Source organism: Aphelocoma coerulescens, chromosome 2 (genome assembly GCF_041296385.1).
Source record: "Aphelocoma coerulescens isolate FSJ_1873_10779 chromosome 2, UR_Acoe_1.0, whole genome shotgun sequence".
NCBI lineage: Eukaryota > Metazoa > Chordata > Aves > Passeriformes > Corvidae > Aphelocoma > Aphelocoma coerulescens.
In genome coordinates this window covers 156,283,320-156,425,543 of record NC_091015.1, presented here as the reverse complement: position 1 = coordinate 156,425,543, position 142,224 = coordinate 156,283,320, and the positions used below count along the sequence as shown (strand labels likewise).

The window sequence follows — 142,224 nt, the reverse complement described above, 5'->3', positions numbered from 1 at the left end:
AGCAAGCAGCAGCCCATCTTGAGCAGCCCTGGGCCAACAGGCGCATGTGTCACGGCTGCTTTAAACACAAGGCATCCCCACAGCTGTTAGAGACTTTTGGCTTAAGAGTCAGGGGTGAGCCATGAGATAAAACATTGCTGGAGGTGGGAAAAGGTGGAAGAATCTGGTCCACTTCTTCATCTGGTGAGGAAGATGCTTGTAACCATCCTCCTATATCTAATCTTCCCATGTCTAGTTCTCTGAAGTTTGTTTCTTGACCAGGCTGTGCCTTCTGATGAATAAGCAATGTCCCACCACCCCTCCCTGAAGCAGGCATGCTGGGACAAGGACAAAGGCATGTCTGCTTCCTCAGATCCCCCAGTGCCACATCTGTAGTGACATCCCCTGAGTTTTGCCCTGATCTTGGCACATTGCTGAGTTTTCTCTCTGCTCTTGGATACCTTCCTGGGCCCTGCAGTTGCCCTGAACTGACATTTGGAAGTGGCAATGACCACCCAGAGCACCAGAATGTGACACCAAGGACCCTCAAGTCCAAATTTTCAAACTGATGGGATGCTTCTGGTCTGGAAAATCAGCCCAAATCAATCTGAGCCTCAGAGCAGAACCCTGACACCTCTCTGTAAGACCTGGGGGACTGTCGGGGAATGTATTCAACCCTGAGGAGCAGAGAACAAACTTCATGGAGAGTGCTGCAATGTCAAACTTGGCTACAAAGTTTCTGTGCTGGGAAAGGGCAGTGTTTTATCCAGATCAGCAGCAAGCCCTGGAATTAATAGGCTTGATTAAACCATTTTGATGTGCATGGTATGTGGAGATAAGGGCCCAGTTCCCTAGGGTTTCCAGTGAAAATTAGATGTTAACATAATAGTACGTGACATTCCCTGACAGGGGTAAGGAACACTGCTGGAAGACAAGAGACAAGTACAGACCAAGGGGAAAAAGAGGCACCTCTTCAGAGAGCAAAGTTATCATGAACTTGCTGGATCTGTTTCAATGCTGAAATGACGTGGACCCTGGCACCAGGCAGATCAAAAGCAAGGGAACTATGCCTGCTTTGTGTTGTTATGGCACATATATTTCCCTGAAAATGACATTAAAGTGTACCAGAGGCTCAAACATTGTTCTGTTTATCTATTCCCTGAGTAGGATCTTAGAGACAGCCTGAGCACTGCAGAATATGGCCTCTGTCAGGTAAACTTTGCCTCTGGCATGAGGACCATCAGCAAATGTGAAATGGGAAGCCAGGGTGTCAGGGCACACACGACTATTACCCACAGCCGCCTGGCAGGGCTGCATCCCTTGGAGACACACAAAGGGATGAGCCACAGGAGGACACTCCCCTGCCATGCACTGAGGTTTGCCAGAAAGGAAGCAGATGGCATAGGATGATTCCTCCCCATCGTATTGACCCTGGGTTCATCCTGTGCAGAAACAAGGAAAGGCTCCTCACTGCCCAGGCTGTGTCAACAGTGCCTCAATGTGTTTCAGGCCACATTTCAGCCCTGGCACTCCCTAGCAGTGGAACTTGCAGCTGAATTACCCATTAATTCACGGTGTGGACTAACCCATGTGTGTGCACACAGAGCCATGGCATCCCATGGAGAAGACTCCCAGCAACTTAACTGAGTGCCAGCTCAAACCTTGACCAAGGAGGAAAGCAGAGAGGTCCTATGGGTGTTCTTCAAGATGTTGTGATATTTAATGGATAATTCAGATCTTTTTAAAAGAAGGAAGTCTTTGGGCTTGGTAGGTTCTGACTGAAGGCTTCTGGCTGAGAGATCCTTTTTAGAACCTACAAGAGTTGCCTGCATATAATAACTTGGAACAAATGTCAGTAAATAGAGCCTGTTTCTTCTTCCAGGGGGCTCTGGAAATTTTCTCAGGAGAAAAGTAGCAATATGCAGTGAAAGAAGTGGTGCAGGTAAACTGAACTAAAAATGGCAGGGAAGCCAAAAGCATGTTCACCTTTCTAACCTTGAGCATATGTTTTTTATGGCATGAAATGTGACATGCACAGTCAATCACGGATATCAAGCTGAGAGTCTGTTATTTGTGATGCAGCATAAAGTACACAGGCCCTCACTCCAAAGAGCTTATGAGAAACTGGGAGCTGAGGACACAGATGGCCCTCAGAGCATCATCAGCTGGAGTTTCAAAGCATCCAACTCATTCATTAGGCAAGAGTAACACCTTATGCCATAACCTGGATAACTGAAGTAGAAGTAAAATAAAATAAAATAAAATTCAGCTCTTTCCTGTGGCTCCCTGGTCCACAGAACAGCACACAAATCTGATCAATCAAGTGCCAAGGCCCAGGACTTTCTGGAAACTTGGGCAAAACTGGCTGCACCAACCTCTTCTATCCCCAGGTGCCTCAAAGCCAGAAGGGAACCATTACCCTTCACCTAGGAGAAGAGTTTTTTCCCCTAATTTTCCATAGCAAGATTTTTCCCTTCCTCAGGAAAGGTAGCAGAAGGGTTGGGACAACTCTAGGAATGTGCACACATCTGGGAAATTGGATCCCTTATGCTTTTAAAAACAAGTGATTGATAGAGTAAGGACAGAACACTCAGACAGCTCAGGGAACTCTGATTTCCAGGAACAAGCTATAAAAGCCATTTAGATTGTCTGAAAATACTTTGACATTTCCCTTTCATATTTCCAAAGCAATTTCAAAGGTAAGATAATAGGCAGTGCAGACCAATCTTCCTTGGACTGCCACCAGTGAAGGGAAATGCAAGTGGGGAAATGATTACATGGATCAATAGGATTTTGCCTTTATCATATTTGTTTGACTCTAGAACACATTTTCCTGTACTGATTTGTGGCTGGTCTACTGCAAATACATGGATTTTCATGTATGTACAACATACTGATTTGCGGCTGCAGGATGTTGGTGAGCTCAGCTTGATCAGGAGAAAATCCCTGCCCAGGTTTTAGTAGAAACCTTCAGACACACTGATACTGCCAGGCAAACAGCATGAGTCATTTGCCCTGGAGCTGTAGGAGCAGAGAAGATATGAAGATCTAGATCAAATTGGTGAATCTGCAGCATCTGACACAGTTTAAGAGGTTAAGCCTATTTATAGACAAATGAGGGTAATTTTCATAGCTGAAGGGATTGTATTTTTTTTTCCAATAAATTCATAATAAACCCTTGGGAGGAGAATACTGAGATCTGTACACAGATAACTCTTTGGAGATGAGAGGAAGTTTGTCCAAGACGAGGATGGAATTGAAGCAGTCCGTAACTCAAGACTGCATTATCCTCTCCCTGGATTAAGTTTTGCTTTCAGAACAGTACAAAGCATCCCTGTGGAGCCAGATCTTGATCTCCCTGCCTGGTGCATAGGTGGAACCCACACAAATGCATTCAAAGGGGGAAACTGGGAGAGACAGAATGGATTTGCATCCACCAGGAAACAAATAGCTTCTTTTCAGAGGAATTTCTGTTATCACTTCTTCTCTTACTTCTTCTTTAGTCAAATATAATGTTTATTATTAAAAGAGGACAGAATTTTGCCCTTTTAGTGACATGAAATTAAGTAAATATTCTTGAACTGACAAATTGTAAACTACTAGCCTTACAGTTCTGTGGTAGATCACACCCCCTCTCATTCTGGTCATGTCATTTGCCTATGGATTATGTCTTGCAGCAGAATCAGCTCAAAGCCTACTTTGAATTGTGCCTAAATTCTGGCTCCAGGAAACTCTCTTGGTTATCAGTAATGGCAATAATGAGAGTTAGTTTGCTAGTGGGTAGCAGCAGTGCAGTTACGTGGCATCACCAGTAAGTGAGAAAGGATGGGACTGCTGAGTGATTGTGGGTAAAACATTGTTTCTTTCATGTCTCCAATGCCAGGTCATTAAAATAACGATACCAACCCCATAAGGGCATTTCAAATGAATCTGCGAAAGCCTAAAAAAGTGATGCCTTTTGTGAATTGCCAAAGACTGCTTTTGTACAATCTTTCTGCAGCTACTTGCTCTTTAGGAAGTAACCACACCTATAGAAACACTGCTCTTATATTAATATAATTATGATCTTAAATGAATGGGCAATCATCTGGATAAGCACAAAGACTTATGAAAAGAATATGGGACTGATTTTCACTAAGGTTACCCACTCCCCTCAAAAAAAAAAAAACAAGGAAAGATAATAGGGCTGAAGTGATGAAGTTAGCCCCCATCTCCTTTTCCTAAAATAGAGGTATTTTAACACTGCTTTCCATAGAAATCAAGGATATATTGACTATGGACTTATAGACCCATGAGGAAAGCAGGACCTTATGAAGAGGACACAAACACCAGCAGGATTTTCAGGTGGATTGGGCCCATGGACTAGTGATGCTTTCACTTCAGCCAAGGCTCTCTTGCTTGGAGGCAATATCCCAAGTAAGCTTGAAGATATGAAAATCATCCCTTTGAGGTCATCTGAAATATTTTACTAAATTCAGGATAATGATATATGGATGTATGGAGCACTCCACGCACTCAATTAATTCCCAAGTCTTTAGTTTCAGATCATGCCAAAACATAGCATTTCTATAATATTCATTTCTACATCCCAAGTCTGTAGAACCAGGTCCTTGCTTGTCTTCCTGGAAAAATCAAATTTCTCTGTTCTTTCAATGTTTTTACACCAGCCTTTCTGAGATGCCTTTTTGTAACATCCCCTCAGCATCTGTTTTATTTTAAAAGGGTAAAAATGCATTGAAGTCTCACACATTCTTGCTACTCTCAAGGTTCTCCAATTATGTTATTTATATTAATCCATTCCCTTTTTTGCTAGGTTTTGGTTTGGGTTTTTTTTCTTTTTTTTTTTTTTAGTTTAAATTTCATATACTCAGTGGCAAGGACAGAGACCTACAGGGTGTGTTGTTTTTAAAACCATTTTATTTTGTCTGCTCTGTGATGAAAACATCTCTGCAAATGTAGGATTGCAAGGATGTTTGGGCACCTGCCATCACTCTATTAACTTTAAGCTGATCCTAGGAACTGGCAGTACTTGACTATCCGGTTCCCAAGTAGCATTTGTGAACTGAAGGAGTCCTTCAATCTTGTCTTCCAAGTATGATTCCTTGGGTGCCTGCACTCACCACCTGTCTTGGTAAGCTCAACTCATCCTGAAATCTTACAGTTAACATGAGACATCTTCATTCTTTGGCCTCTGCATGTGTGTCTCAGTACAAAAGGGGACATGGTGTGAAGATGCCCAAGCTGGCAACCCAGGAGACTCAACAGCATAAACTTCGTCAGCGCTTGTGCAAGTCAGAGTTCCTACTTTATGCCCTGGAGCTTGGTCTGGCAGTAGATGGGTCAAATGCTTCAAAGCAGCCTTGTAGTATTGGTTAAGTCTCCCAGGACTAGCACGGGGCTCCCTGGATCTTCTAGTTTTTCACACCTTCCCAAAAGCAGGTCCACTCAGTGTGCTTCAAGCAAGGCTAGCAAATCAATCAGCTGCCTTTGAAAACTCTAGCCTTGGTCTTTGTGACCAGATCCTCTTGATAGCAGCACTGCCTGGAGTGAGCAAAGAGCTTTCCTTGTTTTCCTCAGTCAGAATTCAAGCAAACTTTTTCTGACCTCTTCATTTTGGCCATTTGATTTCAATGGGAAATGGACTGCACAGGGAACTTGGACCTCAGGCCTTGTATATTTTCTCTAATATTCTTTTATCTTCACTAAAAAACATTTACTAATATATTAAGCTAATGTTTCTCTACAGAGGGTCACACACAGTTCAGCATGCATCTTTCATCCAAAGATTTCTCCAGGTCTCTAGTGTTAAGTTTTTCTAAACAGGTCGGCTATTTACTTGCTGTTACTGAAGGGAACAAGCAGAGTCCTTCTAGCTGACATCTAAAATAATGAAAGGAAAACCATATGTAAACCATACTTTCTGGAAATAAACTAACCCTTCTACATTTACAGGGTCGGGGGAGTACGAGTGACCCCACATATCCCCATGTGACTTCCCAAGTTTCTACATAGCAGGAGAAAACAGGTCACACAGATGTAGTTACAGAAGTTGAAATGGGGATGCAGGGAAGATGAGGAAACACTGCCAGATTTAGAGTAACAGGTGGTTCCTCTGTGGCATCCACAAAGAACGAGTGGTGCTGGGTGCTGAGTGCAACCTCTGCTGAGACGCCTGCACAACACGGGGTGGAAAAGTGTCTGCAGGGATGGGCCACCATGGAAAATAAACAGAGGAACTGGCACATACAGCATCAGCCCTTTCCTATAATTGGTCCTGCAAGGAACTTTGGAGAAACCTGACCCTGTGATAAAGACTGTACCTTAGGGCTTTGGAAAAATGGGACTTAGGCACCTGCTGCCCAGACTATGTCTGACTATCAACAAACAGCTTGGCCACGATGCATGGATCCCAGCGAGTGCTTAAATACCTTCACAGACGTGGGTGTTGCTGTCTCAGTTCTCCTGTTTCCTTTCCATGCTGAGCAGAAAATAGCTGGTCTCTACTTCGCATGTTGGAGAAGACAAATGCACTCTGCTGTGTCAAATGCTATTTGAAATGAGGTTTGTATTTTAGGGGCTCACTCCACTCAGAAGAAATAACCCATTCCCATTTCCAGCCCAGCAGAGGCACCTCATGTGACCCTGCAAGTTTCTGCCCAGCAGAGGACAGGTCACATAGAGAGTGACAGAAATCCAAGCAGAGACCTGTGATACGGAGATGATCAAGCCCCAGCAGCTAGGGGAGTGAACTCATAGCAGTTAAGAAGAAAACAATTAGCACAAGGTTTGTAACACAGTCTCTGGGGAAGCTCAGAAAGACTTCCCATAGGCATTTCAGTGTCTCATATGGCTACTGAGCTGGGTTCTCCACCATTCTACCCCACCTGTGAGCACTGGCATGTAAAGTAAACATGAAATGCTATAGTCATCATTTACCTCCAATTAATGTTCTTAATCCTGTCCAAGAGAAAGAAGAGCTGTATTTTAACATACTAAGCCTACAAGATTCCACTGCTGCCATGTGCCCAGGGCTTTCAAAAGGTGCAGCCAGACCCTCCCTAGTCCCACTGACCTTTTCCCATTGATGACTAACATCAGGCCTGCCTGTACGAGCAGAGACCAAACTAGTCCAGAGTGGCAGTTCCTTGGCAGGGACTTTGTTCACTTTCAGTGCCGTATTTAATAACTTTGGGTGACACTTATTGGAATACATTTTCCAGCAAGTGGCATGCCAAAGCTTTGATGAAATCAGGCCTTCTGTCTGATGTCAATCACCTACCCTTTGCCAGTTCAAAAGTGCTATCCAGGCTGGAAAGGCAAGTCCCAAGGAGTGTTTCAGCCCAGAACACACAGCTAAACCTGGCCTAGCAATATGCTGTAGTAAAAAGAAGTCATAGTCCACAGCCTTCAACCTGCTCTTCTACACTTTGTGTTGAACTACAGACTCACCAAACTACTGGAGGTACTTCCAAGTGTCTTCCTATCTGTTTTATGGGAAATCTTTCATGGGCACTGGAGCTGGAATGTGCACAGGCATGGGTATCTACTGCAGGCATGGGTATCTACTGAGGGGCATCAAACTTGAAGTGCATCCAACACCTTATTTTGCAGACATTACATAGTCTTTACAATAGATTGACCCAAACAGCTGATTACAAAAATGTGAAAATATGTTATGGTGTGGGCAAAGCTGAGTTTCAGCTTATGGCCCAAGGCTATCCTTGCTAAATATGCAAGAGTAGACATTGTTCTCACCTTAGATTAGGTTATACTTTCAGTTCTTGTTGTTCCCTGGTGTCAATAGGACGTATGTTCTCTGGCATCTGCATCAGGCCCGTTTGCACCAGTCCCCGATGGCTGCGGAGCTGCAAATTCTGCTTGTGGGTGGTGACTTTGCCTCCTGATCTTTTGTTTTCAAAATGCAGCTGCAGAGGAGAGGAACATGGCATCATTATTGCTATGAAAGGTCTTTTCATCCCCTGTGGTTTCCGGGTTAGAGCTGTGTTGGCTGAGGATTCCTCCCCCAGGGTGGAGGAGTAATGGAAACACAGACTAAAACAGGATCAGGAGGGAGATGTGAAAATGAGCACAAATTTACAGTATATGAGTCAGTGCCACAAGGAATCTCTATCCCATAAGTCAAGATCACACCTCCTCTTGGTACAGCAGAGCTGTTCCCACGCAAGGAGAAAGCATCCTGTGGTGTTCAGCATCTTAAAAAGGACTTATGTCCTGACTGAAAGTTTAATAGTGGGAAAATATTTTCAGGTCAGTAAAATTGCAATTTCAGAGAAAGGTAAGAAAAGCAAGCATGAGATGCTGCATTCATTAGCTGCTGTAAAATAATATAGACCAGGAACTGAGGCCAAATCCTATGCATCTGCAAATCCACAAAGCCTCACTGATGCTAAACTGATGCTGAACTGATTAGTCCTACCGATGAGCTGGCCTTTGTAATCAAAACCAGTTCTTGTACTGTAAGGGGTCCCTCATAGGTTATTATATTTTAAAATTGTCATTAACAGCCTCACTTCAGATAGTTCAGAGGAATCAAACTATGGCTCTAGCCCAAGGAGTAGGCAACGTGGGCTGAGAAATACCCAAAACAACAGGTCCACTGTTGAGTGTCTCCAGACTCCCTGGCCCTATAAATCCACAGTCCATGGCAGACTGGGGCTGTCGGTGGCTGGAGCTCCACCCTGAGCCTGGGTTCTCCAAGGCAGATACCAAGTCCATCAGAGTTGGAAGAATTTGTCCCCCAAGGAAAGAGCCAAGGCCCAACAGAGAAAGACCTTCTCCTTTTAGGTAAGTGTGAACAGGGCAAAGCAGAGTGAAGCCCTAAGAGCAGGACCAGGATTGAGCCCAGGCAGGATTAGGAGGTTGACACTCAAGGCAGCCATGAGGCAGACTAGACAAGCTGCAGTCTGCTCTGAGCTAAAGGTCCAAGGGACTGGCACAACTGCATTGAAGAAGCACTGTAAAAAGAGTTATTTCTATTGCTGTGTATGTCTTGAGGACCAAACACTTAACTGAAGCAGAAATGGGGTGTAAGAGGGCAGGTCAGAGCAGAGAAACAGTGGGTGGGACAGCTGGTGGGACTGCTACATAGACCTGACCACTGGGCCATCCATCCAGACATCCTGCTTGACATCCGCCCATGGCTTCTCCGATGGGCCACACCAGTGGCCAGAGAGCAGCCTCATGCCAAGCTGCCTGCTCACCTGTCACATGCAGGCAGAGCAATGCACTGGCTGTGCAGCAGCAGTGCCGAGCCTGGCCCCAGGCAACCTCGAGGCCCAGGGAGGCACCTCGCATTCTTCTGCCATGAGTGCTGCTCGTCAGGCCTGGCCGCACCCAGCTGCCTGCCAGTCACCTCGTGTCCCAGTGCCAACCCTCCCACCAGCAGCTCTCCTGGGAAGTGCAGGAGGAGCTCTTCCAGGAGAGAAGGTGCTCACAGAGGTGGTGGACAGGTGGTGTCATTCCCCATCTGTGGGCAGATGGTTTTGGGACAACTGCTTCCAAGGAATTGCAAGATGAGGATGACTCATGCTCAAGCATCTACCAGCCTGGGAGACACCCTGAGAAACCCAGGACAGGGGAGCCCCAGGACTCAGCCCAGGGCAGCAGCCTGGACCATACCTGTGCCCTTGGCACCACTTCCCAACCAGTTCCTCACAGGTGTCCATGAAGATGTGCACCTGCACAGGCAGAGGGGACACTTGTCACCCCCTGGATCAGTAGGACATGGCCAAAGGCAGGCCCTGAGCCACAGAGGATCCACTCTCCACATCTCCTGTTCTGGGGGGGCTGTGGCACTGTATTATGAAAGCCTGTGTGTAATTTATCAAGTAGCTGGTCTTTGCTGCACTCAGTTTATAAGTGCAATGCCTTTTTTCCTATTTGTTGGACTGAAAAAATGCTGCTGGCAGGTTCCCGATGTTCCCAAATAAAAATCATGTTTCCAAGGGCATATGAACATCTTCCTCTCTTCCATGAATTTACATGGCTAGAACCTGGTGAACTGCTGACAAGGCACTAGGAGGAGCAGGACCGGGTCATCCTCTGGAATCCATCCTGGCTTATTTGAAAGCAGATGCTGTTTCAAATACAAACTGCTGAGTAGAAGATGCCATTTGTCATTCTTGGGAGCAGATCTTCACTGTAGAAGCCCCCGTCTGATTTGCACTAGATTGCCTCATAATGTGCAGGTGATTTATGCTATTCTTCAACTATGAATTATATTTACATCCACTCTACAGTCTCTTTATATTGCTAAAGTGTAGTAATGTGACCATAGGGTAAGTGATAGCGATAATTTGTCTACAAGAAGAAATTCATCAGAATAAATGTGTGCATGAAGAAGAATCTTTTTATCTTGGAAAAGATTCTGTCTTGTTTCCTCATGTGAAAAAAACCATTCACAACACAGATTTGATCTGCAGGCATTGCTTCCCGTGACCCAAACATCACAGATATGTGCTACATCTTCCTCTGAAATGGGGACAGAAATTATGAATCTCTTCTGTAACTAACATAATTTTTATTCAGAGTATTTATCCAAAGATCCCAAGCAGAGAGTAAAAAAGCAATCTAAATTGTGAGTGAGGATAAATTTGTTGTGCTTGCTTTTTTTTCATTTGCTTTTCCAGCATCCGGAGAACATATCTCTTCCTATTCTAAGCTATTTTTCCAGGGTGATTTTACTTACAGTCAAAAATGAGCATTGTGAAACCAACTGTTAAATTTAGATCTTCAGGCTGTTTTCATCAGAACAAAAACACAGGGATTTATATCTGTCAGCTTCCCTAAAACTGATTCATACAGAATGGCTAAATCCTGAGCTCAATTAACTTAAGGTGGTTTCTTGTGATACCGGAGACATAGGCATGAAACCAAGGTGTCTTTGGACCTTAGGATGGGAGATCTTTTGAGTATTTCAGGAATGACCAGACTGGGAGAGGTAGCTGGGAGAGAGCCACTTCAGTGGTTTCTCACTGCTAGCTTCCTGCTGAAACTTTTGAAAGAGGAAAACAACATTTCTGGTTTCTCATTTTTCTTTCTATTTTAGGATATTACTTTGGCTACAGTTGGAGCTTTCTGGCTTTGAGAGCCAAATTCTACCATTGTATCAGCAGGGCATTTTATCTGTGAGGGAATGAAAAATGTCTGGAACATATAATAGAGGACCAGCAGGATTCTTCTGCACTCCAAATACTGGTCTCAGTCGACCTATGCCAGTTTTGTACTGGGCATAATGTTATATCTTCTTTGAGAGGGGAAAGTTCTAGTGCTACCTGCACCAGAAAAACACACCATGTTTGCCTGTAATAGGGGCTAAGTCTCCCCATGAACTGTCTGATGGCTTTTAAGACCAGATTGCTTAATATGCTAAATTACAGACAATTACCTTATTATTCTGGATAGAGTATTTTTGTCCACATGTCAGGGAGATGAATGCTGTATATAAAACAATGCCTCTGAAGTTCACAGCAGTGTTTTCTGAGAAAAGATGTCCTTCTGGTTCACTAGTAAAATCAATGTCTTTCCAGAAGAACAAATCAACCAGTTACTAGATCAGCTCCTGCTTTCAAAACTGCACTTTAGTCTTGGAATTTAGTCCAAGAACTACATTCTAGGCCAAAAATCTGGTATCTGCCACTTGAGTTTTTGTCCTACTCTGTTAGTCCAGCAAACCAGAAGAATGGTCTGACTGGTACAGTTTACTTGCAGGAATCAGTTGCACCCCTTAAAACTTTTATGTGCAGACTCATTTTTTGGTTGTTTTGAATGTCCTTTACATCAGGTTAGTTTGTCCCAGCCCTGTAGGTCATGTCTGTGTGGCTTTTTTAGGGAAAAAACCTACATCTTGCTACCAGGCTGACTGCTGCTGATAGCCTGTACAGGATAAAGTAAATTAAAACCATGAATGTAGTTGTTCAGAAAATTAGGTTTACATGCGAAGAGGCATAATTCCAATGCTACCTTTTAGTATCCCTGTTAAACATTATGGAACCTGTTGTTAATGCTGCCAACTGTATGAGCCATTTCACTGGTTAGGACCAAAATCCCCAGGAAGCACTGGAGTTGTCCTCCCAGAGAAGGAAAATGATACGTTATGAGAGTTATTGATGCTGGTGCACCACAGAAGACTTTCAGTGGCTCAGAAGAACAGCCCATAGAAAAGGATAGAAAAGCAGAGAAACAAAACCCCTGCTTCCTGGGGCACACTGAGGTAACATCACAATAGTAGCAACCTCAGTGTTTCTAACCCCAGAGGTTCCCTGGAAAGCAGGAACTTAATGAAAAATGTCATACAGTTGAATTTAACCTTTTCCTGGTGGAAATGTTGCAGCCAGACATTTTGCCTGCTGAGAGAATGCCCCTTTTCCTTTTTCCTTTCTATTGTTAATGATGGAAACATTTAGGCACATTGTATAGACAACACATAGGCTACAGATGGAGGAAAGAGAAAATCTGGGAGATGATGTCCTCTTCTGCCCTTTGTGATACCCGTGCCTGGGGAACAGGGGGATATTTTTGGAATATTATTTTAAAAAGCAGGGAGGGGCTATCAGGTTTCGTTTCATCTGTTGGTTCTGATCTGTGGTGCCAATCATGCTATAATTTTAAATTACAAAATTAAGTCCTATGTGGCAAGGAGCAAAAAAAAAGAGACCATGCCCTTCTTCACAGCTGCGGTGTACCTGTGGTGATCTGTGCTTTCACCACTAAGCCCATGTTACTGCAATTACTCTCTGCCCCGGACTTACTGATGTGAAGCCTATTATGTTGGCTTAGTCAGACAGATCAGTGCAGGAATGCTCTGCTCTCCATACCCCAGCCCCTGCCAGGACAGAAAATGGGTTCCCCTTTCTAGAGGGACTGTAGTTTTTCTAACACAAAATGGCAAAAAAATGGCAAGAATTCTTGGCATAATTGACATCATCTAAATCCTCAAGTTTTTATCCAAGGCTCCCTCAGGAAGGTCCATCCAGACCCCATACACCTCATTAAAGAAGGATCAACACAGAGCACAAATTACCCCCCACGCATTCCCGCCCTCTCTGGGAATAGCATCCATCTGTGCTTTGCATTTTGTCCCTTCTTTACAGACTACAAATCTTTCAGCCATTTTGGTTTTACACCAACTTCTGCTGAAACAGCTGATGATCGTACAGCATGACCACGTGGGGAAGATGACCCAGAGATGCACGGAGCATATCTGTTTACATCCAGATAAGGCTGGGTATTGGGATGGAGAATGGCTTTGAAGGTCCATCAAGATAAGGGAGTTGAGTGGTATCCCGAGTTGACTTTTCTTGAGAAATACATTCGACTGTAAACTTGCACAAATCCCAGTGCTGGGGAAGGGTGAAAAGGGATCAACTGTTCTCATGGTATCAGACATTCTTTAAGCTTTCAGCTACAGTGAAACCACACCAGAAGATAAGGTGGCTTCCTATTCTGATGACATGAATGCTTTGGGGCTGATCTTGGGTCTGAAGATTTTAAGTTGAATTTACCTTCCCTTTCTTTCTTCAGCTTAAATGCTCTGTTCCAAAGACAGCAAGGAGGCTTGCTCCAAAGACATTGTGAAATTTGTTTTATGGGAAAAGCAATACATTTACATTCTGGCTTGCAGGGTTGTATATTGTCTACACTGCTACAATGATCTAATTTAGCTGGAGGAGTTAGACTCCAAAATGATGACAAAGGCTGTTTCTGCACAGACTAAATAGTAACAGCTTTGTACAAGGTAAGCAGCAGTGCCTGGGAACAGGGGAAAAAAACTGGATTCAAGCAGCTTAAGGTAGCTGTCTTATGATGTATCTTTGCATATCAAATCGCTCAGAGATCTGAAACTTCAGCTGTTTAATCAGCTGTCACCTCTTCAAGGTTTCCTAATTCTCCTACGCTACACACACTGCCTTGGATGACACGTATTTTCCACAGACACGTGACAAGAGCTCCTTCAGGGCCCATGTGTCTGTCATGACCCTCCCACACCAGAGCTAATGTCCTTCCCGTGATGGATATCGATATATAGATACATGCAACACATCCCCTTCCAGAAAAGTTTTCCAGGCTTTTTCTCCATTAAGCTAACCTCAGTTGTATTATCTGAAATTAATTTTGCTGCAGTTCTTGCCAGATATTCAACCAAAAGATGAATGCTATAAGCAATTACATGAGCTTCATGTTCAATCGAATAGCTGATCATTAAACTTGGATCTAGAAGTGTTTCCCCTCCCTGTGCTCCAGTTAGTGAACTTACAGTGGTCACGCTTTAAAAGTCAGCATACACTGCATAGTGCTCAGCACCCTCCAATACATGGCACAAGATCTTCTGGGAAATCTTTTTTCTTGACCACCAACTCTGCCTCCAGGCAGCTGGGTTGGTGGAAGGGGATGGCAGCCATCAGCAAAAAGTCTAATTTGAACCACCACAGAGTTTCAAGCTAGAGTACTCTTTAGGGACACACACTACAAATTTAAGACCAAAACCTGCTGCAGTGATATCAGTGGGAAAGATGCCAACAGCAGCTGCAGATGCCAAATTAGCTGTTCTGACAGCAGAAGAGGACACTGTTTTGCACTCTCGGATGCTGATACTGTGTCCCACCTAGCATGGGCAAATGCCTGGTGAGCTAGAGCAGGAGAACCTTACAATTAAAAGCAATCTTACAAGGACTCACCTTTTTTTGATGCAATATGTGTGGGAAATCACATTAGAGACTATAGCTCTGAAAAAAAGCAACTCCTGCTCCCAGGAACCTGTAACCTAAAGAGCAGGCTGGGACAGACTCAGTAGATAAATTTGTTCTTGAAGTTAATTCCTGAAGTTTAAGAATTTCTTGCCTGTGAGCTGAGTCAGGATAACTGTCCTAAGAGCAGACTTCTGACTCCAGTTGAACCAAGGTAACCTGACCAAGTGGGAGGCCTACACCAGCACTATGCAGCTGGTGTGTACACGAAGCACAGCGTTCCTCCAGCTCTCCTTGTGCCCAGGGACTTGTTAAAGCCAGACAATTTTGCATCTTAAAATTGCTATCATAAAACAGAAGAAAAGTCCTCTCCTGGGCCAGGTGATGCATTTTGGGTCAGAGGAACAAAATTTTCTCCTCAACTGTAATTGTAATGTGGCAGCTCACATATCTTACCATGAGCCAAGAAAGAATGACAGGTAACTTTTTTCCCTTTAGGATTGATTTGCAATGGCTGGGTAGAGCACCTAACTGCTTCTGCAGAGCTCAGAGGCTTTTCGCATGCCGCAGCTCTTGCCAATAAAAAACCAAAATCAATGTTCCAGCTATGCAGGTGGCCTGTTTGGACTTCTGAATTATGAACCACTGAGTTTGCTGAGTTATTCAGAGTCCCACAGTCCTGTATCACAATTTTATTATGGCTAGGATTAATAATTTTTTCCATCAACCCCATCCTATGTGAACCTCTGCAGAATATAAAGGGGCCTTTTGTGACCTTGAAGTATTATCATGGCTTATTCCTCAACCTTTGTGAAAGGAATCTGTGACACTTTAAAAAATGCTTCTTCCCATCACTCAGGTGTTGAGATGAGCAACTCAGCATGAAGCTGTATAATTCTAGTAAGAGACAGAAGTTGTCTTCTGAATGGGAAGACTCTCAAAGCAGCAGGTCTTTTTATTTCCTGCAGTTTTAATGATATTTTCAAATTTAAAAAACAAGCCACTAAATATGTATTTATAAAGGTAGATCTGGTACTACTTAGATCTTCCTTCTATTTTAGAGGGAGAAGACTGCCTCTTTCTCAGCTAAGTCTTGGAAAAGATTCTGCAGCCAAATAAATACTTAGCCTGAATTCATTCCTCCTGTTGCAGGTATCAGTGTTGTGCCCTTTCTTTGCAGCTAACAGCTCTGGCCTGATGAAAAACATCTTGCAGAGAATCTCTCTTGGGCTACCTCTGGGCTGCCTCCCCTTTTCCAGCGTCTTCTAGGAGCTGGGTTCCCATTGCGTGCAGAAAAATGAAGAGCTCTCAAAAATGCAGTAGGCACCCATCATCATTTCAGCACAGTGTGTGCTGAAAAATCCATCCTTGTAATAACAGTGATGCTGCTGTGACTACTTGGCACTTTTCTCTGCAAATCCACTTGCTTCCTGGAAAAATCAGGCACGCTCAACTCCATGCCTGGCCAAGAAAGTCCAGATGCTTTATTGCTTCATTCTCATGCTGTGTTTAGATTTTTAATGCTTTCATGTGAAAACACGCGGGAACCCTAAGCTGATACTCTATTTATTTCTTCTGTAAAGTCACTTCTTGTTGCGAGAGTTAAAGGTTACAAGGACTGAATGGCTGTTGACTCCAGGGGTTACTCTTACAAAGCAAACCAACACTGATTTTTATTTCTGTTTGTCTGACACTTGCAGAACACTACTTGCCATGTAAACATCACAGGGCACTGAAGGGGAAGTTAAAAGAAAGGGTTGACCACTATAGTTATGTCTGCACACAGCACAAAGAAGAACAAAATAAGTATTTAAAACTGTTGTTGCTGAGCCATAAAGTCTTTGCCTCTACTGGAGTAATACCAAGTCTGAGAGAGATGAAGCCAAAGACCATAAGTTATGTCTTCAGGGCCTACTGGAAGGGGAAAACTCAGATGTGTAGTGGGCCTTCAGCAGGAGGTCTGATAAGAAAAGTTCAGTTTTCATGCAATTGTTCATAAAAAAAGAAAAGTGTTATTAAAATATCTTACTTGTATATATTCAGATTAAGAGTGCTGGCATTAAGGTTGCCTGTGGGCAGTGATAGGCAGAGCAAGGGAAAGGAGGCAGCCTAGTATGATGTCTCCTACCTGCTCCTCTAAAAGGTCCTGGGCATGAGAGGTGGCCCACTGAGCAGCTGTGCCCTTCTAAGCACAGCCTAGGAGTGAAGGGAAGAGTCTGTCACCTGTTCCAGGACACCTAAATCCCCGCAGTCCTGGTTCTCAAAATTATGCATAAGCTTCTCCATAACAAAAAGGCCTGATACACTGCTATATTTCCCTGAGATTGCCAGTGCCAAGTATTCAAGGACCACTATGTAGCCTTAAAAAACAAAATATTCCTATTTGATTGTCTTCTTAACCAAAACACGGGGTAATTTGCATTTTCTGAGTCATGGGAGCATGCTTGGAAGTTACTTTGTATCTTCTCTGCAATTGTCAGGGCTCCAAATGTGCATTCTGGATTTAAACTGAAAGCTGAGCTTCTCACCCCAAAACTATGCTCCAGATATTGGTGCTGTCAAGAGAAAGCCAGCTATCACAAGGCTTACGATAAAAATCAGAAAGCCAGCAACTCTCCTTCCAGCAAAGCATTCTTTGTGGCTACGAATAGCCAGCTGAATCTCAGCTATGTGGCTTTAGAGACAGAAATTAGTACCTTCAGCTGCACAACAAACATTAACTATATCAACTCAAGAAGGTGACTCCACCAGTGTCCCTGGCCACTGGCACCCATGCTGCCCCAAGGGGCAGCCCAAAAGAGGGCAGTGATACAGGAAACAAAGCTGAAAGAGTGGTGGTGCTTCTAAGTCATAGATGTGAGGGATACAGAATAGATGGCTTTGGGTAGAAAATGGCAAGAAGACCAGTGATTACAATACTGGTCTTGGTCTGAGTTCAAGCACATGGGCCAAGTGGCCCTATTCAATTAAAGATGTATTTGGGAGAGGTCCCACACGAAGCTGCAGTGCTATTCCTGGACACACTCTGGGTGAGCTAGGCTGGCAAGGAATGTGTGCTTCAGGAATGCAGCTGGACAGGCTGTGTTTAGGAAAAGTTGTGTATCCTACCAACAGGGTGGAGGATCGGAACTCTCTAATAACCACGCTCCTCTCTCCACAGGGGTTTTTACACAGCAAATCACCCGGCTGCCCCTTGCAACAAGCTCCCGTGGCTGCGCTGAGCACTGGCCACCCATGAGATCCAGCCACCATGGAACAGCTTTATACAGAACTCCCCTGTCAGGCAGGGATGCTCACTGTGTCCCACTGACACTACCACGGTGATGTTGAGGCAAGCAAAATGTAGAGCAACCCAGGCTGGAACTTCCTGCAGAAATTGAGGTGAGCATCCTGAGAAACTCCTGTGGGATCTTCATTGAGACTGAGCAGTTACACTCTGGCTTTCATGGAAAGCACCTGCTGGTGTGGGAGAGGGCTTCCTCACACGTGGAAGAATGAGCTGTTCTGTAAAACAGGTAGTTCCAGGCTAGAAGCATGTAAGGGACAAGAGGGTCAGCTAAGGGGCACCTTCAAATCCAGCCAGGAACAACTCAGGCTGCTTCCCCCACACTGTTTGCTGTAGCATGACCATGAAATGTGCACTTGCACAGTGAGACAAACAGCTCTTTTCAGAGCCCACGAGGGAGGGTAGATGTGCTGTGTGGTCCAATAGCAAGGGGCTACCTTCAGATTTTCTCCCTCATCATGTTGAATGGAGGCCTGGAGCTGGCAGCATGCCTGATAGGCAGGGCTGTAATGCCCTGGCACCTTCCCAGACCTCGCCTGGGGCCACCTCTCACCTTCAGAAACTGCCCTGCCCAGGGATAACGTCACACTATGGAAACAGCTGCTTTCTGCAGGCTGCTAGAGGGACAGAAGGTTGGAAATTTCACACTCCATTCCCTCCATCTGTGTTCCTACCTTCCCTTCCATGGACATCTGTCCTCTGCAGCAGGCTTGCCCTTGGATTGCACCATCTTTCCACCTCAGAAGGCTCCAAATCACTTTAAGAGACAGGAAAATGAAGATGCAACAAGGCTGCAAAAGGGAGCACTTGACATTAACCACCTCCCTGCAACAGGCATCCAGAGAATACAAGCAGTTGGGGGGGGAAAATGGAGAATTTGGGTCACCAAATTCAGTGCCCTGAGTCTGTGGGCAACCAGGCAGCGATGCTTGTAACACAGGGGCCACAAAAGCCACAGATAACGCTGCAGCACCAAGAACAAACTTCAGACTTATTGTAAGAGCCACAGCCATGATCTGCCACAGAGAGGACAGAAGAGATGAAAAGCATGTCCACTGTTTGATGTCCCCAGGATAATTACAGGAGGTCACTGATTATTCTAGATGAGCCATCACCTGCACTACAAAGCCAGACCAAGCCAACTCCACTGCTGATTTGATCTTTGCGGGTGCGATACCCTCAAGCTTAGTGCCTTTCAGTGCCTTCTACTTTCCCCAGCACTGGCAGTGCAGGACACACACTGCTGTGGACCTTTGAGAGGCCCTGATGCTGATCCAGCTCTTGGCTTGGTTTGTTGCTATCCCACAGAGAAACCTGCATCCTGCAGGACTGTTCCCACAGCCGGTTCAGACGCTGCTGGCCTCTTGCCCACTGTAGCTCTGTACTCCATATCTTCTGCATTGTGGAACTGAATGTCCAGTACTAACAACTCCTGACTGCAAAATCCTGGGCTTAATGCGGTGGGGAGGGGGCGGAGACACCCTTTCACATGGAAAATATATATTTTCTATGAAATCATATCCCAAAGCCTGTTGTCAGCTATGCTGTGCACAGTTTACTATAAGCAAGAAATAATTCCCAGATATACTGCCAATTTGACAAGATACAAGTCCCTTGGGCTGCTCCTCTTCTCAGCTGGTTTGCTGACATGATTTTACTGCCAGCCTCCTGCCTCCTTTAGATCTACCTACTGCACGGGGAAGAGGGAGGATGGGCTGGCCCATTGCATGTGACGAACATGGAAGTTGGCTCACAGACAACACCCCACTGTTTGTCTTTTGTGCATGGGGAACTGCCAGTACTATTGTGGCTTTCCCCTCTCTATTGTCTGTTCTAAGCACATCACCTCGTGTTTATGGGTACATTTCTGTGAACCAAGGTTTTTACTTCTCCTAAATACTTTTTATTTTCATACCAAACCCACTTGCAGGTATTTGCCCAGGAAACTATTCCTCTCCTTCTGGTTTCCAAGGAGCTGCTGCTCAGCACTGCTCCCATTTCAGTGTGAAGAAGGCTTCTCCCCCCTGAGATCAGGTAACTCACCCAAGGTACAGCAGCAGCTGGCTGCCCTTGGGGTCAGTGTCCTGGCTTAAGTCTGCACCAGTGATTAACACAAATGGCCCTCTCACCCCAACATCAGCAGCCAAGATCCCATCCAGATGGTTAAAATTTTAAACTCAGACTTTCAAAGTCAACAAAGAAAAAGTTTGGCATTCTGACTTTGCCCAGAGCTACCTCCCTCAGCCTTTCAGCATCCTTTACGGGGTGTTCTTGTACTGCCAGACCCTGGGAGTGAGTCACTGGAGGATGGACCCAGCGACTCCTCGACCTCATCTGACACTGGAACCTGCTTTCAAAGGTGAGTCATGGCCCAGCACCACCCCATGGGCTGCACAACTTGCCTGGAGAGGAGAGGCTGGCTTCTGCACATCCTTGCATGCCAGCTACCTCCTTGATGAGGACATAAGGTCTAATGGTCACGGGACAGGCAGGCAGGAACTGCAGTGATTTCATTGCAGCTGTGACCTGATTCACCCTTCATCACATCATTTACTCTGCCTCCCTGTGGAGCGAGAGTCATAAGACTTGCCTGCCTGGTATGAGGATTAATTCCCACCAGCTAATGCTCTGAAGATGAGAAGAACAGCAGACATCACCGGGTGCCGCTGTTGCTGTTAGACCTGTGCTCAGCCCAGGCTTGGGTAATGCTCAGGTCAAGATTCCGTGGTGAGAGGCATTTATGCCATTGGTGTCTGTGTGACATCCCTCTCCTGGAAGGATCCCAAAGGGATTCACTGTTGGGTGCCTCAAGGGATCCAGATCTACCAGGTAATCTCCAGGAGGATACTGGGCAGGGGCATGAGAGTCCCCTACCATGCCCAAGGACAAAGGAAGGCCTGATCCAGGGTAGAGCAACAGAATTTTTTGAAAGATAAAGCTCCATAGGACACCTCTGAGCATCCAGAGAGTCCCAGGGTAAAACCAGCCCCCATAAAGCATCCCTGGAGCACAGAGGCCACTGAGCCAAGCTTATTTCTGGCATTTGCTCTCAGTCAGTGAGTTGCTACTTTCAGGGAACAGAGATGTCGTAAAATAAAGCTTGGGCCATACCATGACTCACTGTCCTCAAGGTTAATTGCTGTTCATCATCACTGCATGGCTATCCCAGATGGCAAAACCTCCTGCAGCAGCATGAGCCACAGCACACTAACTCAGCTGCCAGCATGCCTAGCTGGGAATGACAAAGGCATGGAGGCAACCAGATCTATCACTCTAAGGAAGTATCTGTCTGCTGGATCATTTTTTAGGTAAGAGGAACGTGTTTGCTCTTGAGGTTTGAGAGCACAGGCTTCCACAGCCAAACATGGATTCCCTACCTCTCTGCATCAGATGGTGGGAGCCCATCTGGGATGGCCTGAGTCCTGTATGGGCAGGATCCTTTAAGATATGGCAAATGAGGGTTTGCTGCCCAGAATTTGCTCTGAAAGAGTGTTTCTGCCTTTATTCTCATATGGGAAATGCATCCTTTAATGCACACATTGATAATGCAATGACCACATCAATGATTCTCCCGATGTCCACTTACCTGTGGGAACCCACACGGGTCACAACATCACCCATGGTCCTTCTGCAAACCAATGCTGCCAGGTTTTGTTCTGCACTGCCCAGTGCAGCACCCTTTGTCCCCAGCCTCAGTCACCATTTTCGCAACCAGAGCTGATTTCCACGGTTGGCTTTGAGCTGTAGTATCTGCCTGTGCTGACTGTGAGTCTACAAAAGTTGAAGCTGAGATACTGCTGGAATAAAGTCCTCACCATCCCTCCATGCAGAGTGGCAGCACCAGGACTGTGTCCACTCCCAGGTGCAACCTGTGGCCACTTTGCAATGTCATCCTGTACCAGCTTGTCCCAAAAACAACAGGGTTTTTTTGAAACTGTGGTGTGGTGAATTCCCTCTGGCTCCAACCAGCGCTGGGCAATGGCAGAACCACCCTGAGCCATTCCATGTGCCCTGAGATAAAACTCATTCCTTGGCATGAGGAGCCCAGCCTTGAAGGGGTTCAAGGTGGGGAAGGTGAGTTGTGTGCTGGACTCCAGGAGGGCATAAGGGGCTGCTCTGATGTCTGTGCAACACTTGATGTCTGTGCACACAGATGCACAGTGGGCAGCTCGTGCAGTTGGCTTCCACAGCTGCCAGCTGTGATGGACATGCTGCAGCAAGGGGCCCACATGAGCCACCACACTGGTGTAGGGTGGGGATGTTCTCCTTTCACAGATAAACGTGCCTCTTTTAATCTCTCTGCTGCCAATCCCCAGGTCTGTAAACACAGAGCCATGATCGGTTACAGGTGTACCAGCTTTGGGCAAAACAGATGCCGATGCCTCCATCAGTTCCTTTACAAATCCTTGCACCTTCCCAGGCATGCCACATGGATTTGTTCCTGCTTGCTAACCCCTGCATACCAATCATCTGCAGAGGACTGAGGGCAGAGTTTGAGCACCTGTGGTACCTGCTAAGTAAAGGCCTAAGTAAATAAAGGAAGCTGCTGCCCTGCAATACACCAGCATGGAAGCATGCTGTCAGAAAGGCCCTCAAGAAAGCTGCCCCTCCATGACCTGCTCCTTGCAGACCACTGCTACTGTGCCCAGCAGGAGGAGGAGGAGGAGAGCAGCTCAGCCATGAGAAGATCTATTTTGGCCTGCAGGAAAAAGGTCTGTGCTCTGGAGCAGTATCTCCAATTTCTCTGTGTGCCACCATTTCTACAATGTCAATACCTGCAGTGGGTCCAGCCTGGCCAACCCTGGCTCTGCACCTTCATGTCTGCACAGTGAGCTTCATTTTGGGGTTTTTTGTTGGTTTTTTTCAGTCATAAAATATTTTACTGTTGATTCAGGCTGAACTACAGTTCCAGTGGTGACAGCTTTCCTGCCACAGCATGTTAAAATCTCCAAAGGTTTTAACACACCACCTGCTCGGTTGAACCCGTGGCTCTCACTGGCTCATGGTCTGACACAGTGCTTTTAGTTAGCAGTCAACCTCCTGTTGCAGTCCACTGGCAGCTCCCTGGCTGCTCACAAGGGCTGAGGTGTTTGTGGGTTATCATGACAGATCACAATGGCTTTTAAAAGAGATGGGAGAAGTGAAACCCTGCATCTGCCTTCCCTAGCACTCATTTCTCTTTTCATTCCTTTCTATCGACCAGACCAAACTGTGCTTCAGAGTTGCCAAGCGATCCACATTTTTAATTATGTGTATTTTCAGTGACAATGACATGTGATGGTATTTTCAGTGACATGGATCTGCCTGGCTGAACCCACTGTCATGGTTTCACCCCATCCAGCAACCAAGCCCCAGGCAGCTGTTCAGTCACTCCCCCACCAGCAGGATCAGGGAGAGGACTGGAAGGGTAAAAGCCAGAAAACTTGTGGGCTGAGATAGAGACAGCTTAATAGAAAAAACAAAAGCCATTCACACACGCAAAGTAAAACAAAGAATTAATTCACTGTTTCCAATATGCAGCCAGGTGTTCAAGCCATCTCCAGGAGAGCCAGGAACGTATTTCCATCACGTAGAACAGTTACTTGAGTAAACAAACACCATCACTCCAAACCTCCCCCCTTCCTCCTTCTTCCCCCCACTTTATTTATTGAGCATGATGTCACATGGTCTGGAATACTCCTTTGGTCAGTTTGGGTCACCTGTCCTGGCTGTGTCTCCTCCCAACCTCCCTTGTACCCACAACTTCCTCACCAGTGTGGCCATAGGAAAGGCAGAAACGGCCTTAGTTCTGTGTAAGCCCCTGCTCAGCAATAACAAAAACATCTCCTTATTATCAACCCTGTGTTCAGCGCAAATCCAAAACACAGCCCCAGACCAGCCACTGTGAAGGAAATTACCCCAGCCAAAACCAGCACACCCACACTGCAGGGCAGGACGTGGTGACAAGTGACCCCAGCCATTCAGGGACACATGGGGTGGTCCTGAATGAACTCATCCCAAGCAGCTCCACTGCTGCAGACCTGGTCCTCTCTGGAGTCTCCTGATGTGTGGAGGGTGGTGTCACCTGCAGTGATACTGTGGAAAGATGCTTAGGGCATTTAAATTGCAGAAGAAAAAAGCCAAAGACAATTTTGCAGCTCAAAGCACTCTTGCAGCTCAAGCAGTATCTCCTGACACTCAAGAAATATCTGGCACTGCCTGAAAGGGAAGGTGACACCACTTCTCTGTAGGGGTGGATTAGGTGGGCAGAAGGAAGAGACCTCAGTCCCAGGGCTCTCATATCTGGATTTTAACTTCCACATGCACTATGCCTCATCACTGCTCTCAAGCACTTTCTATACCATGGGGCTGCAAGAACCCTTCAGATACGGCTGCTTTTAGCTGCTGGGATTTCACTCTTCCTCCCACTGACCCTCTTTAACACCCACACAGGTGAGCCACAGCAGGAGGTGGAGACGGGGTGGCCAGGGGCAGCCAACACTTCTGGAGTGAAGCTTCCAGCAACAGTAGATGCCCCAGGGAGCTCTCCTGCCTGCAGAGCTCCCACTCGCTGCCTTCAGCCCCAGCAGCGCTGCATCTGCACCTGCAGCCTTCCCCACACCTGCAGGGCTTGTTTATATTAGGGTTTTTTTTGTTTTTTGAGGGTAAATACGTAACACGGTCACTTGCGAGCAGCAGATGTTGCTGAAAGCCCCGCGGCGGCGGCAGCGCAGACGGAACGGCTGCAAGATGACGGGATTAGGACAGTTTATCCCCGCTCGCCACGTCCCTTCAGCCCTCAGCCCCCAGCCCCAAGCACAGGCCAGGCGATGCCGGTGGCTGCCTGTCCTGACAGCCACCCACCCCTTCCCGCGAGACTGGAGCTGCTCCCAGACACCCGGAGCACCCCACGCACAGTGTCCCCAAGTAACACTGACTTGGCAAAACCAAAATACATGTATTGAGATACATACACCACAGCACAGGGCAAATACGTCATAACCCTAATACAAAATGTCCTATATTTACAAAATGTGCCATAGCACATTCTTAGCTGGGAAGGTACTCCCTCAGCCTGGGCTTGGATGCAAAAAACCCTGTGTTTTTAAAGTTCAGTAAATAACAGTTTTACTAAAAAGTGGCGGTGCATGCACCAAATAAACTATGTGTAAACAGCGTTTATATTTCATATATAATACTGTCTTACATATATTTAAATAGCTTTCAGTCATACATATTTATTTACAAAATATGAAAATAAATAGCACTGAATGTAAAACCATAGTGCATATAAGCCCACATGAATATATAAAACATAGATACATAAAATGTTATATATATATATGAAACATTACACAATACATACATATAAAGCATACATTTGGAAAACATTCCATATATATTTTTTTATTGTTCTCTGTATAGAACCAATATGTAACATTATATTTAGTCTATATGTTTTCACAAGGTTCTAAATGGATGGCTTTTAAAAGAGGCAGGAGAAATCCTGTGTATGCCTTCCCTAGCTCTTCCTTCTCCCTTCATCCGCTTCTGCAGATCGAACCCAACTGCGCTTCAGAGCTGCCGAGTGATCCTCATTAAAAGCATGACGGTATTTTCAGTGACATGGATCTGCCTGGCTTAACCCACTTTGCAGGGCAGGATTTTGATTCCATGTGTTTCTATAAAGATGATTTTGCAGTATATATTACATATTACACTGTTATATATTATTATATGATACAATATTGCAACACATAAACACCTAAAACATATTGACAAGCCTATGAAAACACGCCAGCATAAATAGATCATTTGTACCAGTAACTCGAATATGGGACCTATATATGGCATTGAGATACGCATAAAACATTATTTTTACGTTTGCATTCCACCCTCAGTGCTTTCTGCACACAGCGCTGACAGTGCGAAGGCCGCCACGCGCAGCCCAGAAACTCCGCACCCGCGTGGGGCTCGGGCGCGCGCTCAACCGGGCACGCGCAGCGCCGCTGGCCCCGCCCCCTCCGCCCCGTGGGCGGGGCCTGCCCGATAAACACGGCCACGTGCGGCAGGGGGCGGGGCCGGCCCGCGCTTCCGTCAACACGCGCCCACCGCCGCCGCATAAATAGCGCGGAGCGGCGCCCGTCGCCACCGCACTGCTCCAGCCACCGCTCCGGTCGCCGCCCTCGTCTGATCTGCCCCGCGCCGCTCCGGGTACTGCGCCGATCTGCCCCGCACCGCTCCGATCTGCCCCGCACCGCTCCGGGTACTGCCCCGATCTGCCGCACACCGCTCCAGTCGCAGCCGCCTCTCCCAGTCCCCGTGTTGGTCCCGCTCCGTGCCGTCGCCATGCCGTTCCTGGGGCAGGACTGGCGCTCCCCCGGGCAGAGCTGGGTGAAGACGGCCGACGGCTGGACGCGCTTCCTGGACGAGAAGAGCGGCGGCTTCGTGGGCGACATCAGCAGGTACCGCTGCCGGCGGTGCCGCCAGGGGGCGCGGTGCCCGCGGTGGGGGGCGAAGCTGTGAGGGGCGGGCGGGGCCCCTGGGGCCGGCTCCGGGGACGCCGCGGTGTCGGCGGAGCGGGGTCGTTGCGCGGGTGACCCGGACCTGCCCGCGGAAGGGCTCGGCGGCTCCTCCGGGCCTAAAGGGAGCCCCGAACGGGGGTCACTGAGCCCCCGGCGGGGTCCCCACGTCCCTATGGAGGCTGTTCCTCCCCAGGCGGCCGGGCCGTCCTTACGGCTGTGGAGTGCGGCGAAAAATCGAGGAAAAGATGAAACATTCATCTGCCCAGCGGCCAGAGGGCTTTGCCCCTGGGGGCGTCTCCTGGGGGCCGTGGAGGTGGCTGCCCACCCCCTCCCCCCCAAAAAAAAAAAAACAAAAACAACCTTGCTTGGGACTTGCCGGTCTCGGGCCGGGAAGGATGATGTGTCTGAAGCCATAAACCCTCCTCAGGCCATGAGTAATGTACCTTACGTGCTGCTTGACTAATCTGGCTGCAAAACATCAACAAACCCCCAAGATGGTGCGGGCAGGAAGCTTTTGCAGCGCGTGGGTGTTGTGGGCTTGGGCCAGATCGCTCCTGTCAAAACCAAACTTTTGTCACAGAGCTGCATCTTCTCCTCAACTGTGTGCTACCAGGGGTTGGGGTTGCTGCCACTGGGCCTAGGGATGGGTCAGGAATGCCCATGACAAAGGGACTTGGAGTAAGCAGGGATTTGCTGTGAGCCACTGCTGAGATGTTATTGTGCAAGGAGGCTTATGTAGCAGGTATCTCCTGCCCTCTTTCACGCAAGCTGTAAGTAAAAATCGAGTTTAGGCTTGTAATTTGTAAATAGGTAGAAAAATGTCTGGCTGATGGTAGTGTGTTGGGAATACTGACTTAAGCATAGTTTATACATCCCTTTTCCCATTTAAAGGCAAGGTGGTGATGTATTGGCCCTGGGCTGAGGTCCTTGCAGTGCCAGGTCCAGGTGCCCAACTGTTCAACCTGTCAAGATGCCCTGGAGAACTGTGTGGAAACCTGGCAGTACATAAACAGGGAAATAATCTGCCTCCTATGCTGGAGTTTGTCCACTGCTGCTGTTATGGTGGTTTCAGATTACAGAGTAATTCAGTAGGAAGTCATCAGGCAAGGGTGTGCTGTTGACATGTGAGATTCAAAGCAGATCCGTCTTGTGCTCTTGGGCTCAGATCCTGCCACTGTGTGGGGTGTGTTAACCTGACCCCCTACTGATTTTGTGCAACCATGATAAAACGTGAGCTTGGATATCCCAAAACAGCTTCTTCCTTACTGCCGTATTCCGTTCTCAGGTTTTGGTCCCCATAGCAGAAAGCAGCATGGATGGGGTACATGAGCAGCTGAGATGTTCTGCTTTCAGGTTTAGGTGGTTCAAAGCAAACTGCAGCTGGCAGAAGTGTTGGGTTCCCCAAACTGTTGTTTCTGTGAATATTGTCCACCTGCAATGTTGCTGCTCTTCCCCTTCCACAGTGTTGTGGTGGTGCCTTCTCCACAGCTCAGATGCCCTGGAAGGGGGAGCTGAGGGTCATGGTGTTCTGAAACTGGGAGAGGTTTCTTCCGCCTCTAGGGCCATGTGCAGGTGCCAAACCAGAACATCCATCTGGATCATGCTAGGGGGGGATCTGGGTTCCTCCTGTGGCTGAAACTCTGACTTGGTCACTTGACTTTAGTATATGCTGGTGGTGTGGCCATGCAGACAGCCAGTGAACAGGGGAAACAAGAAGCCTTGTCCTACAGGTTTCATTGCTTTGCATGAGACTCTGCTGAATAGCTGTCAGAGGTGTGCTTGGTATGGTGCTCGTGTTTGGGTTTTGTTTGAGGCTAAGCAGTGTAAACACACAGCCTGTACAGGAAGCCTCCTGGCTGTGTAAGGGTCCTCGCAGAGGAAGCTTGCCCAGGGGTGCAAGCAGCAGCAGCATATTTTGGCACCTATCAGAGCTCCAGGGCTGTCTGAGCCACAGCAGCTGAGAGGTGCAGTGAGGTGCCTCGGACTCTACTTGGAGTTTAGGCTGCAGACAGCCACGTTTCATCCCTTGTGAGCTGCTAGAGCAGTGGGGGCAGCTCTGTTTTGTTCTCCTGCATGCATGGCCTGTCTTCTCCCTGGCACCTGCGAGGCATCCTGCAGCTCTGGGCAGCAGGCTGTGTACTGGGGCCTCTGCTGAGAGCCCCTGGTGGTGCTGCCCTCCCCCGCCAGCCCCAGGGATCTCTGCAGCAGCTCCGTGGCTGCCCAGGGGCTTCTCAGTTTCACATTGTGGCCTGGATCTGCTGATTTGCAGGTCTGCAGAATGTGGGGATGGTGATGTACAGCCTCTTTATAGACAGCCTTTCATTGCTCTTGAAGGAAATAAGGGGTTATAGCTCCCTTCACTAATAACACATTTACAGCAGAGCTCCAGCAGAAGCAGACAATGGCCAGTCTTGGCCCAGAGATCCTAGCTGTTATCTTGCATAGTCACTACTATGTGGGGTCTGGAAAACCATCAGATAAGTCTGAGCCCCAGCTAAGCTTTTCCTGTAAGCTTGAAATAGTATTTTGTAGGAACTCTTTTGTTAATAAATATTTTGAGTGCATATATATGTCCTAAGGGATGTCTAAATATGTCCTTCCATAGCAGTCTGACTGGCTCAGAGCAGTCTGCTACATACGCTAGGAGGATATGGTGTTACTTAAGGATAGAAACAGGTTAAAGAGTGGAAAAGAACATTGCTTAGCAGTGTCCCAGCACTAACTGTGCAATCTGTGTTACCTGCTCCTGTCACAGGTATCTTGGCTAGCCCAGAGTTGAGGTTCCTTTACAAATACTTTACAAACTGTGTGCAGACTACTTCTCAAGGGCAGCCTGCAAGGAGACAGCTTGGAGGCCACAATAAAAACCTGTGTATTTTCTCTCCCTACAGGAAAGATGGTGTTCAACAGACTGCAGAAATAAACAGAATCTTTGCTTTGTGTCATTCACAGCTTTTGTAAAAAAGATGATCACAACAAAGAGAATATCTTCAACACCATAAACTATGATGTTGCTGCCAAGAAGAGAAAAAAAGACCTGCTGAATAACAAAGCCAAGACTCAATGTAAGACATCTTTTTGGACTTCTTTTTATACAAAAGTTGCTGCAGAAGAATGGAAAATGCTTCACATCTATTATTTTTGCATACTGCATGAAGAGCCTTCTAGAGTCTTGAAGGGCTTTGTGCCCATGTTTGACCTAAGTAGAAAACTTGGATACAGTTTAACATGAAGATTTATGCCCCCCTTAGTAATCCCTGTTCTGAGGAGTTGTGCTTGTTGTGTTCAGATTTTTGTCATTTGTTTGTCAGGAGGGTAATTTTTTCCTATGGTACATTCAAATGAACCAGTTCCAGTTTTTTCCCCCTGTAGACTTCCTTGTGCACAACAGGCTGAATTTATTCTTCCTTCCATATGCATGTTGAGCACTAATCTACATTACTGGAGGCTACAAGCCTGAATGTAAGCTTTGATCCTATCTCTGTATGCGGAGTGCATGAAAAATGAAATAAGATCTCAGCTCGCTCAAAACAATAGAAGGCTTGAAATCTTTCTGTACACACAGTGAGCAGCTGGGGTCTCAGATGGGGCACTGGGGGAGCCTGCAAGGGACAGCAAGGCCGGCGTTGGACTGATTGCAAGATAGGTACTGGCTACATGTGAAGGCTACAAATATAAACATATCCAGAGGAAATGAGTTACAATTCCCACACTGCTATTAACTCATTGTGCATCCCCCAGGATTTTGGAAACTGTTGCCAAAAGTTGGCCCCTCAGTGTATTCAGTTCTCTGAACAAACAAATGTTACCATGACAGTTTTCTGGCTGGATTCTGCTGTGACCTACCATTAAAAAGGGCTTGATGCAGGGTCAGCATGCCTGTAACTGAGACTGGGTCTTTCCTTGGACTTTTAGTACCAGGCAGGAGTACATTCCATAGCCTCAGTTCATTAATTTACAGGTTGCTCTAGGAGCTCAATATTTTCCTTATGGAAAGGAGTCCAGCAGGATGGGGAGGAGAATTTGTTAGCTGTTAAATTGCCAGTGTGTGGTGGAAGTAGGGTCAAAAGCCCATGTGAAAATGGAGTGGGAGAAGGATTGAGCAGCATAACTGCTTACAGTACAGGCTCTTCTGCAAACAGAGTTAGTGTGTGCTGGGTATTGGGAAGTTATTTCGGGGAATTGATGGGACAACTCCCATTCTTAGGGAAGGGAGGGGCAATTAGAAATAGGAAAATTTTGGTCCCACATAGTTTTTTCTTTTTTAGCAAGTTAGCTGCAAGCATAAGCATGCTCCTCTGAGCCTGATCTCACTGCTAAAAGCTCTCTTACATGCCTGGTGTCTCATGACATTTTTGCTCAACTTCAAATTTGACATATAATCTCAAGCCTGTAACCAAGGTAATAAATAGTTAATAAAATCAATAACAACAAAACCTGGCTGTCAGCCACACTTACTGTCTGGGACCAAAGAAGAGGAGGTGTTATGGTATATCTGTGGCTGGCAGATTAAACATTTACAGTCTTGAGCTGTGTCAGTGAAACAGAAGCCCTTTCTAAGGCTTAGGGCTACAGTCTCAAATGAAGCTGTATAGAAACAAAGCAGCTTAGCAAGTCACTAGATTTGGTTTCAAGTGTGGTGGTGTAAACAAAATAACTTAATTTGTACTAAAAGACAGTGAATGTTATGAGCAGAACAGAGATACAGCTCTCTGAGGTGGAAGATTAATGGAGCAAAATGTCTTTGTCCAAACAGATTTCCACCAGGAGAAGTGGATCTATGTTCACAAGGGAAGCACAAAAGAGGTGAGTGCCTCGATAGGTTCTTTGTTCTCTTTTCTACTGATTTTTACAAGCAGTGGAAGATCCTATGCTGATATAAATCAGCAGAAGCTCTTAAGAGATAAGTGGAAGATCTGGCTTGTGGTTGGAATTTCAGTAATGATTTTAAGCCCCTATCAGGGATCCAGGGCTTGATGTACAAGGCTTTGTACATGTGTTTAAAATATGACTTGTTTGCTTCACTCATTTAAAAAAACCCAGCCATTTGCAGGCCAAGCCATAATACTGTTCTTGGCTTTCACCCAGTAAAGTCCTAACATGGAAAATCATTGGAATTCATCACAATGGCTTTCTTGCACTCATGGAGAGAAGTGGCTGTATGAGACTGCTCTGAACTCACACTATATATTGAACCCCAGGAATGTGTGGCTCATTTTCACACGTAAATTCATGGGTCATGAGCAGAGCTTGGGTCTCTCTTGGGAAATTACCATGATCTACATTGGGCCATGCCCACTCTTGATGTCAGTAAGTGTGGCTCAGTGGGAGCCCGGCCTGCCTCCTCCAGCTGTAAGCTGCTCCCATGGTTTGTACCCCTCAGCTTGCTGAATTGAGTTGCCCTGGGTCACGTCTGCCTGGTGCTGTCAGGACTCAAGTCTGCCAAAACATGACCCAGAGTGTTTTTTCTTCTCAGCGCCATGGTTACTGTACCTTGGGAGAAGCCTTCAACCGGCTTGACTTCTCCAGTGCTATCCTGGATTCCAGGCGATTCAACTACGTCGTGAGGGTGAGTCAAAGTCCAGGGTTTATTTTGCTGTGATGCTGGTGGAGATTCTGAACTGAGCACCGGCTGGACAATGGGAAGCACTGGCAGAGAAGAGATGTCTGAGGATGCAAGCGGGTGTGTTGGGCTTTGCTGTATGAAGTAATTAATGGAAGCTGTGTGTGTGGATAGATGCCCAAAACCTTGTCTTTAGTCTGTTAAAATGCAAAGGGAGAAAAGTGGTGATAATGTAGGTGATGAGCTGTCTTAGCCTAGCATTCCAACTACTTATCGATTGTATCATTCACTTTTGAAACCCAGAAAGCTTGGCTTATAATTCCTGAGTTTTCAGTTCAGCTTCTGAAAAAGAACATGGGCTCTCTGCAGAGGCCATAGTGCAGTGGAGACCTCTTTGCACAGGAAGTTCAGTCTGAGGTCTGTGGAGCTTTGTCTCCATTGAGGTGATACAGGAGAGACTCAGGAGAGCTGAGCATTTTGGGAATGAGGAGATGGGCCGAACCTCTTGGTGGCACTGATCTTAACTTCTCTGTTAAAGATCACTGTTGCTCTTAATCCTTTGTGACTGGCAGTGGTTTCAGTGGGTGAAACATTTGTTTAGTCCTGACACCATTAAGTGGTAGGAAGGAGTCATCAGCCTGAAGTTCCCCATGCTGTGGCTTTGCGTAATAGGTCAGGGCTTCTCTTTTGGCTCAGGGTGGCCAAGGAGGTGGTTGGGGGACCTACAGGCCTGAGGGCTGTGGATGCTTGTATGTTTATCTGCATGTGATCTGCAAATTGATCTTGAATTTTAGAATGCTTAGCAAGGTTTAGAATTCAATAAACCTGTTATTAACTTGAGGCTGTTTATGAACAGCTCCTTTTCATGTCTTGTGAGCAGCTGATCACTGGTGAGGCAACAGCTGTTCAGGTTTTAGGTTCTGGTGCAAGCAGCAGTGGTATTGCTTTCCCTTTGAGTCAAATGTCATGAGAAGTGTTTAAGGAAGAAATTATCTGAGCAAGTTCACCTTGATTTGTTTGCCTAGGTCATCTAGGTGACAAGTCACCTCTGAAAACCTCTGTCACCCTGGGAAGTGTACAGGCATTGGGGGTGATGACCCACTGGCTGTGTAGGAAGGGCAATCACTTGGGTGTCTCATTGCAGGAGTGGTGGCAGGGAGTGGGGATTCTTGGGGAGGCAAAGCAGGATCGAAGTCCATGTAGACTCAGGCTGTCCTAGCTCTGCTGATCTTGGAAAAACTTGTTTTCCTGATCATGCAGAGCTGATCACCAGTGCTGAGGTAGTCGGTGTTTCCTGATACTGGAGATATATATATCTACACACACAGAGCCATGTCATCTTCAGGGGGATTACTGGGGAAGGAACAGTTCATGCCAAGGCCATAACCCTTTAGTCAAATATAAAGAAGGAATGTAAAATAAAACTTTAGTGCTGCAGACATCCCTTTGGCAGACTTTCTTATGTCAGTGAAGAACTCCAAAGACCTCTGCTAAGCATGGCCCCGGGTCATGCTGTGCCACGTGATGGGCTTCTGCTGCTCGGTCCAATGTGATGGGTGTCTCATATGGGACTGAAATGGTTGAGCAGAAGTCCCACTAAATTTTTTGAAGAGCAAACTTAAATTTCAGTGAAGTCAGTGTGGTCTGGTGGGGGAGCTCAGGCTGACCTTCTTCTCTCTTTTTCTCATGAAGACTTCACACACAGCAGATTTGGGAAGCTTTTATCAAAAACAGTAGTTTTGAAAGCTATGGAAGCTGACATGTATCCTTGTTTCTACAAATTACTTCTCTTCTAGCTTTTAAGAGTAGTTTTCCCCCAGTAGTTTTACAGATACAGCACTACTGAGAAGTATGAAGCTTTCTAATTGAGGTTGACTTGTGGTTTGGCAGTTTAAAGATATTAAACCTGGTACCATGGATCAAATTGTAAAATTGACTTCTTAAAATGAAAGGCTTGTATCAGCCAAGTCTCCAGTGGATAGTAGTTCATAAAATGCCTTATATGCCAGACTTACTCATGAAAAGCTCTGCCTAGATGTGGATCATGTTTATGGTCCTTTGCAAGTCACAGGCCTCCTAGAGCACACAGATGGGCAATCTGTCACATGGAAAATGCCTTGAATGTTGGCAGGCAAAACATTTTTCCCTTCCTTCCCTCTCCTTCTTCTCTCTAGTTCCACTCATTGCTCAGGGTATCTGATATTAATGTCACACTACTTAACTCATCAAGCAAATGCTTTTCAAGGAGGGGAGTTTGGAAATGGAGGCTGAGAAAGAATATGATGATGTTGCTAGAGGAAGAAAGGAGAGAAACAGCTGCAGGTGCAAAATGGGCTTTCACGCTTAACATGAACTTACCTTTCTGAATTTCTCTGAACTTAAGTGAACAGTGCTTAAGTGTCTTCAGTGCTTGCTTTCTTGTCACGGAAGTTGCTGCTTTAGATACACCCAAATTAAATTCTTGGAGTTTCTAATGGTGCACAGATAAAATGGGCACCTCTTTCAAGTGGAGTGTAGGTATGAGCTGCAAGAAGCTTGGCAGGTATTTTTTGTGGGCAAATACCATCAGCTGGAGCTAGTGAGTCCATGTAACTGGAGCAGAAGAAATTTTCCTCCAACATCAATCTTGTCTTGATGGTCTGCTGGTACAGCTCTGGAAGTGCCAGGTTATAGATATTGGTGCCATGACTTGGTCCTTGCTGATCCTTCAAATTAGTGCATCTACTCACATGTTACAGAACAATCAGCGTTCCCTTTTTAGGGCTAATAAGGAAGTGTGTGATTGACCCAGAGGACCCAAACTGTTGCTGGTCTGAAGCAGCCCTATTTTGTCTGATCTTAGAGATTTAATGAAAAGACTGGAAGCATTCTGTAAGCATAATTAATGGGAGCAGAGACAAAGGTGCCTGCAGCCCAGAAGTTGTTCATTCTCCTTCAGGAACACTGTGTTCAGATGACAGGTTTTGCAGGCTGCTTCTTTAGAAAGAGATTTCTCATATGATGGTTGTGTAGTCTCAAGGGAAGGTGCTGTTTCTGATCATAAAAGCTTAGGTCAGGTTAAGCTGCTTGGGCACAGCTCTTCTGGAATAACATGATCTAGGTTGTGTTCAGCCTTCTAAAATAGTCTCTTAAATTTGCTTCTTAAGTTTTAATAGCAGTTAGCTCCAGGAGTCCTGGAGTTATGCTGTCCTGAAAGAATATCAGCTGGATGCTGTCTCATGGAGATCTGTCAGCACCTGCACTGTAAATCATTATAACTCGCCTTGCTTTTGCTCCACCTGTCAGCTGACAACCAGTGTGACATTTCAGCCACTGAAAGTGAAGGGCTGTGAGAGCAAGGTGGGGCTGGAGGAGGAATTTTTCATTGTGATTATTTTCTTATAAGTAGTCCAGATGCGAGGAGTCACATCCCCAACCATCAGGAACTTACGGATCCCCACACAGTGCAGTCCAGCTTTCATATAGCTGGCTTGAGGTATTCAGCTGGGAATTTACACTTCAGTAGTTTAAGACCTGTGATTTTAATCACTACAGAGCATTTCCCTTTTTGAGTCAAGGTTGTACTCTCCTGCTCAGCACAGCAGGACTGCTGAGGATTTTTTGGCTCTGTGTGCTGTAAGCCCCAGCAGCGGTTATTTGGGGTATGGATTGCTTGCACACCCCTGTGTTGAACCAAGACTGTGGCCAAAGTGCCATCTGGCTGTAGCAGGTCTAAGCAATGCTGCACACAGTAGTCATGGGTGCCCAGCAGTGTTTTCATGGCCTTGAAACAGGGGCCCTAGTTCCCTGCCACGTGGCACTGTTCTGTTTGCTATTTTTTATCTTGTGCTTATGGGAAGAGAAGGATCTGCTCTGCTGTTGAAGATGAGAGGCTTTGTGGCACTGCCTGCTCCAGACTGATGGCTGGTGATTTGAGCAGGAGTCCCACTGTGCTTGGGAAGGGAGCAGGTTACTGCCGTACTGTGGAAGATGCTAGCTTTCTGCTAGCTTTGCAGAGGCTCTGGGATAGCCCACTGCATCTCTTGCCTTTTCTCTGTAGTTCTGGCAGACCTCTGATTAGCAAACAAAGTAGGGGCAAGAGTGTGGGAAGGATTTTTTTAGTGGAGCCACCAGGTCACCTTTCTCAACTTCTGAGGAGTTGGAGAGTGAATTTGGATCGAATACCCTGTTTTCTAGAGGTGTTTCAGACTTCCCAGCTCCAGTTAAAATTGGCTGGAATGCAATTACTTCGTGTATTGGAAAAGAAGACCTTTTAAAATTGCTCTTAACCTTTCCCTGTGCACTCTCTTCTACCATCTGTCCTTCTCAGTTGAGCGTGGGCTGCACTTAATGCAGCCACATCATAACACACACTTGCAGCTCTCCAGTCTTTTTACCCTACTCAGCATTAACCTGAATTCATCAGCTGGCTTTAGTCTGTATTATGCAAGTGGCAACATTGATTTATTTTTTTTACTGCTATAGACCCCAATTTGGGCATCAATTAGCTGAGACCATACTCGGGGCCTGTCCCAACACTAAAAGACCCCCAATGCACTGGAGCATGTGGGGTACAGATGAACTGTACTGCTTTACCTGGTTTTTGTGTATTATATGAGCACAGAAGAATAAAATACGACTTTTGATTTGGAGGACTAGCTAGTTGCTTCAGTCAGTGGTCTCTGGGGAGCAGAGTAGCCCTAGAAGTATTCACAACATAGTTTTCATATGGAATTTCATCCTGTGTTTATTGCTGTAGGAGGAGGGAGGTGACACATGATATCTGAACTGGTTCACTGAACATAAATTGAACCTTGATAAACACAGACAGGGCAAATTCGTTCCTTCGGATAAATTAATTTTGTACCAATTTAGCATTCTTTGAGGAACTGAGATTTTTATCCTCGTTCTTCTAAAAGAATGGCCCTGGCGTCTAACTCCTCTGGTATTACATTACATGATGCTTATCACTGCATGCATTTTGGTGTTTTTAGTAATGGGCACGATATTGCTAACACCCAGCCTGGAGGAAGCTGTCTCTGTGCTACTTCCAGAACAGTGCAATCTGGAGACAGCAGTTGTTTGTGCACAGACGAGCTGATCTGGGTGCATATGTGGCCAGTGTACAGATGGAGTCTAGCAAATCAATCACTATAATCAAAGGTCTGAAGGCTAAACAGTTTAGGGTAAGCAGAGTATTACAGGCCACTATGGGACATTGGCTGGGTTTTTTTTCCTACTTATTCATTCTGTATATAAAAGAATGAAGAAAAGACCGTTTATAAGCTTTTCAAACATCTTGCAAGCTGCCTTATTTTTAGGAGTATTTAATTATTGTGGTCTCATTTAGCTGATATAGCCAGAAAATCCACTGATGCTTGTGCACCAAATATTACCCAGCTCTCCTGCATCTCCTGTTTCCTCCAAACAAGCCAAGAAAACAAGCAGCCTGCCCTTCACAGGAGTTACTGCAGGTCTTTTTTCATCTTGGAGGTTTTTTTTGGTCATGTGAGGTGCAAGATATTAATAGAATGTAAACTCAAAGCCATCTGATGGTGGTGTTGGCCTGGATATTAAACAGAAGAAGAGATTGGTCACTCTAGGCGACTTCACTGCTCTTAAGTGGCAGTCACATGCCAGTGCCCCCAGATGAGCAGAGCATGCTGCAGTAATACCTCTCCCTCAGCTCCCGCTTCATGGCAAGCTGCTGGTGACTTTTTGGATACATTCCTGTCATTCTTCTAGCCGTGCAAACAGTTCAGCTCATGACTTATCAAGTCTAGTCAAAAGCCATCTTAGTTACTTGACACAAGTAGTGGCACCTTCTCTGGACTCTCTGTGGTGCCAGCAATGGGATACCAGAGCTGCAGATAATAAAGGATTAATAAGATGGTCATGCGGCAACATGTTGATTGATTTGTAGCATAAAAGGTTTTTCCTTTCCTTTCTAAATTAAAACAGAAGGCTATGTACATCCAAAACAAATGGACTGACACGTGGACAGTCTGTGCATTTATATAATGTTGGGGGAAGGGAGAAAGGCTTGTAAGATCACAGGCCACATGTTGCAGAGCATGATCCATAGGAAACTTCCACAGCTGTTCTTGTGGCACAGAGATGGGGAGGAAAGAGCATCCTTCCCTGTGGGAAATGCTTCCTTTAGCAACTGCAGCCCAAATTCACTGTTCAGCTTGCTCAAGACTCAGGAGGTCAGTGATGGGAAGTAAATTCTAATCGAAAGTAAAAGCAAGATTTTTCATTAGAGGAGGTTAACAAGTAAACAGGGCAGACAGGGAAAGGTGGTTTGTTAGAGCTGAAAAAAGGAGGAAACCTTTGGGGGGAGCAGGGGTTTGTTGTGGGGAGGATTTTTGTTCTTTGTACCATACTTAACCTTTCTGTTGTGGCGACAGCACTCTGACAAAACCCATGCAACCCAACAGTTGACGTAAATTGTGGAGTCTGATTCTCATTAATGCTCCATCAATAATATCCTCATCCAAACAGGCACTTGCTTGTGTTCCCTTATGACACTGCTTGTTTATGCCCCAGTGAAGGATGGTGACGTTGCCCATTCGTTGTTCCCTTGGTGTGAATAACGGCTGTCAGTCCAAGCACCACTCTGTGGTTTCTCTGCATCTCTGAACCATGAAATCAGGTTCCCTCTCCCCACCCCACTGAAGATAATTAAAATGCCTTTTTCCCCCCCCCCCCACATCTTTTGATGTGAGTTTAATTATTTGGCCTGGCTCTCCTTCCCCTTTGCATTACTTTCCTCTGTTGTTCTGTCTCCTTTTTATTTTCAAGCAGCAAACAAGTCCCTGGACTGTTTTGCTGTGTCATGTGACTAGGAGTCAAGATTAGAAAGGTATCTCTGTGCTCTAAGGCTTGCAACTTCTATTTTTATCCACAGCTGTTGGAGCTGATAGCAAAGTCTCAGCTGACGTCACTGAGTGGCATTGCCCAGAAAAACTACATGAACATTTTGGAAAAAGTGGTTCAGAAAGGTAAGAAATGGAAACAGTGAGGGGGAGTCTGATTTAATCTGCTGTACTTTGGTGAACCACACCGAGACTAGTCAAGCAATGCAAAATGGGTGAAGAGGGGTACCACTGCTTATTTCTGTAGTGCAGTTCTGCTTTCTTTTCACTCAATGAACCACTTGGGGGGAGGGGAAGAAATGTCTGTAGTCTGGTAGGTATCTGAGAGGTGACTCCTCCAGCTTTCCTCACTACCACCCCTTTTGCATCCTACTGAGTCCTATTTCTGACTGCAGATGTGGCTGCTCCTGCCTTCGGCCAGGCATATCTGCAGTCTCTGCTGCAGCCTTGTTGGCAGTGTGCTGTACCTAGTACTCCCACTGCTCTGGAGGGGTGTCTTCACCTGTTCAGGGGAGTGAATTGTGGTTGAGATGGGGCACTTGCTTCATGGATATTTAGCTGTGACTGTAGCCTGGGCCTTGAGAACACCCTGTTATTAAACATAATGAGAAATACATATTAGCTGGGGTAGATGGGGAAGAGGTGCACACAGATAACCTCTTGTACAGTATCAGAGGGGAAAACTGGCTGGTTGCCAGTGGCTGGAAATGGGAAGTGCTGCAGAAATGGTAGATCTCATCTGCTTATCCTGGGAGGCTCTCTTTCCATCTGCTGCCTAACCTGCTGTGACTGGATAATGTTTAAGTGCTTTCCTCTAAAAAGAAAAGCACAGGCTGGCTCTCTTGGCCTGTGAAGTTATAGCAAATGACTTGCCTGAGAAACATGTAGATTCAGAGAAGGATTTTGCCAATTCCCATTTTTAACCTTTCCTGTTCTTCCAAAGTCCTTGAAGATCAGCAGAACATCAGGCTAATACGGGAATTGCTGCAGACCCTCTACACATCCCTCTGCACGTTAGTTCAACGGGTTGGCAAGTCTGTCCTGGTTGGAAACATCAACATGTGGGTGCACAGGATGGAGAGCATTCTCCACTGGCAGCAGCAACTGAACAACATTCAGATCACCAGGGTAAGCACAAATCCTGAAAGCTAAAAGTATTGTCTCCTTCATGAAACCTTTTTGTGTTAATGGCTCTCGTTTGGGTGACTGCTTCTCACTGTACTCCCAGTGCAAGCACAGAGTGGAAGGACCTGGAGGTGCCAGAATAACTGGATGCATTCCTGGCTTACTTGACTCCCTTAATTCAAACTCAATGTACATAACCCAGGATCATGCTCAAGGTTACTGGTCACAGACTGTGGCTTGACTCCATAATGGCTGTAAAGTGCTGTGTGAACAGAGCTGGGCAGAAAACCACCTCCCCCTCATCAGGCCTCAGAGGCCAGGCCTCTGTGTGAAAAGTCAACTCAGGCTTTCTCAAACTGAGCAACTGCCTTCAAAACTTATTTATCAGATAGTTGAGGTTTTTAGATTTGTTTAATCTGTAAATTAAATGCAAGTTTTCAAATAGCTGCATAACTTCATGCTTCCTGGCTGAAAATACCAATGATTCTTCCAGTAGTCTGGAGCTACCTGTTCCAGCTGGATGAGTCCTGCTTTCACAACATCTGGTTTTTGTAACAGCATCTGTGGGGATGGGAAGGATATGTTAGATGATAAATTCCTAACCTGGCTTTACATGGGAATCAAATCTGAACTTGTTCCATTTCATACATTCACAGAAGGTTTGATGTTGGAATAGACCTCTGGAGGTCATTTGGTCCAACCCCTCTGCTCAAGCAGGGATACCAACAATAAGTTAGCTGGGACTATATATACACTTTTTTTCTTCCTCAAATGGATACTTACTCCACTGAAATGCTAAAGTTTTCCCCCAGTGCTGATATCTGTGTTAGTGTTCCCCTTGTAGTCCTGAAGAACTCTGCCTGTTCAGATAAACGTGCATCAAACCATTGCTTTGTGAATTGAACTGCCTTTTATGTGTACTTACATGTAGGTTTGCAGACACTTTTTCTACAGTAAATAAAATAAATGTAGAGCTTGCAAAAAAAATTCACACCACTGAAGATAACGTCAGTTCAAGCTGAAACAAGATGAGCTGAATTCAGAGAAAGGAAGAAGCTCAGCTCTGTGCAGCCAGTTACTTATGCGGTGAATTTGTGGTGTTTCTGGAGGGGGAAATGTCTTGCAACACCCAAGACCTAAATCATTTTAAAAAAACCAACAAAAAATGAAAAACCAACCTTGCACAGTGTTGCATGTGTAACAGCTGCTTTAAGGAAAGACAAACTTCTGTCCAGAAAATGACAGCAAACTGATCTGTTCTGGTCTAATCTGTGTTCCTTCTCCAAAAAAAGTAATTCTTGAAAAGTCCTGGAAAAGAGTACTGAAGGAGAAGTAGTAGCAGATAAGCTTTTGGCCTGATCCAGAAAACCTGTAAGGATTTGCTCGAGTCACACATGTTTTTCCAGAAAAAGAAATACAAGTGTGAGCTTTGGGGTTTTTTGGGGTTTTTTTTGGGGTTTTTTTTTGACCCAAGAGTCTCTGAGCTTACTCTTGCCTGTTGTGCCCTAGCAAAGCTTATATATAGACAGAGTGCAGAAGAATGCAAAATACAGCCTGGCAAGGAAGAGCAGTGGGGTGTGATCCAGGGATCCAATGCATTTGTCCTACCCCAAAAAATGCCCCAGGCTGTCATGGGAAGGAATGTCCTCTGGAGCCAGTAGAGACAGTTCACTCCTTCGGGAGCGATTGTGTCAGGTCTGCCTGGCAGGTGGTGATGCCAAAATGGGTGTTTTGGTTGAGAAGCTCTGGTCCTTGCAGGTGCTGGGCAGTGTCACTGGGCTGGGCAGGCCGGCACTGAGGCACTGGAGGGAGGGCAGGAGCTGCTGCTGTGCAGACATGCTTATTGTTCCTCTGGAGTCTCCCATGCTGTGGGATGGCTGGAGATGGGACCACATGATTAAAAGCAGCCTCATGCAGCGTTCCCCTGCTGCTGGTGGGCTGTGTGCTGCTTGTTTGAAACAGTTAATAGCTCTGCCAAAGACAAGGCGGGTGCTGTGACTCTGCAACTTAAAATAGCAGCATCTCTGTGCAGGGTAAAGGATGAACTTGGCACATCTGTCTAACATTGTTTCTTTGTTGGGGCCCAATCCTAGAAGCTGCTGTTTGCCTTAATAAGGCCAGGGATGGTTTTGAAGCAGCTGGAGCCCAGGTTGTGGTCCCCGCTGATGCCTTGCTCCTGTGTATACCTTGGATTTCCCCTGAGTGTGGGACATGCAGATCTACTGTGGTAAATTTCTCTTGGAGCTGTGCCCCATGTGGACTTGCAAAACAATCCTAGAGTCTGTGGAGGCTAAGCAAAGGTAGATGGGGGTGCCTTTTGTCTCTGTGGCTGAACAGCCTGGAAAACCAGGGCTGCAGCCTGTGGGAAAGGGGCAGGTCCTTCAAGTGTTCCCAGAGGAAAAGTTAGCCCTGCCAGCAGTGAGCTGGGAAGCCATGCAGGGAAAAATCCTGCTGTGGGTACTCACCAGCCGCTGCTGTGGTTGCAGCAAGATCCTGTGATGACATAAGCTAAAACACATGTCAGAAGAGCATGAGATTCCCAGCAATGTGTGTAACTGGAGCTGAACTTGAGAAGTAATGCCCATCTGTCTTGTGGTGGAGAGACCTGGATGGTCAGTAGCTGATACCATGATATAGCTGATGTTCTACTGTAGTGAAAGCTGATGGTGATGCTTCACAGAACAGAGTCTCACGAGTATGGATGTGGAGTGGACAAAAAAGAGAGAGAAGGAGGTTTGGACTCCAACTCTAATTATTGTACTACAGATACATGTCCTCTTCCTTGAGGTTATCTCAAACTGTTCTGGGGCAGAAGGTCAAATATTTCTATGTAAAATGTCTCCTTAACTGCTGCTTTCTTCTCTGTGTGAAGAAGTTTTTAAAAAGCAGTAGCTCTGCTGCAAGCTAGGATTTCTTAGGTTTTCAGCTTCCTGGGAGCTCAGTTTTGTCTGTCTCTTCCAGCCTGCCTTTAAAGGAACCACTTTCACCGACCTGCCATTGTGTTTACAATTGAACATCATGCAGCGACTGAGCGATGGGAGGGACCTGGTTAGCCTGGGTCAGGTGGCTCCTGACCTCCAAGTGCTCAGTGAAGACCGGCTGCTGTGGAAGAAACTGTGCCAGTACCACTTCACGGACAGACAGGTACAAAGAGAGGCAAACTGCCATCGGATCCTTGGTGTACCCCACTAGAAAGAGTGCCTGCCCTCTGTGTTCTCTTACTTGGCTGTCTGTTGGATCTGAGGACAGTGCTGCAAGCTGATAATATAGGCTGGCATGAGAATGGCTGTGAAGATGATTTATATAGAGGGTTTTACATGCCACAACAATGATTCCTGAAATATGAGCTTGAGGAATTAATCATACACTGAACTTCAGTCCTAATCCAGGTGGGAACAACTGCATGACTTGCAGTTGCTCCTTGCCCCACGTGTGCAGGGAAAACGTGCAGGCAAGCTCCAGCAATCACCCTGATGTCCCAGGGACTGACACCCTTGCAGAGAATCTTTGTGGATGTGGTCCATGAGCTGTACTCTCTTGCCCTTTAGAGCAAGAAATCCCCTCTGAGCTGTTCTGTGAGTGACAGGATGGTATGTGGAAAGCAGCCCTGCTGCTACCCACTTTGTACCTGTGTAAACATCTCTGGAAGGCTGGTAATCAACTGGGATCATATAAATTTAAAAGTAAACAAACAAAAATCCCTCTCTGTTTATGGGTGAATGTCTGGGGTGTTTATACTAGACCTCTGCACTTCAGGAACCATGTGCCAGATTTCTCTGCTGACTTGGTTTCATTTACTCACTCTGAATCTGACTTGGGAAGTGACTCCAGAGGAGTTAGTTCTATTATTAAGTAAATTCAAATCCAGCCTCTGCAAATAATGAACCTGAAATCTCCCAAGCTGATGTGATAAATCACTGGCTCTTAGAGAAAAATACCTCAGCTTTTAAAACTGTTAAATTCAACTCTACTTGCTGTGCTGCCAGCTAGAAAGACTGGCCAAAGTAATAGGAAATAGCTCCCAGGGTTTCAGGCTTCCTACAGTGAAGTTCATGAATTGGGAATAGACCTTTGTAATGGTATTGGATAAGGCTGTTCCCATCAGGAAAATGCTCATAGCTGGATATTCAAAGTAAGAGCTTTCTTGCTGTTGCAAGGGAACTGTTATGAAACTGACAAGGCTGACATGCAAGTGAGAAAATGTCATGAGCTGAACAGAACAAATCTTTTTTTTTATCTGCTATAATTGTATGTATCTTTTCTTTAAGATTCGCAAACGTCTGATTTTATCTGACAAAGGACAGCTGGATTGGAAAAAGATGTACTTCAAGCTCATAAGGTGTTACCCACGGAAGGAGCAGTATGGTGACACACTGCAGCTGTGCAGGCACTGCCACATCCTTTCCTGGAAGGTATGAGGTGCTGGTGGGACAGACTTGATTGGGGCAGTAGCCACGGGCCATCCAGTGCTTCCTCTGTTTGCAGCTGGCTTAGGTTGCTGCAGTTCCTTTGCCTGCATAGCCTAGTGAATTCCTACATCTTAGTTCTCCCTCAGCTGTTAAAACCCTTTCTCCTCTGTGCTTCAGGGATGCCATCTTTATCTTGAACATGAGTTGTGTCCATTGGAGCCAGAGGATTGGAAGATGGGCATGTTTTAGGGCTGCCTGCAAGAAATCACTTTAGCACTGGCAGCAGCTTCCTCTACCCATTGCATGGAAGTAGAGGTCTTGGCAACAGGATTAGCTGGAATGAAAGCTGATGGCTGCAAAATGGCCCATGACAAAAATCTGCTTACCACTGTGGTGATGTGCAAGGCATGTCTCGGGAGTTAAACTCCTGTAGCTGATGGTAGGCCCTAGCCTCTCACAGAAGAGGGGAAAAGAATTAATTGGATCTTTGCTGCTTCTTTTTTTGGTGACTTGCCCCTAAGATATTAAGCCCAGTTCTGAGCTGTCTATTATTCTGGGCCCTGCTCTATCTATTTGCACGTGGGATGTCTGGCAGAGGGGCAGTGCTAAGTTGACTGGTGCTTTGGCACCCTTTCTGCAGCCTCTCTAAATAGAAATGTTTTCTCCTTTCCCAGGGTACTGATCACCCCTGCACAGCCAACAACCCAGAGACTTGCTCCACCTCTCTTTCACCTCAGGAGTTTATCAACTTGTTCAGGTTCTGAACTTGGGTCACCGCAGCTTATGAGATTCCTGCAGGACACTTTGTCACAGAGCTTGGACACTCCATTTGTAAATAGTGTAAATATTCATGTTTGTTTGAAGCTCCTGAGTCAAGGAACAAGAGGATCTTGGAGATGAAAGGTGAAGTTGCTCACTGACACGCGGCACTTAAGGAATACAGACTTCCATAGGACTGGTGTATAAATACAGCATGTTGTACAGAGTCCCTTTTTTATCATCACAGTACAAGATACAGGGCAAAAAAACCTTCATTTTTTGTTTTTAGAAGTTAAAAATGAATTTGCCCCGCATCCATTTGAGAACTCTCTTGGTTTGTTTCTAATACAGAGAAAGCAATATGAGGCTAGGACTGTTGAACTGTTCCTCCATCTGGTTTTATTTAGTATACATATTTATAAATATGACATTTTAGAAATATTTATGAAAAATATCCCTGTGACAAGTTTAATAATACTTTTGTGCTTTTAAAAGGACACATTCTGAAATACTTAGGATAGAACTCTAGCCTACTTGCGAGACAGAATCGCAACATACCACTTTCTACCTCTAATAGATTGAGTACCTTTCAAACAAAAATCCAGTGTACAATGTGAACTTTTGTATTTTGTACAATGATTTAAAGGGAAATGTTTGTGATAGTAAGCATCTTTTCTTGTATTAATGCTTACCTCTTTACATTAGTTTTCTTGCTCAGTGCTTGAATGCCTAGATGATAGGCACCATATAAATACCTAAGACTTTACTCCATCCTCTTTTAATTTGTTGGTTTTGTGAAAGACTAAGCAAATGGGAAAAGAGAAGACACAAGGATGAGCATTATCTATAAGGGAGGAAGTTCTATGATAAGGAAACAAAGGACTGGATTTAATCTCACAAAGTAAATTCTTACCTGCTTCACTAGGTTAATTACACTAGTTGAAATCCCAAATGAGGTTAGAGTCTGTTTTTTCAAGCCCATGTTTTCCAACATATACAGTGCTCTGTATTCCCACTGCTGTCAAGTGAATTCAGTCATGTTGGAGCTGGTAAAATATAGGGTGAACTGGGCCACTGAATTTCATGAAATGATGCGGTTTTTATTCACTGGAAGACTGGCAACAAATGTTTAATTTCAGACCCCTGGAGCTTAGGGAGTGATTAGTACTTAGCAGTCAGGACTGGGGTAAGCAAGGGATTTCCAACGTGGCACTTGACACATCTTTGGTTCTTTCTCCATGCCAGGGGCGAAGGACCTTAGTCCCTTCTGCTTCCAGTGCTGAGCTGCTTTATAGGATCTTTTAACCCTAACCTAGAGCTAAATTTTCAGTCCCACAGAGTAAGTGGCTGATTCAGTGTGGCTGTGATCTGGCTCACTGTCTCCTCTGTTGCATGCAATGCTTCACTTTTCTCTAGAGTGGAGCTTGAAGAATCCAGCTCATACATGGCAATCTGAAAACCTGCAGTGGAAAGTTTTTGCTGTTTGGCAGTAGATTTCCTGTATAGCACTTTCTCTGTGCATGATGTAAGCAGGATACCTCGGAAGGGTAAATATTTAGTGGGTTGTGTGTGACTATGTACAAAAATTGTGAGGAAGAGGAGTACTCAGGACAATTCAGGAAGAACTACTTGAGTTAATTATTGTTAAATATGCTGTTCCTTTTTTTACATTTTTATAACTGACTTTGAACACTTTTCTGCAGCTGTTTGTATTTTAAAATGACAGTATTTGCATTTTTTTGCAAACTAAATCACTTTGCATACTCTTGGTAGAGATGTGAAAAGGGAAAAAAGCTCCCTCTAGATGGAGCAGTGGGAAGAGGGGAGGAAAACAAGGAAAATGCTGACAAGAACTAGCCTTCTCCAGCCGCCGAACAGCAAATCCCGAGTTTTTTGCTCTTCCAGAGAGTTCTGTAATCCTGTGCCACCCTTAGCCATGGTTCAGAGCTTGTCACTCTCCAGAGATGAGGGGAAAACACATGCAGGATAACAAGCTTTATCTTGGTGTTGATGCCCCATTCATCAGTTTGACTGCTGGTGGAAAGCATAAGCCTGCTGATCATACTCATGTCAACTGGAAGTGATTTAAAAACTGCTACCTTGGAAAAGTACACTTGTGCTTGTTTGGGGGATGTTTGTGAGTAAAGGAGGCCAGTTTCTGTTCTCCTTCCCGCATTGATGGCAGCGGGTAGACAAGGCTGAAACCTGGCTTTGTGAGTGAGGGCATTAAGGACAGAAACTTGCAAGTGACATGAGTAAAGCATTGCCACTGAATTTGGAGAGTCCTGTAGCTCCTTCTTCCAGCAGTGAGAAGACCTGTGCCCCTTGGCATCCTCTGTTTCCAGCTATGACCTGGGGTTGATTTGTTTTGTAGTTTTGCCTCTGCCACCCATGGTGAGCCAACCTGTTGTGATGGGGAGGCAACAGAATTTTGGTATGAAATGCTGCAGCATTCTGCCTACTCTGCACCTGTGCTTAGCACTTACTCTCTGTGAGATTGTGACACTGAGTGAATCTTAAGCTTAGGTTTGAATCTGGCCTACTGCATTCCTTGCATAAGAAGATGGAAATCCTCAATGTTGAGCTGTGATTTGGGAATGTCTTGGCTCCAGGCATTGCCTCTATCAACCCTTCACTGGCCTCTTCTGCCCAGAGAGCATGGGTCATACTGACAACAGATTTAATGTGCAGCTGAGGCTCCTATTTATAAAACTTACTTCAATTACTGTGTTTTTTCTTTCTTAGCACTCTAAGGGTTGAAGTGCTGAAGATGATTTGTTATACATAGACACTTGTCTGTTGCTTGTGTGAGGTCCTGGGATATTGCTGTCAGCATCCAAACTAGCAGCAAACCAAGCAACTACTGTACAAGAACAAAACAGACTAAACAAAAAGAAAAGAATAAGCCTTATTCAGTTACTGCCTCAGTCATTACCCTCCTGCTGCAGCAATTGTCAGAGATGGCCTTGGTCTTTTTGGAGACTCATTGTTTCTCAAGTGGCTGGTACAGGGAGATGTTACAGTGAATTCAGTACTCTTGGTTTGTATTTAAAACAAAATGCTGTTGCATCCAAATACCTTACTCTAACCAGTTATAAACAAAGCAATCAGTATTTTAACTGTGCAAAGGCATCTGCTTGGCTGAGGATGGCAGAGTAACAGAACTGACAGTGATATCAGGGGCTTCCAGGAGGGTTGGTTTAAGGCTGCTCTCAGGCAAAAAGGACCTCTTTATTTTAAGACAATTGTGGCAAAGCTGTTGTGAAGGGGAAAACAGAGTTTTGCTTGTATTTTGGAAATAGAATGTTCTTTTCAAATGACATTTCACCTTCTAGTTGATGCATTTCCATTAGATATGCATCTGTTCTTATACTACAAAAGCAGAGTTTTTCCTCTCTTTGAGGTTTTCTCTTGCCAGCATATCCAGGGAAATCTCATTGTTTTTAGAGGATGTATTAACTAGTGCAACAGCATAGAACACGCCACTGTGAAGAGGAAAAATAGATCCATGCAAGGGACGAACCTTAGGAAGAGAGAGATCCCAGAGATCTCTGTTTCAGCTTTCTAGAAGAGGCCAGTTTTTAATGTGGTGGCCATTTCAAGAGGCACAGTTTCAGCTGTACATACCTTAAGCCATTTATGCTAACTATGGTATGCTGAAGTTTGATCATAAAGTGTGTGTACCTCCTCTTACGTTTTTGGAGTTTCCTTTTTTTAACTGTGGGAGTTTCTAGGTCCTTTATTATGTAAAGTGATTAGGAAAATGTGTATTGCTCTGAAGACATTGCTTTGTATGTAAACATTTAATTGCACCCTGCCACTTTCTGTATATGGGAATATATTTTATATTATTTTTCTTTGCCCTAGGTTTTGAACTGTTTGTATTCCCATTTCTGTTTGACTCCAATTACTTTTGTGAAGCTGTCACCTTCTAGGACATACACAGGTACTAAACCAGCTTTTCCTGCCCAGAAAATTCCTTAGCCCTTTTTTGCTAAAATTTCATTTAGAGCAGGAACATTTCAAATCCTATTGTGTAGCAAACAAATCAGATGTGCTTTTCACACTGATCTCCTGCTTGGTACAGTAAACCAGCGTTGTCATCTGTGGTTGTCCCTAAAAACAGGTTGCACAGCTTCCTTGTAGATCAGCACCTTGCCAAAAAGACATAGCTTTAAATTAAAATGCCCCTCTTTGTAGCTGGCCTATTTGCACAAGCACAGGCCCTGTGGAGCTGATGGCTGATCAGGCTGGTATAGACTCACTCCCTCCAAGGTTTGGGACTCTGGTGTTCTGCTTGTGCTGCTTTCTCAGCTCATTGGTTGTACGATGCTGGTTACAGGCTCTGAAGCCGTGGTCAGCCATTCACAGAGCTGTCGGCCTGTGACTGCCAGGCTCTGAGTCATTACCAGCACCTAATTTCTATCCAGTGTCTTCCTCCAGTGATTTTGTTGGTAGCAAATCAGCTTTGCAGGATCTGGCCCTAGGGAGAACAAATCCATCTTGTCCTTGACACATGCAGTCTCTAGTATATAAATAGTCTTAACACCAGAGAAATTCCCTCTTTATTGACCAAGCGTTGCTGCTTCTCCTCCTGGGAGGGCAACTGAGGGTGGAATTTGCCTTTCTTTAGCCATCGTGTGCTGCACAGAATGCTAACATGTCAGTTACCAAGAGAACATTTTAATTTGAAATAGCAAATATGCTCATCTTTAGGAACTAATCTACAGTAATTATAAATACCTACTTATATATGGAAGAGAGTGTGTGTTCTGTTTTATTTTTCCTTGAAGTTGTAACTAGAGATGATATGAAGTGAAAGGCATCCCTTATATAAGACTTCTGTTTAATATTCTTGTGTGGTTAAAATCCTTCCATTATAAATTTGCACACTTTTTTCCTCTTCCCTTGCATGTTCAACTGATTTTTACAGCTGTTCTGTGCAGACAGTATTTTTGTAAAACATTTTTGACACTGAATTGCAATAAATGTTCAAACAATGTGAACCACAGAGTTGGTTGTCTCATTGCTTCCAAGGTGGTGACCTTATCAGCCTTGAGCTTCTGATGACTGTAAGCAAAGACTCTTCTGCAGGAACATCCAGAACTTGGCTCGTTGTCACAGTAGAAGATCCCAGATCGTTATTGCTTCATCATCTCTCAAAGGGAAATGAGCTCTCGCTTCTAACAGAAACAGTGCTCACATGGAGCTTGTGCTCAGGAATCTGTACTTGCCCACAGCACAGGAGTGATTGCTGCCCTGAAGGAGATCACCAGTGCTCACACTGATCTGAAACCTTCAACTCTGACTTAACAGCTTACAAGATATTGGGGTTTTTCTAGACCTGTTACCTGAGTGATTTTTAATTTTTTTTTGGGGGTGGGGAACAATTGCATCTCACGAGTGTCAAGACTGCAAATAGTCTGACCAAGGCTCCTGCTCAGAGGGAATGTGAGTAGGACCCCACTGACAGGACTCCTAATAAATTGGGGGAAAGCAGTTGAGAAGGCAAATGAAATGTGGCTCTGGTTGGAACAGAAGTTATCATGGTAAAACAGGATTACTTGCCTCATGAAAGCTATGCCAGCTGTGGAAATAAGTACAAAATGCAGGTGTTCTGTTTTCAATCTCATTTGCACTGTCACATGAGGTGTGTTTGGGTGGTTTCCTAAGTCTCTGTAGTTATGCTGTGACTCGGGTCTGCAGTTAAGAGGGTTGCACCACCCAGACACCAGTCTCTGGACACATAGGATGGGACAAGATCACAGAGCCTTTTTAACAAGAGAAAGCTGTAGTTAAGACACATTTCTTATTAAAACTATTTTGAAAATAGTAAGTTCTACTTACTTCAACAGACTAGATGTGCTAAAACTAAATCCTTTAAGTGGAATGCTAGCACCTCCACCCTTTTAAGTGCACTCAGGGATAGAGGGAGAGGCATCCTCAAACAGGGATGAGGGTCTCCCTTGATCAATGATAATGAGTCACCCTGTACACTTCTTTGGAGTGCCCTCACTGTCTGTCTTAGAGCCTAATAAAAGAAGTACAGTTCAGCCAAAAAGCATTTTGAAAGCCTCTTACACACGGAGTATTAAAATTATGACTCTGCTTTGCCCCACCTTTCCCTAATCCTTATTTCTGCTTCTCTGCTTTACAGGGGTGAGCCCCAGTGAACAATGTAGGGGATTGCTTTATTTTTGACAAAACCTGAGCTGTTCTTTTGACCAAAATGTAGAAATTGGAAAGAGCTGTTTTCCAAAAGGCTCTATAAATAACTCATGTGGGTTCAAAGGCCTTCCCTAAGCTGGAAGGAAACCAGTTCACTCTTCACTGTTCTTGATGCATAGTACACTGCACTTTTTAGATGAAAACAAATGTCTTTTTAATATGTTTTCCTTGGATAATTTCAGTCCTGGTCAGAACAGATCCTGAATGCAGATAGCAGCACACACAGGTTTGTAGCTGAGGTGCCAGGTCTATCTCAGAGCACCCAAAGGTGCTGCTGCTTTCATGCAATGGCTGGAAGTGGGTGGTGGGAGAGGAAAAACACCCACTTCCAGCTTCAGGGAATAAATAAACAAACCACCCCATGGGATTTGTGTTCATAGACAGAGAAATGCAGTCAGTACAGGAAATGTGAGTTCCTCCTCGTCACTGCACACCAGGAATTTTGACTTATTTTAACAGGGCTTTTAAGCATTGGGTTAAGATGATTCTTACCAACATTTATTTTTATACTTGAAGTATATATGATGTCTCTGTGGGTAATCTTTGATGTGAAAGGTGTGTGTAACTAACTGTCAGCCAAGAAGCTGCTGCGCTCCCTGTCTGTGCCCTGTGCCAAGCTGGGGTGGACTACAGTTTTGCTTTTTCTTGCTTTGCCTCCACAGGCAAAACTCTCACTTTTGTGAGAGGTTTAGCTCGTGTTCCAAGCCAGAAATCTCTTTCTCTCCTTCCTCCCACTCCAGTGTGGCAGCCCAGCTGGTGGGAAGTGTCAGAGGAGGCTGCACACCCACCAGAGGGCAATTGCCTGGCTTAACCTGGAGCCAGCCTCCAAGCCCAACCATGATCCAGCCTAAGCTGATGAGAGCCCCTCTGGGTCTGGTCATGACTGCAAGCACTCCAATGCTGTGCTAGGCTGGGACCCAATGCTCTGTGGCCTTGCCTTCCCAGCACAAGGTGCCTCTTGGTACCATGACCATCACTTTTTCCCTTGGGCTTTGGGGCATTGTCCTCAGCTGGGCCTGGGGCCCTTGGGCATTTTGTCCATGGGTCTCCCATCAGAAGCTGAACATGGTTTTTAACATTGGTTCTCATTTAAATTACTTTCTCCCAATCTTTTTATAGCTCTCCGACTGAAGTGGAATTTATTCTTTCTTTTTTTAATATAGCTGGAGGTGTAAATCCAGACAAATATAACTCCTGAGGGGGAATCAACCTGTCCGTGCCACAACTCAGCATGGCCTGTATTGCTGCTGGTGTATATAAAGCAACCAGGAGCCTTTTTAAACCTCTGAAACTGAAGTAATTTTTTTTGTTACTTACAGCTAATTAGATGTTCTCATTTAAAAGTGCTGTCTCCTGGTGGTAGGTAGAAACCTACAATCTTGCTCTTACCACGCACTTTTATATTTAAAGCCTCTATTTTTAACCCAATGGTGGGATTCAGGGTTAATGCTCGTTAGATCTGTGTCTAGACAGCTGTGAAAAACAGGAAATGAATTGCATTATAGTACAAAAGGAGAATTTAACCTTTTATCTCCTCACTAACACATGTGACTGAGGAAAATATGTTACAGGAGAGTATTTTGGAAAGTTAAGGAGGTAGAAAAATGAGAAGGGGGGGGGGGGGGGGGGAAGCTGCGTTTCCACAAGGCCTCGTGGGAATTATTACACAGAAAATAATGCGCCAGGCTCTGCCCTCAGCTACACCCGGGCAGTAATTTGTTTCCTCTGGTCCCTGTGGAAAAGTTGCATTTTATTATTCCCTGCTTATGCTGAACATTCAGCAGAAGGAAAAGCCAAGTTAGCCCATTTCACACACATGCACGAGCACGTGGGGCAGCTGCAGGAGAGCAGCCACCACACAACACCCATCCTCTGCAGCACCATGAGCCAGTCAGAGAGGTTTGTAATACCCCTGGGCATAACAGCACCTTGCACCCCTTCTCCTCAGGCTACCTAAGGCCTCAAGGTATTTTTGAAACATTTACAAACTTATTTTTCGCTTTTTTTTGGATTACAGCCTGAAAAAATGCAAAACTCCTTTGCTTGGCTCTTCAGGAAAGTAAGAGCCCAAATGCTCATTGGCCCCACGGAGCAGCCCAGGGGTACTGCTGTGGCTGAGGATGTACAGGGGAAGGCTCCAGCTTTAGAAGATTGTTGTAATGAACCCAGAGCATGAATCAAGCCTGAACCAGTGTGGACAGCTGGCCTGCTCAGAAAGAGCTGTAAAGCGGAGGCCTGGGCGCTCTTTACCCACTTATCCCCCCCTTCCTTGCAAAATGGCTGCTGTTTTGACAAAACACAGCGCGATCAAAAGCGCTGCTGCAAGCATAGTCCGTACCGCTTCTGAGCGCCTCCCTCAGCCCCCTAATGTGCCCCCAGTGCTGCATTTCCACCGTTTCTTAACCCTCCCTGGACCCCAGAAGGCTGCAGAAGCATCCAGCAAGTGCCTGCTCCACTGCAAAACCCCTGTCCTTCCCCGCATCGCCCTGTGCCCTCTGCCCGTGCCCGCTTCTCCCCGCGGGTGCTGTGTGTGACCAGCCGGCTGCTGCCGCAAGGACCCTTTTTATCTTGGGCACAGCTTCCCTCCCTCGTCTGCATCTCTTTGCTGGAGCCAAATGTTTACGCTCGCCACACATGCTCTCAGCTGGCCAGAAACACAAATATCCCCGTGGCAGAGCAACAAAGCCTTCCCAAGGATCCCCCGTGCCGCTCAGCCCGGGCTCTGCCGTTCCTGCCCCGCTGGGATCCCCGCTGCCTTTGGTGGCTGCTGGGAGCATGGAGGAGAGGGATTAGTCCTCTCGAGACTATTTATTTGCTTAGTTTTATCATTATTTCTTTTAATTTTGAAGGCACATGAGCATGCAGTGTACAAATCACTGGAATAATACTGTCGGTAATTTTATGGCATCTTTAGCACCATCCAAAATGAAAAAAACCCAACCCAACCAACAAACAACTCTCCCTGCAATGGAGCAATCTAAATAAAGTTCTTGAAGCAATATAATATTTCCCTGTATAGCTGTCAACGTTTCCACTGCCAGTTTGTCCTCATAAAGGAACCAAACTTTGGCACAGATTATATCAGAAAAAAATAGCATCTTCAAGTGTTTCCAAGGGGGTATAGGATAAGGGGGATTATGGAAGTTAAAATCACTAGAAGAGCTGTAAAATGTTGGCCTAATGGTCTCAGAAAGGAAAGAGCCTCGATTTATCCAGATTTACTTGCCCATGCTTGTGCCAGGAAGGGAGGGAGTGGAGCAGGAGCCCTTGCAGCATTTACACCTGACCAGGTAGCAGCAGCCAAGGTGTGGATCCTCCTCAAGAAGAGCCAGCTGCTAATGGGAGTGGTGAGGAAACAATTCAGTGTTGCTCATTGCTAATGCCAAAGTGAGCTTGGGAGCCAACACCCGCTGGAAAATGTGCTGCTGTGGAAGGAGCTGTCTGTATCTCTGTGTCCGCACGCAGGGGGAGGCCCACGGGCACGTGTGTGCGGACGGACACACGCACAGTAAAAGCTTCCTTTCTGCAGCGTAAGGAAAGTCAATAACTTTCTTGTCAGCAGCAGCTTTGCTTGAAGGAGAGATTTTAGAACATGGCTCATCCTGGGGTGGGATGGGGGGAGTTTCTGCATTAATCCCTCATCTCTTTTCTTTTCTTTTTTCTTAATATCTTCTGCTTGATGTCAATGTAGCCTGCTTGATAGCCTACTGCCACTAGAAATGGTGTTTGATTTACAGAAGAGGTGGAAAGCTAAACAGAAAAGGATACAGATATTCCAGGGATCCTCATCTTGGTCTCTCTCCTGGCCATACCTGTCACCCCTGAGGTCTCCTGGCACCCCAGACTGGTGCAGGAACCCCAAAGCTCCTCTTGCTGGCCAGGATGGGTTGCTGTAGTACCCTCTCAGGTATCTAGGAAGCCACATTTACCTCCAGCCCATACTCAGGTTACCAGATGAACTGCATCCGTTGAGATCTTGCATCCCACTTAATATTTAATCACCCTTTGCCCTCATTTTCCTAAGTGAGCAGTGAAACCCTAGCTAGCCTGTGTGCCCCAGCAGCATGGTGTTTTATTACAGAAAGCTCAAAACAAAGCTTCCATTTGCTAATCCAGCCATGCCGTATGGCTGTAGCACTGGAGCTCCATGGATCACTCTCCCAATGGGATTAAGTAGCAGCAAGGAGCAGTTCAAACAGTATTTGGGAGCAGGCTCTTCTGCACTATGCCAGCCAGGCAGAGGAGCTTACTGTGAGACACAGCAATGCCAACTCAGAGGAGACCAAGTGTTGGTGAAGATGGTGACACCTCTTCTGGACCCCACAAGTGTACTTCTGTCATGTGTCAGGCTTCAGATATCCTCAGCACTGGGCAATCTCCACATGTGTTTTTTGGACTCCACATGCTAAGCCAGAGCATTTGCTTATTGAATGACCACAAATAATCCCCATTTAGGGATGTCTGTAAGCCCAGCAAGCATCCTTGCCAGGTTGGATGGGGCTCTGAGCAACCTGGTCTAGTGGAAGGTGTCCCTCTCACAGCAGAGGGGTTGAAACTAGATGATTAAGGTCCCTTCCAACCCAAACCATTCTGATTCTTTGACCTTGAGTGGGGTGGTACTGTCCTGCAACTTCCACTGTCTGCATTGCCCCTGCAGGCAGCCAGAAGTGGAGACCCCATGATCCCTGGCAAGGGCTGGGGACCTGCAGCAGTGTAGCCAGGGCCAGGCTGAGCTGTTCCACAGCCATGGATGTCCATGGCAGCTCAAAGCAGTGAGGCCACACAGAACATTGGCAGAAAGGTTTCATCAGGCTCTCTGCCTTGGAAAGGGTGGCCCTGCTCACACAGCCCTTGGCACCAACTCGGGGAGGCTGGGGCTCGGCCTCTGTGCATGATCTGACCTCCATGTACCATGTGAGCGTGGAAAGGCTAGCAAGCAGGAGAAGCTGGGAATGTGCATGGGTCTTCTTTGCTGACAACGAAGCCATTTGGTCTTTCAGATCTCAAAAGCACCCAACCTGGGGTGTTTTATTTAAAAATTATCAAATAAGTTAAGTGAGAATGACAATTAAGTAAACAATCTACCCTGTAAAGGATCTCTGTCAAATATGGCAGGCAGGGCACTGCAAATCTTCCCCAAGTCCCTTCTTCCCAGCCTCCTGCTGGGAACAAGGCAGGGGGAGCACCCTGCTGGTGATGCCAGCAAGGAGAAAAGCTGGACCCCAAGCGCTGGTTATTTTGCATCTCAGGACTCAGCGTATTGAGCTCTGTTTACTTTATGGGAACTCCATGGACAATGCATTTGAAGACAATTCCTGGCCAGACACATACCTTAGCATATTAAAAGGTATTTTTAGTACCTCTGGCAAAGAAGATCGAACTCTGCTTTTAGCTGTACTAAGACAACTCCATGGACTTTGCTGGCAACCCTGCAGATTTGTACCGAGGTAGCAACTGGTAGAGATTACTTAACTAAATAGTTGCATTTCCTTCATGCAAGACAAAAACACAAGTGCAAATAAATACTGGTGGGATTCCTGACTTACAGTAGGCTGTATTTTTTTCCTAAGAGAGCGACTCTGCCCAATAAAAGTTTCAATTGCCAAGAAACAGCATCACGTAGCAAGGAAAAATTACTCTAAATGTCGCCTCCTCAATTTGTGATGACTTTGTTTTTGTACTGGTATAAATATAACTGTGACCATTTCATACAGCAAAGTGCTCTGTGATGAGTACAGTATAAATAGTGGAACTGATTATGCTTGCTATAAACAAGGACTGGCAACCCTTGCTTCACCCCAGCAGTTAGGAACAGTGGAAGTGGCGGGAGCTTTACAGCTAAATGGTTAAAAGCCACAGAAGAACTTTTTCTCGGGATGGCTCCAAGAGTGGAGCTGGTGTGCTGCCATTTCAGCAGCCAAGCTGAGATGGGGGGAAGCACGCCACCACAATTGCATACTAAAAAGAAGGGAAGGCTGAGATAACTACCATCTTCTTACTGTGTAGGCTGTTTGAAAAAAATAACATATAATGATTCCTGCCTTATTGCAGTGTTTGGGTTCCAGATATAGCCTTGCATGGGAAGGCTGGTATGATGCTGAACCAAGCCAAATGAGCATTTCCTGCTTTTAAATAATATCATGTCAGGAATCCAGCTCATTGGAAACACCCTGCTCATCTTCCAGAGCAGGAAGCAGACATTCGTCATGAGTATCAGGTGAATAATGTCACTTCAGTTGGACTTTGTGAGTGACAGTTCACAGCTCAGGTCCTTAATACTTATTTTTATGACTATAAAATGAAGCTTGGTACATCTCATGCCTAGGAAGCGGCTTAGCTCGCTCAGAAACTCAGGGACTTGCCAGAGGCCTTAGATAACTAAGTAAGATTTGTTTTAACTGCCCTCAGTATCCAAGGTATTTCCTACTGTAAGTATAAGGAAACACTGAGGATACTTAAACAACCATATTTGTTTATCTTAGGTCAAACTGAAGAGATTTTCCAGAACCACTACTGCAGCTGCATTTAACTTGCTGAAAGGCTGCATTTGTATAGAGTGCTTCACTTCAGACTTCACGATCACAGACGAACAGCGCTGAGCTCCACAGGGAAGTGCGCACAAACCTGGGCAGATGTCTCCAGACACTCACTCCTCAGTGCACTTCATTAACCTTGGCCTCAACTGGGCCAAGTCCAGAATAAGGAGGAAGCCAGAAGGCAGAAGAAAATCACCAGCATTCTCTCCCTCAAATTTCTGAGAAGGTAATTACCTGAAGAGAGACAGACATCCAGACAGGTATTGCCTCGAGAGGAGGTGAGATTCTCCAAGCCTGTGAATACAATGTGTCATAGGAGGGCAACCCCACCAGACCTGGAGCCATCTGCTCTGCTGGGTGACGTGAAGTGATGCTCTGCAGGTCCTCCCCTCCAGCAGTGTGGCTCATGCCAGGTGTGGGGGACAGCCACCACCTGGGTCAGGAACAGTGTCTCGTAAAGGTTCTGCAAGACACTCAGTGCAAGGTAACCATGACTACTGTAGGGACAGGGTGGTATTTTCACACCTCATTCCTATTTTCTGGTACAGCTTTCTCAAGTCATTCAGTCTACAACCCTTGTTTCCTGAAAACGTAGGGGAAAAAAACATGAAAAATGAGAAAATTTGGACCAAACTCATTCTAACAAGAAAACCCAACCAACCAGAGATGGCCATTTTACAGTAGAAGCAATGGTGTTTCAGAGCACACACAAGGCTCTGAGTGGACAATGAGGGTATGAGGAGAGGAGGCCACACATCAAAATGTCCTGAGCAAGGCTCTCATCCTGAAATTTGATTCATACAAATGCATCCCATTGCCCCTTTGCTTCCTGAGTAGCCCAGATCAGATTGCAGCATCCCCACCTAAGTATAAATTGATAGCAAACCAATTGGTCTGACATCCTAAGGTGCCACACCCCCACTTTGGTGGGGACTGTGAGTGCTGACCAGATTCCCCAAACTGGCAGGTGGTGTGATGATGCTGCCACATGGTCCCTGCTGTGCAGGAAGGGCTTGCACTGACATTACAGGCTCAGGCAGTCCAGGGCAATACCTCAGCCTTCAGCTACAGCCTTGCAAGATACAAATCACCTCTACAATGCTGCCAGAATGAGTAATTTTTAACTGTAACAGCCACTGGCAGGGTTGAGTGTGCAGGGGACCACCTCTGTCCATGTCCCAACCTGCACATCCACTGAATGCTGACTGCTCTCTCTGCTGGCCAACCGAGAAATGGGATTTTCTCAAGACAGACCTGGTCACATACAAGTTTGCAAAAATACACTGACCAAGCAAATGCATGCCAGAAAAAAAAGTGTCTTTTTTTCTAAAGCCACAAATAGGTGAATAAAAGAGGTCAGTTATCAAATAAACTATATTTTTAGGTAAAAAGCAGCAGCAAAGAAGAGAAAAAGGCAGGAGAGATGTGGGTGTTCCATCTCATGCTGCAGCTTTCTGCTGCAATAGCCTGATGGAGACAGGAGGAACCACCTGTGAGATGGGATGTGCCCACCCCCCCCCCGCATTACAAGGCTCTCACAGTCTTGCCCTATGATGTCTAGAAATAAAAGGCTTGGAGAATTTCCAGTGATCAACAGAATACAGAAGCTGGGAGACTGTGGGATTGTGAGTAACTGACCTGAGGGCAGGAGGGTTTCTCCTGGCTTTCTTCAATGCCTGACTCAGGGATCACCTAGTCCAAAAAGCCACCACTTAGGGGCTCTAAGCACATAAGAACTGTAATAACTGGACAACAGAAAGACATCACTGTGGGAAAGGACAAGGTAAAGAAGGCTGAAAGGGGATGGGAAGCTAAGCTGCACTAAGAAATCATTGTACTGAAAGTGCATAAGCAGCACATCTTTGCCCTGGATACATTGGGACAGCATCTGGACACAGTAAAGATTAAAAGTCTCCAGGGCTATAGACAGCATGGAGTGAAAATGAGCACAGGCTGATGCTGTTGTGCCAGTGCACCCCAGACAATCATCCATCAATGCTTTTGTATTATTTCCTATCTCACAGTGGCATGAGCCCAGCTCCCCTGCATCAAGGAGGGAGGTTCTCCCTAAGCACCACTTCAGCTGGGTGGCTGCACTGGCCAGCCTGGAGCTGTACCCGAGGACATTGCTGTGCTCTGCCATACAATGTGCCCCACACACGTACGCGTGACTGTGGTATGAAATTGCTTCAGTCTTAGGTGTTTAAATACATCAGTAGCCACAGAGCTGACAATTAGTGATGTCTGGCAGTGAAGTTTCCTCCTTGCCATCAGCTTTACAGTGGCAGTTCTTTGCTTGTACTTCTGCAGGTACATGGCAAAGTTGCTCTCAGCAAACTTTGCTTTTCTGTCTGCAACTTAGTGTGGTGTTCAGTGGGGAAACCACACTGCTGGGGCCACCTCATGCATCAAATATGGGTTGACAGCAGAGGTTAAACACAGCAAGTTCCACAAAATAGTCAGGCCTAGGGTTACCTAGAGAAAGGACCAAAGAGGGGAGGGAATTCACTTAGTCCTTCTGATGGGACACCAGGACTAAATCAGCATCAGAAAATAGCTGGTTTCTGATAATTACAGTGAATTGAGTAGCTTATCTTTGTGTTTGGGGCCCTAAATGAGCACTTGATGTATTCCTGAATTCTGTCCCTCTGATAGCATGCCTCCTGAAAGGTGATGAAATGCCCCCAGACTTGATGAGCTAGAGAGAGCACCACAGTATCACCATCCTCAGCACTGAATGAAATCATTCTCTGGCTTCTACTGATTTCCTCTGAAATGACAACTTTTTACAAGAGCTGCAAAACGTTGTTAATTATAGAAAAGCTATAATCACACACACACAGCCCGCTACATGTAAAATTAAGCACCTGTTCAGAATGATTAGAGAGAAAAAGGACTAACTCTTCACATTGATTTTTTTTAAACTTGCATATTCTGACTAATGGTTGAAACTGTTCTCCTCCTTAACAGCCTCAATGCTGAAACTAGATTAAACCGGGCAGATTCTTGTGTCTTGACCCCCACTAAAGGGAGTGTGTCACAGATTTCAGGCACCGGAAACCAGCTGAGGTTAAATCAAATGACATACTCAAGTAGGGAGGGATGAGAACCTCATGTTCTGTAACAACTTAAAGGGCCTGTTGAGCAATGCACAGGAACTCTGTGTCTATGAGATTCAACCACTTGAAGGATAAGAAGTGCTTAACACAACCCGTTCATCTAAAACCGGGATCTTTACATTCTCACTTCTGCTGTGTCTACCCCAGTGCGTTGGCAGCTACCGGAGCTGAGCAGGCAAACTGCTGCTGCTGCTGCTCTACACTGTCACAGCCAGCCTTAACAACACTCAAAACCAGTAAGTAACATCTTCATTCCCTCACAGCATGCCTGCTACATCAGCATCAAGCAGAAAGAGCTGCAATTTCATCCAAACATGGATACGTCAGACCTTTTACACAGGAGTATCTGATTAAATCCAGCTGTTTCCTCTCAAGAGGGTTCTGTGCATCAGTTTATCAGGAATCTTGAATTTCATCTCAGTTTCCTCTGGTGAAGCTGGTTCAGAGTGACAAAAATTGCAGATCAACTGTCCCACTCTGGAGTGGAGTGTCCCAACAACCAGCCTCCTAACTATAGTCCCTGTTGGCACTCATGGAATATGTGTAGTAGCAGACTATCTGCACAGGCAACCAACTGTGCTACATGTGGCAACAGAAAGTTTAGGTTCCCATATTCAGCAGCCCTTATGACACAGAGATGTCTGGGTGAAGTGAATCAATCCCACAGTTGTTCGGCTGGCTGTCTCTGCTGTTAATATGCTGGGTAAATTCTCTAGAACTGATGAGAAATACAGTAATACACTACGTATATAACAATATACCTATGGAACAGTGATACACATGTAAGATTCTTACAAGTTTTTATATTTTTCTGTACTTACAAATAAAATGATCCCTTAATACTTAAAACCTGTACTGTGCTTTTCCTCACCAGGAATGAAGTGCATCACAAATGTTTACTGTAGTCTCAATCCCAGCAGGTTTCCAAGCCCTGACTCGATAAAGCCCTGAGCAGCCTGGTCTGACCTGATTTGAACAGGAGATTGGGTTAGCAACTGCCTGACCCTTCTAACCTGTGCTCTTCTACCAGTCTGTGAGTCTATGATGTGCTAGTGTATAAAGTAGAATGGGTCCAAAGCTGAGAATTAAAGACCTCATTTTAGCCTGTTTCTGCAATTCCATGTTTAGGGCACTCTTCTAAGAAGTGTGAGACTGCTCCAAACCCTCAGTCAGCATGATGGCTTTCCTGGGATGCCCTGCAGAGATGCAGCTTGGTATCACCTCTATGGATATTCAGCAGCAGACAACCCTGGAGGGGGAGGTTTTCTCACTCCCTTCCCCCCAGCCATATGGCCCTGCTGATTTCCTTACACCAGCAGGAGCAGCTGTCTGACCTCATGACAGGCCAGTTCAAGGAACCAAGAGGCAGGAAAAAAATAAACCTCAAAAAAACTTCCTGCTTTCTGTCAGAATTACCCTGCATTACCACAAGGCCAAAGAAACACCAAGTGCAAGAAGATGGGAGCAGGTGAGAATGCACAGCCAGCATGAGAAGCAAAAATAGCAACTGCATCTTCCAGGAACTGTCAGCACTAGGCCATTTAACTGAAATGGCAGGATTTAATCCTCCCCTTGTACAGCACAGAAACCTGGATGCTAACCTGGTTTTACACAGTGCATGGGAGTTCACAACTGAACTACTAAATCAATGCCCTTTGCATTTCTACTAAATAAGGACTAATCAGTAAAGCTAGTGAGGAAACTGAGATGCACTGTCTGTTTATATATAATTGACAGCAATCATAACATGAAGAAAACCATATCTCACTTTTAAAATGTGACAACATGTAGCAATTTAGGCTACAATATTCAGTATTTTATGCACATATTTTTCCAGAAGCTTTTTTTGCAGCTCTTTTCAGTTTGGGCACAGTAGCTGGAAAAGCAATATGCTCATGGTGGGATGTCTGCCTTTGATTTGACATTAAAAACCAAGTGCATTCTTACATAATTAAAATAAAAGTTTTTATTCCGTTCATTATATTTCTGACTGGGTGCTCTATTTTTCCAAATACTTACTCTGTGTACAGAAATGTAAACCATAAATACAGTGTAAGAGCAGCAAAACAAAACACATCCCCTCAAAACAGAACCAGAAGAGCTTTGTTCACTTCACTGTCCTTCCAAGGAATAGCTGTAATCAGTTTGACTGCCAAATTGATGCACAAAGTCTGAAAGGGAGAACACTGAGCCCCATCCCACTTCAGGATTCATACTGATGAAATCATCCAAGTTCATCTTGGAATCTAAAAAAAGGACCAGAAAAGGGAAATATTTAAGTTCCCGATGCACTTTCTGTAGCACAGGTATACATCTTTCAATAACACATTCCAACCCCCTCTTCAATAGTTCAGTTCACTCCAGCAAAATTCTGCAAATTGTATGGTGGTACAAAAACATCTATTTCCAGTCTCTGAAACATTGCTTTTGCCCTGATTCACCTCACTGCCCATGGCAATAATCACATTACAGGATCAGTAAGCATCCAGTAAGTAATTAGAAACTAGTATGTGTTGGTAAGATTTTTCCCTACAATGTCAGCCTAGAAGGGTCGAGTAGTGTCAGACAACTGGAGTGCAAGTAACAACCAACACAGGGAAGTGCAATGCAGTATTCCTGCATTCACACAAATGGGATTATTCAAAAGCAGGGGAGATACTATTCACCCATTTAAGTTCCGAACCAAAGTCAATGGAGTCAACTCTTGCACTGACCACAGAAGAACAGGATCACAGCAGCAGTCAGAACTGCAAGTTGCTTATTGTCTCTCAGAAGTGATTATGCCCTTGGCAAAACTACAGTTTGTTACTCTCCAGATTACAGTATTTGCTTTCCCTCCAGCCCTGAACTTTGTCCTTGCTGAACATGGGCCCACTGCAGGGCCAGAATGTGCAGAGGGGAGGAGATGTGTGACCTAACCCAGCCCCCAGCCTAGAGGGATGCTCAGGTGAAGAAGAGCACAAACCTAGGCTGGGGACAAATATTTATTATTTGCGAATCCTGAATGACAGAATGAAGTCAGAGGGGGAAAAGTTTAACTGCCATGGTTTCAAGAGAAAAGTAACCATGACTGCTCTTTGCCAGGGTTTTAATCTGCTCTGACCCTTGCAGGAAAGGTAGTAACCATTCTGTCCCATTTGTGGATCCCAGAGAGCTCACTGGCAAAGTGCTGGTGTGCAGTTTTGGGTTTAGGTGCCTTATACATCCTTGTGCCTTATACATGCCTGGTACAAGCTTTGCTAACTCAGAACCATGCCGATAAGAGGTTCAGTTCTGATGACAAACATCTGTGGGCTTGTTGTTTTATGTTCTCATGGATGATGTGTGCAAATAAATCTTTTTAAATTCCCATTAAAAGAAAACTGGCAGAGAATGAGTTTAAGGAACAGAGTGGTAAAGCCACTGTTACAGGTTTACTTTACAGATTTACTGTTAACACCTTTTCCACTGTATTAAGTATTTATTTTACCATGGATGATTCATGGTTGCATTTAACGATTAAGAATCAAACAAGAGGAGGCTCTAATGAATAAGATTATAAAATCCAAAGGAGGGAATTTCCCTCAGCTGCAAAAAGCTTGTGTAACTAGGCTTACCATTATGGACAGTGTAAGCAAGGAAGGGAAGATGATGTTCAGGAACCCCAGACTCAGGAGTCCCAGGCATAATCCAGCCCCTTAAGGCCTCTGTTTGCACCATGTCTACACTACAGCACAGCTTTGTGATTTGCCTGATCCCAGCTCTCACACTTTCTCAGGTCTGGCCCCTAAATCTTTTCTTGTTAACATGTTTGAACTCTGCATATGGAAAATCCTTATGTCCAGCCAAGCATAGTCCTATTGCTGAAGTGAGTCTGGCAGAACAGGAACAATGTCTGCCTACGTGGGAATTTAAAACAGCACAAGTTCAGCAATTTGCTGTCATAGCTCAAGAACAAATTAGTAGTGGATAAAAGCTCTTGCTTGCTGGTAGACTGGTAAGTCTGTTTTCTAGTTTCAAAGTTGTCTTTTCTTCCCAGATGCTTTTTCAAAATTAATGTGATTGTTCATATACTTTAAGATTAAATAAATAAATAATTCTCTGCTTTATGTGCATTGAGAAGAGTAAAATAATTTCATAAAACTGTTCTGTGAATGATAAGGCAGTCCAAAGGAGATTGTTCCAGTAGTTACAAACACAGATGCTGTTCACAACTTGGAAGTTGCTATCACAATGCCTGTAAGAAATGAAATATTGTCTTAAATTCAGACGGATTGTGGCAGAGCATAACACAGCCCATAAGAGAAATGTAATGAAAGGAATAGTTGTTTCACCAAAGTAAACAAGTCCTTTCCTATGAAGAGCGATGGCCTAAGAACCTGTCGGTAGATGGCACTGGAGCAGCACAGGAGTTCTGATCCGTGGGGAAAAATTAAGTGAGACCTCTCCCGTTTTATTCGTGTAATAACAGCCTTTCTATGCTGCTCTTTCCTCATATGAAGGCTCTATCTGAAGGCCGTGCACGTTGTGTTAGACCTTACAGCTTTAGGAAACAGCTCGGCAAAAATGCATGAGAATACCACAAAGTCCTCTTCCCGAAGCAGATGAAGAGTGACAAGCATCAGAATTTACAAAACATACATCTGGATGCTACAGCTGGCAAGCCAAGATATCTCTCCACAAAAGCAAGGTATTCTACAACAGTTTCACAAGACCAATAGGAGCAAAATCATTTTCTTTTAAGATTTACATTACACTTGCAGTTTTCCTCAAGTGCTGTGACTGTTACACTAGCTTGCATTTGTGCATGCTTAGAGCTCATCTTCCTCTTTGACCAAACATACTTTGTTACACGCACCCACAAATGAGACCTATCTGGCCCATTCTGGGATTCCTGAATAATTTTATTTTTGTTTAAATTAAGTCTGATGCTTTTACCCCGAGCAGGGATGAAGTTAAAGGCCACACACTATCTCAGCCGTTGTTAGCCATGATACTTGTGGCTTCTGCCAACAGTAGTTAGAAAGTGGTGTTTAAGCCAAGCCTTGGCTTGGCTCACAGACCTTGGACTAACTTGTCATAATTACAGCTGCCCAAGGGCTGCTAGAAGCAAGGAAGTCTGGAACAAAGCCTCCAGGATCAGTTCTGCTGGTGCCTAAAACCTTGGGGGCACCTAAAATACTTAGAAAGTTGGACTCTTCACAGACTTGTGTAGGTGTTTACAGTTCTCTTCAGATCCTCCTCCCTGTCTGAGCAGGGAGATAAGTCAGAAGGACTCTTCCCACACTCAGCTGGGGGGCTGCTGTCTCCACAGCTGAGATATAACTGTGCAAACCATCCTGGTTGATCTCAGTGTAAAAACACAGCTCACCACTTTTAATTATCTTTCACAGAAAGTAGTGTAATTTCAATAAGCCACTCTGGGAATTTAAATACTTCTTACTTGTGTCTTTATTGTATCTATATGACTTGATTCATTACTTCCCGAAAAGCTTATGAAGTAAGGACCTAACTTGACAGACTGGAGTTTTATTCTCACATGAGAGGAGCAGAAGGTTCCCATGAAGTGCATAGGAGCTACTTGTATCCCTATCAGTGCCTTCCTTTTCACTTTCACCAGGATCCTGCCACTACTTCAGAGAGGAGATAAAGCAACTGCAGACATCTGCCTGGCCTGTGTCTAGCAGCTTTCCTGTTATATATCTGTTTGATACACAGTGTCTCCACAATTTCTCAGCTGTCCTACTCATGCTCTTCAAAATTAAAAAAAAAAAAACAACCCAAGTAAAACCCCATTATTGACTATGAGGGATTTTAATAACAATAAAAAGAACAAAAAGCTTTTACAAATCAATCCAGCAAGTGTGCTACCAAACACCTTGAGAGAACTGAAATTCAAACCAGTGCTTTTCAGTGTTAGAGCTGCTGCTAACACTTGTACATAAGCCATAGGACCATCTGTTCTGAGTAATTTTGAAATGCACTGTGCAAGCTGTATTTTACACAGGCTTGCAGTAAGGAGGGCTGATCTCATCCCGAGTCATAAACTAAGTGGAATCAGACCTCATTAATTTGTGGAAAGAAGATTTAAAAGAAAACCCCAGGTTGGGCTCACCAGCTCTAGAATAATGAATCTGTTCACCAAATCTCATTACCATAGTTTTTATTATTTGAACAAAATATCCTGTTTCCTTTCAACAGGAAGTCACTGGCAAACAGGTGGGACCAGAGGATTCTGCTGCAGCTCAGGTATGTTTAGTCCAGCAGAGCTGTTCGAGGACTGTGCAGCCAGTTAGGCTGGCCAGCTTCTCCTGGCATCCATGGCAGCAGAGCAGAACAGAGGCCAGAGCAAGGTCAGTAAAAACCACAAAGGCCTAACTCTGGGAAACAGCTAGAGCAGAGCCAGTTCCAAGAGGCTAATGCTTAGCATGTGAGTTCTGAGAAAATACTGAGGAGTCTGAGAGGGTTTGTTTTTGTTGTTATATTGATTGGACTGGAGTTGTTTGTCTCTTAGAAAAATGCTTTACAAAAAATCACCTTGTTCCACCTTCAGTTTTTTTAAGCATAGACTGGAATTTATGACTCCATGTAAACTTATTTTTGATGATTTATTTTGCAACCCCATGAACAGGACAAATGCAGTTAGAGATTTATTGAGTTACTAGTAGGAGAAAAACGCTCAATTTGTTACAGATAGAGATTCCTCAATTCAATTCCAAAAGGGTTTCGTAGCAGGGGAGGGCTGTAGGAATGGCTTCTCTAGAACCTTTCCCCATGTCCAACAGAGCCAATGCCAGCCAACTCCAGGATGGACCCACCTCTGGCAAAGGCTGAGCCCATCAGCCATTGTCGTAGTGCCTCTTCCTTTAAGAAATTTTAAAAAGCTATTGCACAGAAGTAATTGTATCCAGAGAAGAGTGGGAGAAACATGTGGGAGAAACAACTCTGCAGACACCAAGGTCAGTGAAGAATGAGGGGCAGGAGGTGCTCCAGGCACCAGAACAGATACTCCCCTGCAGCCCGTGGTGAAGATCACGGTGAGGCAGCTGTGCCCCTGCAGGCCATGGAGGAGCCTCATGCTGGAGCAGGTGGATGCCTCAAAGGAGGCTGTGACCCCATGGGAAGCCCATGCTGGAGCAGGCTACTGGCAGGGACCTGCAGACCTATGGAGAGACGAGTCACGTTGGAGCAGGTTTGGTGGCAGGACTTGTGACCCCACGGGGAATCCATGCAGGAGCAGCCTGTTCCTGAAGGACTGCACCCTGTGGAAAGGGACCCACACTGGAGCAGCTCATCAATATCTGCAGCCTGTGGGATGAAGGTCATGAAGAACTGCAAGGGAGGAACCCCACACTGGAGCAAGGGAAGGACTCCTCTCCCTGAGCAGCAGTGGCAGAATCAACCTGTGATGACTGCAACCCCCATTCCCCATTGAGGGGGGGGAGGAGGTAGAAAATTGAGAATAAAGTTAAGACTGGTAAGGAGGAAAGGTGTTTTAAGCATTTGTTTTGCTCCTCTTTATCCTGCTCTGATTTTGATTGGTAATAAATTCAACTAATTTCCCCAAGTTGAGTCTGTTTCACCCATGACAGTAATCAGTGAGTGATCTCTCCCCATCCTTATCTCATCTCATCTCATCTCATTAGTTTTCATTATATTTTCTCTCCTCTGTACAGCTGAGGGTGAGAGTGATTGAGCAGCTTTGGTGGGCACCTGGCATCCAGGCAGGGTCAAACTGCAACAAACATCAAAGAAGACATATAGGAAACAGAAGGAATATAAAAACCTTGCATCTTCTCAAAAGCTTAGGATTCTGGCTACTCTAAATGAAAGCAAAAAAATAAATAAATAAACAAAAACAACCAAAACAAACCGACTCTGATAGAAATGTGCCTCACAAATAAATTGGTGTTAAAACAATATCGGGTCAATTCTGTCAGCCACTATATTGCAGTCACCTCTAACATGAAATATGCAAATAATTTAATCTAATGCAAACACAAATCAATATGGAAAGCAGAATGTTCTATCTACATGAAACGGCCGGGAGAAAACAGTTATCTGCAATGGAATTTGGCATGGACATGAACATTAATACCCCAGGCTCTTTTATGATAACAAAAGGTCTGCCACCCAGTTTTACATCAAATTAAAAATAAGGCAGCTTTATGCCTGATAAAACTGTGCTGAGACATTACAGTTAAACCCAGACTCCTTGCAGACTCACAGCACTGTGCACATTGAAGCACACATCATTATTAAATATCTCAAGAGAATACAGAGGGAAGACAAAAAGTAAAGCTGGAGGAATTGGTACTAAATGAAAGACAACTTGAACTAGACGTCCTAGACTTGAGACAATCTAGTCCTGTTCTGACTCAGACCTTGAAGTTCCCTAGTGAATGACTTTTCACCTTCAGTGGGTGCAAGGTCACAAATTTCTTTCAGGCAACTGACCGGGAGACCAGAGCACATCAGCATAGAGCTGGAATACTATGTCCATTGGAGCTCCTCAGCACAAAAAAAACCCGAAACCAAAACAAAGCATGGCCATACTGGAGTAAGCCCAGAAGAGGAAAATCAAGTTGTTTGATGCGGGGCAATATTTTATTCAAGGAGAGGCTGAGAGAACTGGGTCTGTTCAGTCTTTAAAAGACAAGATGAAGAGGAGACATTACTGGTGCCTACATCTACCTGATCAGAGGTAGGACAATGGAGCCAGAGTCTTCTTGGAGGAGCCTGGCAACAGGACAAGAAGTGAAAAAAGCAAGTTGGAACACAGGAAATTCAGTTCATATACTAGGATTTTTTATTCATTTTTTGTTTACTATGACAGTGGTCAAACATTGGAACATTGTCCAGAAAGGTGGTGGAATCACCATCCCTGGAGGTATTCAAGACCGGACTGGACAGAGCCTTGAGGAATCCCCATTTTGGGTAGATGTTGGACTGGATGACCTATGGACACTTCATTCAACATGGCAAAGTAGAGAACAAAGAATGAAAGCATAAGAGGAAGTAAGAGCTACATACCTTTCACTATCTACCAGCACCACAGAGACAATCTGGAGGCTGGCTGAGGCCTGTGGCTGCTGCTCACCAGTGAGGTAAAGCTCAGCCAAACAAGACAGGTAAGGGGAGAGTTACAGGGTTTGCAGCTATGGAGTAATTTACTCCAGCTAGAGACACATGTACACATCTTCAACTGTTTGAGTCATTCTGTAACTTACTACCTACGAGTAATGGGTTTTACTCTTTTGATTTGAATAGAACTGTTTTGCTTTCTTGGTCTGACCTCATCTATATTCCTCACACTTTCATTAGCTCTCAGCTATCAAAACAACAAGGTTTCCACAGGCAAAAAAGTTCTCAGCACCTAAGAGGCTCCAGCTAACAGAGAACCATCCACTGCAGTTCAGGACTTCTACACTCCCTACAGTATCTTTGCATAAAACTCTGCTGAAGATAATAACTAAGATTTAGAATTCAAGGTGGTTCATAACCTGGATTGTCTAGAAAACACGTAAAGCCTCATAACAAAGATACATCTGTGTTCCTGCTCACTCTCATAATTCATTTCTACTCTTACATAAAACACCAAGCTTCCTTAGAAGCCAAAGCAAAGAGAGAATTCATTTCCCAGCAACTTCAAACCACAATACACTTGGACCTAAAGACAAAACGTGTTTCTTTGACCATGCCTTCTCTAACATAAACACATACCAGTACTGCATTATAAAAACATCAACAAAACCAAACATGCAGAGAAGTAACATGAAAACTCTTTCAAACTCTTTCAAAGCAAAACTTCACCATGCTTTCCTTGGAAGAAAATGAGAGAACAAACAAACACACACATGGCAAATGTCAGTCAGCTTGCAAAACACATGATTAGAATAAGCTGAAGTGCTGTGTGATAAGAATGTTTTAAGCACCTCTACAGAACAGATCGCAAGTCTTTACCTCTCTTTCTGCCTGGCCCAGAGGATTGGCCAGGCTATCGCTTAAAAGAGGTTTAAGGCTTAGGGAAAAACTTGCCAACTTGCCAGTGACTTAAGACATCCTGGAGTCAATTCACCTGGTAGAGAAACCTCAAACACTTCATGCAGGCAAAGCCACCACACTGAGCAGAGCCTGAAAACTTCCTCCTGCCAACACTACTTTGCCAGAATGGGATCTGTGTGCTAGAGTGTGCTATAATCAGTGTCTTAAAAACTCTGTGGCCCCTAAACAAGTCATTTGGCCTGTTTGCTTCAGTTCCCTGCTGCAGTGAGAGAAGAGTATTACTTACCTCTCACTCTCTGCTCAGTTTATGAAGATCAGTAATTAAAGTTTGATAACAGTAAATGGGTATGTTAGACTATGTGTTCAAAAAAGAGTACCAAATGCTTCGTAGCCCTACTTTTTCCCATATGAAGTAGTAAGCTGACTGGACAAATGCTACAGAAGTTATTTATTTCCCATGTGCATCCTGGACTATCTCATTCAGCACTGTAAGCAGGAAGAAGTAGTTCTGGGAGCTTACCTGCAGTTTCAATGCAAGGGTATGGAGGAGGAGGTTTCTGCCATTTCCCATTTACATCCTTCATATGAGATCTGTCTGAAGCAAATGTTTTCAAGTACAAATCTGCTTGAATCATTCTGATTTTTCTAAATAAAAATGCAAAATTGTATTAAGAGATGCATGTACACAATACTGCATTAATCGCTCAGAACAAGAGTACTTTCCTCTCATCGAGGAGCACTAACATTATTAAATACACAAACCAGCAATGTTGGGCCAAGTCATTAACATGAAGCTACAGTAGGAAAGAAAAGAGCTTTTGATGACTAAGGTAAAGAGCTTTAGAAAAGTAACACAGTGCATTTACTTTACTGGAGTATAGCAAAGAAACCTCTGTTACTATGCATACACAAAGAACTTTAACTTTGATTTCATAGTCTTTATTTTTTGTTATCACCTGTGGAACTCTGGACGAAGGCTGTCATCCAACCTAAAGGCCTCCACACTATACACGTCAAAAGGACATGGAAACGGCAACACTGTGTCAAGATCATAAATGAAGTTCTGCTCCCCGCTGGAAACATGAAGTAGAATAACATGGTAGTCCTGGGAAGAAAGGTAATGGCTATTAGTTAAACAGCCATTAATGAGACACTGGCAAAGAGAGTGGGGGAAAATAAAAAAAAAGATTCCTAAAAGTGTAAGTTCAGATCATTTTTTTAAAGACTGCTTTCTGTCCTGGAATATTAAGTCTGTAACATTTCTGGCACCAGGAGAGAGATTTCCTAATGCCTATCTTGCCCATCTGCTCTTCCAGAAACCTTGGTATTCTCCCCATTTCTTTGCAGCTTCCTTTGATTTAAGCCAAGACAGCTAAACTGAAGTGTATGCTACTCCTAAGAAAACAGAAAATTTCTTTCACGTTCCACATCTAACCACAAAAGTTGTTTGGTTAAGCACTTTTTTCTTAAGACCCATTCATAAATAAAAACTCGCAAGATACAATGATAGATTAATATTAAAGTTACCTAGTGATCTCTTTTAAGAGATTTTGTACCTGTTGCAGTAACACGGTCTGTGAATTTGAGTGTCGAGTGTTCAGCTGCCAGAAGCACTTGAAAAACCAGCACACCACTGAAAAACCAGTGAACAGCTCAGGAGGACCACAGGAGTAAGACAATTTCCTGTAGCAGCTCTGGAAGCTGGGAAAAAATATCTGTGGGTACTCTATCATACTTTTTCAAGGCAACTATTTTATCAAGACATTTGGATTATGCAGTGCAGTTTTATTCCTTAACTTGTAAGAAACACAGGTGGAGGTTTGCGGATGCTGCAGTTACTGATGTTAAGTGTCAGGTATATGCACTGCTGTTTTCCAAAATTAAACTGAAGGTAGCCCTTAACAACTTACTTAAATTTACATTGAATCCACTCACAAAAAGGGTTGAGCACTGTCTTTTGACATTTTCAATATTAAAACCACAAAGAGATTTGAATGAAAAAGATTTGGGCAAACTACTTCACCAGACCAATACACATTCACAACTGTATTCAACAGTATTTAGAAAAACCTGTTACAGAGTATAAGAAAAATTAACTTACAAACTTTACACAACCTATGATCCACTGAAACATCAAAGTTAAAAGACCTTTCAATCCATTAATTTTTATGAGAAATCCACATGCTGCCATGGCCTTTCCTGACTCTGCTATTCCTTTTTAGGTCATCTCTATAACACTCGGATCTTTTTTAAACCAAACCTTTTTTTTTTTGTACTGTAAAGATACCAATATTTTGGAAGAGAATGAATGATTCAGAAATCAGAAAACTTCAGAAATTTGCAGATTACTTTACAGAATTTCAGAAACAGAAATTGTCAAAAGAAATAGTTTGTTCTGTGCCAGGTAACTGAAAGGAGTTCTATAATGATACCAGGGAATTCTGCATCAGCAATTACTGAACTACACTAATTGATCAAATGACACTTCAAAGCCACTGTTTATGGGTCAGTTTAACTGCTGACACCTGAATACATATATAGTTTGTATTTTTCTATCATCTGGCAGGCCTACATAAATATTTTCATCCATCTACTTCTTACAAATAAAGTAATCTACCTACAATTCTACAGAGCTGTCAGCCTCGATACCCAGATAATAATTTTCACAAATGTGTTATGCATTCTTACTAATATTAAGACTTGTCACCTGTAGGTTTTACTGACTGCCTCACTAATAATTTATGATGGATGGTGCAAAGGAGCACCAGATTTAGGCTATTTATAAATCTGTTGTAAAAGAATTATAAATATTAACGCAAAACTATACAATGTGTGAAGTTGGAAGGGACTTCAAGAGGGCATCTGGTCCAACCTGTTGCTCAAGGAGACTCCTACAGCCAGCTGCCCAGGACTGTGTCTGGAGAGCTTTTAAAAATCTCCAAGGATGGAGACTCCACAACCCCTCTGAGCAACCTGCTCCAGTGCCTCATCACCCTCAGAGTAAAAAAGTGTTCCACTTTGTTCAGATGAACAGTTTGCTACATGCTCATGTGTGATCCTGCAGCTATCAACCACAGAGGCACACACTCAAAATTACTGAGAGCAATGAATGCCTTACCCAGACAACAGGCTCATCTCCATGTCCAGATTTCTGCTTCCAGAGTGGAATCTGAAAGTTATAAGTGAACCTGAAGTGAATAAAATCTTTTAGGTTAATACAGAGTAATTTCAGGTAAATTGGTTAGTTCTTTGCTAACCTATCAATTTCCTCGGCTTACATCTGTGCTGCAGTAACAAAATTTTTTCCAGTTTCTCTCTCTGGAGCATGAAATTGGAGATACTATTCTGGGCCACATTAGAATAAGCTGTCCAGAGAAGTGGTGGAATCACCATCCCCAGAAACATCCAAAAGACTTGGGGATAAGGTTTAAGGGTGAACACAGTGCTGCTGGGTTAACAGTTGGACTTGATGGTCTTAGAGGTCTGCTCCAACCTTATGGTTATTAAAGGTCCTGTGATTTTATAAACATAACCATTCTCTTAAATTGACAGATTACAGACAGCATTACTCCCACGGTGCACAGGGACACCATGCCTCTTCCCACTGTCCTAAATGCAGTGGATAATTAAAAGATCTTATGCGGTGTGGTTGGCACACCTCTAAGCCAAAGTGAGCTACAGGACGGCTTTGGACTGCATCTCATCTGCAGGCTGGGCTAAAGGCTCACTCCCCAACACCGGGCTGTGGTTGAGATCGCTGGGACCATGTCTCACCTACACTGGGCTGCGGTCTGAAGGCCCGAGCCTCTCCATAGCTGCCTCTGATCACATCCCATTGACTCACCATCCTCCTATCATTGGATATGAAAACAGCATAAAATTCTTCTAAAGGGTACCGATCCTGACTCCTGATGTAGTCACAAAGCTTCCAAACATTTTCTTCGCTGCAAAACACAAAACCGATTATTTACTTTGTTTTCCTCCAACTTCATTTCTCGTCACGAGAAACGAGCCCAGGAGTGTGATCAGCCCGCAGCCGCACCATTCCCGCCGGTGGCTCCGGCTGTCCCGGCGCCTCACGCTGGGGCACCCGCCCGCCCTCACCCCTGTCCCCCTTACCAGTAGCAGCTGGTGTAGGTGCAGGCTGGGCGGGGCGGCACCGCCGCCTCATAGGCGGCCTCGGGCCGCGCCATGGCTGCTCTGAGCGGGGGTGAGCGTGGCGCAGGAAGAGCTGGGCCCGGCGGAGGCAGCCGCTACGCCGTCCCCGACGAAAGCACGGCCATCCCGCCTCGGCGCGGGCACTTCTCAGGTACGGCCGAAGCGGCGGCCAGAGGAGCAGGGAACCCCTCAAGCGGGGAGGGACGAGGCGGAGCCGCCGAGCCAACCCCGCCCCGCGCCGGGGAGCGCAGCGCTCCGAGTTTTCGGCGCCAAACGCGTGTGACTTGGCGAGCCGCAGCGCGCCGCGTGTCCTTCCGCCGCGCGGGCCGGGAGTAGCGGCCGCAGGAAAGAGCGGAACGGGAGGGAGCGTGGCGGAGGGATCCGGGCGGCGCGCGCGGACGGGCGGGCGCGGGTCCGTGTCCCCGCTCGCCATGGTGGTCCTGCGGAGCAGCGCCGCCCGTCCGCCCCGCATGGCTGCCCGCGACAGTCGCTGTCGCCGGCCCCCCTTCGACCTGCTGGACTCCAGCTCCGAGTTTATCTCCTTGGAGTCCCCCTCGCTCAGGAGCCACCGTGTATGGACGCGCTCCGGGTCCGCCAGGGCCGCGGTATCCAGGGGGACCAGGAGAGCCGAGGAGGCCGTGAGTGCCGGGGTGGGGGTGGGGTGAGCACGGCCTGGCGGGCAGCACTGGGCTGTGGGCCCGGAGAAGTGGCGGCGGGAGCCGCTGCTGGGAGGAGCTGCGAAAGCGCTGGGGAGCGGTGTTCCGTGGAGGATAAAAAGAGGGGAGAACCGAGTGTTTGGGGTAAGCAGCTGCGGTTGGGGGTGTGTGAAGAGGCAGCCGGCCTGCCCCCCGTTCCCGGCCGCCCCGCGGCTAAAGGCGGCCCGGCGCTGGTCCGGGGGCTGTGGCAGCGTGCCGAGAGCCCGTCCCATGGAATATAAACCTGCATCGCCTCATGGTTTGGTGTGTTGTATGTCCTTCCCCATCCCCATTTATTTTGGTTCAGTTCCTTATCTGAAAAAGTTATCTTAAAAAGATCTTAGAGGCCTCTTTGCTTTAGTTGCAGTAATGCTTATAAGAGCGCTCTCTGTTTAGATGATAGGAGTGCATCAAAACCGGCGCGACACGAAATATATGGGGCCAATGAGTACATTCTGGTTGGCCCGGAGGGCCTGTCAATGCTCCTTAGTCAAGTGTATCCAAATAGTACTTTGGATGTTCTAAAAACAAAACTCTGTTTAGAAATTAGGGCTCGTTTGTACTTAATTAAAGTGCTTAACCTAAACTGGTGAAAATGTTACTTAAGCTTTCTATAATCTTGATCTACCCTACTAGAAGAGAGACAGATAACTTGCATGATGGTAAAGGATATCAAGTGGCCTGTGCTTTCTGCATCTCAGCATTGTGACTTTAATAACTGAATCATTTAGTTTTTCATTGTTTTTAACATAGCCTTCAAAACCTAAAACTTTTCTCTACTATTTCCAAGTCAGGCTCTTCTCTGCAGGCTGTCCTGCATTTCTGTGACTAATAAAGGTAGACCAGATCCGACTCAGAAGTGGTCTGCTCTTCAAGGGAGCCCTGCCTTGGAGTGATGCTCCTCACAGACAGTTTCCTTCCAGCAGAAGTCTGTCAGGAGTCTCAGTTGTATGGATTAATTTTATATTTTTTGCCATTATATCAAGACTACTGAACTAAGAAGGAAAAAATCCTTCGACTGGTGGGTTTTCCCCCCCCTTAGAAAGAGTAATGGAATCTACTTAAATATCACTGCTTTGTTTTTGCAGTGTCTACTAGAAATGGTTTTCAGGGGCTTCGTTCAGCCTTTGCACAGGAGGGAAGGCTGTGCAGCATTAGGCAGATAACACTGCTGGCATGTGTTCTCAGTGTGGAAAACAGGAATGAGGAAGCTAAATGTAAACTCATCCCTGAAACCAAAGCAGAATCATTGTTATGAAACTGGTTTATGAGGTTATTCTTTGGTTTGGGCTTGTTTTTATTTTTTTTTTCTTCCTTTTTGTAGACCTTTCCCATGTCTTGAGCATGGAGTCATTACCTCATGTGAAGGATGCTGGGTTCTGCTGGAGGTTTTAACCATAGAGTTAATGTAGAAGTGCCCCATCTGACAGATTATGGGAACTGGTGCTGGCTCTGTGTTCAAGTCCTGATGCCTCTTTCCTATCTTGTTGATATGCAAGAACTTGGTGGTGGTAGCTTTTGCTTTTTTTCCTGATATCAGCAGGTTTATCTTTAGTTATACAGCTCATTTCATCCATAGACAGTAAGAAGTGTGCAGCAAACATCCAGCATCTGCTGGGTTTATTCTCTTCCAGGTTTCCAGTCCTGGTAAAGTTTCATGAGTGAGTTTCCCAGTGAGATCCAAAGTGGCTGCTATCCCTTTGGAAGCCATGTATCTCCAGGTCTATAACCCTAGTATAATTCTCCAAGCTGAACAAGTTTGTTCTTGTGACCTATGTTTGAGGGCAGTGTACTGCAGAGTTCCATTTTTGTCTGGGCATCCTGACTGTATCAGAAGCAGTGTCGCCAGCAAGACCAGGGCAGAGATTGTCTGCTGTGCTCAGCAATAGTGAGGCCACATCTTGAATCCTGTGTCCATTTCTGGCCTCTCAGGACAAGAAGGACATTGAGGTGTTGGAATGTGTCCTGAGAAACACAACAGAGCTGGGGAAGGGTCTAGAAAGTAAATCATATGAGGAGCAGATGAGAGAGCTGGGGGTGTTCCGCCTGGAGAAAAGGAGACTCAGGGAAGACCTTATCACTTTACAACTACCTGAAAGGAGGTTGTAGGGGATCAACTAAGTAACCTGTGACAGGACAAGAGGACATAGCCTCCAGCTGCACCACGGAAGATTTAGGCTGGACATCAGGAAGAAGTTTTTCACAAAAAGGGTGGTTAAGTCTTGGAACAGGCTGGACAGGGAAGTGTGGAATCACCACCCCTGGAAGTGTTCAAGAAATGACTGGATGTGGCAGTTAGTGCTGTGGTTTTGTTCACAAGGGGATGATCGTTCAGAGGTTGCACTCGATCTTGGAGGTCTTTTCCAACCTTAATGATTCTATAAAAGTGAAAGGTCCTGGCTTCACTTCACTTCAGGAGCTCCTGGCAAGCTCCTCTGCCAGCTCCCTCTGTACCCTTGGGTGGGATCCCATTGGGACCTGTAGAATTGTGGGTGTCCAAGTGGTGTAGCAGGTCATTGACCGTTTCCTCCTGGATTATGGGGGCTTCATTCTGCTCTCTGCCCCTGTCTGTGGGCTGCTGGTCTTACTGTTAAAAACTGAGGCAAAGTACCTCTGCCTTTTCCTCATCTGTTGTCATATGTTTGCCTGTACATCAAGTGAAGAATGGAGATTCTCTTTAGTCTTCCTTTTCTTGCTGATGTATTTGTAAAAATGTTTTGTGTTGTCTTCTACGGCACTAGTCAGATTAAATTCTGTTTGGGCTTTGACCCTTGTAATTTTTTTCCCTGCATAACCTCCCAACATCCTTGTGGTCCTTCTTCACTCATCATCTCCATCAATGGGTGGAATTACCTCTTGGTACCATTAGTGTGAAGAAATAGAATAATCTGGTCTGTTTTCTGCCCTTTTCAGTGTGAGATTTAGTTTGGCATACTTGTCATGAGACCTTGGCTTGTAAATGGAACAAGCCCCTTCGCATGGTCATCGCAGCCTTCCTCATATAGTAAAAGTCAATAGCACCCTCCTTGCAGAAACACCAACGTGAGCAAGATGAACATCCATGAAGAACTCTATCTTGAGTTCCTTTTGGTTTTCTGTGGATAAATGCTATCCTCCTGAAGGAGATCTTTTTATATCCCTCTGAATGCCATTATAAATGGAACAGAGACAGGAGGAAAACTCCTAAAAAGATTTTAATGCCAGTACTAGGAATTTTTCTGTTGTATTAAAGATACAGAAATCTGGCAGAAAATGAACCCCCTTGGGTTTCAGCTGGTCCTCAGAGATCAGAGGAGCTGGGTGTAGCTGGGCCTAAGTCCTGATTATAGCCCATTGGACACTATCAGCCTGGCCGAGTTCAATAGGAACTTGCAGGATCCAGATTTGCGAATAGTGCGGGTAATTGAAGCGACAGGAAAGCAGATTCTGAGTTGCTGGTGGTAAATGCACCAACTACAGAGTGTTAATATGGGCTGCTACAGAAGGAATAGTGACAGAGATCTATTAGTGATAGATCTAAGTAAATATTGCCAGGTCTGCTCCAAGACAGTTGGGAGGCACAAAGGTCACCTAAAGTCATCCCTTCAGAGACAAGGAGTGACACAGTCCATCAGGTGATCCAAAGCAAGCAGTGGAGCTTTCTCCTCTCTCTATTGTTTTGCTCAGTTTTTTGGTTGTTCTTGTTTTGGGTTTTTTTTTGCTCCAAACCCCTCCTTTTATAGTATAATATTTGGCCTTTCCCAAAGGGATGGAACAATTCAATTGCGTGTTATAAGTGAGATTTTGGTTACTGGGGTCACTGAACCAAGTTTGAAATCAAAGATTTTGGGTTTTTTCTTTGAAATCTGGTGTGGTTTTTTTCATCAGAGCTACTTCTTGGTGCAGAAGTGGTTCGAGGCTTACCTGCTGTTAGTTGCAACACTCTTGAGTCAGGAGTGTAACAGACTAAACTTGATCAAATGAGGCAATGTAAGTGGTTCAGATAAATACATTCTTCCTTCTTTTCCTAGAAATTTTCCTCTGGCAACATTGAGTGTTTCAATGGACACTGTTTAAGATCGATGAGAAAAAACATGGCGCCCTGTTCAGACTCTAGCTTTGACAAAAGCATGGAAATACTAAGTGAAAATGTCAATCGACACTTTTCGAGGTATTGTATTTTAGGTGTTCAATCTCTTATTTAAGTATGAATGAAAAGGAAAAGTGAAAGCATGCACAGTGAGTCATGTCATGATAAATCTACAGCTAAAAACCCACAAGGGAGTATGAGTATGTTAATGTCAGTGCCAGTGTCTTAGAACTAGAATCACTCTTCTTAGTAAAAGTCTTCTGATTCTACAAAAGGCATGTATCTGCTCCTGGGTCCTTTGAGATCTCTCCTCCACTTAGGTTACTGAGATATTACCTGCCCTATTGAGACGTCAAGATGAGCAACTTGGGAAATAATCTGTCCTTAGAGAACTGCATGCATATGGTACACAGCAGACTCGGGATCCAGATTCTCCCTGGAGTCCACAGGCTTTTCTTTGCATGACGTTGAGTGCCAGATTGAAGTTCCCCAGTGCTTAGGGGCAACTGCAATTCAATGTGATTCAGTACTTTTGTACAATACTTCTAATACAATTCTGCTCTCCTTTCTTCTCCTCTCTTTCTTAATGTAGGCAGTTGGCAAAGCCAAAATCAGGCCCAAAAAAGGAAGACTATAAAGAAGGTAAGTAGTGATAATTCCTTAAGATTCCTTTTTAGCTGGATATCTGAGAAGGATTGCATTTGGTCACTTTGTCCATTTAGCTTGGCCCCAAAAACTTCTGAACTCATCAGCCAAAATCACCTGAATTTGTGAGACTAGATATAACAAAGATAGGGATTTCCATTGAGCTCTATGAAAAGAGGTAGGTGCAGATAGGAGAAGATGCCATTAATTCTTTCAGGCTTGGGAAGAATGCAGTGTGAATTCCTGAATTTTTAGGTGTTAGAGAATCTGTTTCTTATCTCTTGTTTCTTTGTGTGAGTCATTTTCTGGAGTCTGCAGAACTGGTTAACTTTACAGGTTAACTATAAATCAGTTTTGCAAGTAGGAGGAGATATTGCAGTATTGCAAAAAAAGTCAGTTATAACGTAATTCAGTCACGAGATGCACACTGGTGTGGGGAAGGTGTCCCTGAAGTTGAGCATTTCACCTTGGAACTGACTTGCCATGCTGAGTACACAAGGCTTGGTGCCTTAAGGCCACTTTGTGGCAGCTGGGAAAATCCTTTAGCTCCAGGCAGCATTGTGCCAGCTACAGGCTGAATGTGGGAAGGGACCCAAAATGCACTTTGTGTGTAGTAACTTAAGATCTACTTGGGCAATGTAAACTATTATTTACTGAACTCAAAGTTAGTTTTATAATTGGTGATGATGATGTGTTTAAACTAATGTGGTGATACATCTGTTACTCTCTCACTGAACTCTCTTGACAGTTTTAATGATAGTACAAGTAATGAACCCACAGCAAAGGATGCTGTCTGGTAAATATTGGGCAGATGTCTTTTAAAGCAAGCAAGCATTTTTGAGTTCTTTATATTTAGGAGTTTATCTTGAGGCATTTCTTGTCTTCTAGGGCTTTTGTGTCATGGTGCAGAAAATGAAAATGATGCATGCTTAGACAGTGTACCAAAACTGTGCATCTTTAGAAGAGACCTCCCACATAAGCAATTTTTAGAAAAAACTATTAGATACAATTTTACATGAATGGAGAGAAAACACCTTAGAGGTAGGCATTTGTTGTTTTCACTTTCCCAGGGAGAGGTAACTGGAATAAATTTGCCTCCTACATGGAACCAAAGCTGGGTGTTTGTTTTCATCAGATTGGCTTTCCAGTCTATGAAAAAGCTGCTATACAAATCAGACTTTCAAATATGTAGTTTAAGCGTAAGTACTTTAAGTTGAATGCTGTGATCACAAAAATAACTTTCAATTCAGTATTTAAATTTTAAAAATCAGTTAAAGGCAGGAGGTTTTACATTTTGCTAGAGCAAGAGTGAATTAAAGGGACTGACATATTTCCCATCACAGGAAGTTTTATGTATTACTGCATTTTAGTGTCCAGAACACTGAAGACCAGAGCTGATGCAAAAGCTGCTGAGCAAGCCCATGAAGAAAATGGAGATTTGGAGGTTCGCCGCAGCTGCAGGCTTCGACAAAGCCGTTACACCACTACAAATGAATCTGTTTTGTTTGACAAACTTATAACAAAGTAAGGAGGCTTTTCTCATCTTGCAAAGCTACTACAATGAGCCTTATTAGCAGCTCTATGTACTATGGCAAAATATGGCTAGGGACTTTCTCCTTCTTTTCACAGCAGAAAAGGTATTGTTTTTCCTAGCAGCAAGAGCTATTTGCATTCACTGGTCAGGCTGAGACTTCCCTATGAGCTGCTAGATATGTGCTAGATCTGAGTGATTGGATGCTAGGACAAAATTGTTTACTGTGAGGGTGCTGAGGCACTGGAATATGTTGACCAGAGTAGCTGTGGATGCCCAGTCCCTGTAAGTGTTCAGGGTCACATTGGGACTTTGAGCAGCCTGGTCTGGTATCTATGTGCTGGGTAGGTTTAAATGTTTTCTTATAAACCAAAACAATCAGTTTATGTTGTGACTTTCACTAGATTTAACTTAAGATACTAAGGAAAGTTGGATACTGGCAAAGTGAAGCAATCCTAGTGTTTCTGCCTGTGGCTTAATTCCCTTGTGAAGCCCAGACTGAAATTTGTTTTCTGAAAGGTTTGCAAAGTGTAACAGCAGTAAGATGTTGTGTCTAGCATAAGTAGTCACTGAAAAGCAACATGAAACTTTAATAGCAGTGTAGAGAAGAATAACCAATCTGTTGTCTGAAGAAGGCTGTGAACCAAGTGACTCAATGCTATCATGCAGAGCAACCTAAGTACTATGAAAAGCTGCCATAATTTCTTTGTTACCTTACTATGATCTTCAGAATTCTCTTTTCCTACTAAAATAGTTGGGGTTTTTTTTTACTGTGTTCAGCAAGAGGGGTAAATAAACCTGAAAATAATGCATGTTTGCAAATCCTCAAACATTTGTTCTTAATTCTCTCCATAAAAAAAGTAAACATTTGACCTAATTTTTAAGTAGTGTTAAAAAATTTGGCTAAGTGTCAATGACTGTTGCATTGTGCACACTGTATTAAAATGGTGTGGTCATTGTCTGCTGTTCTAAATGGGCTTTTTTTTGTATTTGCATATTTTTGGTTTTTTATGTCAACTTTGTATCTTAGTACTGCAGAAGCAGTCTTGCAAAAAATGGATGACATGGAGAAGATGCGTAGACGGCGAAGGATGGGAGACCTGGAGGAGTTCCATGACACAGAAGAAGTAGATACTAATTTATTTTGCTGTTTTTGTATAAATAGGGTATTTCACATAGGAAACTATTTCCCTTCCCCGAGAGGAACTCATGTTAAAATGATAGACAGCCATCATATTTCCTCTGTTTTAGTTTTGCTTTATTAAATTAAGTTAATCCACTGTCCTTTTGAATGGCAGTCAATTTGTTTTTTAAACATCTTCATAGCCTGCTTTCAATAGATTTTTTATTTGGATCTGCATTCCTATTTTAGAGTGGAAACCCTTGTTATTAATCTTATTAATCCTGGATTTTAGCATGATATTCCTGTTCTCTCTTGCTGTACAATCATTAAATCTTCTGTGTATATGGAGTGCCTTGGTAATGATACTCCACAGGCACCAAATATGCCCACAGGTTTTCTGCTCACTTGTGACTGGTCTTTCATGTTTCTTTTTTTTATTTTAAGGAAAGCCTCGATATGGAAAGGACTGATGAAGAAATAGCTGATAATCAAGGTAGTGTTGTAGGATAATTCTGTTTTGAATTTTCTTGACTATGCTCTAGCCAAAAGCTTTGTCTTAAATAATTGAGATGGGATGAACTACTGGGTATTTTTCATCTATTAAAAAGAATCTGTGCTGCCACTGGCATTACAAGCCACAGTCACAGACTCTAGGGCTGTACTGTAGTGAGCTCAGAACAGGTTTTCAGAGGAAAAAAGAGGTTGTCGTTTTTCCAAAGCGCTTAGAAAAGGTTGTGGACAAGTGGGGATACACATAAGTGTAGTGCATTTAAAATTTCATATAATTTGCAACAGTACTTAAACAGTGGAACATAATGTTGATACACAGGGGGTTCCTCAGAAGAAAGTGAAGCCAAAGAAGACGATGGTGAAGACACTCGAAAGCGTTACTCCTTTCGGCAGAGGAAAACTGTTGAGCGTTATCAAGCTCCATTGCAAAGTAGGTTACAGGCACAACTTCTCTTAAGAACTAATTTCTTGCATGGAAGTGGGAGTGTTACAGGGCTTTTTTTAGAATGAAACTATATACACCCACTCAACATCTATTTAAATATCTTACCTGCCATTTTGTTAAATGCATATATACTGTGCACATTCTATTTCTTTGCCTTTTGGCATCCTTACTGTTGTTTTCCAATAAAAATACTACCTATGTATCCTTGAAAGAATAGTAATTAAACAGACCTGATGATCTTACTCTTGTGGTTTTCAGTTCTTAAAAATCAGGTGTGTATGTTTTTGCTTTTATTGTGCACTGATTTTTAAAAAAAACCTCTTCCCTCCCACCCTTGAAACTTCCCCAGAGCTTAGAAATGGGTGATACACATCCCATTCTCTGCCTCTTTTAGTATCCTGCTTTCTCTTAAACTTGTTTGTAACGTTATTCTAACCTTTTTTGCAGAACCAAAACAACGTAAGATGTATTTTGCTGACAGGTCTTCTTCGCCTGTCAGACAGAGAGATTCATGCAAGGGAACTAACAGGTATGAGTTTGTTTAGTGATAGTTCTTTCTCAGTAGTGCTGTCAGTCACATGACTGAATACTGCTTTCAAAAGTTTTTGGACTTGTAATTAGATATTCACAGTATGGTTATTGCTGTGGTAGTCTGAGAGTATAAAGAAAGCAAATATTGGGGGGAAGCCCATCCTTTTTACTGGCCATTAGATTTTATTTGAAAATGCAGTTTTTGTGGTGATAATGAGGGTTATAGCTAACATTGTATAACTGAATTAATTTGTTCTGGAATTGAAGCCAAATTCTCCCTCTGAAAATCTCAGACAGTTGTATCTTGAAGGATGCAAATTATTTTCTTAAAACCAAAGACAATTCACTTAGAGAGAGAGCCTGTATGGAAGTTATAATGATTTTTTTTTTTTTTTTTAATCAGATACTGATTCTGGTTTCTCTTTGGAATCAGTTTCTGTATGAAACTATACTTAAAGCAAGAAAAATGCTAAATTAAATTCTAAATTACAAATTGGAGTAGCAATGACAAATAGGTTTAGGATCCTACAAGTGTTGAATGCCATTCCTTGCTAGATAGGAGCACTTTGTTTAGCATCCTTGAAAGCAGGCAGTTATGGAAGGAGATGGTTTTGAAACCAAATTTTGAAATTAAAAGGTTGATGTTTCACAGAATGGATACATAATGCTAAGTGAAACTTGATTTGTGAGTGAAAGAGTAGACAAAACGTAACTTGGTTAAGATATTTCTTTTTACACTGGTTAAACATTTTACCTTCCTAATAAAAATCAAGTTTTGCTGTCACAAGGAAAATCACATAATGTACTTTAAAATCAGATTCACATGCAGTACAATTATCTGGAAACTTACTAGATCTCAAGCTAAACTGAGATAGTGTTCACTTAAATCTTGATATTACTTAGTGTTTGTTTTAATTGTTTTAATTGTTTGTTTGAATGTGTGCAGACGGAGACACACAGTCCCCAGCAGTGATTCCTCTTCCTCATCTGATGATGAAGAGGATTTTGAGAGGCAGAGGAAGAACAGAAATTTAAGAAGGTTAGTGCAATTGGAGAACAGGGGAGGACGGAGTTTACTTGGGATGACTTAACACTTCACAGTCAGGAGGATGTAACCATCTTAATCTTGTTCAGTTTGTAAATTCTGGCAATTGTATCTGTTGATACAGCTGTAACTGGACTCTACAATTGGATTTTTAGAATTGATTTTAATAAGCAATTTGATTTCTAGGTGAGAAGGGGGGTAGCAACACTTTGATAAAACTTCTTAATATAAAATTCTGCTGCTCCTGTGCTTTATGGTAGCTGATTCAGAAAGAAAACCACCATAACAGAGAATGTTATAAATAGAGGAAGCGACAGAGATTTGGTTTCTTAACAAATGCTCTAGAAAAACTGTTTTAGTAATAGTCTAACAAATATGTTTTCAGCCTGATGTCTTTCTGACTAGTCTCCTGGCACACAGGTTCCAGAGGCTTTGGGAAGGACTGCCAGTGATAGGGAGCCTTTATAATCTTAATACCAACTGAAATAAGTATCCTGTTGGGCTGTAACTTTTCGAATATAGACGTTAAAAGTATCTGAAAGATGTCAGTGTGTTTGGGGATCGGGAGGGGCAGTTTTCTTCCTCACACGAATCACTGTCAATCCATGGTCTGCACATAAGGAATAATTTGTTCTAAGCTTGTATTCCTATATATGCTCTGTTGACTGTCATGGATATTCGTAAGTGCTAAGAGCTGTTAAAATAATTAACTCAGTTTAATATCTGGAGTGATCATTTTCCTTTCTTTACTCATGGACACTAAACATAAAACAGCTGGAACAAATATTTAACAATTCAGGAAGTTTATACTCATTTATGAGGTCATCTGCATTCACTTGCTGTTATTAGAAAATCAAAAATCCACACTTTAAGTTAGAAAGCACCTTTCCTTTTCTCCTTAATTCAAATCAGGTCTCTTCCTGTCAACTTTCGGAAAAGTGATTTAAAGGGAGTTCACAAGGACCGCATGAAAATTGGAGCGAGTCTGGCTGATGTTGATCCAGTGCAAATAGATTGTTCAGTAAGTATTTTTTACTTCATTGTGTCAGAGAAACATTTTCAGTAATTTTGAAAGCTTTCAGTAATGTCCTGTTACAACTACCTTGGCTTACAGTTTTGTTTCAAGCAGTTTGAAAATTGGCATGAGTGTTTCCTTTGTGCTGACATCTAATTTCTGATGGAATATGTTCCGGTTTGGCCAAATTTAGAAATATATCCTCTGAGGGAAGGCACAACCACCCCTCCCCCACCAGGTCTGGGAAAAATAAAGTTTAAAGGCATAGAAAGGCACAAGAATTAATTTCTGGGCATAGGGCAGCGATATGGGATACTCATCACAAAGTCACCCCAAGATAGAACTCTATCAAGGTTACAGCTTTAACATCTAAAATGTGTTATGGTGTCTTCATCTTTAGGTACGATTTGATGGTGTGGGTGGTCTTTCTGACCACATTTCAGCTTTAAAAGAGATGGTGGTTTTTCCATTGCTTTATCCAGAAGTCTTTGAGAGGTTCAAAATTCAACCTCCAAGGTAAGGGATGCCATTTAAAACTGTAAATTCTACTTCACCTATTTTCAGGAAAATACTCAGCTGTGGTATTGTTGTTTCCACGCTTCAGAATTTTAAGTGTTGATTGTTTGGGGTTTTTTTAGCACTAGGAAAAAGTAATTTTTAAAAAAACTGATAGAATCCAGCATACATGTAGGTTCAAAGATTTACAGTGTGGTGAGACTATGTTTTAAAAGTGTCTTGCCTTTCAAAAGGGGGAGGTGGAGTGGTTTTGAGTTCTACATGCAAGTGGACTTGATCAGTTTGTAAGTGGTAGTCAACTGCAGTTCGTTTTGTGGAAGTCCAATTGTCTGTTCCACCAACTCTTTTTCTCAAGAGTTCCAGTATCAGTTTTACAATTGATTTGACTTGTAGCTAGAACCTTGCAGTGCTTGTTGTGCTTGGGCTAAAAAATGCATCTGTCCACTTTTTACACAGCTGAATGAGTTCTGTGTTATGAAATGAAGTTATTAGAGATTTAATTGTTAGATTTATATGTTCTTGGTCATCAGCACTCAGTCATGGTATATTGAAATAGGACTTCAGATTCTTTGGTTTCTGTAACTTTAAAAGTATTATAAACAATGAAGAGAGCTTTGTTTAGGAGAAAACAGTTGTATGCTTTAGGGATGAGGGTGGTAACAGGTACTTCTCTGATATTTTTCTTATGTGAATATTTTTTTTTCTTTTTTTTAAAAATTGCAGAGGCTGTCTATTCTATGGCCCACCAGGGACTGGAAAGACATTGGTTGCTCGTGCACTTGCTAATGAATGTAGCCAAGGGGACAAGAGAGTAGCCTTTTTTATGAGAAAAGGTGCTGACTGCCTCAGTAAATGGGTCGGGGAATCTGAACGACAGCTTCGTTTGTTATTTGATCAGGTACAGTTGAAATGTACATTACATTCTGTCTGAGTTGTAACTAACTTTGTGGTCAAGAACAACTCTCTTTCATGTTTTGTCAACTCCTTCCATTGAAGTGGGATTGTCAGTGTTTCCTTTTTCAGTAACATTTTTAGGGGCTTGAAGTTTTGAGATGCATTAGGAAAAATTAGTGAAGCAGTCAAGAGAACCTTGCAAAGCAACATGCACCCCCAACTCCTTGCCTCAGGAAAGAAAAATCCAAACAGCCACAAAAAAGTTTTCAAGAAGTGCTGACTTTTGGTCAGAGGGAAAAAAATGCAGGCTGAAACCATGGTTATTTTTAAATTGGTAACAAAGGTTGCTTCCAGAACTTGTAGTACAGTTAAGTCCTGGGTCTGTTCTTGGTGGTTGCCAAATAGCTGTAAAAACCAGTGGTGTGATTTGTTTCCTGTCACCCATCTCAGTGGGTTGACCTAGGCTACTGCCTTCTGTTACTCATGACACTTTACTACTGTGGATCAATGAGTAGGAATCCCTGATGCTCATCTGAAAAATCTACTTCCAGTGACTTTGCAATCACAGTGTTGTTTGTGCATTTCTTCTCCAAACAGTGCTGTTTTCCTGATGTCAATATTCCTGTGTTTTCACTGTAGGCCTACCAGATGCGACCTTCAATTATTTTCTTTGATGAGATTGATGGTCTTGCTCCTGTACGGTCCAGTAAACAAGACCAGGTTCATAGGTAGGGCATGTTTTGTGTCAACTTAGAAGCTGCTTGAACTTTGTGAAAAAAAGACCACAACCTATTTAACTTGATGTGACACATTCATTTATCCTGAAAACTAGTAATAAAGTATTACTTAATTTCAGATTATCTTTAAATAGTAATTAAAAACAATTCACTAAACTTGATACCAGCACAAGGTCTGTGATACCTTTTGTTATGTCTTAAAATGATTGGTCTTTTTCTTGTCAGCATTTTATCAATGTGTTGCTGTTGTCCACAGGGACGGTGAGAAAAACTTCACAGAAGTCCAGGATAAATGGGATTATTTAATTAATTACAGACCCATTTATATGGCATTGTTCGCAGAAGTGGTATAACATTATTGGGTGCTTGACCATACACTTCCCAGAGTGATTGGCTGAATGCTATGATGCCCATTTCAAAATATTTTCTTCAGTGTGGAAAACAAGACTGTGCATAACAAGTTTGCATCTGTGAGATAAAGTCTTGGTTTACAAAACCCTCTACGCTGTTTACAGCTAGCTTGCCTGAGAAAGGAGACTCTCAGAAGCAGCTCTAAAATGTAGGAAAATTTCTCCTAGGTCTTTGAGCATCTACGAATAAGAGTTTGTCCTTTTTGAGTGAGCATTAGTGATTATGTGGAACTGAAGAAAATTAACTAAACTGCTGAGTGAAAACTGTATTCTTGTCTTAGTTCTGTTGTATCAACACTTCTGGCCCTTATGGATGGCTTAGACAGCAGAGGAGAGGTTGTGGTAATTGGAGCCACCAACAGGCTGGATTCTATAGATCCTGCTTTACGAAGACCGGGACGCTTTGATCGAGAATTCCTCTTCAGCTTGCCAAACAAAGAGGTCAGAACTTCAACTCAACCTCTGTGCTTAGTGTGGCAGAGTCCATCTTTGTAAGAAACCCCTGCAACACAGCAGGATTGTGGAGCAGTGACAGTCTCCTCAGTACTGTACTGCTTGGACAAAAGAGGGCTGTCTGGAGAGACTGTGCTGTACTGTGGAGGGCAGACCTGGCACTGAATATGTATCATTAAGCTGATTGCCTTCACCTAACTAATAGGTAGTTAGTTCTCTAATTAGTTTTGGTTTCTCTGTGACCAGCAAAGAAAATGGAGTGCTGCTACTCACTGAAATGTTTAAAAATGACTGTATGAATTAAAGAAGTTCTGCTATATCGCTGTGAAATTGAAAGAAATGATGTGCAGACAAGAATTCTTTTTTGGTAACAAAAACTTTGATCCAGACTGGTGCTGAAACCAATTAAGTATGTTAGGAACTGATATTCTTTCTGGTACTTAGTAATAGGGACTTGGATAAAAATTTGAAGTCACTGCACAGGTGCAGGGCTAGGGAAGCTTCTTGTTCAATGACAATAGGCAATAAAAAAAAATACTGTGGGTGGGGGTAGTGGGCAAAACTTGGAATGCAGTTCTTTTTCTTAGCACTTTTTTGTAAAGTGCTGGATTGAAGGCTAGTAAAAGTGCACTAAAGAGTGCATTTAATACAAACATTTTTCTTCAGTTTTTATCTGCTCACAGGACAAGGAGAGGAGGTGCCATGAAACAGATCTAATACATGCTACCCCACTGTGGAAGAATTTCAGAAATCTGCCATAATTAGTCTGTATACCATGAAATACTTCAGTGAAAGTCCTGCTAAGATTAGAGATGGGTATAGGCAACATTTGACATGTTCTGGATGAGTGGCAGTAATTTGAGTCATAATTATTGTTCTGCTTGGTAGTAACATTAGCAGTAGGGAATGGAGTGCTAGGACTGTTTTCTTTGCGTGAGCTGGCAGAAGAGCAAATATGATGAACTAATGAGACTGTCACCATGAAATTTTGCTGGATTTGAGAGAATTTTCTGCGAAAAATTTGTTTGCAGATAAGTTTGGGGGTTTTTACTACAGTATTTTCTTCTGGATCTCACACTTGTGAAAACTCACTTTTTATGGAAGATGTAAATGCCTTTTATTTTATTGCAGTCCCCAGCAAGAGTTTAATATAATGAATTTAGAATTAGGAAATTTCCTGCTTGAAAAAATAGAGCATGTTAAATGACCTTTAGAATACTTCAGAGTTTAGCAGATAAGAAAAGTATTGGTATTAGTGTGAGGGTTTTGGGGGTTTTATGTTGTGGTGGTTTTAAGAGAAAATTTAGGGCAAACTAAAATGCAGGTGTTTTGTTTTCAGGCGAGAAAAGAGATTTTCAAAATCCACACACGAGACTGGGCCCTGAAGCCATTGGACAAGTTTCTTGAAGAGCTGGCTGAGAAATGTGTTGGTGAGTTTGAAAACAGTGTAGGTTACTGCACACGACTTGAGTCATGGGGAACTGGAATTTGTTCCAGGCAGTATTTGAGCTCTTGTGCCTCGCTGTAGAGCAAGGCAGTGAGGCATCTGGCATGTCTTGAGAGCAAACCAAGATAGATGCTGCTTTCAGTTTTCTTTTTTTTCTCAGAACACTGAATAGGTTTAAGCCATCTTTCCCAGGAGTAAAGTTTTGACTAGGAGGCTGCTTCCTTAGTGCAGGATATCAGGCTGTGAGACACATAACAAAACTTCTCTGCAGTGCAGTAATTCTATAAATTGTCCCTTACTCTGTTAATTTTTGGCTGCATGCAAAGTCTTTCATTGTTGCACTTTAGACATCAGGCCAAGACTTTAGGCCTTGACTTCAGTGTTGCCTGAGCCTGACATAACATTTGATTCTTGCTTTGTTTATTAGGATACTGTGGTGCTGATATTAAAGCCTTATGCGCTGAAGCTGCTCTCTGTGCTTTGCGCCGCCGCTATCCTCAGATATATGAAAGGAGTGAGAAACTGCAGTTGGACATCGCTTCAATTAAAATAACAGCAAAGGATTTTGTCATGGCCATGCAGAAGACTGTTCCAGCTTCCCAGAGGGCTGTGGCTTCACCTGGACGAGCACTATCACCTATTTTAAAACCACTGTTAGAAAATACTCTGGAAAGAATTTTACAAGCCTTGCAGAGAGTATTTCCCCACGCAGAGCTTGCACTGAAGAAGGACCAACAGCAAGGTATAACAATAACATCCAGTTGTTTAAAATTCTGCCAAAGCAAAAGCTTCTGATATGTGCAATAACATACACAAACCTCTCAGCCGTAATAACAGTTCAGGTTTATAATCTGCATGTGCACAGTGCTGGATGGGAGCTGTAAATGACTTGCTATACGCTGTGTTTTAGTGGTTGTACGTTAGGGCTCGGCTTCCATAGCGTAAGTGAGCTCATGGTCCTGACTGTATCAGCCTTGATCAGGTGTAATTTGTCAGTTGGTGAGAACAAATAAAAATTGATACACTCTCTCTTGATTAATGGAGGCCTGTGAATAGTTACCATGCTGATCTCTGGAGGCTGTTCTCCCAGTATTGCTCCCAGTAGAGTTGGGATTGTTTGCATTGATAAAACAGAGACAGAGACTCATCAATGCAATGAAAGCATTGGGGCTGGGAGGTGGATAATTGCACACTCTCTCTGTTGTCCAGCTCCCATTATCTTCTCCTTTCGTGATCTTGAGGAGCCTTATTTAGAAGTTGTGTGGCTCTTTATATTCTGACTGACTAGTTCTGGACAAAAGGAGGTCTGTGGCCATTGCATTCACTTAATTTCCCCACATCTGGTGGGAGAACCTGTTCCAAAAAACAGTGGCCTCATTAGGTTTTTCAGATGTCTGGAACTACAGATGCTGTTCCTAATCAACTTTATTCTAAGGAAAAGACACCTCCCAAGTTTTTGTCAACAGAAAAACCTGATGCAAATCATGGGACATAGGATAGCATTGTAGAGACTGCAATCTCCTTAGATCTGTGGTAAAATTAACTCTTCAGAAAATAGCATTCAGTGTGTGCCCTCAAACAAAATACAGGAGAATGGTTTCCTGCACTGATTTCAAAGGTGTGTTAATGCAAGAGTGAGATTTGGACTATTCAGGAAAGTCAACAAAGCTCTCATCCTTAAATCCTATTTTAGGAAATGATGTGATTGACAGTGAAGAGGAATCACCATCAATCTTTGAAGAGAAGCCAACTCATAAAATGCCTGATCGTGAAAAGGCAGAATTCCTCACTTTAAACAGGTCTCATTTGTCCCCTTTATGTTTATGTTTTTAAGATGGCTAGGTCTGTAAACTGTTCTGTTGTGAGGGGTGCTGGATGAAGGAATGATCTGTTTGCAGATAAGTTTGGGGTTTTTTACTACAGTATTTTCTTCAGGATCTCACACTTGGGAAAACTCACTTTTTATGGAAGATGTAAATGCCTTTTATTTTATTGCAGCCCCCAGCAAGAGTTGGGTTGATTAATATTTGCAAGAAGTGTAAAGATCTGGCTGGGTACTAATGTTCTAACTGAATACACTGTCCTGACAGGCCCAGCCCTATTTGCCTAAGTCAAAGTGATCCACAGATTATTAGAACATGTTGATTTAATCCATGGTATTCCTTGAAAGATTCAAGACCCAAGAAATGTGCTGTCTGCCCTTTTAGCTTAAAAAACCCCTAAGGATTTGTGTAGCCATCTTTTGCCCTTCTGCCTTCAAGATTGTTAAACCAGAAATAAAATTGAGAAATAGCTTGTTAAAACACTGTGAGATAAACTTAAACAATGTCTGCATTTTGTACGTTTAACCTACAGCGTTTATTAATCTTTTGATGTTTTATTGTGGAAGCTGTGTAAACCAAGAGCTGAAGCAGTAGATTATTGTTTTCACTGTTGGGTGTCAATTATTCTTCTCCTTTTCTATTGCTATGCTGTCCAGAAAATGTGACCTGCTGAGCTTGGTCTCAAGGATCTTTGACTTGAGCAAGTAAAGATACAACAGTCTTGTGGTAGAAAAACCCACAAACCTCTTCTCAAGTGTGTTTCATGCTCATAAAACAAGATGATTAGGAAATGAATAGACAATTCAAAAGATGAAACCATAGAAGTAATTTAACCAGTCCAATTGTATGCTTCTTCAGATACAGCTAATGTGTTTCAGTGCCCACTCTAATTTTTTTTTTCTTGGAAGTGTTGGTTTTCTTCTTCCTTACCACCATCTCCAGGCACTATGGCCAAATTTTAGCTAAACTCAGCAGGTGTAGAGATCTCAGTTACTTGAAGTCAAGACACACTGAAAATGGTTGTGTACATGAAGAGACCCAGACTGGTTTGTGCTTAAAGAAAGAGTTGTTGTTCTGCCCCATATCAGGTTACTGACCAGTTGTGTGTGTATTTGGCTGGACAGTTTCCCTGAAGGATTTAAGAGCTCTTACTTAACCCAGCTAAAGGAATGGCGGACATGCTAGGGACTGACTGGCAGGATTTCTTAGTGGAGACATGGTACCAGTTTTTGAGAAAACAGGCTTTGGTAGTCTTCCTGATCACAGACGAGCTTATTATTTGGTGGGAAATGGAGCATATTTACAAAAAGAAAGCATATAGGAAAAAACTTCAACATCTGGGTGCCTATTAATCACTTGTTTTTAAACTTGTTTTCTTCTTACTGTTGTAGAAATCCTCGTTGCCAGCCAACATCTTTCAGGCCACGGTTCTTATTAGTTGAAGATCCAGGGTGTGGGCAGGCTTTTCATCTGGCACCTGCAGTAATCCATGCCCTGGAGAAGTTTCCCGTTTATACACTAGACTTGCCTGCTTTATTTGTTAGCACCACATCCCCAGAAGAAACATGTGCACAGGTATCTTTTTTCTCTTTAATCTGGTAGGACTCATGAACTGAATATAAACTGTATATAAACTAGTGAAATAAGCAAAATTCATTGTTAGTGGAGAAGGCCTGGTTGGAATATGCTGTTATGTTTACTTCTGTCTGGAAATCCACTTTTCTTCTAGATGGGATGATACTGTATAAGGATGTTATACATAGTCATGTTTTCCATTTGAAAGGGAGCAGCGAGGGTGTTGCTAGCAGCTTGGGAAGATGGGGGTTGCTGCTAATAAAGCACTCTGTGGCAAAATATCCTGCTGGTCTGTGGGATACAGGAAGTTTTCATTGCTTCTTAAGGCTCTGTGCTCTCAGTAGATGGCTCTGCATCAGCTTGACAGCATCATGCACTTTCTGAAGCCCTATTTTTTATTTTATTTGTAGGACAGTCAAGGCTTGGGTGGAAAGGGTTTATTTTTTTACATATACAGCTTGTAGTGCTGCAGTACATGCAGTAAAGGAATTAAAATTCATGTAACACTTAGATTTTTACACTGGTGTGCTTTCCATCACTAGGAAAATTAAATATAAGCAGATTAGTGCTGGTTTCTTCTTTTTTAGTTTTAGGCCGGGAATACATGTTGTTGTTTGGCATCACTGTATTAAAATATTTTGACCTTTAGAAGCAGCATTTGAGAGCTGTAGGAGTCAGGACAGACACATTGCATGGCTCATTTGTCACATAGGAGGAGCAGTTTTCCTTTTGTTATGTGATGGTTGCATCTGTGGACATGTAACTACGTGTGTAGTCACTGCCTGGATATACCATGTGCGCTTCCCACCTTCTGACAGGAACTCTCTGAATATTGTTAATCTGAGAGGGCACATGGAGAAATTTGTCACTTCCCTCTGGCAGTAGATGCATGTTGTCTCCTGTGATTGAGGTGCCATCTGTAAACAGTGGCTTGTGCTCTTCCAAAGCTTATCATCTGGTGTGATGGATCCTTTGGTAGTAAGAAGTTGTGATTTAGCTCTTCAGGCAGACAAAAGAATGGTCACCTCTTATAAAATGTGCTTGAAATTATGAATTATAAGCAGGCTTCTCACATAGGTCTTAGTTTGTTGAGTCTGTGCTCCAGTCTGAATTAGGTATGTGCCTGCTCTGAACTGAAACTGGTGTAGTTGCAGTTGTGTGGCAATTTCTCTAGGCTAATACATCTTGATGAAGGATTAGTCTTGTTTTTTGGGCACACCACCAGATTGCCTGATTTCAAAACTACTTAGGTGTAAGAGAACTCCTAAAGAGCCCTCAGCCAGACATTCAGTCTGTTTCTGTCTGTCTAGCCATGTGTGTGCTTGAGTCAAAGTGAAAATTTTACCTTACTCTTAAGGAGCAGTTCACTTATTGGTTTGTCTTGATGTTTTAGCTTCATGGACTCCTATTTCATAAGATAGTTTGACTGATACATAGCTATTTAGTTAGTATCCTGTTCTACAGGATGTAGTTTTCTTACCTGAGTTTCATTTTACCAGTTGATGCGAGAAGCTCAAAGAACAGCACCAAGTATCATTTATGTCCCACAAATCCCTTTGTGGTGGGAGACTGTTGGACCTACAGTGAAAGCTGTTTTTACAACACTACTGCAGAACATTCCAACGTTTGCTCCAGTTCTGCTCCTTGCAACAACTGATGTGAAACATGGAGATCTCCCAGAAGAGGTATTTATCAATACTTTTTTTACTCTTCCTTTTTTGCTTGTTACTGTATAACTCCTTGAAGCATGGGAATACTCTGCCAACAGAATTCATACTGTTATTATTTAGGCACCCAAGCCCAGTCTCTTAAAATTTGCTTAGACAAAACAATGCTGAAAGCTTTTGTTTAAAGTGTTTTCTGAGTAAAAAGATTGACTTCAACGCAACTCTTTCACCCTTCTCACACACTGATGCTTATTAGACAGATGTACAAATTTGCTTCAGGTGATCATTTTGGTGTCTGCAAGATGGTGAGGTGTGTGCTCAGTGAAGAATATACAGTGCTGGAGATGTAGATAGGGAAAAGATTGCTTTACTGAAAAGTGAAAGATGTTTTTACTGAAAAAGTACAGGGGTCACACTGTTACTGATGGAATGTAACTTCAAATTTAAATAACTTCATTAATATTTCAGTTTCTTTTTACATCTAGGTGAAAACTTGACAAATTAGAAAGATAAGGTCCAACTTCCATTTAAGTAACTTGGAAATCAGTTTTTAGTTGTATTCCGTAACAAAATTCAGTAAGACTACATGCTGAGCTTTCTAGACATTTGTGGTGGTACAACTACCACCCCTCCCCTCAGGCTGCACTGGGATTTCAGAAACAACATCAGAGAGTGTTAAAGGAAGGTGTTAAAAATGTGAATATGCTGCTCCGATTATTTTGTCTTGGTAGCAAGTTTTTATGCTGTTAATAAATGCTTTCTAAAATGCAGAATGAAATTACTTCCATACCCTTTGGTAACAGAGATGGAAAAACAGAGTGCAACCTGGAAAATGCAACTTTAGACTCATTTAAATTATCAAAATCAAAATTTTCAAAGCCACCTTACCAAAAAGCTGACATTTGTATGTTGAACCTTGCCCGTTCCCTCCACAGCTTCCATAAAGATTCGAGCTAAAGAACAAAAAGGCAGGTAGATACAAAACAGCTAGCCTTGGAGGTGGTGACTGTCACCTCTTTCTCAGTGGTTTATCACTTTTTTTTCATGGAGCCTAAACTCTAGAAGGTATTATTCCTCAGAGCAGGTGTTTTAATTTGCCAGGCTATGAAAATTTAGCCTTTTAAAGCCAAGAAGATGACTTCGCATAGCTTGTCTTACCCAGGTGAGTATTCAGTTTAGTTTAGAAAGGTACTCACCGTTTTGGAATATAATATAAAACATGTATGTAGCCTTATATCTGAAATACCTTTTCTGCTCATGCTTTAGATAAAAGCTTTGTTTAATAAGGATCATGAAGAAGTTTTCAAAATCCAGTGGCCTACCTGTGCTGAAAGAAGAAGTTTTTTTGAGGACTTAGTTATGAAGCAAGCTGCTGAACCTCCTGCATCAAAAAACAACTCAGGTGAGGATATTCAAAATATTAAACTTTGTTAGCTGTAAGTTAACAGCTAATACAGTGTTTCCTTTGGGGGTAATTTTCTAGCAATTATTTTTCATGTGCTTGTATTTGAGTTAATTAACTAAATTAACTAAAGTTTTCCCATTAATTTAAGCTCGGCGGCCATTGGAAGTTCTGCCTGTAGCACCACCACCTAAGCCCCGACAGCTGACAGAGGAAGAAATAAGACAGCTGGAGGAGCAGGAAGAGGATACATTGCGTGAACTGAGGATTTATTTAAGGGACGTGACTCACAGACTTGTCATTGACAGACGTTTCAGGGCATTCACAAAGCCTGTTGACCCAGAGGAGGTAAATTAGTGTTGATCTGCTATACCATTATAGCTGTGTGTACTCACAATTTCTCTGTGTATGTTACTCAGTGTTAGTGTGTTCTTTCTAGGAAGGTTTATCTTTGTCTTTAGGATCATAGTATAATGAATTTCCAGGAATCAGGAAGTGAATTTTTGTTTTGCTTTTACTTTTTTTGACTCTTTGGGGCACTCAGATGTCTGTTATTTCAGTGTTCACTGAAGTCAATGTGTTCCTCCTAAAACCTCTTTAAAACTTGAGACTATGTCCATTAGAAGGGTCATCCAACAGGGATCATCTAGTTCAAGTGCCAATTATATTAAATGCCAATACAATTTGCTTATGAAAAGGCTTTCATATGTAGGTGTATTACAGCACTAAAAAGCAGACATCTCTCCTTTTTTCTGTAGCTATAAACAGTACTTCTAGGGCTGTTTTAATAAAGCCTAAAGCTCTGTAATTGTCTGTCAATAGTTTCTGCAAGAACAGGAGTAGAAGCAGCAATTTGTCAGATACTCAGATTCTCTTCTCAGGGGCCTTTCCTTGGTATAAGATTAACCATAAAGGCTGTGTGGTTTTTTCCTCCTCCCACACGCTTCTCATTTAAGTCGTTAAATACATGTAAGCTGGGGCACATACTTCCAGGTCAGCTGGAGATTTGAGACAGCTTTGCATTTCCATAAGGTCCTGCTCCCCCAAATTTCCACTGGCTTATTTCTTTTCCTTCTAGTTTGTAGATGTGAATAATCTAAACAAACATAGATGTCCTCATTTAAACTAGTCATCAAGCTCCTTCTATTATCTGAATAAAGAAATTGGCACCTCTGGGTCCAGTTGTCTCATTTTAGGTGCCTAGGACAGGTGCTTCAAAGGTGCAACTCCTGCAGCCTTTTTCTTGCTGCAAACAACAAAGAGAATCTCAGGTGACTTTACTGAGAAAGGTTTCTTTGCTGTTATTTTCTGCAAGGAAGTGAAACTCTGGGAAGTAGTACTCTGGGTGCTAGTTCCCTTCTGTGCCCCACACATTCTTCTGACCTCCCTGCTTTGTTTTCTCCTCGTCTCTTCAAAGTCAGTTGAAATAGCTCTTCTGTTTTCAAGAAACTAATTGGGTAATTTCTGCAGCTTTGGATGTGTCATATTGGGATTTTTAAGAAGTCCTTTATTTGGCTTTATGAAAATAATTACTTTTGGTAGCTGCTATGTTGAATCTCCGAGCACATATATATTTCCTTTGTAGGTACCTGATTACAATGCTGTTATTAAACAACCCATGGACCTCTCCACAGTTCTCTCCAAGATTGACACACACCAGTACCCAACTGCAAGAGACTTTCTTAAAGACATTGATCTAATCTGTAGCAATGCTTTAGAGTACAACCCAGTTAAAGATCCTGGAGGTGAGGATGTGGTTTTATCCCTAATTTGTAAAAATTTTAAATGCATAAGTTGATAAATGTCATCTGTGTACAGTAGATGTGGGATTCGATAATTTAAAAGATCCCCAGGGAGTATTTCTGGCCAAGTTATGAGTGTTGCAGCATCAAATAAACTATTTGGGCATGAAATTGTGATAGACATGTTGACTGGAAACTACTGCTTTTGCTTTAATAATTAACATTTCTGTTGGCATGCTGAAAATATTGACTGAGATAACCTTTCAGAACCTACCTATGACAAGAGCAAAAACATTCTAAGTAAACAAAATAAAGGATCTCGTTGGCTGGTAGAAAGTACTCAATTCTGACTGTGAAATTTCAGATCGTCTCCTTAGGCACAGAGCCTGTGCTTTGAGAGATACTGCCTATTCCATAGTGAGGGAGGAAATGGATGAAGATTTTGAACAACGCTGTCAAGAAATCAAAGAATCTCGTAAGCAAAGAGGTACATTTTTTGACACTGAGGATTTAAAGACTTGTCTCAGTATTTGTAACCAGCCATGCAAGACACAATTCTTTGCTCTCTCTTCTTTATTGCAAGGTTCAGACTGCTCTTTCTCTTACTTCTGTGTAATGCCAAAGGAGGACTCTGTTCCTGGGTGTAAGAAAACAGACCCAAAGTGTAATGAAAACCTGAAGATGCCAGCAGGGCCTGTAGATGCCAGTACCCCCTGCTCTAAAGGCAAGTTGTGTTTTACTCAGACCTTCTTGGAGAAGGTGCTAAAGTCTTTGTTCTTGTGACCTAGCAGGTTCCTGTGATGCCTGGTTCTTCATGCCAGAGGCATTAAATTTTTTAATATGCTGCAAAACATGGGATAAAATCCAGAGGTCATTCATTCAATATGGTTGTAAAGTTCAAGTACAATGGCTGGTTGTCATTGTAAGACACTGCCCTTGGTGGCCCAACTGATATTTAATGGCTCCTACATTGCTACCTCTTAAAGTCAGAAAAGTTGTACATGGCAGTTTCTGAATGCTTACCTAGTTTTTAGTTATATGCAGCACTGTTTTCCCCTTCCCTGCGCCCAAGCATTAAACTCTATGCCACCTCTTACTGTCATTTCCAACTGAAGGGGAAAGGGTTAAAAAAAAGGGGAGCAGTAATTATAGATATGTAAAGGAAAGATCACTATTTTTTTAGTTTTACCATGAGAAAGACATGAAAAAAAAAAAAGGGTCTTGGGTCTTTTTCACTTAAAGCATCTGACATGGTGTGACATGTCCTGGTCTTGCTGGCATGTCTGGGAATTTTGCCACTGTCTTGAACCACAGGCCATGTGTGGTATCCATGAATACAAAGAATGGTGGGGTTTTCTGGAAGGCAAAATGCCAAGTTTGTTTTGAACAAGGTTAACTGAATAAGAAAGCTTGAGGTGTAAATCTCTATGGCTGATGTTTTTCTCCAACAAATATTCCCTTAAAAGTGTCTCTTCAGCTCTTCCCAAGGTGTGTACAACTTGTGAAGTTTACAGATTTAGAGGGCTCATCTCCAAATGCATTTCTGTTGTTCACATATATTAGATCACTTACTAAGTCACCTAATAATCTTACTTTGCAGTAATACTTCCTATCTAAAGTAAGAATTTTGTGTTCATAACATCTTGAAGCTGATAGTTTTGTGAATTAAATTCTGTAGCTGGATTTTTTTAAATCTAGTAGCTAACTGACCCCATTAAATTGCAACTTCTTCTCTAGACACATGTCTAGGGATGGGCAGTGGTATTTGAGCTCGTTTGGTCATTTTCCTTGTCAGTAAAGTAAAAAGAGGATGCTTCTTGTTTTGGATGACTTTTGCTTGTATCTCTTTGTAGATAAGTCAAAAAGAAAACGCAGAAAGAATAGAGAGTCTTCAAGTATTGCAGCAAAGAAGAGGAATGTTCAGTTCAATAAAGAAAATAAAATTCCTGAAGACGAAAATGAAGTAGAGAGTAATGAAGAGTCTAACACAGATTGCGCTGAATTTGCAGCCTCTCAGGATGCTCCTATTGAAGAACATGAAAATGTACTTCAAGAACGACAGAAAAATGGGACAGAAAATGAAAGAGAGAGAGTTCTCCTTGTGGGTAAATCTCCTGGAAAAAAGAGAGAACATTCAGACCTTAGAGAGCAGAATGAGATGCCCGATTGTCAAAAAGCTGGAACTTCTGAAGATGGAGGTTCAAATGGTAAGTGAAAGATCAAACAGGTCATTTACCCCCTTTTTCTTCCTAAGGAGGGATACTCTACTTACCAGGTTTTAGCCTTCTTGATTGCTGTTCTCTGTTGTCTCTCTCAAATCAGTGCACAGTGTTTCTTGTATAATGGTGCTGCCCCTCAAGTTATGCCAGCAAAACTCGTGTATTTCTGCAGCTGCTGGGTTTTTGATTCTGTAGTTTGTTTTTCAAATGGTACCTAACTGAAAAATAATCACTGGCTTTCTTTTATTGCATGAAGATCTTTCCAGCAATAAGAAGCGTAAGCTAAAAAGCTGTACTTCAAGCAGTGTGCATACAGGGTCATGTGTGGAATAGAAAAGTTATGTCCTAGTGTTAGAGTGTAAGATGTGTTTACTAACCTAACTTATTTTGGAATTTTACAGTGCAATGCTGTAATGGCAATGTGATTTTTTTTTTCCTGGTTTTACCCTGCTTTTTTGTCTAGTGCTTTTTTGTGTCCAAGTTTCTAGTTTTTATGGAGCAGTGATTTTTTCCAGAAAGGCGGTAAAAGTGTTAAGCGTTTATCACTGAAAAATGGTAACAGTTGTCTTTGTTATTGCAGAGAAGTTCTCTTTTCCAAGTATAGGATACTTCACTCATACTGTATTCCAGAGAAAGAGAAATCCTGACTTAAGAAATGTCATTCCAGATTTGTGGGTACACCGTATGACTCGTGCGAGATCTTCTCAGGTGGAAGAGAAGCAGCTGGGATGTGTTGGGAAAGCCATGAAAATTGGCACACAGAGAGTGTTTGTGGATTACTGTGAGCTCAAAGTAAGTTTAAATTTTAATTTTGTTGATACCAAACTAGACATTTTCTTGCCACATACAGAGTTGTAAATTAAGTCAGTTGTTAACCAATGCCAATTCAGACCATTTAGGAGAGAGATATATAGCTTGTGAAATAATTCAACCTGTAATGGACTATGACTGTTGTTTCCACAGCTGGTCTTGCTTTTGGTGAACTAGATTTTAGGAGATTCCATTCTCTCCTAATCTTTTAATGTAAAAGTGCTTGTTAGATTTTAAAATAGCCCACTGACAAACTGCTAGTGCTGTTGGTTATTAGTGTCTTGGCAGTCTTTATGATGGACTGGGGGGTTGTTTTGGTTTGCTGTTCGCATGTTTTCATTTATTAGGAACTGGAAGAGTACATTGATTTTTAGCAGAGATTATTTTTAACTTTAAGTTAACAGGCTGACTTAAAGGTCCCTGTATTTTATCCTTTAGTATTTTATCCTTAGTATTTTATCCTTTATCCTGAATAAAATGCTGCTCTTCTCAAAAGCTTTCAAAATCCAGTGATAGAATATTGCATTTGTATAAGTACAGTGTTACAAGGTTTTTCCAGTCCCCTGTAGGAGAGAAGTTGCTATCCTAGGATACAGTTGGAGAAAGGGTCAAAAATGTGCCTAGCTGCAGGGGGTAAAAGGAGTTCCTTTGCATGAATTGGAGAGGGTAGAAGGACCTGGCTTTATTTAGGAGATGTTGCAGTGAGGAGAATTCAGGAAATTGCCCGGTTGAGATCCTGTAGGTGGGTCAAACCAGAGGGGGGCTGCTGTTTACCTGTCATAAGAAATTGAGTGAGAAGAGAGAAATTAACTTTTTAAGACAGGCTTCCTAAGCAAGCAAATTTCTTGGGGTTGTGTTCATAGAATGATGAATATCCTGAGTTGGAAGGGACCTACAAGGATGGAGTCCAACTCCTGGCCCTGCACAGGGCACCCCCAACAATCCTGCCATGTGCATGAGAGCATCGTCTAAATGTTTCTTGAGCTCTGTCAAGCTTGGTGCTGTGGCCACTTTCCTGGGGAGCCTGTTCTGCTGCCTGACCACCCTCTGGGTGAAGAACTGCTTCCCTGTATCCAACCTAAATTCCCCGACACAGCTTCATGCTCTTCCCTCAGGTCCCTGTCAGTGGTCTCCAATGAGCAGAGATGGATCAGTGCCTGCTCCTCCACTTCCCCTTGTGAGGAAGCTGTTGTTCATGTCTGCCTGTTTAGAGGATCCACATAGGTTTCTCTAGAGTCAGGGTGCCAACAGCCTGTGCTCTGAAGGTACTGCCCACTGGAGAAGTGGTACAGTAGAGGCCTTACAGATGTTTCAGCTGTGAGGACAGAGCTACAGTCATGAAATCCATCTTTTAGAAAACTTGATTCCATATCATGGGTTCCACTGGAGCTTGCTGCTTGTGTCAGAGAGCCTCTTTGGAACTCACTTGCAGACAATAAGCTGGGTGAACCTCCAAACTGTAAGGTGCTTGGTTTTGTTTGGGCTGGTTTTTTTGTTTAGGGTTTTGGGGTTTTTTTGTTTATTTGCTTGGTAATAGGCTTAGAACTTGATGGACACACACAAGAGTGTGCAGTCACTTATGTGGCAGCAATTAAAAAGTTTCACACTGGAAGTTGGCCATACACCTGTGCCATGTCCTACCTTTTCTGTTTGTGGCTTATCTTGTGCTATTCTAAACTCTGGTTTCCATTTTTTTTCTTCAGCAAGTGTTGCATTCTATTGCCGTGGTAACTGAGAACGTCAGTATATTTCGCATGGAAAAACTATATGCTGTCCTTAGCCAGTGCATTTACCAACATCGGGAAGATGGTGACAAAAACGAATTAGTGAAGGTAACTTTTTTTGTCTTGTAGCACTTTCTGTCACTGTTACAGGTGTGTGTGTGTGTGTGTTCTATGCATATGTATGTGTGCCCTGTGAACATCATGGTTATTTAGCATTACTCACTGCTGCTTAGTTGCCTGTGTTACAAGATTTGTTCATTACAGTCTGGAAGACATTTATCCATATTGCAAAACCATTGTTGCATTTGGCTTAGTTGTTGGCAGTTTCAGCAGGAAAAGGCTTGAAGATGATGGCTCCCCCCCCCAGAGCCCTCTCAAAGCAGTTAACCTCAGTCTGTCACTACTCCAACTCCAGAACCTTTTCAGTGCTGGGGGTGCTGTGAAAGAAGGGTGCTTTTCTCAGTCTGTCACTTCCTCGTTCTCCTCTTGCGGGCAGTCACACATGGTAACACTTGTATAGTAGTCATTCCATTCTTGAAAAGAAACTAAGTATGAGGCATAACAAGAATAAGACACTTCAGCCTCACCAGACTTTCTTTTTAACTAGCATGGCTCAAGCATCTTTAATTTCATAGCTGGGGAGCTTCCTGCCTATAAAGGTTTAATGCTAACTACAAATTCTGTAATCTCTTCCTCTAAGAGAGGATTTCCAAATTGTCAGAACTTGGCAGAAATATTCCACAGGAACCCATTTTCTCAGTCTGACATTGCCAGTGTTGAGTTGATTTAGGTAGGTTGGATACTCAGTCTTCGGCTTCAAGGTCCTTGAATCCATTTGTCTTTCAAGTGGTCATGCTTAAGAATAGATAAAATTCTTTGTGTCTCAGTCTTCCTTAAAAAACCCAGGGTCTGGTTTTTCTCTTTTCTTGGGTCCTGGTCATCTTGATCTCTTCTTCCACATCTGATAAAGAGTCAGATCAAATGCTCTTGCTCTGACTGTGCAACAGTGAGGATTATTTGGATTCTGGGATGCCATTCCTGAAAAATGTACCTTTCTCTTACCTATCATAATGACAGGTTGTAGCATGAGAAGGGATTTGTTTGTTGTCTTGGGGCTTGTGAGCTTTTGTGACAGAACTTGGTTTCTTTGTTAGTTTTCTACTTCTTTGAGCTTTAACCAAAGAATATCTCCTATTCAGAGGGACTGCACAAGTCAGTCCAGGAGTAAGTTCTACTGTATGAAGACAAAAACTTTAACAAGTATTTATTCAGAGTGCAGAAAAGAACAGTTCAGCTTTTCGTTGTGGCTCTTTGGGAACTGTCTCCTCTCTATCAATGGTGCTTTCACCAGTTAGAGATCCATAGTCCCTTGATACAGATCCCTGCAGTCTTTCTAGCCTACTCTCTATTTTGGGTGCATAGGGATGTGTCGGAGCCAGTGAGTATAGAACAGCAGCGATGGTGGTAGCACATGTATTGGCTAGATCATTACTAACAATTGTATGCACAGATTCTTGCTTCTTTTGATGAAGAAGTCAACAGGGTTCTTAAGTTTGTATTCACACTGACTTCTAATTTGTCTTTTTTTTCTTCTTAGGCAATGAAGAAAGAAATTACAGCCTTCAGTTATCCATGATACTTGATTTCAGCACACTTGGCACACTGTAATGTTTTCTTTTTATTGCATGCTGTTTTTCTTTGCATAGTTCAATAAATACTAGGTCTACATATATATTTATACAAATATATCTTAAAATTTATTAAGACAGGTCAAATAAAGTCATTTAATGACTTTCATTTGATATTTCCTTTCTTGATATGTATATTTTAATGTGACGTACTGCTGTGATTGCCTTTGGAACTCAGCAGATCTGAATAGATAATTTCAGTACCTCTCTTTAAAAGAAAACCTAACTTGAAACAAAGCAAGATTTACTACTGTAACTTTCTAAGGTAAAGTTTAATTGTAATAATGACAATCTTAATACTGGAGAAAAACATTTTAATACAAATTGTTAGTTCATCAGGTGGCTTGTAGTTGAGCTCAGTTGTAAATAGTTTTCTAGTTACTCGGGAAGAATTATATCTGATTATTACATTAAAGTGAATATATTGTTGGCGATAAATATATTGAAGTAAAAGCAAAGCAGTACCCTGTTTTGAAGAAGTATTTCTCTTCAAATCTGCAGAGAGAATTTATCTGTTAATTTGATAGTTATTTAAAAAAAAAGAGAATAAGACAAAGGTTAACTATATGAGAATTAAAAGTTTATATAAATGGTGATAAAATGTGTCATGACCCTTTGCTCTTCTGTTCTGTCACCTCACACACACAATGTGTGGAGATACTGAATGCTGAACTGTGCAATCCCTCTTTGTGTTTGGTTTCTTACCTCTGTCAGTAGTGTTCTCTTTTTGTGTCCTTCTACTGTGTTTGTTCAAACATTGGTGTGCTATGCAGATTTTTTTTCCTCTGTATTGCTTGGTGGGTATTAATAAAAAATTCATCTTTTTAGTGGTGAGTTGTCTGCTCTGTTTTAATCACAGAACACTTTTGGTCATTAATAATCTTGCACTTGAGACACCAGCACAAATACTATGATTTTAAAGTAAGAACTGCATGTGCTCAGCTTCTTCTCCACTCAGTATATGGATTATACAGCAAAGACAAGCTCAGGAGAAAGAAAAAAATTATATTGAAAATTTACATTGTAATGTAATTTATGACATTGGAAATGTAATAAATGAACTAATGTCCTTAACTTGATCTCCTCCTTGGCTGCCATCACCAATTTCAATGTGACTGGGGGCAGGCAGCTTGCTGAATGCATCCCCTAAGAGCACTGGTTCAGAAAACTGAACAGGAGTGACAGTGTGAAATTGAGGAACCAGAACTACTCCTGAGACCTTCTGTTTTGAGCAAATGTCTTCCTGCCTCTAGTCTCGACAGGATCCTGTACCTAGGCAGATTTAAAAAAATGTTTCCAAGTGTGTAAATCTTCTGTGACAACCGTTCTCAGGTGAAGAGTTCCCACACACCACATCTTTCTTTTTTCTTTCTCAGGGAAACCATCATATATTACTATCTGACCCAAAAGAGCACACACTAATGAGAAAAAGAGTATAGGGAAACAACGTTTTTGGTAAGTGTCCAGTGAGAGTTAAACCCAAATATTGGTTGAAATATTTTATATGTACTAAAGGGAGAGATCTCCTTTCTCCAAGTTCTCTAACTAACAAAAAAACCCCAACAACCCAAGGGGTGGGAAGTGTCTTTTTCTTCAGAGCTGCTACTTCTGTCTTCACTCGCCTGCTTTGGGTCTCGGTACCCTGCGGCCGTGTTCTCCCGCGGCGCCAGCTCAGGGCGGGAGTGCCAGGATAACCCTTCCCAGGCTGGGGGTGACGCTGTCCCTACAGCCCGTCCCGGGCGCGGCGGTAGGGCCGAGCGCGGAGCCTAAGTTTGCCAGTGAAGGAGCGGCTGCGGGGGCGCGGCTGCCGCCCGGGAGCTCCGACCCCGCCGCCCCCGCTCCTCCCCGCCTGGCCGAGGAGCCGCCGGTGTCCCCGGGCTGCGGCGCTGCGGTGCCGGGGCAGCCCCCGCGCCCGGTGTCCGCCGCCTGACGGGCGGGGCGGCGGGAGCGGCTCCGCCCCCGCTCGCTGCCAGGTCGGCTGAGGCAGCGGCCGCGCTGTCCGCGCTCGCCGCGCTCCCGCCCCGGGGCAGCGCCGCGCCGGGACGATGCGAGTGGGCGCCGCGGGGCGAGGCGAGGGCGCGGGCGGCCGCGGCGTTGGGAGCTCCCGGCCCATCCGCCGCCCCCCCGCCCCGAAAGAAGTGCAGTAGTTTGTGAAGCGCAAGATGGCGGCGCGGCCGTGAGCGCAGGCGGCGGGCGGGCGGTGGTGCGGGCTGAGGGGGCGAGGCGGAGCGGCGCCGGCAGGTAGGGACTCGCTGAGGGGGGCTCTCGGAGGCGGGAGGGCGACCCCGCTGCCTGGGGAGGCGCGCCCTGCCCCCGCCCCCGCTTCCCCCGGGAGCGGGCCGGGCGCTCCCCCGGCGGGGACGGGACAGCGCCGCCGCCCCGGAGCGAGGGCGGCTCCCGGCCAGCGGGGGCGGGCGGGCCGGGGCTGGCGGGGACGGCGCCCGCGGGGTGGGCGCGGTGGGGCGGCCGCGCCCCGCCCGCCTCCCCATTGTCTGGCGGCAGCGCTGCCCCCGCGGCCGGGGGTCATCGCCCGTCGGGGGTGGCGGGCTCTGGGCGGGCTGGGGGAGGCAGAGCCGTGGCATCCCTTGGAAGTGGACTGTGCGTGCCCCCCCGACCCGGTCCGCACTGGGGTCAAACCCCTCCGAGCCCGAGGACGGGCTCCTCTCCCTTTTCGTCCTTCCTCCGCGCGGTGCCGGGAGCCTGTGCGGGGCATTGCTCGCCACAGGGCGGAGGAAAATCCGTCTGACTCGTCAGTCAGGAGAATCAAGAAGTTCAATCCCGATGCGCCCAGACGAGTTGGCGAGTTCCCGCCTGGTGTCACCGCTGGCGCTCAGGCGGACGAACGGACTGACAGACTGACGGCAGGCAAGGAGCCATGAAGTTCTGGCTCCAGAGTTGTCTTGCATCCCGTGGCGTTGCGGTGCGGGGGCGAGCGTAGAGGAACAGTACGGTGTATGTGCAGGCAAAGTTGGGGAAGATGTCTGGTTTACTCCTTTGGGGGTGCCTGGGTTTTGGGGTACGTTCTGATGCTCAGCTCTCCCCTGTACCAGGATGTGCAGCACTGGAAACCAACACCGACTTCAATAAACCATGTAATGGAGGCAGTTCTGGATCTCTGAAAGGGCTCAAGAGTATCTGCAATAGTGAATGTTATCTGGTAGGTACTTGCACTTTATTTCTGAGCTGCTTGGTAGGTTCAACAGTTAATGGAAAGATGGAGAAGTTTACTGTGTACAAAGTGTCATGTAAAATAGTGAAGGCTGAGATGTCTCAGTCTGCAAGCTGGCATAGGTGCCACTTATTTTTAAAATAAGACGTATACAGAGTATACTGAGCATTTCAAAGTACATAAAAACATTGTGTAAATGAAAAGTGGATTTTGTTATGAAACTTGTTACATGGAAACAAATATTCCCTCAAACATAGGAATGAGAGAGGAATTTTAAAACCTGTGCTGTTGGTTTTCACCAGCAGTCTGGTTTTTTGTTTTTGTTCAGAAGGATTTCATGCCAAAAAAAAGACAGCTTGGGAGAACTTACAGAAACCCTGTTTAAAACAACCTGTGTGATGCAGACTAGAGGACTGCCCTGAATTAAGACCTCTTGGAGCAAAAACGCATCATTTAGAAACCCTTTTGTTACTTTCTTTAAACATTGCCAGCAAGGCAGTCTATTTCTCTGATGTTGTTAAATGAATTCCCCTGAGCGGATTAGAAGTAGATGCCATTTTGTGTAACTGAAATTATTTGCTTTTAAGTTTAGGCTAGTGGTTCTTGTATCTTTGCTGGACTGAAAAGCCCTCTGCTACCACATTTGGATAATAGTGTGTATGTTTACTGTGATTGTCCCCCAACCTTTGTAAAACAGTACTTCGAGGCAGAGCTTTCCTTTGGGAGGCTTACTTTTCTACTTCCCTAATGTTTCTTGTGGCTCTCTTCTGGATTATTTCCTCTCTTGCAACACCTCTCTTGATATGAGTGCTTTTAGCTGGATCCAGTGTCCTGATATCTAGTCTTAATTGCTGTCATTTATAACGGTTGTTTATTACAGGAATAGACAATATTTATCACAAAGTTTTTCACAATACTTACTGTTGGAGACTTAGAGCTATGTATTGAACAATTCTCCCTTTTGTAGATTCTCCATACCGAAGAATTTCTATCAAATAATGGATGTTGTAATATTGCTAGGATTCCTTTTGTTCCTAATGTATTCAGAAGGCTGTTGCTTGTGTCTTTTGCTTCACTGGGCCGTTTGTAGCATTTTAGTTAAGCTTGTTGCTATCGCTGAGATTTTCCCCCTGAGATTTTCCACCATTTGTTTATATGTAGTCTGAGGGAAAGGTTTAAATTTTGGGTTAACTTTCTCATTTAGTTGTGATCGGTGACCCATTTGTTTGTGTGTAACTTTAGAAGAGTCTTGTTTGAAAAACAGTTATTCATCTTTGAAGTCAGATTATTTCCTTAAGTCTGAGTTCAGGATTTTTTGCAGCTTTACGAAGCTGGAACTTTTAAAGATTCAAGTACACATAACTCATGGCTTTTTCTGCTTGCAAATAATAAATACGACCAGAACACTTGTAACAAAGCTATGGCTAATCTTTATCTTGGTGATCAGTTTCTCTTTACCTATCAAAACTGAGGTCTAGTAAAGATTTCACAGTATTAAACTCAGTGTTTTTATGTTTTCTAATTTTTATAAATCCCGACCTTACTGTAAAATTTTCAGAACAATCAGTGTCTGTTAAAATCCTGTGTGATAACCGTTTTGGGGTCATGGCATGAGGGAATGTTCTGAACATTTTTAGCTGAGTGCATGGACATGCGGTTCTCTTCTGTGTATTAATGGTCAATATTCCCTCTCCTTGTGCTTTAGATGCGGGATCATTGATCCATAAATGCCCAAGATGGTTTGCCTCTGAGTCATCAGGAACTTGTAAACAAGTGATGCCATTTTCAGTATAGTCCCATTTTCCCTTTTGTTTGCTTCCTATTTCCTAAATAGGCAGCAATACTGATTGTAGCGTTCTGCTTGTGTAGTTCTCCACTACCTGTCAGCAGCATCGCCTTTGCTGACTATACACCTATAAGAATACAATTTTCTGTTATTTAAATTTCTAATATTGCCAAATTAGGCATTAAAGGGATGTGACTACTTACATTTTCAGCATTATTAGTTCTGTTAATTCAAATTTAGTCTTTCATTCCAATTCATCTTTCCTCTTTTTTCCTTTTTTTCATGGCTAGTTGAGGACTTTCCCAAATAGTCAAACCATTTTGCTGCATAAACAGTTCTTTCTTTTTTTGTGGAGGTGGAAGCCACCAAAATGATACATTTCCTTATCCTGTACCAACCAGATGACATTTCATAATTTTGTGCCTTGCACCACTTTTCACTGATGGTTCATTTCCAGTTCTGTGCTCTTTCTGTCAAGGAACTGGACGGAATTTCAGGGGATCCACTCAGGTCTTTTTCATATCCTTCGGAGTTCGGTGGACTGTAGTGTATTTCTCAGAACAGTGCCTCTACTATCAGTGGATTCTTTCTAACCAGCTTCAGGGATCAGCCCAAACTGAGCAAAAGTTGTCTGTTGTCACTTGTTAGAAGATGTGTACCACTCTTTTATCCTTAAGAGCTTTGAGATCATAATCAATGTTACAGTTCAGTATAATTCACTGTAAAAGAGTATCATCTAAAGGGGCCGAAAGTAGCGTACATTTCTTATACCATTAAAATTATCAGAAGACACATTGTCACACTAAAGCACAGAAGACAGGAAAATTGCTGATGACTGAAGGAGGAACGGATGTAGTGTGATTGGAGAACCTTTAGGAAAAACTGTAAAGTACTTGCAATATGCTACTTTTTGCACTCCTTGAAAGATTTCGAAGTAGCAAAGAACTTAATGTTGCAAACATTCTTTAGCGTAACCTCTGCTTGTGCCTGACAGGTCTAAAGGAACTTTATATATTCTACTTCAAAAGAACAGGTTTCCGCGTGGTGTTTGGAGCCATTTAAGAAAGTGGCTTTGGTGTTCTAGATTCACTTCATGCGATTTGGCCTTCTCTGGTGGTGTTTTGCAATATGCTGCTCACCTTCCTGGTCTGATGGTCTCAGTAGGATTTCACATGCTTCGAGGGGACCCACAGTTTGAAGCCATTGCGCAAGCAAGACTTGAAGGCTGACAGTTCTGTTTAAAGAGTGGGCAGACAGAGCTGTGCAATGAGGCGCGTGTAACGCCAGCCCTTGCTGCTTGGCAAAGCCTGCGTCGTTCTGTGAGCGCCAAATTCACCCCACCAGACAGAAGGATAGAAATGAGCTTTTGAACTTTCTAATGATTATGGTAAAAGCTCCACATGTTCAGCACTGTGAATCTTCAAAGCATCTTCGAACGACATTTATTAGATGGAAAATAGCTGTTAGCTCACAATGAATTCTGTTATTTGGGCAATCAAAGAGATTTTAGGGCTTGAGTCATTGGTTATAGGTTAGAACTGTGATTATTTTAACATTGTTTTAGCTTTGAAAGGTGCTAAGAACTTCACAGATGGAAATGCATGTTTGTATAGTCCAAGGCAATCTTGGTAGAGGTGTCTAAGCTTGCCTTTCCTAAAGCTATGAAATAGATTAACATACACAAAATATGGTACTAATGTGATTACTTTCCTCCCTGTGTTACAATGGAAAGACTTGGTTTGTATGTCAAAATGCTGTTGATTTTAAAACTCTTCTCCTGGCTCTGTGCATGGGTTAATGCTCTGTCTTGGTAATCAGATGGTTGAGATCTAGGAATGTTGTATGTCCAGAAAAGAGTAAAGGGGAAACAGTGGGGAAGGAGTCAGGAAAGAGCAGTTATTACTACCTGACTGTAGAAGACTGGAAGTACAATGTTAGTTATAGTTGTGTGCTTCCTCAAAAACTCCAGATTTCTAGTTAATCTTTAGAATACCTTCAAAGTAGAAAGTTACTGCCTTTTTATACATGGATCAGATGCCTTCAGCAAATCAGTGAGAGCTGAGAGTACTCTGCAAATCCAAGTTTTATCAGGAGGAGTTGGGCACTTGGCAGCAGTTTCCAAGTGAGTTAGATGGAGCAGGCATGAAAGCTCAGGGGTTTCTGTTTCTCAGCAGGATTTTCAGCAAGGTGAAGTGCATCTGTAGATTCCGTGGAATTTTTGGAGCGTTTAGCACTGCACAATGTTCACCCTTGTTTGCTATGTTAAATACTTAATGGCTCTCTGTCCTGCAAACTTCTCAGGGGGGATCTGGTCTGACAAAAGGTTCACCACACCTGGAGTGTCATATGAGTTTGGGTTTTTTGTTCATGGATCAATTTGAGGAATTGATGCCCATACAAGATCCCTTGCTGGCATTGTAGGTATCTGCTTAAATATAATGCAAACACAGACAACTTCACTACTTGTAGCTTATAAGCATTTTCCAAATTTGACTTCTTAATACATTTTACTTAAATTTGTTGGTGAATAGTGAACTATTTTTTTTTTATTGCATTAAAAGAAGTAATTTAGCAGGGAAGAAACTACTTTTGGCAAGGGTTTTTTTGTGAGATGCCTACAACTTTGGGTGTTTTATCAGTCCAAAACCATTCATTTTAGCTCTCATTCTTGATAAGTAGCTTTTTTTTTTTAATCTCTCTGTTTCCTGGGTTCCTCCAGGGAAAATGTAAGGCCTTGCTAATATCAGCTGTTTGTTTCTTTAGGGGGAAAGGAGGGAAGAGATGGGAGAAAAGAGTAATATTGAAGAAAAGTAAGTTTACTCTTTCTACACATAGTAAAGAAATAGTAACAAGCACGCGTCCTTAGAAAGAGACATTAATCATTGTACGTAATGTCCAGAGAGGGACAAGTTTTACATCACTGTGTGCACTGAAATTATAGTTCAGATTCTTTTGTTTTAAAAGCTTTCCAGTATATTAATATTTGCATGGATGATGACAAGGAGTGGGGAATACTTTGACTGCAGTTTAAGCCAGATGCGTATGGGTACAAGGTAGTTCTAAGGGCAGAATTTGCAACTATATGCTGCTTTATATGAGTGAATATCCTATTTGCAGATGTAGTGCTCAGTTACAGATAGTAATTACTATCTGTGAATTACTGAACAGGAGCCGTCTTCTTCACCAGGCAGTGTTTAAGCCCTGTTGCTGCAGAGAGCTAGCGAGAGAGAGACAGGCTGAGGGTGAGAGCTCACTGGAGGTTTGGGACTGAAGATTGCTTTACACCAGAGTAGGTTCTTCAGCACTACTTTGTGTGGAAAGATTCAGTCATTTCCACCCAAAGCTCAGTCAGCCATTTCATCTTGAGATACCCCGCCCTCTGAAACAAATATTAAAAAGAAAATGTAGGTTTTGGCCCATGCATATCCCAGTAATTTCCACTGATTAAGTTGATGCTTGTAATTGGGGTCTAGACAGGCTGTGTTTTGCAGAATATAAGTATCTTTTTAAAATTTCTGTTGAGAGTGTTACAAGATTTATATAATCCCTTTGATATTATATTTAACCGAATAACAGCTTGAAAATGAAAGAGTTTGTTTAGTTTACCTTTGTCCTAGATTCAGTTTTAATATCTAATGTTTAAATGGAGGGGGGATTGATATTTATTCTTAATGATTCGTTCTGTCTCAAAGCACAGTGGTTTCTAGTTGTGTGCTGCCTTTCCCACTGGGGGATGCAAACAAAAGAACAATAATTTCAGACTCCTCCTTCAGTTTCCAAGAGAACCTTAGCTGCTCAGGGATAGCTTTGAATTTTAAAAGCATCTTTCTTCCAAATTATGTATTGATTGCACACAAAATAGCAGTGCTCTGATGTGCAATTTAAAACAAATGCATGATGGTGCTCATTTGCTTTTAGTGCTTCTTTTTCCAGCAGAAAAACAAAAAGGGGATTCTGTTCCCATAAACCAGTCTTGCAAAATCCTTACAAACATTTATTAGTCTAGACACAAAATATTCTCACCCAGCCTCAGCTTGACGATGATTAAAAAAAAAAAAAAAGGCAAAAAAGCAAGCTAATATTGTACTTGGCTGTCAAAAAAGGAAAAGAAGGAAAAAAAGAAAAAGCTTGCCCCAGGCTAGTGAACCAGTAACATTTTGCTGGGGCTGCCTACAACAACAGATGCATCTAATTCCCATGGGGTTTCCAGGCCTGCCTATTCTCGATGCTAAACTTGGACACTCTTACAAACATTCTCTTTGAGTACCACAGGCCAGTCGTATCCTGGGCTCTTCTGATTTGGTTGATTTAATAATGATACCAGACATGTTTGTCTTACCTCTCCTGACCACTCTTTGTATTACCCCATCTCCTACAGATATCATTTAACTAATGCATTAATTCAAAAATAGTCCTAATGGATGGAACCTGGAATAATGGAAATAGGTGACTTGATCACAGCTTGAATCTGAACGTAGGGAACCCTGATATAAATGATTTCTCCTAATCCTAATTAGGATTTCTCCTAATCTTGATTTGAATTTATGCTTTTGATAACTTTCATAAATGGCAAGTGATTCTCATTGTTTGATATTGTGGTAGTTTGCTGAGGTTTTTTTGTAAAGGGATAAATTATATCAGGGATTGTTACTTTATCTCAACATGCTCTCAGAGTATTAGTTTTTACTTCAGTTATTTTCCTAGAAAACAGTGTATTATGCATATCTTGTTTTTCAGTTAATGATTAGTTCCTGTTATTCCAAATTTATGTCAAACTACATTTGATTGGAAATTAAAATTTTAATTTAAAATGCACCTAAATGGCATAACGTGTCTGTATTATTAAACTACTGTAAATATGTAGCATATCTAAGAATACATGTATACAAACATGACTTTTTATTTTAAACCTACTGATTTGCGATACAAAATATGATAACTTTTTTATACTCCCTAGATTAAATTTATTGTTTCTGTGATGATGTATCCATGTCTGTTAAGATTTTAGCCCTGGCAGAACTTACCCTTAAGCCTGAATTGGACATATTACACAGAAAAAAAACTGTCCGGCTTTTTAAAGTTTGAGGCAGGAAGTTTTGTTGTTCAGGAAGTAATTTCTACCTTCACTCAGTGCAGATGTCTACAAAGTGAATTTCTGTGTATAAGGTTAGTAATTAACTGCCAATAATTCAGCATTTTCACTGAGAATTTCCAACTTAGTTAAGTTAAAAAGTAACAATATGAACTAAAACTATCTGTTATAATACTGATTTTTTTAAAGTCCTTTTATTCCATTAATAAAAACTGAGCTGTTTACAGTTGTAACAGAACTCAGCAGTACTGTCTGGTTTAGTGTCAGTAAATAAGATCGGTGTTTCTCATATGAGGGAATGTGTTCAGTGTGTTCTTGAAACATTAATGTAAATGAACAAAATCTTTCTGATTAAAACTTAAGAGTCTAAATAATAGGTGGTTTAGACATAATACCGATTCTTCTCTTCCTTTCCCCCTGTCGCGGGTTGGGTTTGTAACCGGGCAGAAACACCAATTTAGTGTAGAGGTTTGGTCTAAAATACTCATGCTAACCTATGACACCCCCCAACTCTCATGCTGTTTTGTACTGTGTAATGTTTTTCAGGCTTTTCTGTTACCTCTTACATATGTTTTTAGCAACACATACAGTATTTCTTAAAAAAATTTTACTGCTCATTCTCATTTAAATCAGTGAGAGTATGATGTTGATCCTAGGATATTTATGAAGCTTTAAGCTACCTATATTTTTTAAAATAGAAGTAATCAATTTTTTGGATGGTGTTTAAATCTAATGAAAAAAAGGAAAAAGAAACTCCACAACTATTAATTTTAAGTATAGTGTTTTAGTCAACTCCAGATTTTCCACTTACATCATGTTGTGCTAATTTTCCACCATTATACTTGAGAGACACAAAGTGAAAGTGGGCAGTCTGTTTTCAGTGATTTGCTCTCTTACTTCCCTGCCAGGACTGAACATTGGAGGTTTGTGTTTCTCCTGCAGGAGTGGCTCACATGACAGGTAGCTCCAGCAGAGCAGAGCAGGGCTCCAGCTTTCCTCAGCCAGTGGCTCCCAAACTGGGGATTGTCCTCTCCAGGGCTCTGAGCAGTGATGAGAGGGGTCACGTCTGGCACAGAGTAAGTCACAGAGGTCAGGTTCACAATCAAAGTTTAGGGCATTAGCCTGGGAAACAGCGGAACAGGGAACCAGCCTGGTGAAAGACTTGTTGACCCTTTGCTGCTGCATTGAAGGCCTTTGTTCAGGTGAGCTGGGAGCAGCGTGAAGAGTGCTGGGTGCCAGGTCAAGCAGTACCTATGAAGTGGAGCCTGTGAAACATGGTAACTGTGAGTCTCCTGTTCCCTGTGCCATGGGCCAAGAGACTTGTTCTGATTTGCTGACTCTTCAGGACTCTTCATTACCCCATGCTAACTCGAGTACACAGTCATCTCTCCAACTTCTGCAGTGACTGTACTTCAAATTCAGCTTTCCAATCTACACATTGTACTTGAAAGCCTTTGTAGTCCCCTGTCTTTCACCCTTTTTGTCACTGGACTGATAGGCAGCAAACAATGTTTATCCACTCTGTGGATGAATGATGGGGGCGTGGGGTGGGGGGTGAGAGAATTGGTCTTGTCACACATAGAATAAGACGTTATCTCCCACAGAAATCAGCAGGAGTATCTAAGGAATACAGTACAGTACTCAGCAGGGGCATGGAGTCACGTCACTGTTGCAAATAAAAATGCTTTGCTTTTCACAAAGGTTAACTTGGTACACAGTGGTATTTTACTAGATAATTGAGACCTGCAGAGAGTGTTTATGCAGGCAGCTTGGACTGTCCTCTTTTTTCTTTTTTATATGCTCAAACATCTCAAAATCCTGAGGAGAAACATTAGAGTAGAAGAGACTTTTGAAGATTGTCTAGTTCAGCCTTCTGCTCAAAGCAAAGTTTTCTGTGATGGTCGATAGGGTTGATTCAGGGTCTTAGCAAGTCTTTAAAACTTGCAAGAATGGAAATTCCTTAGAAGTTCCAGGCAGATTTTTACAAACTCTCCAGACAACTGGTTATAATTCCTCACCAGTGCTGAAGTGCTGTTGCTCCACCATCACTCTGCCCCTAAAGTCATCTGCAGCATAGAGTATGTTGGTGTTGCAAGGAAAGGCAAGCCTGAGATAGCTTGATTGTCGCACCCTGGGCCTGGCAGTAGTGTAGTGCTGCACTGGGAATACTTGCAGTTAGACCAAGTGCTCTGAATACAGAGAGGGGAACTTACATGTTGTATTTTCACTTGTTAATCTGCTGCTCCATGAGCAGCATTGTTTGGATCAGGTCAGAGGATAACATCACGGAGAACTTCTGTAAGATCAGCTGTGCTTGCAAGCATGAACATAAAATTCTTCTGCATTTTTCCAGTATGGAGAGGTCTGTCAGTAGGGACTAGGTCAATTCTTTGTTTTGTCTGTTCTTAATTTATGTGATTCAGTTTACAATTGTAAAGCTATTATATGACACTGGAAACATTCTGGAGCACCTTAAAAAGAACTTTATAAAATACCAGCTCTGAAGTCAAATTTTTTGCATCCAAAGTGGAGATGTAAATCATGTGCCGCTGAACATTAAGGACTTTTTATGCATTCTGCACTCCTTGACCTTCTCACAAAGTGGGAGCAGACCTGCAAGGCTGGGGGAGCCTTTATGGAGGACATGGGGTGGGAAGCAGGTGGATCCAAGGCACACAGGAAAGGTTCTGAGCAAGCACATTTGAGCAAAAGCTCATAGTGGACCAAGTAGTAGAGGAGGCTCTAAAGAGCAGTTGAAGCCTTGAAAATGTGCCTTATAGTCTTCATCTTGACATGGCATTACCTAGGTCCATGCAGTAGAACTGATCTTTTTTGCTTTTCAATTGACACTCCAAGTCCTTGCTTTGTCCTTATTCATAAAACAGTGGTTAATACAAGCACTGGATTTATACATTTGTTTCAAGTATTTTGGGATCCTTTACAAGTTACTTCAATTATGGGTCTGTGTTCTGGTGTATGCAAGTCTGTGTGCATATGTGGAGCACACAGCAGTGTGTATTAGTGTCACCTGATCAGTTCACTCAAAGTCCTTGTTTTCAGTTTCTTATGATGGTTGAAATGAGAATTTCTCACATTGTTTCTGTCTTGAGGCTGCTTTTGTTCTCTGTTCATTGAGGTTTGGGGGAACATTAGCTGGTTCAAGAGTAAAATTAACAGAGTGAGGAGGGAAGCAAGGAGAGGAAGACAGGCAATCTTCATGTAAAAGCCATATTATCTTTCTTTTTCTGAGCAGCTCTGTGCCTCAGGGATTTGACATAGGAACTTGAAATTTGGCAAGGATCTGGCCTCGAGGTCTGAGAAACGCATTCCGCTGTTTAAAAAAAAAAGAGAAAGTAGAACTGTGAGTCATAATGTGTCACTACCTTTTTGTACCCAAGGTAGAATTTGCAGGATGTTCTATTACCTGCTCTTGATCATGCTTTTATGCCTGTCGTGCACATCTGCAGACTGCTTTAAACCACCTATATTTAATGGCTTCTTCCTTCTCTATCTGTCCAGGTTCTTGTATTGTCATGCATCAGGGTAGTCCTTAACCTGCTGCTGCTCCTTGGGCTTCTGCAAATGCCACAGGCCTAGCAGAAGGTATAAAAGCATTGGGAGCTGGTAAGCCCTGAGACCCAGTCCTACTTTTAAAGGGTAGAGTGCTACTAATACTCTTAATTGCTTTTGAGAAGTACCATTTTAACAGTGACAGCCAAATATTAATGAAAGCAGAAAGCAGCCGATATGAAATCTGGTTTCCAGTGTGACGAGGGCGTTTACGGTTTGTCGGAATCAGTGGAGGAGGGGGAGAGGAAAGCGAGACAATCTGTGCTGGGCTGTGTCACCTCGAAATCGCGGGGGTTCCTGTACAGCACCAGGGATGACTAGGGAATGAGTCGGGCTATCTAGCGAGGAGACCATCTGTAGGACTGCAGCTTGGGTCTCTGGAGAAGCTGAAAGGTGTCTAGGGACATGAACTCCAGAAGTTGAAGGAAGGCCTTGTACTTGCAGCACTGGACTAGGGCCTGGGAAAATTAATGTCTCTTGAAATTTTTCATCTGGCAGAAAAAAAAAAGCAGAATCAAGTTGAAAGGAACATTTTGTGAAGTCATATGTGTGCCAGATTGTTTCATTTTAAAGAAAGAAATCCCATGAGAATAAAACCTTTTGTTTTGGTATTTTAAGGAATAGCTTTTTTGATAAACATTTTTTAAAATTAATAATTTCTTACTGTTTTAATTTTTTTAAAGCCAACATGAAACATTTGGAGAGTTGAATTAAATGTTTCTTCAACGCAGAACACATTAAAATTTCTCTTCATGTCAGTAATTTATTTCTTCATCTTTTCTTTTTTTCTATGTAACAGCACAGCAATTAAAACAAAACAGCTGTAACTATGCAAAACAAAAAGAATTCGCCAACTGCTGCCATTTTATTGGGTATGATAAGTCTGATACTCACTTTCAAAAACAGTCATGCAGATATGTCTGACATTAAAAGTACTGAGTGCTCACAGTTTGAATTGGACACTTCAGAGTCAATAAAACAAAGGTCTGCCCATGGGAGGTGTAGCTGCCAAAGGTGTCTGTGTCACACAGAAAATACCTGCCATGTGACTGAGGAGCAGAGACATGGACCATTAAAGGTATGCCTTCATCAGTGCACCACTGGTTGTTAAGTATTCAATATGTTTGGTCATTAGCTTTATGTGATCAGATACATGGTTGTGGCTTTCTGTATCAAAAGCAGGAGCACAATTTACTGTGCTCTCCGTAGAGGTACCTGGGGTATATTGTGCAATAGAGAAAGATAATGTAGGTCATTTAGTGGTTGCTTCTGGCATGAAATTCTGACCTTTACTTTGATGGAACTGTTTGTTACCCATTAAAACCAGCACTGAGAGGAAGTAACTGAGAAAGTCTAGTCACATGTCCTGTGGCAGGCTCCCTTCAGCCTCTGCTGGGCTTTGTGTCGGCTTTCCAGTGCTCCATCACGGGTCTGGCTTTGGCACAGCCTGGAGCTCTGTGCAGGCAGTACAGCAGCTTTTGGTACTTGCCTCCCTCATTACCAGTCCTAATGCAGCAAGGACCCTAAGTGGGCCTTATCTTCGTAATACATGAGGAATTCTGCTGAAATCAGTTTGACAAGTTTCACTCCCATGTTGGATTAGTATAAGACCTTTTTTTAAGGAGGAATCAAATGTGAATATTGCAGGATTAACATAGAGATACGGCTTTATTTTGGAGTCATAAGCAGTAAGGCCTTCTGAACTTTGCAGATAATGAACAACTGAAGAAAATGGCACTCTACAACAAAGTCGTTCACCCTTTTCACTGAGAGGCTGCACAGATCAGAGTATATTAGCCTACACTGAGCTCTCTGCAGAATAGTTTCTGACACAGATACATCTACTCTGAATAAATGGTAGTAGAAGGAGGTTAAACAAAGGATCAACAACTGCATATTGTCATGGATTATAAGAAGGCAGCATTTTCTGTGTTGAAAGAGGTCGTAGGCAATTTGTAATCTAGGTGGATTTAGATATTAGAAGCAGGTTCTATTGCTTCATCTTCTCCTAAGCCACTCTGAGCATATTCTTAAAATCACATTACATGGGGTTGGATTTTTTGTTGCCATGCTTTTCCTGCATGCTGGATGGAAGTGTCATACAGCAATGCCTTTTCACAAAGCATAGACCCTGAACACACAGTGAACATTTTCTGTAAACTCATTTATTTTTCTTTCTGCATCAGCTACTCTTGTTTGGGGGGGAGGGGAGGAGGAAGTGAGTAAAAAAATTTTTTGGAAGCAGGTTCTTTTGTCTGTGTCTTCTGTGGTCAACTATGTCTTTTTGTTCTCAAACTGTAATCAAATGGGCAGAAGGTTTCTGCCTCAATTTAGAAAATATTTATATAAGTCTTCATTCAAATCTGCTATAAAGACAACTTTGAATGTTGAATTCTACTCTAGAATGAATCTGTCTTGATATAACTATTAATTAATGGGGATTGCTAACTGTTTATGGTTTGTTTCTGAAGAACAGTGTCCTGAGGAATTGCCTGCTGAAAGATAAAATATCAGATCCTGGACTTTCAAAAAAGTATGCCTGCACTTGCTGGTTTATGTTCCTAGAAAAACATCTGTTTTGTGGGCTGATTTGCTAGGAATGTCAATTCTATGAAAATCGGAGGTGAAATTACAGAAGAGGATTGCAGTGTAAATAATTGAAAGGTTTTCTTCAGATTCTTTTATTAAAAAATGCTGGTTTTGAGATAAAATAAACACTTGGATTATTTCATTGCAAACCAAATTTGTATTTGAATGTCAGTATTCACAGGGAGAGATAAAAAGATAAAATCTTTATCAATATTTTGTCACATATTTGACCTTAAGGTATGTAAGGGACAAGCAAAAGCATTCTCTGAACCATTAGGGATGACCTTCAGGAATTCATGGAATATGGGGGAGGTTTCAGTGGACTTGAGACAGGCAAACACAATACTGGGCACAAGACTGCCCAGTCTTAACCAAGGGAGATGCTTGAGCAGAGGAGGAAAACACATAGTGAATCACAGGTTGGTTGAAGGGATCTTCATTCCCAGCTCAATACAGGAAGAACTTAGTAAAAATCAGTCTGTAAGAACCTAGAGAATTGTAACAAGGTTCTTAAAACGGTGGATTTGTCAAAACCACACAACAAGACAATCTGATTTCATTTTTTGTTGGAGTCATTGGTCTACTGGTACAGAATGTTGCAGATTTTACTGAAGTCGAGTTACATGGCAAGGTCCCACACACTCCTGTAAGGAGAGCAGGAGAGGTATTTTAGAGGAACTGAAGATTCCAAGGATGATGCATAATTGATTGGATAAACTTCATAACTGTGAATTTTCATAATCCCCTGCTTAATTGAGAGAACATGTCAAGCAGGGTGCTACAGGTAGAATAATCACATTAGCACCAAGGAGGAGGGAATGGAGGTTTCTGTAAAGTCTGTAGAGGAAAGAAGGCTGGAAAGGGTTGCAAGGGTTGCAAGGGTTGAGATTTTAATGGATGCTGTCATAGCTCTTCATAACCATGAATTAAACAGGGTTTTGACATCACAACATCCTTTTTTAAAAAAAACCCCATCTTACATAGTGTAGTCAGAAGAGCACAGATTCAGCTTTCTTTTTCTGAGACCTGTTTGCATCAAAAAACATGTTGCTATCTTGGTGAACAGAGGAGGGACAGGATAATCTGCCTATGCACTGTAAGCAAAAGTGTGAAGCACAGCAGAGATGTGATACAGATTTAGCTGAAAGGCTGCAGGTGCTGCAATTGCATGTAGACCTGTTGGCTTACAGGCACTGTGAACACTACTGAGTACATAAGGAGACTGGAGAAGAACATTCATTGATTTGTTGAACAGGTTTCTCATTTTCTTCCTTATCTCCAGCCTTGCCTTGAGCATGCTTCAATACTGCACGTCGGATCAAATGTTGCTTTCACTTGCACTCCAGGCCAACCCGGAACGGGACCCTTGGCAAGCCCCTAAGCTCACTTGGACTGCTCTGTGTGTGGATCCTATGTGCTGTGCTAGGGATGAGGCACTGCAGAGTACCACAGTCACTTCTCAAAATGCAACTTCAGTCAGCAAAACTAGCTGTTAAGTTGCTTTTTAAAATAGGCATTTCTGGCATTTCTGAAATTTTACTCAAGATCGCAGAAACATTAGGTAATACCACCCAGCTCTTCCCCCAGAGCATTGCTCAACACTGTCTTGGCAGTTGTCTTCCCTTTTGTCAAGAGCCCTCCAGCCCCACAGAGAAGCAGCACAGTTAATAATGCTCTACCTCTTGTCCCTCAGGACACTGAGACAAATGGATCTATTTAGCTTTGCTTCATGGTTCTCTTGCTGCAAAGAGAAATGAGGTGGCCTGAAATACGTAGTTCATACATACATTAAAATAAATATCTTTTACACTTCTGTGCTCAGTTTTACAGACTGCCGCTATTAACTTGTGGAAGAAGAATATCTTTCTACCCCAGTACCATTAAATAATTGTCATCCTGGAATGATGATTACCCAAGATTTATTGAGCATTTTCAGTGTCCTTAATGCCATGTAACCATATCCTTGGCATAAAATGTGTGTCATGTGAGGCTGTGCACTTTGGATTTAGTCACAGATGTAGTGCAGAGGGTGAGTGTTAAAAACATTTAAGGAGGATATTTATGAAGCAGTAAGGTGACACACAGTTTCAAAAACAGAACTTGTGGAGCAGCACTGTGTAGCAGCTGTGGATGAATGCTTTTGTGTTTTGCCTAAAGAAAAAATGTGAAGCTAAGGATTATTTCTCTTCCTTCCTATTCACAGCCTCCCATAACCAAAATAGAAAAAATCCTCATGTCATATAGTGAAAAACAGTATTTCTTCTCCTCTTCCCATTTCTTGTATCTGCCTTTCTTCCATTTAACTGTTCTTTTTCCTTTAAGACTTTGTCACACAGAGATGGCCTTTGGTTTTTAACCTGTAACATGTTGTTCCTTTTTTAAACATTCTGAAACAGCTATGTAGGGATGCATTCCTCTTGAACTTGAGGATGCCCACACTTAGGGAAGTAGACCATGTTCCACTGTCTAAAAATTCATGTACCTATGGGTTTTCTGGTAAGATAAATCTGTGTACTGTCTAAAAATTCATGTACCTATGGGTTTTCTGGTAAGATAAATCCATGTACTGTCTAAAAATTCATATACCTATGGGTTTTCTGGTAAGAGAAATCCATGTCTGATTTTCTGTCAAGAAGGAAGCTATTACAGAGTTGATAACCTTTTGCGGAAATTTGTGCATCATTTCCAGCAGATTGTTGTGGTCCCTGTGGGATAAAATTCACTTCAGTCTATGCTTTTTTAGAATATATTTATTCTCTGAATTTCTTTAGGCCTCAGCTTTATTTGGTGATGCTTAGTTTTACTTAGAAATGGACAAAGAATTCTAAACAGAGAATACATAACTTTGTTTGACTTCTGCTTCAGATATCAGTCTTTAATGCTTTTTCTCTCTCTATTACAGTTTACACCATCAGTCATGTCTCCATTAATGCATAGAGGCATGAAAACAGATTTTAGTTAATTGCCATGTGCTAGCAATCAACTTTTATTGGTTTGGGATTGGTCTTCAGTTGAAGAATGACATTTGGGAAGCTTGGAAGAAAGGATAAGTTGTCTTTTGTCTGTCAGAGTGCCTTATAAAGACATTGTTTTGCCTGTTTTCAGACATGAAAGAAAAGCCTTGCACATGATTGTGCTTGCCTGTATAATGCGATAGAAGAACACTCCAAATCTGCCTTTTCTGGGATACTTCACAGCCTCTGACATGAAAGACATGACAGAGCCAGTAGTGGAGATGTACTGGGCTCAAGTTAGTGATAGGAGGGACCTGAGCTCACAGAACAGTCAAGAGAAGTTGTTGTAGCTTAGGCAAAGCAATCCAAGGGCATGATTGACCTCAGCACTGTGCCAAGAAAAAGGCTTCTGAAGAAACAGGAAGTTCCCTGTTTTACACTATTCTATTGTTTATGTTTGTCACGGCATTAACATGAACTGAAACAAATTTCAGCCTGTAATAAGTGGATTGGAATTTGCCTTTCTTATCTTAGCTTCAATTATGTCTTCTTGGAATGGGTCTGCTGGTTTCAGGGGATGAACAGCGGCATCCAAACCCCAAAGAACTGAATTACCTTAAACCATAACATGTAGCACAATAGAAGTTATTCTTTAAATTGAACTAATTCCACTGTCTCTTCTTTACTACAGGTGGTGGATGTGGACTTTAAAACAGTGTGTCTCAACATCTCATCCTCAACTATCTATTTTTAATCTGATTGCACTACGAAAGAAAAGCTGCTAATGGGATAAATGTTGAGACTTTACAAGAACTGACTTGAAGTACCAAAAGCCATTATTATTATTATTATTACTATTATTAATCGAGAAGAGCTCGAAGCTAAGTCTGTATCTGACCAGTCTTTACCATTTTCACGGTAACAGTCATGGCAAGTAAACGAAAATCAACAACACCGTGCATGGTCTTAGCCAATGAGCAGGATCCAGATCTAGAAATGGTATCAGACTTGGAGGAAGGACCACCTGTGCTCACACCAGCAGATAACCCTACAGCAGAGAGTGTAACAAGTGATGAGGATGTTCATGAGTATGTGGATTCAGACAATCAGAAAAATACAAATAAAGTAGAAGGTGGTTATGAGTGTAAATACTGTACTTTTCAGACTCCAGATCTCAATATGTTTACTTTTCATGTGGATTCAGAACACCCCAACGTAGTATTAAATTCATCCTATGTTTGTTTAGAATGTAATTTCCTTACCAAAAGATATGATGCCCTCTCAGAACATAATTTGAAGCACCATCCTGGAGAGGAGAATTTTAAATTGACCATGGTGAAACGTAATAACCAGACAATCTTTGAACAGACAGTAAATGATCTCACTTTTGATGGGAGTTTTGTTAGAGAAGAAAATGCTGGACAGGCTGACTCTTCTGAGGTCCCCTCTTCAGGGATTTCAATTAGCAAAACTCCTATAATGAAAATGATGAAAAACAAAACCGAGACTAAACGTATTGCTGTTTTCCACAATGTAGTTGATGACATTCCTGGAGAAGAAAAGGGAACTGAAAATGAGCCAAACTCTGAAGAAGTAGTAGAAAACCCCCCACCGTCTGTTTCTGAGTCAAAACCAAGTCATTCAGTTGTTTGCAGTGCAGCAGACATGGCCGGAGCAGTAGTGACCCCGGCACCAGTGCTTCAGCCTGGGGTGGCACAGGTTATAACAGCTGTTACAGCTCCACAGAACTCAAACCTGATTCCAAAAGTACTAATACCTGTAAATAGCATTCCAGCCTATAATACTGCTTTGGATAACAATCCTCTTTTGCTTAACACCTACAACAAATTCCCGTATCCAACCATGTCAGAAATCACTGTTCTTTCCACTCAAGCTAAGTACACGGAAGAACAGATTAAAATATGGTTTTCTGCCCAGCGTCTGAAACATGGAGTGAGCTGGACACCAGAGGAGGTGGAGGAAGCAAGGAGGAAACAATTTAATGGCACAGTGCATACTGTGCCACAGACAATTACTGTTATTCCAGCACACATTTCTGCCGCTAGCAATGGTTTACCTTCAATTTTACAGACATGCCAAATAGTTGGTCAACCAGGACTTGTTCTCACTCAAGTTGCAGGTACAAATACATTACCAGTAACAGCCCCAATAGCTTTGACTGTAGCAGGAGTCCCAAACCAAACACAGTTACAGAAGAGTCAGATTCACAGTGCTCAGCCCGTTGCAGAAACCAAACAAGTAGCTGCCATTCCAGCCCCTCAGCCTATCAAAAATGAATCCACACTGATGAATCCTGACTCCTTTGGCATCCGAGCAAAAAAAACTAAGGAACAACTGGCAGAATTGAAAGTCAGCTACCTTAAAAATCAGTTTCCTCAAGACTCAGAAATTGTTAGACTTATGAAAATAACAGGCCTTACTAAAGGAGAGATCAAAAAGTGGTTCAGTGATACACGCTACAATCAGAGAAACTCAAAGAATAATCATGGCATTCATCTCAACAATGATTCATGTGCCACCATTGTTATTGATTCAAGTGATGAAATGAATGAGTCTCCAACAGGAGTCACTCCGCAGAGTAAGTCATCTTGGGGTACTTTTCCTGAATTTGCCCCACAGAAATTCAAAGAGAAGACTGCTGAACAGCTGCAAGTCCTCCAAGCAAGTTTTCTTAATAACCCTGTCCTTTCTGAGGAAGAGATGAATAGGTTAAGAGCCCAAACAAAACTAACCAGGAGAGAGATTGATGCCTGGTTTACAGAAAAAAGGAAGTCAAATGTCTTGAAGGAAGAGGGAGCTGACATGAATGAAAGCAATGCTGGCAGCTCAAAAGAGGAATCTGGAGAAACATCTGTGGGAGATGGAGCAGCAGGAACAAAATCAGGGTGTTCCACTTCAAGCAAAATAGGCAAAAAATCACCAGAGCAGTTGCACATGCTCAAAAGTTCCTTTGTTCGTACTCAGTGGCCATCTCCACAAGAATACAACAAGTTGGCAGAAGAAACTGGGCTTCCAAGATCAGAAATTGTGAGCTGGTTTGGAGATACTCGCTATGCCTGGAAAAATGGTGGATTGAAATGGTATTACTATTACCAGAGCGCTAATGCAAACAGTCTGAATGGCCAAGGCTTTGCAAGGAAGAGAGGGAGAGGAAGACCAAAAGGGAGGGGGAGAGGGAGGCCTCGGGGGAGACCTCGGGGAAGCAAGAGGTTAAATTGCTGGGACAGAGGTGTGTCTGTCATAAAATTTAAAACTGGAACAGCAATCCTGAAGGACTATTATATGAAGCACAAATTTCTTAATGAGCAAGACCTTGATGAACTGGTAGCCAAATCTCACATGGGATATGAGCAGGTCAGAGAATGGTTTGCAGAAAGGCAAAGAAGATTAGAACTTGGAATAGAGCTGTTTGATGAGAACGAGGAGGAAGATGAAATGCTGGACGATCAGGAGGATGAGGAAGAAACAGATGATAGTGATACTTGGGAACCCCCCAGACATGTTAAACGTAAACTTTCAAAAACAGACTGATGTACCATTTGGAATCCGGGGGCCAAAAACCTATGAATTAGGTTTGATGTTATGGTGAAGAGCCAAATGATTTTTCATGGCCTTCAGTTTAGCAAGCAGCTGCTTAGCATCTTCCTTGCACGTAAGAGTACATGGGCAAGATGCTACCTGTGCAGGCAAGAACTGTTTGCTTTGTTGCTACAAGAGATGAACATCCTCGGGCCTGGCTTGGGACAGGGGGTTACAAATGAGATCACGTTCAGCTCCTCCTTTTCCACATTACCAATGGGAAGGTTCATGTTCATCATACACTTGACTGCTTCTCAATATTTAATTGCCTTATGTTGTTTAATTCCAAAAAAACACAGACACTTTTTTTTTGTTGATGTAGGAGAACATTGCCTGCTCGTGAAGGAGAAAAACACAAAAACGTTAGATGTCTTTTTGCAAAGATCACTTCATCTGAAAGGTTTCAAGGCCTGGGTTTATTTCTTAAGGAAAGCGTTGAAAACAAAAGAGAAGGGGAAAAGTGTGACAAAAGGAATCAATGAACCTAGGGGTGAGGATTGATTGGTTTAAGAAAATAAGGTGATGTCTGCACCTTTTGCATTTCTTCAGAGTGTTTTGGGTTTACAGAACTTGGACTGAAATGTTCCTTGTTGATAATTATGAGCTAACTGAATGAGTCTGATGCTAGAAGATGCTTTTTGTTACAGTTAATCAGTGTATCCCACATCAGTCTAATTTAAATGCCTGACAGACTTGATGCAGTTAATAGTAACACTCAATTCTACCTTGTGCATTCTTTCCTTTGTTGGAAATGGTGAAAGAAGTATCTATAGTTCTAGGAAAAAAGACTAATTTCTTGAAATCTGACACTGAGTTTTAAGGTTAACATAAGGCAAAAACTGCCTAAAAGTTGTTCAGAGTTGCTTAGAGGTTTGTAAGAATACCCAGATACAGAGATAAAAAGCATTTTTTGGTGCTAGTAAGAAAGGTTTTCAAGTAAGTTGTGGCAATGACATAGTGTTCTAATTCACAAACAAAATGAAGTTATATGGTTTTTAGATGCTTAGGACTTACAAACATGTTAGTGTTGAATTGTTCTTTAGTGATAGCACAGTGGAGTGATTTGTGTGCAGGTTTAACTCTAAAACATCCTAATTGTCAAACTTGCCACTGTGCTGATTGCTCTTAGGACTACTGGGTGAACACACTTACTTCTAGAGATGGTTTGATCTACCTGAACTGAATTCCAGAAGTAGTTTAATCTGATATAAAACATTCACATCTTAAGTAAGTGTATATAAAATAGGGGGAAAAAAGGCTATTTGGTCTCAAGACCATGAAGTCATAGTGCAGTTTGAATTAGCAACTAAAAACAATGGGCCACATTCACACAAATTAGTTTAGGCAGATGTTTGCATCCTAGAGAACTGGTACTCTGAGGAAGAGTAGTTTGTATTCTTGCTACTGCCAGCCTGCACTTTTAGGGATAAGTTGCTTTATATTTAGATGTCAAAAGATGATGACAAATTGGTGCTGCTGTCACCAGCATTGTCTGCTTTTACATTGGCACTAATGGAATGGATACTAGCGATCTTCTTTTGCACATCTGTCAGCATCTTCTCTGTAGGCTTCTGCATCTGATGACTAATGAAGACAGATTATTGCAGAGAAAATGGGTCCTAATGTCTCCCCATCTCCAAGAACCTGTTATAGAGTTCTAGAATTAGTCTTTCTTCTGGACTAAGATAACTGTCAAAAAAACCCAAGAAATCCCTTTTAGTCATGATTTTCTGAAGCAGAGGAGTCTGTGTTAGATCGGGTTTTCATATCTGATTGTGAGTGAAGCCCAGGCCAAAGTAAGAAAGGGAATAGTGTCTGACAAAAAATATTGTTAACCTCCCAGACCATCCTCTCTGGACTCTTGTAGCTGCCCTTCTGCTCACAGATTGAATCCCTGAGGTGCAGGAGGATGTTTCATATGAAAGCCATTTACTGGGGTGACCTCTTCTGACTGTTTAAGATTATTGGAGAGAAAAAGGCAGTAGCTTATGGTATATGTCACAAATTTGATTATGAAACTATTACCTGGCTTCCAAGGTTCAAGTTGGTGAGGCACAAAGTGGCCAGCATTGCTAGAGAAGAATAGCCAAGAATCCCTCACTTTAACTTTGGAGTGGGGCAGAAGCAAACCCATGTTGTCAGTATATTTCATGGGAGTGTTTATGACTCTGCATGTGAGGTGGTACAAGAGATCAAGATCTGCCCTTTTCAGCACGGGGTTGGGAGGGATTCTGATTTGTCTGGTAATGGTGTGGATGAGGCTGTTGCAGATGCCAGCAGATACAAGAAAGACTCACACTAGCTTCAAGCTCTGTTGGGAATACAGGGTCAAAACTCTGTGCTTGCTGAGTAGGAAAGAACAAAGCTAGAAGGAAAATACATGCTATTTTTAAGTTTCCAAAAATATTAAACCAAATCTTTGGGAATATGCCTGTAGCAAGCAAAATCTGGAGTTGACTTAATCCTTGAAGTTGACCCAGAATTAATTTTCTTAAAAAAAAAAAAAACACAGAAAAAGCCAAAACCCAAAACAACCAAGCAGCCTGCCCAAATAAATATCTCGATTTTTGTTAGCAGAGATTTATTTAAGTTAGCTAGGAATTCTATCTTCTTTTAAAAATAAGGAAAAAAATAAAGATCCAAGTTAATTACATTATTAAACTGGGATATTTTCCACTTTGGCGATGTTCTATTAAACAACACTCAGCTGCAATGGTAGGCCTTAGCACATCTGGTCTGAAAAACACAGGAAGAGGAAATATATTGTTTATTAGACTAAATATAGTTGGATTGGAGGTCTTCTTTCAGTAGAATGGTCAGAGACAGTGGCTGATGCATACTGGGCCAGATCGTCAGTTTTTGTAAATATTAGAGTTCCATGTATTCCACTGGTTATAACAGTATTTACAGCCCAATTATCTTTTTGCAGAATATTAAATTTAAGTTAAACCATGTGCTGTGGATCAGCTAATGAGAGATGCAGTCTACACATTTCCTTTGGCCTACATGCACATTTTAAGCCTTTCAGTTGTGCCAAGGATGAAGAAAATCTGGGTGGGTTCAGCCTGAAGACAGAAGTTGTATGTATTCATCATTGCCCATAGTCTGACTGTTATTTCTGTTTGAACAGAGTCCATTAATTACCCGTCTATTTCATGTTTACAGCATGTATATATTTGCACTGCATACTGGGAGAGAGGCAAACTCCTTCCAGAGGCCTCCTGCATCAGGACTGACAGGGGAAGCATTGGAAAGTGCTGTGGTCAGTTGTATCTCTGTGGTCATGGCTGGTGGGAAGTCAAAGCTGCAGTAACAGTGGTTTAGCCCAGATTCATCTCAGCCACTCTTAGGATGCTATGGGCATTGTACAGTAACCCAGGAGAAACAGAAGTGGCCTGGTGGGTGGAAAGGATATGGCACCTTCTCATTCTACCAGTCACATCCAGGAAACTCCCTGAACTTAAGCACATCAGCAAGTGTCTTAATTTATTATGATTCCGAGCACCTCTGTGCTCATCAGCAGTGCACCCTTGCAAACCTGGCTCCCTCTTGTAGCGTATGCACACCTGGAAGGTGTTTTGGAAGCCATTTGGACTGAGTTATATTGGCAATGGGAAAGGAAGGGGCAAGAAAATACGTCTGCCATGGGGTGAGTGTCCATGTGACTTTTTGTTGATTTTCCTGTGTGGTAAGGACTGTGTCTAGATGAACCTGTGGTATGTTTCCTGTGTTTCTGTGGAGCTTCACCTCTTAGGTTTGAACACATTATGAGCCAGACTTCAGACTTCATCTCATTTACATTGAGATGAAGAAGCTCTGTTCTTGCTTATATCTTGCCTCTGGGTGGCTGGTTTCTCAGTCTTTGTTGGGACCACACATCAGAATTCAGTTGTGAGCATCAGTTCCTTTGGAGCTGAGCTAGTGCATTCCTCTTCATCTGCTGTTTCTGCCAGGAGTACCTGCTGTCATGATGCCAGTTGTGCTGTCTCTGGAATTCAGCTAAAGAGAGAATACAGTTAATCCTGTGCCAGAATGGGGAGGGAAAAGAGCTAAAAGAAAGAAAGCACTGTTAGAACCAGGGGAGACATCACCCATCACAGTATCATCCTGGCTTCATGGCATGTTTCACTCTCACTTCTGAGTGCAGTGAAAGAGCACAGTTCCATCTTAAACAGAGCTGCCTTCCCAGTATCAGCCTCTCAGTGACCCCAAAGTTAGTGTTGGAAAAAAGAAAGTCAGGCCTATATTCCCCTGGAGGTTTGAATGAACTAACAGTGCTGGCATGTAAGAAGTGAACAGAAGGGAAAATGAAGAAGCTGGAAGGCTCTGACTTTTGCCTGCCCTGCAGAATTTACTTTCCTAAAAGTTGATAAGCAAAACAATTTTAACTCTTTCTGTTCTGACAGAAAGAATAAGTTATTAGTCACTCATTTTTAGCACATAGAAATTTATGCTTTGTTGGAAAACAGAGAAAAGATACCTAGTACCTCATTATTAGAATTTAGCTTGTTATCTCTAATATATATTATAGTAAATGATGCCATGCCCATTTTTAACCTTGTCCGGTACCATGTTGAAAACTGCTTTTTCATTACATTATATGTAATGTGTCTGACTGTAACTTTGATTATCGGGAAAGAAACTCATGCCACGTCCACACATGACATGAAATAATTTTCAAATTGATTACTTGCTCACCTTGAACAAAAGCAGATTTTCTTCTGCTTTCCAAGAAATGCTTGAGGCAGGCAAATGCTCTCCCTTCCCCTCTACAGAGCAAAGAAAGGATTTCTGGATCCCACACAAAGTGATTCATGGCTGTACACGGTCCCCATAGGCCAGAAAGCCCAAAGATGCAGATGTTCTCCTCCTCTGTTTTCCTCTGAAATGAGAGCACAGCAGCAACTCTGACAACTGATCTCTGGCTGCTGAGTAACCAGGCTGCGGTTTAAGGTGGGGAGCGTTTTCTCTTTTGCACTTAACGGAGTACTGTGTATTCAGGCTGGATGTCACTATTTGCTTCTGTAAATATGGTAGTACTGATTTGCGTCCTCCACCTGAGTCCAATACCTGTCTATATTCATATCTCCCAAGGAGAGAAGATAATCTTTAAGCTTCTGTAGTGTTAAACATACCTGCCCTAACCTGAAGGCACAAAGTAGAGTGCAATGAAATATAGCTATTTTCTTGGATTTAATTTATTTTTTTCTTTGAAAACAATTTTGCTTGCATTCAGTAGTAATAGAGAGATAGTATCAATGACCAGAGAACAGTAAAACTTTTGAGAGTTGTTTATAATGCCTGGAATGATTGTGTAAATTAAAGATGGGAAGGGCTAGTAGAGGATTCAGTTCCTTACACTGAACAATGCTGGGTTACACCTGTATTCTCCATCCAGCTTGTGATAGCCTAGGATAAGTAGATTTACCAAGAAGCATGATACAAACTTACCAGGTCAGGTTACTTGAGGTTTGCTGATGTATTAAAATTCTGTAGGAAAATATTTTGAGAATTTCAATAGAAAGTGAAAAATCCCTTTAATAGCTACTAACACACAATAACTCAAATTTCTGCATTTTCCCCCACTTCTTAAAAGGGAGATTTTGAAGCACAGGTGGGTTATAGGCAGTATTTCCAATTGTAATGGCTGGAGTTCTTGGGGATTTTTCTCTTTCTGTGGTGAAGAGCATCTGCACCTTTTCAGTGAACAGTCATTGCAAAACCAGTTCACACAACATTATAAAATATAGAGGGATAACTTGAGTATCTTGTAGCACTTTTCATGAGATAAGGTGGGATTTGTCTGATGCATGTTGATGTCCGCACTGGGGCAAGACACTGTAGGTAATCAGTACAGCAAGGAATGCAAACCTGCTCATCCTGCATGCCTGGAGTCACTCAGAAGGAACTGCACCTGAGCTCCATTGACTTACCCTGACTTGCAGACATCTGACATTATAGAGATCTTCTGGCTGGATTGCAGCACTGATGCCTGTGTTGTTGTTAGCAATGGTACTGACCTCTGCTTCCAACTTGATGCTTGTTGGGAAATGAGGCTTTTTTTCTTTTTTTTTCTTTTTTTTTTTCTTTTTATTTAGAGCAGGTAGCACTACAGTGGTGGATAAAGTAACTGATCCTTGGTCATAATACTGTGGCATAAAAATGCTTTGGGTTTTCTCAAGTATTTTAGAGATAAGGTTACTGTGTGAACATTGGACTGTGCATAACCTAGAATGTGTTAGGACAGATACTTGTGTCCCGGTTGATGAAAGTATTTCCTTATGCTTATTCAATACTAGATACCTATCATGAAACTGTCCCTAAAGAATCTGCTAGAGTGATAGAAGAGTCAAGTCTTCATCTGTGCTACGAAATGATCAACCACAAGAGTTCTGCTATGATTTCGGAATGTTCCCCCCATCTTCCAGTTTCAGCTTACAAAAGTATTTCCAACCCTGCATAGTTGGCTATCTGCATGTGTGCTTACAGTCTGTACAGAAATGCACTAAAATGAGTTGCCCTACTTGGGAAGGCTTTATATTGTATAGAAAATGTGGCACTAGGTACCGCTCTTCATGTGCACAGGAGAGTTAACAGGTGTCAGTCTCGTTTACAGAAATGATGGCGCTTTGCAATTTTCTATAATATATTGCAATATATTTAAATGTCCTGTTTGACATGTGAAATGAAATTAAGTTAATGCATTGTTATGTATTTGAAGTATGAGGAAGATGATTCACTAACAACCAGCAAGGTTTTTAGAAAGGTGTCCAGTATATAGCCGTCTGTGTGATCTGTCTGGTGTACGTGATGTTAAAGGAAGCAACAGTACTGTCACTGTTTAGAATGAAGAGTTTCTTTTGAATGATGCAATAGCTTACAATGTCTTTCCTTTGTAGCTGCCCAGTGTGGTGAAGGGGAAGCAATTCTTGAAAAATTTCAAGATAACTGGTTAACTGTGAATGGGCCTAATCTTTCGTGAAACCAAGAAAATTTTTGGACACACACAGGACTTGAATATTGAAAAGGATTGGAACTTAGTGTTGTGCCAAAGTTAAACTACTGCAGTTGGCAGTTCTGCACTGTAAATAGAAGACTGATTAAAAGACAGCTTGTAAAAAAAGATTCAAATTTTAATACAGTACGTTTTTATTCTGATACATGATGGAAACATTCGGTTTTAGACCTTTTTTGAAGAGGCTTCAGTGACCACTAGATTTTGTCCTCTTATATTTTGTTTGGCTTAATACTATATGTTTTAGTAAGATGGGCTTTATTGCCTGTGTTCTTTGATATGTGATTAAGCTTATAGCTTTGAGTGACCAAACATTTTACAGAGTAAAAGTTCTTAGAAACAGTATAATGTAACTGATATTTCTGTGTCTTATTTATCAGGCTCTGCACAAACTTGGAAAGTTGTGCTGGACTTGTACAACTCATATATGGGAACGCAGCATACTTCTGGATATTACAAACCTAAGCCTTTGTGGCTGTATGGATCTTGTCTTTGGATTTATTTTTGTTATTTTTTTGAGGCAAGGAAACGAATGGATGCTGCTGTAAAATATTTGTAATATTGCCATTATTGCTTTCTGTAGCAATTACTGCTTTTGCTTCAACAGATAAAGAAAATAAATCAGAGATAGAAAAATCCTAAAGACGCTGGTAGAAGAAAGGATCATGTGAGAACTTCTGAAAATAAACTTTGTACCAAAAAATTTGAAAACAGAAATAATGGAATAAATGTCTCCTTACTGAGTGTGTGTGGTTTTAAGAGGTGGTGTGGAAACCAGGAATCATGTCTGTATGAAAATGTCACAAACCAGATCTTCTCAAATATCTTTTTCCTTGTTACAGAAAATGGAATTTCACCAATTCCTCAGATGCATTGAATTTAGAGAACTGACTTGGCTGAACAGCCAGTGTGAGGTCAGCTTCATGTGTGAGTCAGTACAGCTGCTTGTTGCTGAACTGTTCTGCCGTGTCAGCAGCCCAGGACATTCACATGATTTTTCTCATTAAGGCAGATGCTTTTTATTACGGCTTTTAAAATATTCAGGGTGGGAAGAGTAGGGGTGAGTAGGAACCACCTCCTCACTGAAGTCCCTGTCAGTTGGACAGGCTGCTTTAACGTGTGCCTTTTCCTGAAATGAGAAGGGTCTGAGGAAAGAGCTGCTTTCTGTTGAGCTGTGCCCTTCTCCTGTGAGCCCAACCTGCCCTCATTCCTAGCCACTCCGTGCCAGAGGCAGTGCCACTGTCTTGCTTTGGTGAGACCCATCACACCTGTCTGTTCTAGCTGTTGAGCTGCAACTGGAGGAGCTCGAGACTGAGTTTTTTCTGCAAGACCTGGCATTGTGCCCACACATGTATCCCCACCAAAGAAAAATGTTCAAAGCGGTAAGAGTCATTCCTGTGCTGTAGCTGATGTTAGTCTGAAAAATGACATTTCTAGCTGAAGTTGTGACCTTAGCACAGGACTGGAGATGAGCACAAGTAGTCACTACAGCTTGGTGTTTGGCCAAATATTTTTACTCTACTTCGGTAGAAAAGAAGAATGCTTATTCAAGAATCCACCAGCTAATGAAGGAGTTATAAGAAGCACTGGAGTATGCACGCAGTCACCTTTTTTCAAAGGTACCTTTTTTGTTTATAGTGTTACCAGCCATTCCAAAACACTGCAATTCAGTAGATATTTTCACAAGAGATCAGCTGCCCTGTGGGTTGTTTTCCCTCTCCCAGCCCCCTCTTCCCAGCCCCCTTTTCCCAGCATCTTTCGGCTTGCATTTGTTTTCATAACAATACTATCAACTACTATTTTTGCAAATTCAAAATACCAAGCCACTTTGTGTACTGCCTTTTTTCCTTTGTATGCCAGAAAGTCCCCTCTATAAATTGTTCCTTGTGGGCTTGGTGCTGCTTTGAAATACTGCTGGTGGAGGTCCTTACACTCAGATAGATGGTGGTTTCTAACATTTTTGGTGGTTAAAGACTTGTTGCACTTCAAATACTGTAAAATGAAATATTTGAATATATGTTTCTACTGCTATATTGTTGAACTGCCAGCATTGTGACTAACTTCTCTCCCATGTGTGTTTCTTTACAGGTTCAGTGCTGAGCTGATCTTCTTTACCTTAAAATATTTGGTAGAAGGAAGAAATTATGAAAAAAGGGGATGCAAGTGTGTGTCACACCTAGTTGATTTGTGTCTTTGGGTGAAAATAAAGGTCAGTGTTGGCAGTAATTCTCCTCCTAGTGATCCTCAGTTTTCCTAAATGAGAGCCAAGGAGGAAAAAAACCCATATTTTCAGTAAAGCCTGTCTTAAGAGACTAACAAGGAAGAGAGCCCACAAAATAGCCTGTAACAGTAACATGTTCTGAACTGGAGATGGTACAAATAGTATTGCAATTGTAATTGCTCTTAGTTCTGGAGTTGCCAGCAGCTGGCCAGAGTCTCCAGATGAAGTCCAGCTGCAAGGATTTCTGTGCAAGTATCACACCTGGCACCCACAACATGCAGAACTGGAGCCTCACAAATGCCATGTTACGGAAGGGGTTCATCATTTTTCCTAGAGATACCAGAAAGTTAAAAACTGCATCATTGATGTGTGTTTTATAGGTTTTTTGCTCTAAATTCATTTCACATGCAATAACGGGAGGAAGGGAGCAATTGTGGTCGAAGTCCATTCTGGATTTCTGCATTTGTTTGCATGTGTTCATTGAGCAGTGCTTTCCCTCTGCTGTGCCTCACATTTCCTGCAGGCACTGCTGCTTGTATAAGATGGTAAGAAGACATAGAAGCTAAATTTAATAGCAGTTCCTACCAGTACTCTCCAGCAGTGCAAAAGCTGTATGGAAACAAGACACTGTAAGATCAACAGTTTGGTTGTTTCCCATGAGGAGGCAGCCTCCATATGGAAAAAGAGAGCAGGGACTGAAAAAAAAAAGAGTTGTGAATGTCACTGAAGGGCAGGCCTGAAGATCTGGGTGTATTTCTTCTGTGTAGCTTATTTTTTTCTAATTCTTTTGACTTTTCTCTTTCGTAAAAGATAGCAATATTGTAGTAAGTCAGCTCAGTTTATTCAATATTGTTACAAAAAAGGTCTTAAATGGTGTCCTAGAGGAGTTGCCACCAGTGTTGCTTAGTCCTGCCCAGTCCTGAAAACTGCAGTAGGAAAGTTTTAACCTAGAGAAGTAACAAATCCACTGTGGTCTCTGTGGCCTGGTTTCATCACAAGTAGCAATTAAGCAACAAACATAACAGTGGCCTGGGCAAGTTAATGAGTTTTCAGAAAAACTGATAAAACTGAAAAAAGGGTGTAAAAATACCTCAAACATGCCCAACCCTGAGACTCTCTTGGTTGTTTTTCCAGTTAGAGCAGTAGATTGGAGATACCACCCATTGCCATGATTTTTGTATTCACAGACCATCAAGGTACAATGTCAGTGCTTGTACTGTGTGGCTTAGTGAAACAGTTCAGACACATGATCACATCAGTACTGGAAATGTGTAAGCTTGCTTGGGAAGATCACTGCTTTAGAATTCTTTCTAGCACTTGATCACTTTCTTCTTTCTGTCTTTCCAGAAAGCTTTTTTCCTCTTTTCTTTTCAACAGCTTTCTAGTCAAACCCAAGGGCATACTCATTCTGCTCATCATTTATCCTACTAGACAGAAAATAGCTGCAAAACCCATTAATAGCTGAACACATCTGTGTGCAGTGCACCCTTTTGGCAATAACAACTTTATTGGGGTTTGTGAGGCCTGAGGGGGATAGATTATGGCCTAGTTAATATAGCTTGCCAGGAGCTTGAAAGGTAGCACTGTCTTAAGGTAGAGCAGGGAAATGAACCATCTTTTGGGGGATGCATCTTCTCCTGTCTGTCCTAAGGACCCCTAAAAAGCTTTTGGCTTCTATTAACAACAAACAGTTCATACTCTTGATTTCCACAATGCACCCCTCACCTCCCCACTCAATTTTTGTTGTGTCTAACTAGAACTAGAACTTACTGACATCATTGTAAGATATGCTAGAGTTCATCTGAGCTCATCAGAGCTTTTCTTGTTTGCAGTTTGTAGTAGTGATAACCTCTGTCTGCCCCAAGCCATGAAATGTTACTTGTATTACTCTCCCAGTAGTCATGGACAATATCCCCTTACGTGTGACATCATGCAAAGAAGAGGAAAGATGGTTTCTGCTGTAAAGGACTTGCAATCTAAATAAAAGGCAAGAGACAAGGATGCAGGGAGACAATGTCAGCAAATAAAGACCTGCTCCTCTTCTCATGAGTGTGTTCAGGGAAGAGCCTCTGTTATGAGTATCCAACAAGAAAACGAATCTTCCCTCAAGGTATGACTATTTCACAATGGCTGGAAGAATCCACTTAACAATTCAGGAGCCACCCCATCCTTTGAGGAATGCTGCCTGTGGGCCTTACTTGGCCGCTTCACTACAGGCAGTTCTCTTGCTTTGAGAACTACTCTCTCTTCTGCTTTTTTCTAAAGGCAGCTGCTTTCCAGTATATTTTAATAAAGCCATGTGCGAGCTGCATTATTCCTGGTCGATGTGTGTGGGTAGTGCCTACCAAGATAGGGCCCTAGTTGCCGACTGAAGTTTCTTGTTTCTGCTGTGCGTGCTTGATGGTCTCTGAAACCTTTGTGGTGTGTCTGTGTGTTAGCACGAGAGTGGCTGGACTGTGGCGAGGACCCATGGAGGCAGGCTGTCATAATATAAATAACAACATCAGTAATTAAAGAAGCACTGGAGGAGAATTCTTCTGAATTAGTTTTGCCTCAGACAGGGAAACCAGGAGAATAAGGGCTTTAGACAAACTCTGTCTTCCATGCTGCCTTTTCTTTTCCTGGCCAGAAGATTCAGGCCATAGGACAGTGTGACAAATCCCTGACTCATAACCTGGGCTGTCTCTGGGCTCACCCTGACTGCAGGATGAAGCACACTGGCCTGCCCCTGCTCACCCAGGGTGAAGCTGGGTCACAGCCCCTCACTGCTGCCGTAACGAGGCACGCTCGTGCGAGCAGCCACAATGGCTTTGCTGATGCACAGGAACTTTGGAGGCCACAACTTACTGGAGCCCATTTTTATTGGTCCAATGCTCATGTGCCGAGCTGGTGGCTGGCAGTGGAGTAAGACCTTGGCTGCCTTTAGGGAGAGATTCATCTACAGCTTCTTTTTATCCCCGAAGCTGCGTGCACAGAGCAGCTGCAGCAGCACAGGCTCTTGTAGGGCTCATATATTTGAGCCCGCTCAAAGCTGCCTCTTCCAGGGATGATGTTTTCTCCTCTGTGAAGCCAAGGCTAACAGCATCGAGGCAAATCATGCCATGCAAACTCGGGCAAGCAGCTTTACTTACTTCAGTAAAGTGAGAATTTGTATTCTGGCAGCTACACCGATGACTTGGATCTTGAGGGAGAAATTGAGCAAACCTCCGGTGCTGACAAGGCAGTGGAATTTCTTAAAGTTGCATTTTTTCATTTCTGTAACTAATATATAAGAATCTTTTAAATGTCTTGAGGGGAGGCAGGGGCAGGGGAGAGCCAGGCAAAGAAGGAATGAAGAAGAGAGGCAATACTTTGCCCATGACTTACAACTGAAACCACACAGTCAGCTGCTAGGCCCCCTGTGTGGCACTTGGGAATCAAGGCTCTGCTATCACCAATTTACCAGACAAAGGCATTCTCTGCATTGCAACACAGAACCTTTTGTAGACCACGTTGGTATCCTCAGAAGAAACGATGGTTGAAACCCCCACCCCTGGAGGACTCTGCAATCCAAGCTGGCAGCCAACCAGCTGCTGTGGGATTTGCCCCTGGGAATGTGTTGCTCTTTTTGTTTTACTTTGAGCTGGGGCCACATTTCACTTTGATTACTCATGTTTCTTTTTTTGGATTTTCTTCTTTTTGATTTGTGCTTATTTGCCCTTATTTTTGTGCCTTGTTCATCAGACTGGTGTGTTGCAGCATGACCTGCAGTCCTGGAGTAGGGGGAAAGGGAACATGTGTGTGCAGTGTATGTGAGGAGCACTAGAGGTGCTGAAACTGTTCAGACACTTGTGCCAACCTCCACAGTCTGACCCCTGTGTGCTTTGCCTGTCCTGGTCTGTGGGCAGGAGGAAGCCAGATGCTTTTGGTGTGCAAACACAAGTGACTGTCCTCACCTACCTTGAAACTTGTAACAGGAAGACTGAAGCATGTCAAGGAAACTCCTTGACTCAAGACTTGCTGAACAGTTTCCTCTGTGCTGGAGGGCTTGCTTGCCAAACAGCAAGTTTACAAGCAAAAGGAACATCAGTCTGCTTTAATTGTTCTGATCAATTCCAACTACCAAAGTTGAGTTTCTGCTCTGGCATTTATGCCAGGTCATGCTACATCCAGTCATAGCTACAGTGGTATGGAAGGGTATTTTAAGCACATAAAAAGAAAAAAAACCTAACAAAACCAAACCATGTGTTTTACACGTCTACTGGAAGGAAACCTTTAAATTCACATAAAAATCATCACTGCTTTGGCCTCAAAATCTGTT

At 43.0% G+C, this 142,224-nt stretch overlaps 4 protein-coding genes across 14 annotated transcripts; 3 read left to right on the top strand and 1 right to left on the bottom strand.

Moving 5' to 3' along the window:
* Nucleotides 1–26,040: 26,040 nt before the first annotated feature.
* FBXO32 (F-box protein 32) lies at nt 26,041–50,193 on the top strand. Its single transcript, XM_069005428.1, has 9 exons — nt 26,041–26,414; nt 29,427–29,539; nt 31,231–31,280; nt 31,951–32,043; nt 38,927–39,020; nt 39,838–40,022; nt 42,981–43,163; nt 44,288–44,431; nt 45,103–50,193. The coding sequence occupies exons 1-9, from the start codon at nt 26,299–26,301 to the stop codon at nt 45,190–45,192; spliced, it is 1,068 nt and encodes a 355-aa protein (XP_068861529.1). The 5' UTR covers nt 26,041–26,298; the 3' UTR covers nt 45,193–50,193.
* On the bottom strand, nt 40,035–75,257 carry NTAQ1 (N-terminal glutamine amidase 1). 8 transcript variants are annotated; one of them, XM_069005430.1, is made up of 6 exons: nt 75,174–75,257; nt 74,899–74,998; nt 74,173–74,223; nt 72,011–72,159; nt 71,575–71,699; nt 40,035–40,580 (listed from the first exon to the last, which is right to left on the bottom strand). In XM_069005430.1, the coding sequence occupies exons 1-6, from the start codon at nt 75,245–75,247 to the stop codon at nt 40,390–40,392; spliced, it is 690 nt and encodes a 229-aa protein (XP_068861531.1). In that variant the 5' UTR covers nt 75,248–75,257; the 3' UTR covers nt 40,035–40,389. The 8 variants fall into 8 exon arrangements, with proteins under 8 accessions (XP_068861531.1, XP_068861535.1, XP_068861530.1 ...); XM_069005434.1 differs by lacking the exon at nt 75,174–75,257 and adding an exon at nt 72,611–72,755 and having other exon boundaries at nt 74,899–74,925; XM_069005429.1 differs by lacking the exon at nt 75,174–75,257 and adding an exon at nt 72,611–72,755 and having other exon boundaries at nt 74,829–74,915.
* Nucleotides 75,258–75,280: 23 nt separating this feature from the next.
* On the top strand, nt 75,281–106,755 carry ATAD2 (ATPase family AAA domain containing 2). 3 transcript variants are annotated; one of them, XM_069005426.1, is made up of 28 exons: nt 75,281–75,363; nt 79,918–80,057; nt 80,569–80,618; nt 81,965–82,145; nt 83,183–83,279; nt 83,720–83,768; nt 84,105–84,215; nt 84,678–84,759; nt 85,708–85,800; nt 86,719–86,827; nt 87,222–87,337; nt 88,061–88,235; nt 88,871–88,959; nt 89,660–89,819; nt 91,171–91,261; nt 91,706–92,020; nt 92,972–93,077; nt 94,493–94,676; nt 96,176–96,361; nt 97,610–97,745; nt 97,897–98,093; nt 99,331–99,490; nt 99,852–99,974; nt 100,071–100,211; nt 101,341–101,694; nt 102,374–102,498; nt 104,220–104,348; nt 105,838–106,755. In XM_069005426.1, exons 2-28 carry the CDS (start codon nt 79,969–79,971, stop codon nt 105,874–105,876), a joined length of 3,687 nt encoding a protein of 1,228 aa, XP_068861527.1. In that variant the 5' UTR covers nt 75,281–75,363; nt 79,918–79,968; the 3' UTR covers nt 105,877–106,755. The 3 variants fall into 3 exon arrangements, with proteins under 3 accessions (XP_068861527.1, XP_068861525.1, XP_068861526.1); XM_069005424.1 differs by lacking the exon at nt 75,281–75,363 and adding an exon at nt 75,560–75,850 and having other exon boundaries at nt 81,992–82,145; XM_069005425.1 differs by lacking the exon at nt 75,281–75,363 and adding an exon at nt 75,641–75,850.
* Nucleotides 106,756–107,898: 1,143 nt separating this feature from the next.
* Nucleotides 107,899–140,229, top strand: ZHX1 (zinc fingers and homeoboxes 1). Of its 2 annotated transcripts, XM_069005420.1 has the most exons (5): nt 107,899–108,169; nt 108,979–109,085; nt 125,780–129,178; nt 136,546–137,912; nt 139,757–140,229. In XM_069005420.1, exon 3 carries the CDS (start codon nt 126,016–126,018, stop codon nt 128,638–128,640), a length of 2,625 nt encoding a protein of 874 aa, XP_068861521.1. In that variant the 5' UTR covers nt 107,899–108,169; nt 108,979–109,085; nt 125,780–126,015; the 3' UTR covers nt 128,641–129,178; nt 136,546–137,912; nt 139,757–140,229. The 2 variants fall into 2 exon arrangements, with proteins under 2 accessions (XP_068861521.1, XP_068861520.1); XM_069005419.1 differs by lacking the exons at nt 136,546–137,912; nt 139,757–140,229 and adding an exon at nt 135,588–136,446.
* Nucleotides 140,230–142,224: the final 1,995 nt, after the last annotated feature.

Coding starts and splice junctions, on each gene's coding strand:
- ATAD2 (XM_069005425.1), top strand. CDS start 75,644: ATGGTGGTCCTGCGGAGCAGCGCCGCCCGTCCGCCCCGCATGGCTGCC. Junction 101,695..102,373: donor TGAAGATGGAGGTTCAAATG/GTAAGTGAAAGA, acceptor ATGTCATTCCAG/ATTTGTGGGTACACCGTATG. Junction 104,349..105,837: donor ACAAAAACGAATTAGTGAAG/GTAACTTTTTTT, acceptor TTTTCTTCTTAG/GCAATGAAGAAAGAAATTAC.
- NTAQ1 (XM_069005429.1), bottom strand. CDS start 74,890: ATGGGATGTGATCAGAGGCAGCTATGGAGAGGCTCGGGCCTTCAGACC. Junction 72,756..74,172: donor GAGATGAGCCTGTTGTCTGG/GTAAGGCATTCA, acceptor ATTTTTTCCCAG/CTTCCAGAGCTGCTACAGGA. Junction 72,160..72,610: donor AGACCGTGTTACTGCAACAG/GTACAAAATCTC, acceptor CTTTCTTCCCAG/GACTACCATGTTATTCTACT.
- ZHX1 (XM_069005420.1), top strand. CDS start 126,016: ATGGCAAGTAAACGAAAATCAACAACACCGTGCATGGTCTTAGCCAAT.
- FBXO32 (XM_069005428.1), top strand. CDS start 26,299: ATGCCGTTCCTGGGGCAGGACTGGCGCTCCCCCGGGCAGAGCTGGGTG. Junction 26,415..29,426: donor TTCGTGGGCGACATCAGCAG/GTACCGCTGCCG, acceptor TGTCATTCACAG/CTTTTGTAAAAAAGATGATC. Junction 43,164..44,287: donor ACCACTTCACGGACAGACAG/GTACAAAGAGAG, acceptor CTTTTCTTTAAG/ATTCGCAAACGTCTGATTTT.